General features: G+C 41.0%; 3 protein-coding genes across 5 annotated transcripts in view; 1 reads left to right on the plus strand and 2 right to left on the minus strand.

The window, feature by feature from the left end:
* Nucleotides 1-27,097: 27,097 nt before the first annotated feature.
* ENO4 (enolase 4) lies at nt 27,098-45,015 on the plus strand. Of its 2 annotated transcripts, none has more exons than XM_056494882.1 (14): nt 27,098-27,250; nt 28,401-28,529; nt 29,769-29,959; nt 30,821-30,969; nt 32,318-32,487; nt 32,702-32,833; nt 34,234-34,299; nt 35,121-35,171; nt 36,961-37,125; nt 38,341-38,466; nt 40,679-40,874; nt 41,558-41,625; nt 42,147-42,264; nt 44,161-45,015. In XM_056494882.1, exons 1-14 carry the CDS (start codon nt 27,104-27,106, stop codon nt 44,247-44,249), a joined length of 1,797 nt encoding a protein of 598 aa, XP_056350857.1. In that variant the 5' UTR covers nt 27,098-27,103; the 3' UTR covers nt 44,250-45,015. The 2 variants fall into 2 exon arrangements, with proteins under 2 accessions (XP_056350857.1, XP_056350860.1); XM_056494885.1 differs by having other exon boundaries at nt 35,124-35,171; nt 44,161-45,008.
* A 285-nt stretch (nt 45,016-45,300) lies between these two features.
* Nucleotides 45,301-98,203, minus strand: SHTN1 (shootin 1). Of its 2 annotated transcripts, none has more exons than XM_056494881.1 (17): nt 98,015-98,203; nt 91,453-91,505; nt 84,950-85,010; nt 80,795-80,889; nt 78,529-78,697; nt 75,882-75,979; nt 74,875-74,956; nt 74,053-74,147; nt 65,152-65,298; nt 63,722-63,875; nt 62,615-62,720; nt 60,836-60,918; nt 57,873-57,982; nt 57,198-57,251; nt 54,318-54,438; nt 53,619-53,802; nt 45,301-46,803 (listed from the first exon to the last, which is right to left on the minus strand). In XM_056494881.1, exons 1-17 carry the CDS (start codon nt 98,070-98,072, stop codon nt 46,593-46,595), a joined length of 1,881 nt encoding a protein of 626 aa, XP_056350856.1. In that variant the 5' UTR covers nt 98,073-98,203; the 3' UTR covers nt 45,301-46,592. The 2 variants fall into 2 exon arrangements, with proteins under 2 accessions (XP_056350856.1, XP_056350855.1); XM_056494880.1 differs by having other exon boundaries at nt 57,873-57,985.
* A 42,752-nt stretch (nt 98,204-140,955) lies between these two features.
* Nucleotides 140,956-144,179, minus strand: part of VAX1 (ventral anterior homeobox 1) — a 4,890-nt gene continuing 1,666 nt past the window's right edge. Inside the window, exons 2-3 of the mRNA XM_056495212.1 lie at nt 143,671-143,858; nt 140,956-141,489 (exon numbers count right to left, since the gene is read on the minus strand). Of these exons, the coding sequence (XP_056351187.1) occupies nt 140,956-141,489; nt 143,671-143,858 (722 nt within the window). The remainder of the gene's footprint in view (nt 141,490-143,670; nt 143,859-144,179) is intronic.

A 144,179-nucleotide genomic window follows, 5' to 3' on the forward strand; every position in this document is an offset into this window, starting at 1 on the left:
CCCAAAAAAGTGTTATGACAGGAGCACCAGAAACACAGAGCCAGGGCTTTCTTAATAGCCAATGACACTGTTCCAGCTGATTAATCTGTGCCCTATGATGTGATTTTTTTCATTCAGCCAAGTTGATATGCAAGCTTAACTTTGTGGAGGAAATAAATCAAGTTCTGCTTACAATTCCAGCAGGGTTAACCTGAAGCCAGTTCACTGTTCCATTCCCAATGTTACATCTTAGACCTACAGCACGGTGAAAGGTGATGCAAATTTAGAATCAGACACTGGTAATGCAGAAAGATTACATTTTAGATAAACAACAATGTCCCTGTGGTGCACAAGGAAAACAAATGCAAGGAAGCTTCAGGAAGAATAATTTTAATATCTTGTACATACAGTAAATTCCAAATGAAAGGTGTTGAACTCTTCTACCACCTCTGAAGAGTCAGAGTCAATGAGCAAGGAGTTCTCAAACTGTAGTGAACAGCTTCCAGCTGCACATCAGGGGTCAGATCTGACCTTTCCTTTCCCAAACTGACCCAAAAGATCTCATGTATCTAATACAAAAATACGTGCATAAACATACATAATTTAAGAGCTGCATTGATTTCTCTTTGTCTTTTCATACAGAAAAGATTTTCAGAAGCAAAAGGACAGAGGAGTCCCAAATTCTCACCTTCTTTTGGAAAATCTCTGCTGAAATGTCATCATTGGAAAGTCCATACTTTTAACATATATTAGTTTTGCATATCATGTTAACTATCTCATAGATTCAGCTTGTTGAAAATTCTTAATGTCATTTGGATGCTATGAAACACATTAGCACTGGTGTTTTCTCTGGATGGCTCCTTTAATCCTTTCCTAGTGGCCCTTCAGTTTTATTTTTCTAAAGAAGTTTACAGCTTATTCAGAATCATGCTGCTCTTTTAATCTCTTGCTGGACCTGCTGTTCCCTTTGTGATAACTATGTTATGTCTTGAGCTACATTAAGATGACTTGGAACTTGAGAAACAGGATTAAATCTTTGTTGTTAATCTTTATGACTGTAACAAAGCCTAATGGGAAATTGGAAGAGATTCAGAGAAGAGTGAAAATTATTAAGGTGCTTAGGTAGTACATGTTTAATTACCTTCAGAAGGCAGCAGCTCACTAGCATGGGTGTAACCAGTGTTACCCAATCTTTGACACAAATCTGAGGAATATGGGATCAGACTTACAGTAATGGAAGTTTTTTAATGTTAAAAAAGCTGTAATGGGATAAAAGGATGAAAATTGTTTATCCTAAATACCAGAAAGTATTTTAAAACTTTAAACCTGGTGTTATGAACAGATGATGTCACCTAGGAAATAGTTTGAAGATGGAAGTGGGTGGCTGTTGTCAGCTGCCCACCCAGGCTGCAGCCTGTCCCTAAGGCATTCTCTAGAAAGGCATGGCCCAAGCAGCTCCAGGACTTTGTGACCTGCTCTGCTGCACAGCTGGTATCCCACTGGCTGAAATCAGCCCTTGTGTTCACTGGAAGGTGCTGCACATACTGGCTGCACCTGTGCAAGTTCTTATTAATGTCTGTGTTTGCATAATTTCCTGTAAACCCACACAGCTCCTAAAAAACACAACCTAGCTACACAACCCAGCAGAGTTTAAAGGTCATTTTGCCCACCTTTGAAAATCTCAGCCAAAATGACCAGTTTGGTTTCCTCAGAAATCTGTTTCCTCTCAGCAATCTGTGTAACAGCTAAGATCCATCAGGCCTGAAGCTACAGCACTTCTCCATTCAGAACTGTTTAAGGGAAGGGAAGGAGTCTTATTTCTGGAGGGTTTTTTGCCTCTAATCTAGCAGAACTCAACTATTAAACCACACTGTGACACTCCTTTATTACACACTGGAAGAAAGTTAAATTTCAACAAATGTGAGAGGAGGGAGGGATGGGCTGTGAAAACCCTGTTGCACTTTTTTTCATACACTGTTTTTCAATTATTTTAAAACTATGCTGATGATTATGGATAAGAACATTTTTAGGCCAAATAAATAAATAAATGGGACAGAGCAATTTTGCAGTGTCATTCTCCCCACTCTCCTTTTTTTGTGCTTTGAACAGCTAAGCCCACTGCAGAGAATATTTGACTTGGCAGTTAATCACCAAGACAAAAGGTCATGTACAAAATCTTAGCTTCCAAGAAACACTCAGATTAGCAGTTGCCACTAATTGACATGAAGAAAAGATCAGACTCCAAGCACTCAGACACTCCATTTCTCCCCATTTGTCTGTAAGTTAATTGCTGCCTCTATCTTCACCTCAGGAGAGGCACTGGCCTCTGAAACCAGTGCCCAACTTCTGAAGGGAGTCACACACATTGACCCAGACTTTTGCAAATGGCCCTTCAAAAGCCATTCTCTGGTGCTTCTTACAAAACACATTAAAATTGTGATCTTTCTTTGCTGTCCCTAATTATAAGGCTAATCTAATTCTCACTAAATATTACAACAGTTTTAATACTGGCTCCAGCAGGAGTGGAAACATGGAGTTATATTTAGCATCCAAAGATGATCTAGTGTTCACAAGGTCATGGAACAGAGAAGAAGCTGCCACCTCTTGGAGTTACTCTCATGCTCTAGGGTTTATAGCTGTTTTTCAAAGAGCTTCCTTGTGGATATATTTAACCATATCCTTGGGAAAATCCTCCTAGTGCTAGAATTAAGATTCGATGAGCCTAAAAGACAGAAGTTTCAGTGGCCCTAGGTAAAAGTACATTCAAAAATACAGCAGCAAGGTTGGTGTTCAGCCCAGGTTAGCAGTCCCTGTCCTTAGCCAACAGCACACTGCCACCGCGTGGTTCCGCCTGTCACCGGCAGCTGGTGAAGCACCGGGATGTTCTCACCAGAGCTTTCCTAGTTTTAATTTCTATTATGCTGATAATGTACCAGCTATATACTTTCAGGGTATTTATTTAAATATTTCTTTAATTAAAAAATTAATGTGATTCCCTCCTTAGGCTAGAAGAGTCAAAATGTTCAATAACGTTATTCAAAATGAACTGTATTTTGTTTGCTTTACTTTAATAGTGGGCTGTTTATAATGCAGAACAGTGCCATCCTTCCATTTCCTTCCATTGATTCAAAATCTGTCAGTTATTTAAATAATTACATTATTTTTTATATATATCTTCATATATATAACTTTACTGATTATTCAATTGCTTCTCTAAACTGAGAAAGACCAAATGGCTTTCTAGTCATTCCCTCAATCAATTTGTGTGTCTTCTAATAATAACTTGCCATTCTTATATTCGTGCCTGGTTTTACTCTGTTCTAGGTGTAGAACCCAGCATTTGGGATTGTCAAATTTCATCCCATTAATCATTGCCCAATGCTCCACTCTATCAAGATCCCTCTGCAGGGATCCCCTCAAAAGGGACAACAGCACTTCCCAGTTTGGTATCAAATGTGCTCATGGTGCATTCTACTCTTACATCCAGATTGTTGATAAACATATTGAGCAGAACAGACCCTAAAATTGAGCTCTGAGGAACACTGATGATATTCTGGTATGGCATTTTTTTGGAATTTGACTTTGACAGGGTAGGCTGTCATCAGTTTTCACTCATAACTGTTACTGTAGTGAACAAGCAACAGGTCACTCTAAAAAGTTGGCTTTATTTTTATTCACAAGGATTGCAGCAGCACCTCCAAGGGACACTTAGTTGTTACTGTTAGTTTGCTTGGAGAAGAAAGCATTCAAAACTCATACCAAGTATTTATTATTGCATGTCTATGGAAAAAGGTCTTCCTGACTCAGTCCCTACCACAATTACATGACATCCTGGAATGCATTAACAAATATTTTTCTGAGCTACAATTAATAAAAAGTCAAATTTGCTCTGCTTCTGGCACTTCTATTTTCAAACATGCAAAACTCATTTATGTGTATATAGTTATATATAGTTATATATAAACATACACATTACCTTTATATATTCAGTTTCCTTTTTTATAGTGTAGCCCTCAGCTGTGGTACTGGAAGGACAGATACACTGGAATATCCCACAGGTTGTTCAGTATGTGATGCCATACACTGTGTGACATCATTTTCCGTTCTGTTCCAGAAAATGGAACGTTTACAAAGCAGTCTTTCCCAGCCCGCCCTCGCCACCTGCGCTGTTTGGATGTCTCTGCTGCCTGTGTGTGCCGCTGGACACAGCGATCCAGAGGAGGGCGTCCTGCGGCTTTGCAAAGTGCCCGAGCGTCCCCGGAGCCCAGCCCGGACCTGGCACGGATCCAGGGCGAGCAGCCCAAAATCAGCAGCTCGAGCAGCACATCGGGGTGAGGGAGGCAGGTGAGTGCAGGAAGCCAGGACAGTGCATCCCCCCTCCTGGGACACCCAGTGCTCGCTGCTCCCCGCATCCGGGGGATGCTCTCCCGCATCCCTGCGCTCCCCGGCCGCCTGCACTCCCAGCCTTTCCCTTCCCTGCTCCTCCTTGGACTTCTCCAGGCAAATCATCACACAACGACCCTTAGATTTCAAGAAGTTTTGTAGTGTCTGGAGTGAAAGGTGAAGATTTAAAACCTCAGTTGTCTGAGCTTTTAGGGTGAACTCGCTGAAAACACATATTTAATATTGAATCTGAGACAGTTCCTTCCAGAAAAGAGCTCCCATATCCCCTTATGAAAAAGACTGTTCAAAACTGGACACTCAAGCAGGTTGTACAATCATTAAAAATATCTCTTTTGTAAATAGCAGAAGGAATATCCCAAAAATGAGCTCATGTGGTTAGAGAATGGTGCTGGTAACATCAAGGCTGGGATTCAACCCCTGTAAGGGCCATTCACTGAGAAGTTGCACTTGATGATCTTTGTGATTGCTTCCAACTCAAAATATTTTCTGTAAAATATTATGAAATTTTGGGACAAGAATCAACATAAAAAGCTTATTAGAGGATTTGGATCTCTGAATTCCGAAGGAAATCCCTGCACACTCTGCCCTCCCCAAAAATTTATGAGATTTACTTTATCAATCCGATGCCTTTGCAAACCCTTAAGAATCATGAAGGAATCCTGCCTTTGAATAAAAGTTCTCTTTTAAGTTTAACATCTTTTCTACAGTAAAAGAATATTTTTAAATAGGAGAAGCTAGACTTGTTAAAAAAGCTGCACTAACAGCTGGCAGGAGCCTTTTTACTTAAAACAGCAAATATATTGCAAACCATTCAGTGACAAAAATAAAAGAAAACATATAGGAATGGTATATTTAAAGGAAATTAAAATGCAGATGAATATTGCATTTTTTAAAGTATGATGTATTTTTAACACCAACTTCCATATAAATATATTATGCAGAAATAACTATTATAGGTATTTTTAACATTTAAATTCTATTACTTTTCAATTATTTGATTTAGTAAGGATTTTTATTAACTGAAAGCTAGGATAGCTTTCATGTCTTCTGATGCATTCTGTTGTTGTATTACTGAAGTCAATGGCAGGTTTTCCATGGACTTGAGTAAAAATGGAACTTTACTGTTCCAGTCAGAGGGAGGGATATCAGTTAATCTTGATGAAAGTGGTATTTTGAATTGCTAAACATAGTTTTTAATAACTTTTGGATAAATTAGTATCTTGAGGCACTTATCAAAAGACTAGACAATGTCATACTCTGCTGCCCTGAAAATACACACTTTCACCTTTTAAACCTGAATTTCCTGTCTCTACCTGTGAGCTGTTATGATACGTAGTTAAACAGTTACAACCTTTCATTTCTCTGATGTTTTATTCACAAGATCTGCATTTCAACACTTCACATGCTGGTTCTGTGTCTGCAGCACAGTTTGTAAAATGCCCTGAGTTCCTTTCAGATGAAATATAGTGTGGATTTAAGATGGTCAAGCTGACCACTGTAACACATCAGAGAACTGGCACAGTCCCTGATATCTGACCAACGAAAAATCCTCATTCTTTCCACAATATTCAGCAGGTCCTGCAATTTTTCTCTCAACAGGAGACAAAATGTTAGGTTACAGAACCCTTAAAATTCCCTGCTGGATCTCACAGAATCTGCAAGTCCCACCCCGTGGAGAATGCCACTTTGTGGCAGTCTCTGCACATTCCCTGAAAGAGTTCAAATTCTTTACACCAATTGAACGCATTTCTGTCTCGTTTGAATGGCAGAGTGAATGGAGACACTTGAGAGTTCTTGGTCGCAGACATTCTAATTGATATCTTGGCTGCAGTATACTGTAATTTGTATGGAAATATGCATTTCTCTCTGGAGGCTGTCCTGCAGTGGACTAAGCATAGCCATGTCACCTAACAAGAGCACTTTATGAACCATAATTTTCTCTGTTCAAATTATATCTCTCAACTTAGGACGTGCATGAAGAACCTTTCCATCTACACACACACACAGGAGAGAAGCTGTCAAAACATGTAGCTTTGATAACATTGACTCAAAACCTGAACGCTTAACAAGAGCTCTCTATGAAATAAATGGAGAAGAGGCTAAAAATCATGTTCTCTCAGGCTAAACTGCTTTGCACACTATCTACAAGCCAGCCTCAGCTGTGGTGTCCGTGGTGCAACCCTCATTAGATAGGCTGGTAAGTTATGCACGCAGAAACAGACTTCTAAGGGCTGCTCTGCCAAGAGGGGGAATTGGCAGCACACAGAGCACTTCCCTTCCCACTCCCCATGCTGTGGGATCTGGTGAATCCCCAGCTGTGCTCTAAAGCAGACCTGTCAAGTCTCATGCACTGACTGACTCTTTTGTATCCCACTGTCACCGCCGGCATTGCACATTTCTGCACTGTGGCTTCTCTCCCACTTTTGGATCCCACACACCAGATGCAGGTGGTCAGTGTGCTCAGTGATTATCTGACCAGCTGCATCTGGTGTGAGGGTCAAGGAGCAGAAGAAAGGTCACAGTGCTGGCACTGCAGCTGGGGAATGTGCTCTTTAGCAGGACCCAGTGCTGACAGGAGCCCTGCTAGAAGGCGTGCTCCCCTCTCAGGGCTGTGTGCTGCAGGATTTGGCTCTTTAATGACTGGATGGATGCTTCTCACATAACCTTGCACTGAAATCTGTGCTCCAGCACATGCAATCTCATGTATGAAGACCAGAGACTTAAGAGGTTTCTTTCATGGGCTTAGCTTTCCCATGAAATTTCTGCCAGAGACCTCAGAGATCTGGCTGGTATTTCCACAAGAAACCTTTTGTTGACCTTACCTTTACCCTTGTGCTATTACTGATCAGCTATTGGAGACACAGAAAAAAACTACATGAATTCTGATGTTTTTAATTTCTTTTTTTATATTTACAGAATAAAAAAGCAATAAGGAAGTAGTTATGGTGAAAGTAACGGTTGTGGACTGATTTATGGCTACTTCTGAGTCTCTCTTGGTGGCAATCAAAAATTATATTTCATAAATATATGTTTGTATACAGTTACTTAAAATGAAGAAGGCAAGTTTTTCATTCCTGAGATTTTAAATGTCATCCACCCCAAAAAAAGAACGGTTAACATTTTAGCTGCCCTCAGTAGAGGAGGCCAGTGACTGACATATTAAAAGCCTCTAGGCTGTAGTTATTTACAAACTTTGATTTTCTAGATTCTTCCACATGTTTAATTCTCCTCCTCACCATAAAACTTCCCACTGTATTTCATTGATTGGCATTTTTACAGTAATTTTATTTCTTCCTAACATTTCTTTTTTTCTGGCCTGATTTTTCATCACCTTCAGTACCATGCCAAGGAAGAACAAGAACTGGGAAATTTCTTTCTGCAGAAAACTTCCATTTGATCTCATGTACCATTTATTTGGCACTGATGATTGCAGCAGGTTTTACTGATGCACATGACCGACCCACTGTGGTATTTTCATAAAAACAAAAACAGCACTGCCTGAACAGAGACATAATAAATTAGCAGAATTTAACAATTTTCCTCACAAATGTAGCCCCAAAATCCAGTAAAATAAGATAGGAAAAGAATAGATAGGCTGTGCTTTTACATTAATTAGAATCTTATGGATTATTTGTCAGAAGAACTCCCTTTAGCAGAATCTTCACTGACAACCACATTTTGTTTAGGGTATCATATTTGTTGGAACATTGATATCTGTTTTTTAAGGCATTAAATCTTTCATTATACATGAAAACCACAGTCCTCACATGTAAGGAGAGCTTCTGTTCTTAAAGAATAGTAATTTCTATTACATTTTCTGAATCTCAGTTAATAATATGAAGTTGCATTTATTTTTATGTACTAAACCCTAAACATCTGTAAGGCTAGAAAATCTTAGTGCATTTTAAAAATTTCATTTCATCTAGAGGTGCAAACACAAAAAAAAACCCCATAAGAAACAATAAACAGGCCACCCTATCCCAAATTATCAAATCCAATTGAAATAATAATGCCATTTTGTATGGGACAGTGGATAAATCCCAAACAGACAATCTGTTTAAAACTTTAAAATAGTAATTAATGGTAAAAGAAACTTTGAAATGGCACGTGTAAGTTTGCTATCCATCTTGTAAGGTAATAAGCAGTGGCAAAGCAACATAGAAAAGATAAAAAAACTAAGTGTCAAATATTTCAAAGACTTTAGAATATGTTTAAAAGACAGGTGTATTAATAACCCCCTCATTGTGTAAGAAAAGTGTATCTGTACTCAGAGGAGTCATTAATTATGCTTAACCTTCAATTGCAGTCTGTCCACAACACTATTCTGCAGAACTTAATGAATATCTGCTTTCTCTAAGCATTTTCCTCTCTAGCTGTAGCATTTTCAGCTACACTGTTGACTGCTATTTCTGATCAAAGTGAAATAAATATTAGCCCCTGTGGATATCGTTCACTCTCCTTTTTCCTATGGTCAAATAAATCCAGATATTCAGGAGGAAAACCAGCAATCAGAATTACACACAAGATCTGAATTCCCAGTTGTCAGGTTCCACTCAAGAACTTGAGCCTTCCTGTTCCCATCCCTTTATTTGCCATATTTAAGCCATTATAATCCACTTGCTGCCTTTCCATGTGCTACCACCAGCTACAAGTGGGTTTGCTATTGTCATTTCATAACCCTAAAGAAACTTAGTTGTCTTCAAAGTCGTTGTAAGGGTGGAGTCTGAGGCACCTCCTACAATGTGGCTTCAGTAAAATAAAGCAGAAGCAGATGGGAACTTGCTGGGCATTTCTTCTGTGTGTAAAGTTGTAACCTGCATGCAAGAAGTCTCCAGATCCAAGCATCTCTTCTTAAAACATTCCTGTCACTTCATTTATTCTTTCTTAATTTTGTTCACAGTTCTACCAATAGTTGATCTTACACATCTACTTTAACACCAGTGGAAGAAAGAATGGGATCTACATTTCCTGTGCATTACTCAGCTTTGAGTAATGCAGCCCCATGCCTCCACTTAGAAAGGAAAATATTATTGGAAAGGTTTGGCAGACAAGCCACCTTGTGGAAAAGTCAGTTTTAAATATCTGGTTGCCTTTGTGTTCCCTGCACTGTACACATTGGAACTAAGCCCAAAGGAACAGCCTCACTTCCCAGTCCTCAGCAATCTTCTCTCCCCTTCCTCCCTTCTCCCCCCAGTATTCATAGTGAGTTAATCAGTTCTTCCACCCCTGCACAAAGGGCAGCTTGTAAAAAATCTCATTATTACACTGTGCAGAACATTACAATGGTGATAAAAAGGGCATCTCTATTTAGCCTTACCTGGCTTCTAGATTTCAATCAAAAAACAGCTTAGTTTTAAGGATAAGATGACTTTTGCTACCTTCTCATTATCACATAAGATTCAGATATTACATTTCTGTCTTTATTAACTGATAATCTATGCTGTTCTGGATGTCCACTACTTTATTTACTTAGCTTCCTGAAGAGAGAATAAACAATCTAATTCCTGAAAGCTTTCTGAATTTTCCTTCCACAATTTTTTTCTTTTTTTTGTTTCATTCTGTTATTGAACTTAAAACAGATGGTCAAGGAAAAAAAAAAGGATGGAAAGAGTGTTATAATGGCCAGGATTAATTAATCAAAGAAAGATGAGAACAGTGTTTCCTACTGGCAGGCTTGCAACTCTGTATTTTGTTTCAGTGGATCCTTAGCAAAATCTAGAAATAAACACAGGACAAGGAAATGAAAATAATGCAGAAGCTGCTCTGTGTTTGGGATTGACTCTACTTCCTCCTATTAATTTCCTCCACTCTTTGAAAATAAAGAAAGAAAAGATACACACCCCATTATTTTATATTTATTTCCAGTTAAAATAATATTTGAGCCTTTTTTTTTTTCATTTCTTAGATATTATAAAGGCTGAACACTCAACTAACCCACTGTGTTTAGGTTTCCCTGAGTGCTTCACAGAGATTTGTTAAAGATATAAAATAGCACACTAAACAATGAAAGAGCTTGTTTCCCCAACCATTTCTGTTGAAAGCTACTTTGTATTTGTTCCTATGCAACAAAATTAAGTTTATGTGTAGGTGTTCCATGTTTTTACAAACTCTACACTCCTTAGTTGTTAAAAGATTAAAACAATTTTCTCCCTCAGTAAATGCTTCCCTTGAAAACCACTGGAAGCACATAATTCATCTGTCCATTTATAGCTTCTATTTTCTTTTAGGCACTGAGAAGCTACTGATTGTGATTGTTGTTTTCCCTTTTAAGAAGCTGATGTTGAACAAGTGACAGATAAGACAATTTAATGTTTTGGTAACCACACAGATCGATTTTTCATTTATTCTGAAGTTTAAAAGACAAAAAAGACAAACAACTAAGGTATGATTGCAGAGATTTTGTTTAGCAAATTACTCTTCTATACCCAGAAAATTTAACAGGCACTCTCATTAAACCTGCAGGGAGTTTTAAGGCAGCTTTAGTACTAATATTTTTCAAAAAATGCATTCAAAGATTTCTCCCCTGAACCATTTTCTTCTCTATGAAATCTATCAGAATGGTTTGGAGATACAGTATGAGTCTTTAGGTGTGAATAATAGAAAAAAAGGAAAAAAAGAGAAATTTATTACCACAGGCTGCAGAAGGTCTCAATGAAAAGATAAGTGAAAAGGGAACACTGTAGGGTTTCTGAATTGGACAGAGAAATGGAAAAACCATACAAATTTGGGAAAGTGTTTATATGGAAAAGATAAGGATTAGTATCACACTTCACATAGTTTCAAATATGAAGACACTAAATACTGCTGAAATCTGCTGTTCTGCATGAAGACATCCTTCTGGGGAGAGCAGGGGGCCTTGGGTATCTGACCAGGTTGTCTTCAAGAAGTTTAAGGATGGAGAACACCTAAGTCAAAATCTTCTTTCCATTTACTCTTCAGGAGACTAAACTTGGATGCCAGAACTGTTTATCTGTACTCAGTCCTGATGTCAGGTAAAGTGGCACTTGCAGGAATTTATGCAGTTTTCATGATATTACACAAAAATAAAAACTGAGATGACTAATCAATACTGAGTAGTCAACAGTGACATTTAAATTGCTTTCAGTAATATCCTAAATAGCTTTCAGTCATATTTCAGTAACATCCACTGTTTTTAGCCTACTGGATATTTGCAAGAAATTTAAAAACTATGTCAAGGATTTGACAGTGATATCCCAAGCAATCCTAGAAATGCCCTGGAGATACTGTGTTGTTTTATATTCACAAGTCTTATTGCCTTCACAATGTTAAACATCAGGGAATCACTAGAAAACCCTCAGAATTTTAGGTTCAGAAATCCCAGAAGTAATCCTAGACATAAGCCTGGTTCCATCTATATACAGATAGACAGATACAAAAACAACCCCATGAAGTTACTAAAAACAGCAGAAAATTCCCATCTTTTTTCTTATGAAACAAATTTTTTCTGCCTTCTCATTTTACTGATGGGAAATAGAATTTTACATCCCAGGGATCAATATCTGTGAGAATAATTTAGAATATGTGTTTACAGATAGTAATTTTGCACAAGTATTAACTATGAGATTTTTTCCACGGGCTTAACTGTTATTCAAATTATTAAAAATATTACAAATCTTAAGCCATATTAATGAACATGTTTCTATGCAAGTTTTGCAGTACAATAGAATTACATCACTGTCAGTATCCTAAAAATAAGCATTGGCTCTGCTAAATGCTAGAAGCAGATTTTATTTCCTTATATACTACTCTTGACCACTTAATTAACTACTACAAAAGCTAATTAATTAGACATCACAGTCTCTAATCATTCTAGAATTTGCTCTATTATGTTCAGCTGGAATATCCTCTTTCCTCAACAGACCCCTAAAGTTTAGATGAACACAATAAAGCACTATGGGGTTTTTATTTTCATCTTTCCAGATACTCAAGATCAGGGCTGAATATTTAGACTGATTCCTTTTGTTTAAGATTTTCCCCAGTTTGACTGTCATTATTACAGTGGATATTTTTGAGAGCTTGAAAGGTTTCAGCCTGTTTTGGTGTTAAGTGTTCTAGTATTTTAACCTAACATTGCCAAAAACATCATTCTTAAGAAGGCAAGAATTTCATCAACTCAGTGACTGCCTACTGCTGCTCTATCACAACATGCATGTCACATGCACTGGTATTTTATCAAGTGACTATCAATTAAACTCCAAAGCTGCACCTCCACGATTCTAAACTGTTTTGTCAACAAGATGCAGCTGCCCTGTAAAGTCAGCCAGTGCATCGTGGTGGAATGAAAGTACCAATGAGAAACAAGCTGATAAATTGGTTTGACTAATCATTAAAACCCATCCAGTATAATCGTTTTAGCTGATCTCGTTTAAGTCATTCCGTGGAGCTGCCAAGAGAGTTCAGGGACAGGTCGATCTTCTATTCGCATCATGCCAGGATCAGGCAGATAAAATCCGATCACTTACCTGACCATTCTTGCATTTGTATGTAATTATTCCCTGTTGTTTTAAAGCTTCCATCTGGAGGAAAGAAATCTGTTCTGCTCCTGACCTTTTCAGACCTCATGTCACTGTATTTAGCTTTACCAGATGGATTCTACTGATCTGATATGAAAATAGAAATAAAAGATTGAAAGCATGAAAAGAGCGGAAAAATATAGAACCATTAAAGCCCTGATTCACTGCTAAGTGCAGGTCAGTGGGTGAATCTTCACTGGATTCATGGGTCATTGGTCAGGCCTCAGAGCTTGTTCCCTAAACTGCAAAAGAATTAAAGAGACTCTATTAAGAAGGTGACTGGCACTACCTTCCTCTGAGTGGGAGAGAGCAGGAAGGACTGCTAGCACACACTGTATCCCCAAGGTCATCACTACTCCCAACACACAGCTCCAGTCTGAAGTGCCAGTTCTGAACAACACTTAGATCTACCTCGTGGCAGCAAGAGCAATTGCTCTGAGCGCAGCAGATTTCTGCACAAGAGTGGAATTCTTCCTGCCTGTGCATGTCTTTTCATGAATTTCTTCAATTTCTTATTCAATTTCACTGAATGCAACAGAAGAATATTTGTTGTCTCCAGAGCAAAATGTTTTTTGAGTTGTCTCTTGGATCAGAGATAAGAGCAAATAAAATACATAAATAAATAAATAAATAAATATTTTAAAAGGAAGTGTTTAACATCATTAATAAGAAGGGATGCAACTGTTTCCTATTTTAGTCTTCCTGTTTAAAAAAGCCCTACACACCCTTTCATTGGAATATGGCTACAACTATCAAGTGATATAATTTCCTTTATTGTTTCCTGCCCTTAATACTGTTGAGTATTATTAACCAGTTGTCTGTTATTATCCAGCTGCTGCCTTTTACTGCAGCAGTGGTTTCATTCCATAGAGGCCAAAGCAATTCCTGCATGTAGTGACTTTTATGTAAATGGTGAATGGTTAAATTCACCAGCTTAAATTTATGAGTAACAAGACTTGGTTGCAAGTTCTACAAACCAGACACTTTCTGGAAATTGTATTTGCCTAACATTAAAGAAATCCACTAAATTATTTCACCCTTCATCGCTCTAATGCTTTGTGCCATTTCTGGGTAAACCAGTTTGAAAATCTTGACTTACATTTACAATTGTCAGCAATGTGTTTATGTTTTAAGGATTATATTCTCAGTTAACATAAACTAGAATAACTCAGCTGAATTCAAAGTGCTACTGACTGACTAAGTGAAGATTTTATGTCTTAAAAAGACAATTCTCCAATAAGTTTGTGATCCAATTGGCAAGACTCCTAAAACTTGCCAACTCTTCCAAAGCACATGGCCACATATGAAGACAGTCAGGTGAGGTCAAAAGAAAACTTTATTTTTTGTATTTTTAAGAAAATATTTTTTTCTCAGTAGTGATGAAATAAAATTTTAAACATGTTCTAGACTTTCAATTGTGACTGCAGAAGCATTTTATGTTTTTAAGTTTTACTCAGGGTGTTTATTTAATATACATTAATAATAAGGGATAGGTTTGCAACAAAGAAGTAGGAGGGATATTATTTATGCAAGGATCTACATTTATTCTCTTTCCTTTCCCTATCTGGACTGCCCAGTGCCTGGCTTCTGGAACCTATGCTGTTTCTGCACCAGTGCCTAAGGTTTATTTGGGGAGGGGAGAGAGAAAAGCTGCTAATGATCTCCCAGAGATAAATGAAATTGCTGATTTAGTCAAGCTCATTCTTGACCTTGACACAAGATGGGACAGGCAAAGGGAAGAGCTCAAAATAGAGCAAGTGTAAGAAAGGAAGATCAAACGAATGCTCAGGTCTGGCCAAGACCCCCCCTACATTCAGCTAACACCTGGCTGAGTTAGAAAACATGACCAGCCCAACCTTCCTGTAGGAGCCGATTGAAGCTGTCAGCTCCCGGCTTGTCACCCACTGCATCAGGAGGCCCCTGGGCTGCCACAAGAGCCCTAATTAGGCAGAAATGGCACTTCGGCAACTGACCCGCCAGGACCTTTGGCAAAGCATTTAACATCATTAGTTAACATTTTTATTAAAAAAAGTGTGAATGTAAATGAACAGCCAATGCATTTCAATAGGGTTTGTCGGTGGCATTGCACGCCCCCCCACTCTCCCAACCACACACACACTTTTTTGCATGAATAGTTCACTTGTTTTCTCTAAAGGGGGATGGGGAGGTAGAGACTGTTTTTCAAAGGGAACAAGACATGTTCAAAGCAGAAGCAAGGTCTTAAACAATCAGACACAAACTCTTGCCTTTTGGGAAGCGTGTTGGGGAGTGAACAAACAGCTAAATGCAATCCTACCTGCAACAAGCCTAAGGGGATGTCTGAAAGGGAAAGCAGGCATAACCCACACCCAGCACAGAGATACAAAATCACACGTTCATCTGATTGTTCTATGGGTATTCATTGTGCTCTTGTTCCTTTCTGTTACATCCAAGAATAGGTGCCTAATCCAGTAAGCCTGCAACCCTTTGCCACAGCTATCAAATACTACAGCAGTGTAAAAGAATGAACATCTAAGAACATACTGTCCTCCTCTTTCTTTGTAATTTCTCTATTCATTGCACATTACCTTTGACAGAAAAGTACCAAAAAATACCACTCAAGCATATTAGCAACCTACCTTAATTAAGTCTCCACTAGCAGCAGTTTATCTGTGAAAAGTTATTTATTCATACAGAATAGTATGCTGCCTTGAGGCAGTTTATTAGTACTCCATTTTTTTCTCCAGGTGATTTAACTGAAGAGTTTCCATAATTTATCAATATCTGCCCAAAATCCTGGGATAAATTTTGGAAATAAGAGACACATGAAAATTAAGTTATTGCAAATATACTTCCTAATAAAGAACTGGACAGGACTTGGAAATATGTACTGCCCTGTGATATTTTATGTCTGCTTCCTATGAACATCCCTCAATTCAGGTAACTTTTATTTTCTTTGAACCCTTCTTCCTCCAATGGAAGCTACAAAATTCAGCACTAGGGATGATTCCTTAGGCCAGATAATGACCATATTAACCCAGATTTTGTAAGTTTCTCTCTGTCTTTAACAGCTGTATGTTTCCAGCAACACTTTTTTTCCACCAAAGATTTTTTTCATTCGTTAGGAAATCATTCCATTACATTCTATGTACATTCCATTACATTTTAGCTACATCCTAGCTACATGGCCTCTCACTTATGCTTTCTAAATGAAGTACAAATGTAAGAAGAGATTAAAATAGATCTCCCACAATTTGGGACCCAGGTACTGAAGATATTGGTTCAAAACCCCAACTCATCAGTCTTGCTCTTAAACCCATGGAAGTTTATCCTTTTCCACAGAACCACATTTTTAAAAAATGAAATAATAATACTATAATTTTATCACACATTAACCTACCCAGAGATTTCAGTCCTTCACTGTTGCTAAGTCATGCACATGCCATATCAGGGGAAAAAAAAAAAAAAAAAACAAACCCAAAGCTTGGCTATGCATCTCTCCTGGTCTGGGCTGAGATAGAGCTCATTTTCTTCCTAGTAGCTGGCACAGTGCTGTGGTTTGGATTTAGCATGAGAATAATGCTGATAATACACTGACGTGTTCAGTTGTTGCTAAGTGGTGTTTACTCTAAGTCAAGGACTTTCAGTTTCCCATGCACTGTCAGTGAGGAGGTGATCAAGAAGTTGTGAGGAAGCACAGCCAGGATATGACCCCAACTTGCCAAAGGGATATTCCACACCATAGAATTGGAGGGAGCTGGCCAGGAGCCACTGGTCACTGTAGGAGGGTGGGCTGGGTGTGGGTCAGTGGAAGGCAAGCAATTGCATTGTGTCACTTGTTTCTCTTTCATAAATGCTCTGGGATTTATAGATTATATCATGTAAATTCTTTCTCTCTTTGTGTGTGTATCTATGTTTGCATTCTCTTTTTAAATAAGCATGTGTAGCCTTTGAAACCACATGGAATTCTAGATATACATTTTTAAAGCACAATACTAAGTTTAGAAATCCATGTAAGAAGCCTGGCTTGATCTTTTGACTCAACTGTTGACAGCAAGTGAGCAGGTAATTTTGGCAGCATTGAAATAATTTTCACCAGTGAATTAATAAAAACAAAATCCACATCTTTCTTTCTAGAGCAGAAATAAGATGAGAGAGATATTTTAAAAATTTATTTGTTAATTATTCTCATCTGGTGACTTGTCTATCCCGATGATATAGGTTTTTAGCTTGAAAACAGGATTAGGGAAAAAAAAAAAAAAAAGGAAAGGCCTTGAAAATTGCCTAAAAAGCAGAACCATACAAGGCTCAGAAAGTTGGTAACTGTAAGGAGTCTATATGTGACCCCTTTTCCCATCACATGACTATTTTCCAGTCTAGTTCTTCAGTATGGGTTCTCCTCTCCCGCTGGGAACTCGAGGGGTGGGTGAAGGGAGAGAGAGGTGACAGCTCATTGAAAAGCCAGTGCTCCCTGCCTGGTTTTGGCACATTTTCTGCAGGTGCCCTGCACTACAGCCACAATAGGCTCTGGAAGAGAGGATTCAGACCTGTCAACAGCTACAGGAGGCAACTGCACAGCTTTGTCTTACAGGCTAACTTCATTGTCTGCTGTTCTGAACCCTGCAGCACAGGCACCCGTTAATGAGATGAGCCCCTTTTCCCTCCATTTGTTCCTCCCTCTGCTTCTCTTGCCTTTCTGTAATGATTTAACTTGATCGCATTGGCTGCTTTCTAGTGGGGATTGCTCCAACAATCAGATAAGATAATTGCCTGCAGAATACTGCTCAGCAACAACTATTACTTCCTTTGCTGAAAATGTCAGAGCAATTGAAAGCTCTTAGTGAAGTTCAAGAACAACGAGGTAAAGAAGAGGCAGCTCCTATATAGGTACCTATCTGTGTATATTTAGCAAGTTTGCAGTGGCCAGCTCTCCAGGCCAGCTTACTTTATAAGCAACCTTTTGAGAATACTTTATATTTTCATGACTTTTAAAACATGTAAACATACACACCAAGTATTTCTCACATTTACTTCAGCTTTGGAAGACAATATTATAGAATTGCCTGGTTTGCATTTCCCCAGATTTCTATTCCATTTCTAGAGACCAAACAAATGCAATTTATTTTTAATCCTAAAATTTAATCTTAAAATATTGTATTCATACAAACATTCCTAAGGTGAAATGACAGCTGACAGAAAAGTGACATACCAAGAGAAAGTAATTTAATATTGCACTCCAATGTAAGTACAATTAAAATACCAGAAATAGTTTGGGCCACTATTTAATTCACTCCTTCACCTGAAACACACTGTCACTGGCAAAAACCACGTGATGTTACGCCCTGATGAACAATTCAAGAGCACACCCACAGACATAATGCTTTTTATCACTAAAGTATACAGGCTCTAGAGATTTTGTATTACATCAAGATCTCCATTTATTTGACTGACAGGACAAATAAGCAAGGAAAAAAACCACACATGCAAAAATTTACTCTGAGCACAATTGAAAATACTGCACAAAACTTCATCCTTTATCCTTTTCCATTTCCCATTTTTCCTATACAGCATATGCACTGTCAACAATAATATACCATCACATAGTCATACCCATCAATTTTTTTTTTACTGTGAATTTCATAAAAATAAATAGCTTTTGAAAGCTTCTTAGAGTTCTGTGAAAAGAGTAGAGAGCTGAATCAGCAGCTGGATCATTACAGGCTATTCATATGCTGAGTTGCTGAGGAACCAACATAGGGAAATTCCTTATTCTTTGGAGAGGAACTCCAACATAGGCAACTATATGACAGCTGTTTTTTGTACATCATAGGATTACAGCACATAAATCAGTGACTGATATCTGGAGAGATACAGGCCCCAGTCTTGCAATATTATTCAACCAAACAGTAGATTAACTATGTAGTGAACCAAGGCGTGCAGCTTGTTTATACATTGGATGTTTCAGAAACTGAACACTATTTTAGAGCTAACTTCATGGTTATATTTTGCTACATAAAGCTACATGCAGTAGGACTTGCTCCTCGAAAATCTGAATTAATCATAGTGTGGGTATCCAATTAAACTAAGCTCTGATTTCTGAAGTCCATTTTATAACTTATTCTGAATTACTTAGAAGCTTTTGCTGGATGATAAGTTTTGCAGCAGTGAAGTAAAAGGATACCATAGACATATGAAGTATAATTTCCTCTTATTCTTTTCATGAGTATAGTTAGAAAACTTGATCATTGCAAGAGGCACAATTTTTTTTTTTTAAATAGTGCCATAACTTGTTTGTCAAAATGAAAGCTGAAATTCTACCTAAAACTTCAACATGAAGAACTGTCATACAGGAAACTGAGAGTAACTGATCTCTCTTTGTGTCTGAAGCTTAGGCTAGCAGTCTGACTCTGCAGCCCTTGAAAAAAATTCACACTTCTGGAGAAAAGCTGGAAGTGGTAATTGCTACTGATGCTTGTCCTGAAACAACTTGGCCTTTGAATGAACTCCCATTATAGGGCAGACTAGTGCAGGAGCTTCACAAACACTTCATGACAGTCCTGAAAAAATGACCCTTTATAAGCAGGAAACACAAAAGGAAAGGTCTGCTATCTTCTGACAAGGAGCCAGGGAATTTAAGATGTTCCTGTGCTCTTTTTCTCGATTCTTATCCTCATAGAATATGGGTAGAATTAAAACAAAATTGAGAGCCATGCTGTTTATTAAGATGTTTTTCTGCAAGCAGGCAGTAATCCATCTCAGATTTAAACCTAAAAGCCTTTCAACTTGTAGATCACATGCTTGATATACACATGAGCTGAGGAGTAGATGATCCAATAGCCCTTTGTGGATTTAAGCTTGTAAGTGCCAGGATACCATTTGACTTTGAAAACAGAGTAATAGTAAGCACTTCTCAAAATAATTTCATTGTGTCACCTACTTATACACAGAAGGTTCTAGATGGTGTGTGATGGACTGTCTCTCTCCCCATGCATGGAGCAGGTAACTGAGAATTAAGAAACCATCAGAGTCAAAAAATGTGAAGGTTTTACACTCTGACAAAGACAACTGTGTACATTTAATCATTAAACATCAGCAATAATCAAAAAAAACATCCTCTTTCTTTGCTGAGGAATGTGGTGAATTTTATGATGGATATTTGGGCACATTAGGTGTAGTGATTGTTCTCTGACTGAAGCCTGGTGAGTTTTACACACAGTCCTTCTCATTGCTTTAGGTGCATTTCACAAAACATACAAATGCAAATACTATCTTCCTGTTCTAGAGTCTTCTGTCAAAAACTTCATTTTCTCACTCCTCCCCTCATGTTGTTTCATTAGCTATTTGTAAGAAATGAAGATCAGAAAGCAGCAGATCTGTATAAAGTTAAAGGTACATTCCTATCAGTGCAACAGAGAGCGAGTAGATAATATTTTCAGTAGAAAACAAGCACATTTTCTATTAAATAATACATTCTGACAGAAGTCTGACACTGAATTCTATTCTTCAGCACAATTCCAGTTATGCTCCACTGAACCATTAACTTTTCTTACACTAACATAATGAAATACACCATATCAATACACCACAGCCAAACAGGGTTGTGCAATTCCATCAGTGCAATTAATGCAAGAAAGAGAAGGACTTACTGGAGTGAATTCTGTGCAGGGCACAGAGATGATGAAAGGGCTGCAGTGTCTTTCATGATGGGAGAAGCTGAGACAACTGGAACTCTTCAGCTGGGGAAAGAGAAGACTCAGGGGGATCTCATCAATGTGTATAAATACTTGATGGCAGGGAATGAAGAGGAGGAAGTCAGACTCCTCTCAGTAGATCCTGCTGGCAAAACAAGAAGCAATAGGCACAAATTTAAAAATAGCACATTCAGTGTAAAACATTTTTGCCATGAGTGCAGCCAAACACTGGAGTAGGTGGCCCAGAGAGGTTATACAGTCTCCCTCTGGGGACGTTCCAAACCTGACTGCACATGGTCCTGGGCAACCTGCTGGAGTGGACCTTGGCTGAGCAGGTGAGGTGGAGTAGATGACCTCAGAAAGACTCTTCCAACCTAAATGACTGTGAGTCTGCAATTTACATCATAGGACAGCTTCAGGAAAGAAAGATCGAGTTTTGTGAAAATGCATTTGAAAGCTCTAGGAATCTGAAATGCTGTGTTAATATTAAACAGCATTTTCTTCTAAAAGTAATTTCTATTTATTTCATAGAGTTTTCAATTGTTCAGTTGAACCAAAAAAATTTTCCAAAACCAAGCCACATTCAGAAGTAGAATATTTCTACATTGGTCCATACGTGTTTTAATTTTGAAGCATTTTTATGAGTGTCTGAAGATAATTAATGCAGGTTTTGTGTTAGAAACATTCACTATCTCTATATTTGTATCAGCCACTTCTTAATTTTAGAAAACACAGGTATTAGAAATCTAAACTAATCCCTTCTGTGCAAATGCACCATGCCTGGTTATTGCTCCAAGAGTCACATCTCTTCCAAACCACTACAAACCCACCAGACTGACCTCATGGTCATGGAACTCTTTAATTTCCAGCCTTCCTGTCAGAAATGCTATGCATTTACAAGTGTCATCGATTTTCAATGGAAGTCAAAGGTGCACAGGCTCACTCAAAATCTTCTGCTTTGAGACAAGCCACACAACGAGCTTCTAATGGGATCCTCTCAGTTAAAAAAAAAAATTATAAAAACAGTATTTCATGGATGAGTACACCCTCAAACACTAATGCCACTCAATAGATTCTTTTCCTACAAAATAAGGTATATTTCATTGCATAAGCTGTATGTCATTCAAACATATGTCTGAGTGTCTTATAAGGAACTGTTAGTATTGTGTATTCTTCAGAAGTCAGACTTTGAAAAGCTTTTCAGTTCACAATCACATCTCACTTCAAAAATGTGCATAGAATATATATATGATCATTATTCCTTTTTCTTTTTTTTTTTTTTTTAATTAACTAAATGAGTCTTGAAGTGAAGAAAGCAATTAAAGATAACAACAGAAATAGGGGAACATATGGAATTTTGCCTCCACAACTCATACAGCATTTCCCTAGCCCCTGGGGAACTATTTAAAACTTGTTTGTAGTAAGAAAGGGACAAGAATGGTTATAAATGTCATATGACTTTCACAAAAGGTCTGAAAATTTTGCACAGTTGTGTAAAAATACCACAACAGGAGGTAAGTTTTTTGGAAAAAAACAAAAAAACCAAAAAAAACCCAAGCATGTTTTTGAATTAAAGAAACCTAAATTAGTGAAATGGAAGAAATGAAGTCAGTTATAAATTCATATGATCTTATGGGCTTATCACAAAATGATAGCCAAGGTTTTGCTCCAGATGGTGCAATAGTGCTTGTGACATCCACTTTGAACTGCAATCTAGTTATGTGTCAAGCAGGAGAGTCCATTATTCACTGCATCAGTGCTGGGGAAAGAAGGTTAAAAGTTCAAGACATGCCCCAAGTGATTAAGGTTGTAAAAATCAGGAGATATACCATGGGGAAAAAATGCCACTGTTATTTTTCTTCCATACTTAGTTTGTTCCCCCAAAAATGTGTTTAAGAAAAAAAAAAAAAAATAAACTAACCAAAAAAAAATTAAAAAATCAAAAATAATAACAGGATGCAAGAATACCACTATTCCCTATAGTGATGTACAAATTATCTTTTTATTTGAACTCCTTAAACTGATCTGCTACCAGCTTCATTTTACTTAGAAAGAAACATAAAGGCTTCTTTAAAATCTGTCCACAAATTACAGGACTTGAGACCTCAGTTAACACTTTCTCACTCGTTGTGATATTCTCTTCAGCTATTACATACTTAAACTAACTCAAATATCAAACTTCATGTTTCATGTACCCCACAGATCACCAGTTCATCTGCACTACTCAGGCTTCTCTTCTCAGCCATGTAAACCTTTGCTCTGCTGATCAGTAACATAACCTAAAAATTGCTTCCCACCACCCCAAAAGTTTCTGCACTTGGAACTGCAAGTGTCACTTCTCCATTACTTGAGCAAATTATAGGTATCTAATTCAATATAAAAAGAAGAAGATGCAGAACCTGAAAGGTGAAGCTAAAAACATTTCAATTTAAAAAGTATCTTCTTCAAAATTCTTCATAGTGAGAGCAATGAATGGAAAGTATTACAAAAAAAAGGTACTTTAGTGCTCAGAACCTCTGAAAAGGTATGATGTAATTCTTTGCAGGAAGGTGTCTTCTTTGAACAAACAGATAGAAAAGTGTAATTGCATTGTAATAAATTTTCTGTCTGCCATTTTCTAAGTGTCTGTTTATCTCTGAGCTTGATTGCACATTTGTATAAATTGTATTATGTACTATAAATGTATTATGGCCATGTAGCCGCATTCTCTTTGAAATTAAGTCAACACTTCATATGCAGTAATTGATGTATTAGCACACATTTTCAGGTAAAGGAAAATACTGAATTTCACAAAGCCTGATAACAGTCAGACTCTGTATATATTTGTAATTGTGTTAACATTTCAGAGTAGCACATTGACAATGCAGACAAAAATCCCTGTAATCCATCACATCAGGGTCCTTGAACTACAATGGATTTATTAATGCCATAAAGTTCACAACAGTTACTTCAAAATGCACACACAAAGAAATCATGTAGCAAAACCCCTGACATCCAAGACTAAACCTAGCATTCATCAAAAACCTATGCATTACATTAGAAAACTTACACACTACAAAACCCATCTATATCCCACAAACCTTCTGTAAAGTCAAAACTCGGCTCAAAAGCTTGTCTGTAAATACTGTGTGTTCCAAATCACCTTTGGAGTTAGAATGATAAATCAAAGCCTGTGAGCTCTCACCCTGCAGTTCAGCAGGCTCCTTGGACAAGGCCAGGCTCACCCTCGCTCAGCAGGAGCTGCACAGACCCACAGGAAGGATCCTCAAAGTTTAGGAAGAAATTAGTACTAAAGCCCACTCAGCTTGAAGTAACCATTGGAGCGGAGAATGATTACTCAAGGCAAATGAACTCTCATATGGGGACTTGGGAAATTAAAATAATAGTGCTAAGGAGCTGGGGGGAGTCTTAAATAATTATTAGAAATTTCCAAATATGTGGTATATATATTATTTAAGTTCTTGCAAGTTTTTATCGAGACTAAAAGTCTAAATGTTGTGTTCAGCCATGTCCAAGGACAGAATCTTTTGTTTAACCTTAAAGTTATATTTAGTTTTGATACTGGAGTTTTTTCTTTAGAGGGTATAGAATATTAAGAATTAAAAGAAACCCTAAAGAAGTATTTTAAGTATGAAAAGAAAAATCGTTTAAAAGTCTTTTTAAAAAAATTAAGATGCCTTAAAAACAGTAATATATCTGTGGAAGAGAATTTGTATCACCAAGCTAAAAAGACAATCCTGATTTTACTGGAAATGTCATGCAGTTTCTATGTACTGAGATCTGACTTCAAAGAAGCCCTTGTCAGTGGAATGAGCACACATTACTCCTCTGTGAAATCCTACAAGAATACAGATGGCAGCAAGACCATGATCTTAATTGATTTAAGGGTAAAGTTTATATCTTTAAAGAAGCATTTTAGAGCAGCAAAAAGCAAATCCTTCATGCAACCCTTAAGCATGCAGTATTATACTTGGGTTTAGAGCATGCCTGATTAGCACCACGTATTTGTACCCAAAGGAGATGCATGTGAAACAGGGAACACACACAACACAGTATCATAAATAAGGAAAAGCTGATTGTGATTGGTTTCCTGGCACATGAGTTAGGCCCAAGGTGAGAAAAAACTCTGTAGAGTAGCTCTCAAAAGAAACATGACCCATTTCTTTCTGAAACCAAAATAAGAGGCAACCTAGAAGATTTGGGGCAAAATCTGTTGAGAAGACATCAAAATATGATGTAACCCCTAGGAATGTCCTGACTGCAGTTATACAGATGGGGTTTTGATGTACATGTTGATATAAGTGAAGTATCTTCACTATTTGAAAACAAACAAACAAACAAAAAAGAACTACTAGAGGGTGTTGTTTGTAGTCAGTCATTTTTCAAAGGCCAGAGTTACACCAATCACAGCCTTCTCCACACTGGGTTTGTTCCTTGGCTCTCGCTACATATACTTTGATTAGAGAGTTTTTAATTACACTTTAGCCTGTTAGCACCATGGGGGCAATAAAACTAAGAGAAATAGAACTAAATTCTTTTCATTCAACATAACTGGTAACTAAACACCAATTAATTACACCCACACAAGCCTAATGAAGATAATGGGGTTGCAGAGAGTTCACGGATGGTATGAAGTGGCTTGTGGTATCCTAACCTTAATCAGTTAACTACTTTGTAATAGGGAGGATCATAGGATAAGCCACCCTCTTTCTACATGCTTACAATTACTATTACTGTTAATGGAAATTACATGGCCATACAGAGAATTCATGTAACATTCACTTGATCAGGAAACAAAAGTGATAAATACTTGAGGGGACTCCCTACAGTTTATTGAAAACCAGAATGCAGGGTTATTAAATGAGTATCGTTCTGCTTCATCTCATTGCTTTACTTAAGGCAAACCTGACAGATTTCTAGTTTTCCAGGGAGAGGGCATCTGCAGCATCTCTGCGAAAGCTGTGCCAATGCCTCACCAGCCTCACAGTAAAGAATTTGTTCCTAATATTTAATCTGTATCTGTTTCAGTTCAAGGCCATTGCCCTTTCTTCCATCACTTGTAAAAAGTCTCCATCATTCTTGTAGGAGGCTCTTTTAGGTACTGGCATCATTCTTGTAGGAGGCTCTTTTAGGTACTGGCAGAGATCTAAAATTCCTCTGGCGTTGTCTCTTCTCTAGGCTAAACAATGCCAACACGTTCAGCCTGTCTTCATAACAGATCTTCTGCCACCCTCTGAGCATCTCAGTTGTTTCCCTCATGTACCAACTCTGTTACACCTTTGCTCTCTCAGTCCTTGATTTTTCCTTTTGTGACTTGGGTGATGTAGCTGCAGCACTTGCCAGCGAACGGAGGCACAACATTGAGTCATTGAGTGTATCAGAGAAGTCTGACATTTTTCCTAGACTCCCTTTTATCTCCAGCATGTTCCTTCATGATTTTGTTCAGGGCCTGTGAAAGGGCAGAAGGTGGGAAACTGATATAGAGGCACTTAAACATATCAGAAGGCACAGCTCTCACATTGGGTGGTATTATCCAGCATATGATCATGCTCAGTGACCAGCACCATTTACGTCCAGAAGGCTGGAGGTAAATATTCCCAAGAATATTTAATTAAACTGGAGCTTTTGGAGCAAGCCTGTGCATGTGACAAATACCTGGCACTATTTGACCACTGCCACCCAGCCTCTGACTGCACAAGCCCCTCCTGAAGCAGTTCTGTGCCCAAAGGAGGGGCCACCACCACAACTCCTCCCAAAATAAGGAAATCTAATGAGGCATTTGCTACCCACTGTCCTCAAGGAACCGGGAATGTCAGTTTAGAAACTTTTTCAGAGGAAACAGCTTTTTTAAAAAGAGGGTTCAAATCTCTGAAGAGGTACCTAGAGTTTCTAAAGCATGTGAAACGAAAACGATTCTTTGGGGATTTTTCTTCATTATCGCCCCACCTGGAGCAGCGAGCACACAATGAGCAAAGGTCCACACATATTGATTTTAAAGCTGGGGAAATGTGCGGCTAACAGCTTTTAAGTATCTCCATTTTCAGTTACTTCAACAAAATTACCGGTGAACAGTGTAAGAAAGTGAAAGTTTTTGTAGGAAATTGCGGGCTAAAAATGATCGTTTAGGTCGCGAAATGTTTCATTTCATTGCAAGTGGAGGGCTTTCAAACGCAGGAGTTACTGTGGGCGTTTTGCAGCAGACATTTCCCAAACACACAGCCCGTCCCTCTTCCAGGACCGTAACCTCACCGAGTTTTGTTGCTCGGTAACTTTTCAAAGCGAGGAGCGCTCGGCGGGGCCGTCCTGCCTTGGAAGGCCACGGCCGGGCTGTGAGGGCGGCGCGGCACGGAGGGACCGAACCGGGCCGCACCGAACCTCCGCGGCTCCCAACCCGAGCTGCTCCCGGGCGGGTGTGAGGGAGCAAAGCCCCGGGAACGCGGGCACGGCGCCCTGAGCAGCCGCTGTCCCGCCCTGGGGCTGCCGGCCCGCGAGGGAAGAGGCGGGCGCGGCCCCGCCATGGAGGCGGCCGAGCGGCAGCAGCGGCAGGCGCGGCTGCGGCGGGAGGCGGCCGAGTATTACCGAGGGCTCCGTGTGCCCGAGCGGATGGAGGAGGCGCTGAACGAGCTGTTCCTGCAGCGCCCCGACGATCTCTACGGGGAGCTGGTAGCGCGGGGCGGGGATGCAGCCGGGCGGGGCCGGAGCGGCCTCTCCTGGGGCAGAGGGGCCGTGTGGGCACCGTGCATCTGCCGGCCCTTGCCCTCAGCGAGGGCACGGCGTGTCTGTGTCACCCTTCAGTGCTTTATCCGCCAAGGACTGCCATGGTTCTGTGCTTGTGGCCGGCGGGTGCTGCGCCATGTACGTGTCCGCAGCAGCCGCGCTTCTTGGCCTGTCGACACAAAAACAAAGTAGTTCGCAGATGGAGTGGTTTGCCCCTAACAAAACTGCTGCTCAGCAGTGCTGACTCCCGGCAAACAGACTGGGTGCTGTTCGCACTGCAGCTGCTCATGAAAGGCAAATGGGCCCCACTGGAAGGGTCACGAATCAGACCGGTTTTATCTGGTCCCCCTTGGCAAAATATTATTGAGAGCATAAATAAACTTCAATTAGTGGCGATACAGGAATTGCAAATACTAGAATAGTGAGCAGCTCTCAAAAAACAAAAAAGATTCCTTGTATTGTCTTTGATGGGAATTGAAATACTTAATTCCATCTTATGCTATTGCCCATCTCCAAGTGTTTTGTCATCATCAGTGGAAAGGACTGGAACTGGTAACACCTTTCCTTGCTTTGCTTGGTTCTTCTTCGTTGGCACATTCTTCTTCTTTGTAGCCGTAAGTGTTTTGTAGTTTTCCTGTTTGATGAGCTGTAGTTTGGTGACTCCCAGATAACAGATTAAATAATGAAACTTACTAGTTTCATTTTAAGGAAGTTTCGCTAGTTTCATTACTAGTTTTATTATAAGGAAGTATGTAGAAACCTCTGGTAAAATTGTAATCCTTTTTCTAAACCAACATTGGTGTTCATTAACTGCAAACAAAGACCCAAACAAATTGAATTATGATAGTTCATCAGGTCCATTAAAAACCATGTTGGAAGAAAAATGGAAACTCTGCCTACCAGAAGTCATGGTTTCCACCTTTCTCACAGGGCTCAAAGCTTGCTGGAACATATAAATCATAGAGTGACAGAATGTGCTGAATTGGAGGAGACCCGTAATGGCTTTGTTCAGTGGTGGATTTGATTGTAATCATGGAATAAAAATCTCATTGCCTGGAAATTGACTTTTAATTGAGTTCTTTCTCTTTCATTTAAGGCTAACTACTTTTCTAAATTTTCAAAACCTCCAGTAATATGCAAGTTAGTTGGAAGAAAACTTTTTGATGGAGTTGGTCGGCCAACATTAGAAGTGGAAATATACTGTACAGTGAAAAACTATGAGAAGGTATGAGCTGCTGCTTCTTGTTTTATTTATTTTACTAGGACAATATCTGGGAGAGGTACTATTCTCACATCCCAAGGAACGTTTTATTTTCCATCTTAAGGACAAGATATAAATCTGTGTGACTCAACAGTTGAGTGTTGTAACTTGGAAAAAAAAGTATAGTGAAAAGTTAGACAGTTGACAGCAGCTATGTTAGTTAGCTATTGTTAGACAGTGGCAGCAGCTATGAAAGCTTTATTTTCCAGGAATTAGACAATATTTTGCAAGTAGGATCTGATAGTGTATCTTTGTATATTAATTTTTTTTCTGTCTTAATGATCATGTAGGTTTTCCTTACACCCCATAGTAACCTTATACATTCACTTTCATTTCATTTTTTTCTTTAATTTTCAGATCTTTGTATTTCTTTTTGTGTGACACTTTCAGAAATATACAGTACAGGTGAAAAACAGTATAGATAGAGGCATTTCTTTTACACTGAGCTAATAGGTTGATGTGGGTGACAGTGAAGACAAACACCCATTTAGCACCTGCAATGCAGAATTGTTGGCTCATCTCTTCCCCAACCTGAAATATTCCAAGTTACATCTTTTCAGCTCTAGCTGTTGTGGAGTAATTATTTCTACTTTCCCTCAGTTAAATTCTGGTTCTGGAATTACATGTAACCTCCTAGATATTCACAGGATGTAAAGTTAATACTGTTAATGCAGGCAACTGTGGGAAATTTGTAAATTATGTCTTCCTTAAGTGAACTTTCTTAATATCATTTTTTCTTCATCAGTACAGAAAAATATATTTGAATTACCTAAGACAAAAGTACCTGATCATGAGGGATGGCATTAAGCAGGAATGCTGATGAATTGTGGTACAACAGGCTACCAACAGCTGCAGTAAAAGGTGCCCAAATGACTGTATGGTCCTTAAAATAGCTCCATTTATTCTGACAGCATAATATATGTATAAGGCAGATCTGTCAGAGGGGTTTGGCCTATGAAGTTATAATTTTAGGTCAAAAAACTTGAATAATGTCTGCAATTACCAAAGTATAAGAGCCTAGAAAGAAGGTGCTGGATGAGAAAAGACAAGTGGAGCAAATAAATTTGGAGATATGTACTTGTAGAGTTGTTAAGGACATACTCCTTAGTCTTTCAAATTACATTTCAAAGTTAGAAATTAAATAGTGTTTTAAGCATTTTACATTGGTTTTGGGTTTTGTTTGTTTGTTTGTTTGTTTTGCAGAGGATTTGTTCCACTGTAATGGCTGCTCATTCTCAAATACCTGAAAATGCTTTGCCTGAAACAATTGAAGCTAATGAGAAGGAAAGAAATGACTCTGTTCATACTGCTGTGGAATGGGTCAATGAATCACTGAACACAATGTTAAGGCACTTGGATCCTACTGACCAGTGTCAAGCTGATAAGATGCTTGGGTACGTCTTGCATATTATGAAAATTACTGCATTTGAATATTTGAAATATTCACCATTAATTTATATTGTAATAAAAAACATATTCAATGTTTTCTACTTTTAAAAAAGTATTTTTAGGATATAATGTCCATCTCAGACCCATTTCACTACATTATTGCCTGCTTTTCATAATTATGATTTAATAAGCATGCTCGTTTGGGCTGCAACACTGAACACAGGCTGTAGCAAACAGACCTAATTGCCTTCCACATGAACTGGATTTGGGAAAACCTTGATAAAGGGAATAAGGACTCAGTTGGAAAGTGAGTCTAAATAAGATTTTAATGCATTGTTTATACTACTTTATATATCTCACATATTCAGTTTGCCTGAATTGGCTTTCTGCGACCCATGGATGAAGATTTCACTTCATGCATGTAATCGAAATTCAGCCACCTCTGAGTTTGCTGCCACACAATAACCAGTGTACAACTCACCTACTGTCTGAACCTAGGCCAGGCTGATGGATGTCATGACATTATGACAGGATCTGTTACTACCCATGCAAAGGAAATAAATCCTTCATGCTCAGTCTGCTCAGAGCTGACTTTCAAGCCAGAGTGATTTACAAAGCATGTACTAATGTTTGTGATACTTGCTTGTGGTCCTTTTTGTTTAATCAGTGCTGCAGATGACTACCAAAAATGAATTATATGATGAATTTATTTACTTGTCCAGCTTCACACAGAAATCTATGGCAGAAGCTCAAATACAAGCACTTAGTCTATCTCCTAGCATGTTCTTTAGCCTGTGTCACATCTGTCTACTTGTCACATGTCTAGCAATATTTTGACCCAGTAGTTTTTATGCCTCTTCCCTCAGTGAATACTTTGCAAACAAGGTAGAAGAAAAAAAGGAAATTGAAAGACAAGAAAAAGAAAAGCAGGAAGAAGAAGCAGCAAAAGCCACTCCTGCCAGTTCTTTGTGGCGTTCGGCCTCAACAGCTAAGCAAAAAAAGGGAGGAAGACCAGGTTTTACTTTATTTAATATTTTCTGCAATGCAGATATTGATAAAGGTGCTAAAAGACACCCTGTCTCATGTTCAAAGGGTTTGATTACTCTTTCCTGACCTTTTTGATCACAGCAATTTCTGCAGCAAAATGAGGGAGGGAAAAATACAGTTTCCTCATCATTCACAGGCATTGGTTGAACAGAGTTTCTGCCTTTGTTTTACAGTTGGTTTAGACAGGAGGTTATTATTCTTCAGAGTGAGGAATAAGAATGGAGGAGGATGCAAATGAAGAATAAAAATGAAAATGATAAGGAAAGAAAAGGAAATCAGAGAACTGAGTGGTAAAAAGGAAATAGAATTAAGATAGAAGCTGCAAACAATTGAAAGGGGAAGGAAAATTTCCTTCTCACACTGGGAAAAGGAGGAAAGACAGAGAAAAGCAAAAAAGAACGAAGAGGGTGAGACAGAAGTGAAGGGTAGTATAGAGTAAAAGGACGTAAACAAACATCCTGCTAGAGGAAAAAGGAAAAAATTGTGTAAGACTAGAAAAATAATTAAGCATACATGGCCAAAACCAAACAACCCAAATGAAAAAGTACCCCATGTTATCTCCATCTATAGATTAAACTCAGACAAAAAAGTTGTCATTTGTTGGAAGGGCAGAAAATTAGTTGCGACTATAATACACTGTCAGTAAAAAACCTCCCACTTCATATGTTGGCTGTGTGCACAGTAAATTCACCTGTGACCTGGAATTTAACTTCTGCAGTTGTCAGGTCCATGCAGATATCATTGTGGTGTGTTTGATACTTCAGTCAAGCTTCTGCTGATACATCTATTGGGTGTTTTCACTAATTGTGACATTGAGTTTAATATTATTGTTAGACTCAGTGCCTGACTGTTTGGAGCCAATATCAAACAGTCCCAAATGCAGTGATTCTTAGGAATCACATCATTTACTGCAGCTTCAGCAGCTGCTCCCTGTAAGTGTTCATGTAAGCACTATAGGCAATAAATATGGTTAGTGGGAGCTGCTTGGTTTAAAGCATTTTGGACAAAGTTATTTTATCTGAAAAGGAAATAAATTCTTATGAAAATTTAATGTGTAATATTTAAAATACCTGTTTTCTCATTGGGAATTCCAATTGTAATAGGCCTGAATTTTTTTTTCTACAGTCATTATTAGAAGAAATCAAGTATTTGTACTCCCAGTTAGGTTATAATGTAAGTTTAAAAAAAAAATTATTGTTTTTTAGTACACTGAGTATGCATTGAAATGACAATACCATATTTGCTCATATAACTCTGATCCACAAGCCTGTATTTAGAACCAAAAAAATATTTAGCTACTACTCTCTGTGTTGTAGCAACGAAGGTGTCAGTGGAAGTGCCTTCCATCCCCCCTGCAGAGCCTGCTGAGTCAGAGCTGTGTGGCAGCTTGGCCATTGGGGGAGCATCACTTGCCATAGCCAAGGCTGGGGCCACCGTTAGCCGTGTCCCATTGTACCTATACACTGCACTGCTGAAGCACCAGCAGGTACTTGTGGCTTTTGTAAGTTTATTTTGTTCCAGTTATCATAATTATTGCAGCCAGTTGTCACAGTGTTACTAAATTTGCATCAGAGAATACACCCTTAACACCATTGCCTGTGTTTTCAGTTTTTGCAGTTTTTGAACCCTGTACGATAACTAAAATATTAAATTATTCTGTCTTTTACATTTTTATTTTCACCTGGCACTTCCAATTACAGGAATCACCTAAAGAAATGATTCTACCACTCCCAATGGTTACTCTGTTGAACTGTGAAAAGAATTCACCTACAAAACTGAAATTAGTCAAAGAAGTTATGGTTATACCACCAGTTGAGTTATCACTCAAGCAGGTACTGTTTCCTTTTTTTAGAAATATATTCTATAGACATCATACTAACTACATATGTACATAACTATATAGGTATTTTCAATACAGTCCTTACAAGCTATATTTTTCATTCTTTGTTAGCTTACAAGGCCAAAGTTTTAACAGATGTTAGTGCAGAATTCTAATACTAATAACCTTAAATTAAGTAAAATTTGATTTAAAAGAGGAACCATGAAGATTTAAATTAAAAATGGATGTTTGTATAGAGGAAAAAATTCATGCATTGAAGAAGATGTCAAGGAATTGTGTTACACAATAATAGATTTTGCATTCGTAGATTATAAATATTACCAGTTGTTTGATATAGCATGCAAAACAACAAAATCCATAATAAATTCACTGGAATGCATAACATATTTGGGAATAAGTTGTATTAAAATGAAATTGTGACACTAGAAGGGAATACAAAGGGCAAGAAGGATGGGTGAGACAGATGGGATCACCCCTCTCTCTTTTGTTTAGCCATGTGTTGCACTAAAGAATGTATCTGCACAAGATGCCTCCATTAGGGCTGTGATTTCTACTTTGTGTGCTGGTGACCTGAACAAATAGCTGAGTTCGATTCTCTTTCTTTTTGCTTTTCCCTTAACTTTTCTGGATTGTCCCCCAGAGCTGTTAACAAGGTCACTAATTCTGCCCCATTCACAGCCAGGATGGCTCCCAGTAGTGCCCATGGGAGAGGAGGAAGGGCTTTGCTGCCGTGCAGAACACGAAGCTGTTTGTCCTGTGGTGTTGCCAGCTGTGACTGACTTCTGCCCCCTTCAGTATTCCTTCACTGGCACAGTTTGAGAAAATCTGAAATGTCCTTTACCAAGTTCGCACTTAACATTTACTAGCTCAGCTGAAAAGGAAAAAAAGCCTTGTATTAAAAGCAATGAATTCATTTAATTGGAGTGTTCTCTAGTGTTTAAACTCAAGACAGTGATTTCTTTTTTCCCCTGCTTCTTGGAAGTATTCTGAAGGTAAATGCACTCAGTTGTGTCAGAGTTTAGGAATTCTTAGGTAGAGTCGTAGTTGGGAATAGGTATTTCCACCTTCCCCCTTCTCAGATATATATGCAGACACAGATTTTTTTACTTGTTAGATACCTGAAGGGCCACTTTTGGGGAGGAGAGTACTTTCCTTGACATCCCATAATCAAATATTCCTGCTCATTCCACTGCTACTATCCCTTTATGGTTGGACATTTGACTGCATTTAGTGAATGGAGAGATTGTGTTAAGGAGCCTATATGGTTTGGGCTTTTATGATGACTTTATATTAAAATTTTCATTCAGAGTAAGTGTTGTCTCTCTTCTGATTTAAGCTGCTGAAATGAATTCATATAACTTCCTTTTGAAGATTACTGTTGTTTAATTTCAGGGGATAAAAAGAGTTCTGGATATTCAGAAAGAAATAATAAGACTGTTGGGGTCTTCAGGTAAAAAGGTACAATAAAAATGTGTTCTTACAGTGTGATGTACTTCATTTGATCTTTTTACTACCATTGTCCTTTTAAACATCTACATGGCACACTTAGCCTGTTACAGGCTTGTGACACAGAATAGAGGATGTGTTTCTCAGACAGATGAAGAAAACATTGGCCATTTGGTGAAACTTAATTAGAAAATTTAGAACAAAAAATTGTTCTAAGCATAAGACTTCCTGTTTGTCTGAATAAATATACTGGGAGGGAATGGTATCAGAGTGAAAATACAGTATATATCCTCACCCTGCTATACCTCTCACACACAACTTATTTTATTCCAGGTACTACTACTGTAGAAGTAAATCAATCTTGGTGTATGCATCTGCTTTTTGGAAAGCAATGTAGTTGTGTTTCTCCAAGTACAAAGTAATACAGTAATATTCTCATTTCTGAGATCCCCTGTATTTTTGATGGGCCGGGTGAGAATGTCTTGAAAAACAAATGATGGTTGGACAAATGTCCATATAGAAATAAACATTTTAAATTAATAACCACCACAAAATAAAACCATTAAAGTATTAAATAAAGCTGTTTCCTAATTGAAATATTTACTATCTCTTTTGACCAAAATTCAGTCTTCTTTTCTTTTCTTTTCTTTTCTTTTCTTTTCTTTTCTTTTCTTTTCTTTTCTTTTCTTTTCTTTTCTTTTCTTTTCTTTTCTTTTCTTTTCTTTTCTTTTCTTTTCTTTTCTTTTCTTTTCTTTTCTTTTCTTTTCTTTTCTTTTCTTTTCTTTTCTTTTCTTTTCTTCCATGGAATTGATTTCTATCTTCTTTCACTTCAGCAGCCTGGTTCACGAGCAGAAAGTAGGAGAGGAAAACCACAAAAATCTCTGGTAAGAAAAGAGATTTTAACTCTAAGCCTTCAACAAGGTATTCACAACAGCAGGGGACTTAAAATGTTCTTAAGAAAGGAAGCATTAATCTACATTGCCATTTTGGAAAGGGCAAGGCAAGACAAATATTCCAAATGCTCATATTTTACATAATAATTTAGATTCTTCTGACTATACCTTCCCTTCCTGGGGGACAGTAGAGGAAATAGGGAGAAATTTCTGGTATCTGGTAATTTTTCTCATGTAGAAATCCTGGTAATTTATCCACATGAGCATTTTTTCAGGCCTGTAGCACCAGCAGAGGACTTTTAATCATGTAGATCATAAAAGTGTTACCTGTAAGACTTGTGGATTGTGCTGTTTCCTAGCCCTGGGAATACTCCCTTTATCCTGCTGCATTCAGCCCAGGTCCAGTGAGAGGTTACAGATAATGGCAGATACAAACCAGCAGCTAAAGGGCAGCACTCACAATATTGCACAGGACATTATTTTATATGGCTCAAATGATCTTTTTTATCCCTTCAAAACCACTAGTTTGTTGATGAGTTTTCCAAATAGTGGAATGGAAATGCCATGCATGTTTTGCACTTCATTCTGAGATGATTTAAATATTATTAGGTGAAAATAATGACTGTTGTGAAGTATAAAAAAAGGATGGACAAAAACTTTCCTATTTTATTGTTGCTTAAACAAGAAACTCATCATCATTAAGATGCTGGCCAATGTTTTTCTGGTAGGTAGTTTCCATATTAGTGCCACAATATGTACTGCAGACATAAGGTAGAGTATTTCTGTAAGATATACATAGGGAAACAATGCCTTACATTCTCTGAAAAAAAATTCCATTTATTTCAGCAGAAGAAAACTAAAGAAGACAGTAGTAAAACTGAATTTAAAATTTATAAAAGCACCATGTTAGTTTGAACGTTTTTGTGAGGGGAAAAAAAAGGAAAAATTACAAAGTAGGTAGTGAAGAACTTATTTAGGGTAAGGAAATAAAAACTAGACAAGAGTAAAATGTTTTTTATACAGATAAATGCTTTTAATAGAATGTAACAAGGCACAGCATATGGACATCTTGAAAACCACATGAAACTGCAGATTTAACCTCTTTCTGAAGTGCAGGAAGACTGCAGCATTTTTTGCTGTCTATTGCTGCATCTTTATAATCCAAAATTCCTAGACTTTACAGTTAAAAATCAGTGTTTGGAAAACCTACAGAAAAACTGACAACAGAAGGAAATACATTAAATATTTCCTCAATACATGCTTGTGGCTGATGTCCACAATACTGTCCCTGAAGCAGACAACTGCATGCAGCTGGCTGAAGATATTTCCCCTCTGTGAAATTTGCTCCTTCTAGAAGTCTTGGATGAATCCTGAGGTTTCTTGAACAGTCCCCAGAGTCAATATCAGTGTTGTAGTTGAGGATTAATGAGTGAAAGCTATTTAAAAGTGGAGAATATGTTTTTTGTGGCAAAGGATTGGTCCATAGCACCAGAGCATTTATGGCAACCCAGTGGTTGTTAAGAGTGCCTTTAAGATAATTTTTTAAACCAGTGCTAACCACACAAGACTGAGATCTGCATGACTACATTTCCAAGGACTATTGCTCTCTGCTCAGTAGCACTTGATAATCCTTCTTTCCTAGAGAATTGTCCTTAAAGCTGCCAAGGAGATTTCTGAGAACAAATTTATAATGACAATGAAAATGACAATGAAAAAAACTTATAAATATGTATAATATGTATGTGTGTAAATAAAGTGATTATTTTTGTTTTGCTTTCAGCTACCAACCTTTAAAATATCACACTTAGGCTGCCTGACACTGGGATATGATAGTCTAGAACAACTGCTACTCCAAATGCAAATAGTTTGCAGCAATGCAGGTCTGGAGCTAGGAAAAGACATGTACTTAGCAATAAATTGTGCTGCTCATGACTTAATGGATTATGTAAGTTATCTCTCAATTTCGATTGTCTTGGGATTTAAAATAAATGTAGCTGTTTGTTTTTTTAAGGTAGTAATCATGCAAACAGAAAGAATTATCTTGCATTTATAAATTCTGGCTGAATCTTCCTGGTTTTCCATTATATTGAGCTATATCTGTTGTTTTCTTCAAACTATCCTAACATTGGCATGTATTTTTACTATGGTATGTTTATATACACATTAGTGCCCATCTCATTGTGCATCAACATTAATTTTTTAATTTCAGGTTTTAAATGTTTTTATTTGACAAAATCTATTTATCTTCTGACAAAGTCTTACAGTTCTTGCACTTTATTCCAAGATAAATCAGATTTTTCTCTAAGTAGAAAAAGAAACTTCCAATTCCATTTAGTACCTCATGAGCTTTTGTGTGTGTGGGTGTTCTGTAGTGCCAAAGCTTCCATTACCAATATCTTTTGTGAAAGCAGTTGCTCTCCTGCCTGTGATATCTGTGTCCTATACCAGAATGAGCAAAATCTTAACCATTGAATTACCAGCAATTCTGTAACTTTCTGTTACTGAACTGTTAAAGGCACTAAAGCAGTGAATATCCTGTACAGCTGCACAGTGTGCCTTTAAAATTCCTCCCAGGCTGCAGTTTGTGCTTCCCAGAATGATGAGACTTTTTTTTGTTTTGTTTTGTTTTGTTTTGTTTTGTTTTGTTTTGTTTTGTTTTGTTTTGTTTTGTTTTGTTTTGTTTTGTTTTTTTAAAGGGGAAAGAGGCAGGGAAAGGCAGTATCTTGGTTTTGAGCACTGAGGGTGCACTCCTTGCCCAGCAATATTTTTTTTATGAAAATAAGGGGGAAAGAGAAAAATTAGATTTTTTGGGGGAAGAGAAAAATGAGACTTTTCTCTCAATAAAAATATGAAATATTGTTAACTTTATGCTATAACTCTGTCAAACTGGCAGCATTGCCTAGAAATGCTGCAATAGATCTCTTTTCCTTTGGCAGTGGCATTGTTCAGAGACTGGCATGAGCCCACTGGAACCCACAGTGCCATTTTAGGCAGAGTTTTCTGTAACAATGTGCTGAGAGCTCAGGCACAGAGTGAAGCAGATGAGTGAATGCCTCCTGACTGAAGCACACACAGCCCACTGCCTTGACAGAGATGTGTACACTCTGCTTTTCAGGGTCCTGCTCTCCTCATCTTTTACGCTTTTTACTTTACTTTCTAGGAGAAAGGAAAATATGAAATACTCACTGGAACATTCAAAAGTCCTGATGAAATGGTTGCCATGTATGTGGAAATGATTGATAATTTTCCTTTTATTATTGCATTAATAGATCCCTTAAGAAAAGAGGTAAGATACCACAGTGCAGACCTTTAAACACTGGTGGCATATCACAGACCTTTTCTCATTTTTACAAAACATGTATAATACAAAGCTTCTGATTTTCAAGTTTTTAAGCACAAAAATAACACTAGAAAATGCATCTAACAATTTCTTTGAATATATTTTATTGGCAATATCCAAATTTTTTAGTGCTTTTGATATAATTTCTGATGGAAAATCCTGGCATGAACAGAATAGTACACACACCTTAAAGAATTACAAGAATTTGCTTTTTTATCTGATTCTACTTGCTAAACCACTGTTATTTTGATTACATTTTTCTCTTTATGTACACTATTCAAATTATAAGGTGAAATTGTAAAATTCAAGTGTATTACAAAAATTGATGTGTAATGCATTTTATTATATTAAGCTGGAGAAGCAAAAATTTGAACACTTGTATATTCAGCCAAAGAATCACCAGAATATATTATTGCTGCAGTTCTTTGTGATGGATACTTATAACCAAAATCCTGTCACTGGCAGCATTGCTCAGCAGAATTTTTCAAGTGGCAGTAAGATACTCTGTATTTACCTCTGTGATCAAAGTTAGAGGAGTTAATTAGTGTGGCAAATCAACTACAATAATAAAGCACAATAATATTAAGCATGTTACCAAGCTATAGATGGATAAAAGAGATTGTATAAGCTTAAATATTCACATTTATATGTAAGGTTAAATTTCCATGTGTTAAAAAAAAAATAAAACTTAATTGCTGCAGAACTTAGAATTATAGGCTGAGATTCTGCAGCTGCACAACTTAATAAAAATTTGCTCATGGTGTCAAATTTATCTTCTTAAAAATAAACACAGAGACTTCATTTTCATGAACAAAACACAGAGACTGTGATTGAAGGGAGAAGCAAAGTGATGTTGGCTCTGTGAATCTGCCCAGTGCCTGAATCAATAATTCTAAAACTGATAAACTGCAAAATCCATCTGATTTTGTCCTTAAATGGAACTTTAAAAGTTCATTTTTTTAATAACTGTGTTTCATATTGCCTCACTCTGGTTAGCCTTGCTTCCCTATGCTGTTTCAGTCTGAATCTCTGAATTACCATGTTCCAAAACACCAGGTCATTCCCCACTCCTGCCAGGGCTGTAAACTTCCTTGAGAATTCTTATGAAGGAAAATATTTGCAAGATGAGAATCAGCAGGAGAATCAGCAGCCAGTGAAGTGCAGTTGGGAATAGAGTGCAGAGTTACGGGAAATGCCTCTCCTCCTTCTCTTCCTCTCCTCCTCCTCCCAAATCTCCAAGGTTTACCCATGCCACATCTTTGCCCCTGATAATTAGATCCTTGAGGATTAGTTCTGGTACCAATTCCATAATTCATTGCCAGACACCAGAGCACTTTGGTGCTTAAATTTAAACATTGGTTCAGGTGTAAAAAACTTCATTTTCTCTTATACATAGGCTTGAAATCCATACAGGAATGGCCCCTAATGTTGATTGCAAAGTAGATAAGTACAAAAAACTGATCCACAGATCAAGAATAACCACTGGCAGAATTATGAAATAGAGATTTTTTTTAATGTGAGAACTTTGCATGCTGTGGACACAAAGCAAGCAAATTAATTAGTAAATTTCTTCTTTCAAATTCTTTAGATATCCTTGTCCTTTATTTAGCCTGGACCATGTACCATGTGGACAATGCATTAAAATAAAGAAACAAAGACCCTGAAAAATGGAGCTTTGCTAAAAAAGAGAGCATTGTATTCTGCTGTTCCCTATGGGTCCTGCCATTGAGTCTGTGTCTCCTGTTCATTATTTTATGTTCAAACAACTATGACACTTGAAATATTAACACAAAATGAGTCATTTGAATAAAACAATAAAAATTATTTTATGTTCTATCAAAATGAAATAAATTTCAGGAAGGAAATCAAAATAGCAGACCCTCTACACTTATTTTAAATATTTTAACTATATTTTGTGCAAATAGTGTTGACTAATTTCAGATTAAAATTTATGTTTTCTATCAAAATCTTAAAATTCAAGTGGTATGTTTTTCATAGGCAGACAGATTTAAAATACAGTATAAAATGTAATATGTTTAAATGACGGGCATATTTAGGATTAAACCAAATTATTATTTAATTTTTACCTTGTCAATTAGCGTTTTCATTCAGTTTAGTTTTTTTAAACTCCAGTTGTTTGCTCAATTTGTTTATGCAGGACAGAGAACAGTGGAGCAGCATCTGTTGTGCCCTTGGTTCCAAATGCTATGTGATTGCTGAGGATGCTGCCACACAGATTTCCAAACTCAAAACTGAACAAAACATAAACATAGTAACGTGCAGTGGTGTTGTCCTAAAATACATTAACCAAACCAAGGTGTCAGACCTCATAGAACTTACTGGAATTCTGGATGGTGAGTAGAGGGGGAAAAGGCTGAAACCAAACCCTACAAGCCACACATGTAAATATTTCATGTTTTTATTTAATTATTGACACTTTAATTTAATGATTTAAAAATTCAGAGTCGTACAGACTGTTTAAAATTGCATTTAGATAGTTTATTGACTACATATTATTGAGCCTTTGTGGTAAGTATTAAGAACATGTGCAGCTTCATATGTAAGATTTCTCTTTGTATCACATTTTCTTTATTCATTTTTATACCCAAGGAATAGATGGACAAATTTAATATAGCTTCGTTTTTTTCTTGTTCCTTAAAAACACCCAGAATCTCTGTGCCAAAGTGAGTAAATAGCAGCTAAAAGATTTCATTCAGTCAGGATGGTAAATTCTTTTTCAAAGAGAAGAAAAATCATTACTGTAGTGAGGAAATAAACATTTAAAATAAATAGCACAGCCTGATCAGACAGATCAGTGAGAGACAGGGACCAGGACCTTAGATGTTGCCTTATCCATCCAAAAATAAAAGAGAATGCTAATGTAGGTAGTTTACATTTTTATCAGGTGGGGTACACTCCTGTTTGTATTTAAGCATGGATAGCCTAAGGGGAAAAAAAGAATAAGAAGTCCAAACAATTTCTGTGTCAAATATGTAAAATATTCTCTAATGAAGGTGTTCCCTCCTGTTTTATGTAGGTCAAAGGCATATTACCATATTAGGCAGTCCAGATGCAGAATCTTCAGATGAGAGCCTGGTGGATCTGGTAAGTATTGAAAGCTGTTCAATTGCAGAATTGCAAAAATACTGCTTTTAACATGTACTATTTTTTAAGGAGAAAGCCTTTTTGTGCTTGAGAAAGAAACATTTTACAAAATGGGCTTTTTCTAGAGGGTTGATTTTTTTTCCCCCCACAGAGAGTGGTTATTCTTTCGAGTTTAAAGAGAGCACACAGGAAATTTGCCAAAGCAGGGAGTATATTCAAAAGTGTGTATGATCCATTTGCTTGCATTAGTTTATAAAAAACTGTGAGTTACTTAAAACATTCCTGCGTAGTAACAACATTTTAGGCAAATATTCTTAACACTACTATATTTAATCTTTTGCAAATAAAATTTCGTTTCACATGCCAGCGAAAATTACTGTTTGCATCGGGCAGATCTTTCACTGAGAGGTTTTATTTCCCCGTTTTTCTCTGCGGAGATGTGAGGGTGTGAAACGAGGCTCAGGATAAGGCGGTTAATTATTGGGAATGACTTGAGGAGTTTTTGCACTCTCTCGTTGCAGGCTGTGGGCCTGGGTGCCAGGTTCCTCAAGTTGGGAGGTCTGTCCCGAGGAGAAAGGGTGGCCAAATACAACCGGCTGCTGGCTATAGAGGAGGAACTGGCCGCGAATGGAGCGCTGCGTACGAGCTTCTTTCTTACTTTGTTTTCAGCCTGCCATGAATACGGGCACAAAGATTGGAGGGAGAATGATTGAAACTGCACCCCAGGAGGGAAGCGGAATCAAAAGGCTATAAATAAGGGCTGACAAAAAAAACCTAGGATAGCACTTGCCACAATGTATATTGTTGTCCTAATGGATTATCTGTTTACTGAATGTTAAAATAGACCCCTTCTTGAGGAGTAGCCTACATTAAGCTTTTTTTTTCCAGAATTAATTGGTTGGAGTCTTGAAGCTCACGGTGCAAAAGGAACAAAACAAAAAACCATGCATATAATGTGTCGAAAAGCTGCCAAAATGGAATTTTAGGCCAAATACCCCACCTCCCTCGAGGCCCGAAACATATATTGCTAACAAAACTTCATTTCACAGCCCTCTTTTGTATCTTACATTTCCAGCAAAATGTGTTTGGAAAGCTACAATTCCGTGGGTAAGTCTTAAATAAAACCCAAGAAAACCTCAAGCTGACCATGCACATTCAGCCTTAGCCACTTGTATGCATCTGCCTGCCTGTTTCAAGATCTGCATCTTCTTTTTATACTGTACCAAGGCACTGTTAAATGCTTAACAGTTCATTAGAGCCACTTCTCACTTGCTCAGGTATCAATCAAGCCAGAATAAAGACATGCAGTGTGAAGGGGAGGCAGAGGGACAAGGAGGGGAAGAAAGGAAGGGTTTGCAGGAATTGTATTATGCCTAAGAAAAGGAAACAGGGAGCAGAATTAAGTCATTTTACCCTCTTGTTTGTAATAATTTCCAATGTTCTACACATAGGGTAGCAGCACTTGACATGCACACTATGGCACAAAGATTTTAGTTGAATTTTTTTTTTATTGAAAATATTTTGAGTTTTTTGAAATCTCCCTCTTGCTTATAAAAAATGCAAAAAACAAACAAATTCTTATTTTTTGCTAATAGTTTCAGAGAATGCACTTTTCAAAAATAAGACAGGTAATTATAGAACTATGAATTTTAACTGCCTCAGCAGTATTAATGTATTCCCTCCTCAAATAGTATAGTCTAAACAAAGCTCTCGAGTCTGACAAATATTTGGACCTATATCTGATGAAATGAAACAGCAACAATTGCCGACACCGTTAATCATTTGGCAGAAATAAGATCCAGTACGTAAATCAGCAGCAGGGCAATAGTGGAGCAGGTCTGAGCTGCATACCAAGCTCCTCATTTGGCTGGGCTGGGAATACCCAGGAGAGCCCGTGCCCGGGGCACTGCAGTGGCCATGGCAGGGGACACTGGGCCATCGAGTGCCTGAGGGCCAGCACAGGGCTCAGGAGCTGTGCCACTGCCTGGCCCCCGTCCTGTGGCACTCAGAGCAGCCCTGGGGTGATGTTTGCCTGCACAGCTCCCCCTGTGCTGTGTGTGACCTGCCCCAGCAGGGGTGGCATCCTGTGCAGGGCAAAACAGGAGCTGCTGCTGGGGACAGGGGGAGGAGGAGTCACAGAGCTGCAAAAACCAGACCTGCTGATGGCAGGAACACTGAACTGCTGGGTATGGGATCAACACTGGGACAGGGGCTTTTGTGAAGTAGAGATGAGGCAGAGTCAGCTGATGGAACTCAGGTGGGATCAGCAGTGCAGGCAGCAAGGTGAGATGATCAGTGAAGAAAGCAATAAAAAGCAGTAAATAGCCCAGCTCAGGCTGCAGTGCACCACGTGCACATGCATATGCTCCTGATCTTGTAATCACTGTTCCTTTCTAAGGAAGGACCAGACTTTTAAAGGTGTCAAGTCTTGGAAGCATCATGTGGCATTTTCAAAACGTCTGTGTGCACCAGAGAACATTATAACAAATCTCATTATAGCAAACATGAGCTGCTTTTTTTTTCCTTCTATTTCAGGTGAAGCAAAACTTGAATTTGTTGCTTTTGCTGAAGAATCACAGCCAGAACAACTTCCTGATGTGCTTCCTTCCCCAAAGAAGGATTAGCTGCTTCCACAGCTCTGAGCCAGCCCTGCAGATTCACAGCCTGCCTGCTCAGCTCCCACAGCACAGCACACTGACCTAGGCTATCAACATTAACTTTGGGATAAATTTCTAAGAAAAAACATTCTACTAAGGAACTCACATATTAACTATTCCTAAATCCATTTATTTTCAAGCAGTTCAGCCAAGTATCTCTAAGAGATTTTAAATACTGGCTTCTCTTTTCCCAGGGACTGTTGCCTTCAACTGAAACCAAATTAACTGAGCAGTGATTATAGTCTGAAAATACCACAAAATTCTGTGCTGCATTTCCAAATTGACAAAACAAATACTGCTGTGTTAAGTCCAAAACTAAATGTTTGTTTTGAGAAAATCAGAATCTCACTCCATATAAAGAGCAAGCTGTTGACAAACAGTAAAAAAAAAAAAAACAAACACAAACAGAACACCACATTTTACAAAGAAACAAAGGCCTTGACTGTTATGCTGCTCCATCCCCCCACACCCCCTCAATGCTGCAGTGAGATCCAGCCTGCTCCAGTTGTAGCCCTCAAGACAAGTGCATCAGTGCAAACCCCAAATGCTGGGCAAAGAGCTGTGACTGGCATCAGCAGGAAGCCTGCTCCAGTCAGCAGCAGTGAGTAACAAGTCAATTCCACAAGGTCTGGGAAACTTGTCAGGAGTCTTTTTAATAAGCAACAATGAAAAGTTAAAGAAATAATTTATGTTCTAAGTAACAAAACAGTTTCAGTAAAAGCAGTGCTTCTTGAAAAACTGTTGGGTTTTGTATAATTTGAAAATCTGAACATATAATACAGCAGCAATAATTTGAGGAAAAAATACATATATGAAATTTTGCATTTTAAGTTCAGTGTAACAGACAACTAAGAGAAAAATTAACAAACAGAACCAACTGCCCCCAAGAAATGAAAATACCAATGAAAGACAAATTTCCACAATTTTATGAACTGTATGTAATTCAGTAATTAGATCAATTCCAAGATTTTCGTAGCAAACATGCAAAAACCACCAAAATAGATGTGAAGCCACCACACTCATTACTATCATTTTATTTTTAGGAAAAGCACCAGACAGTTGCATGCAGAGCCAAACCAACAAACTCAGAACATTCATCCTTCAATACTATCACTGTTTCAAACAATTAAATAAAAAAGAATCCAAGTGCATTCAAGTACGTGCCCACCCAATTTCAGTTACACCAATCTTTAGGTAAATCCCTGATTCCATTTGTTCATTATAAAAGAATGAGATACTGTGTTGAATTTAAAGAGACTACAATGGAATGTGAATTGGCAGTGGAGCAAATCAATGATGTTCCTATCTCACTGTTGTCATAGGAAATAAGGGCTGAGGGAAACTGGGATTTGTGTTATCAAATACAGACACCTGAAGTGTCACCTAATAAAGAAATTAATGTCACCAGTGTGTGCCAGGTTCAAAGGAAGGGCTCATTTGTGAGCACTGTGAGTTTTCAGCTGGGAGTTCTCTGAATGGGGATGATTCCCAGTAACTTGCAGTCCTAGAATGAATCCCAAACCCAGCCCATACCCACCGGAGCCTAAGGCAAGTTATTGTTGTGCAGCAGTAAAAACAGAGTCCAGCTGCAGCAGTTCCAAAAGCTGCTGTGTAACATTGAAACAAAACCCAGGAGCACGTCTAGTCCCAGCTCAGAAACCCCTGACTCTGGCTATCACTGCCAAAAGTCTTGGTACCACAATGAGATGCTGCACTGCCTCTGCATTTCAGTCTCTGTCTCTTCTGACAATCTGAGACAGAAGGGTTGTGCTTGTGCTTTTCATTTCCTCAATGTGTGGGGACAGCAGGCAGGGGACCAACAAGATCTTGGTTTAAGTGGATATCAAAGCATTTTTAAAGCCACGTGTCTAAACACATTTTTATTAGTGATTAGTAACACCCCCAATACTGAAGCTGATGAAGGTGTAATCACTTACAGGGTCTAACCCAAACCTATCCAGGTCAAGAGGGATGCAAGGGGCTTCTGCCAAGCTTTGGAACAGACCTTTAACAAGGCATCTTCTCAATAAAAGAAGAGTTAAAAAAGCCTCTTCAAATCCATTTTTATAGGTAACTGACACTATTTAAGAAATTCATAACCATACCTGCAAAATTAAAACGGGAAAGGGATTTTGAGTGACACACAGTTATTTAACACTTCAGTGCATGTAACAAAAACTGCATACAAAAGACCATTTCAATCTGTATTATTTCTGTCTGGAGTACAGACCGTGGCCCCTAGTAACACACCTAAGCAATTCACATGTCCAGATAATGATTCCCAAAAGGTACAGCCTTGCAGAGAAACAATTAACAGCTAGAACTATCTGTTTCTTTTATTTTCCCAACGTTAGTTTCTTTTTGCAGTGGCTTGCTTTCTTCCTCTTTCACTTTGTTCTGGTTCAGGGTGTTTTCAGACATTTTATCCCCGCTGGTGGACACAGGATCTAAAACTACCACAGATTCTGTCTCTTTTTCACTGCTAGAAGCTTTTCTTGTCAATTCTGTGTGACTAGTTGATCTAGAGGGAAAAGAATAAATATATAAATACAAATGACAGATCACATATTCAGAAGAGCATAAAAACACAGAAAAGCATTTCTATTAATAGCACATACAACGAAGACAGGTCTGCTGAGCTAATAAAAAGATTTATGGATTTAACAGCTGTTGTGTACAGATAGCAGCACACAAAATGCAACAGTCACATTTCCCCTCGTGGATCATTTGTTAAGCCAGGCATGGAAGATGAGAAATGAACTCACAAGGCACTGAAAAAGGGCTTCTCCACACCTCTATCCCAGAGCCACCTGCTTGGGGGCTGCACTGCAGGACTCAGGCACAGTGTAACCAGGTGTTCCCCTGGCTGCTGCTGGTCTCACTGGGAGCAAGCACTAATAATTTCTGGAAAAGCACCTACTGGCTTTGCTGAACCATAAAGGGTGTTTGACCAGCTCTGTGCAGCAGAAATGGGGTTACACCACCATTGTTTGCAGTGCAGGGATTCATGTGGATAAAAAGCCTCTGAGCGGGGAGGAAGGAAAGGTCAGAGACACCTGGGTTATTTGTCAAAGCCAGCATCAGCCTATGAACACTAAAAGCACTTGTCTGTGTTCAGAAGCTTTGTACTGGTGTTGAAAACATGCAGGAAAACCCTTAGATTAGCTGGAATGCACCAGCAGAGAACCTGGGAAACACTGGGAATACTCAGCCTGAGTAAGTGGCAGACTGGGGTGCTCCCACTGCCACCTTAACCCTGCTGGGTGGGCAGACAGAGCCTGAGAGCACAGCCTTGTGCCTTCTGCACCCTGCACTCCAGAGCCTGAGCCTTCCAAAGCCTGTCAGCCCAGAGCTTGAGCCCCCAGAGCCTGAGCCTTCCAAAGCCTGTCAGCCCAGAGCTTGAGCCCCCAGAGCCTGAGCCTTCCAAAGCCAGAGCCTTCCAGAGCTTGAGACCCTAAAGTCTGTCAGCCCAGAGCTTGAGCCCCCAGAGCCTGAGACCCCAAAGTCTGTCAGCCCAGAGGATGAGTCCCCGGAGCCTGAGCCTTCCAGAACTTGGAACCCCAGAGCCTGAGCCCCCCAGAGCCTGAGCCCCTAGAGCCCAACTTCCCAGAGCCTGAGCCTTGCAGAGCTTGCACCTCCCTGAACCTGAGCCCCCAGAGCCATCAGTGCAGTGCCTGGCTCAGAGCCAGGCAGGCTCAGGGATGGCAGCCACACTGTACTGCCCATCCTTAGGCACAGCCTTACACACCACCATGGATGCACAATCCACATCCCCAGAGCCCAGACTGGGTAGGTGCTGAAATCCCTCAAGCTGGAAGGTCCTACATGCTCTGTAGGCTTATCCACAGCCTTCCTGCCCCCACTTTTTCCTTTTTTTTCTCCTAGATTTTCATGCTTATTTATAAGGAATAGTCCTCCATACTGGTAAGGTAACACTCTTGAGAGAAAAAGGCAGAATCATCTGGAGGCCAGAGAAAGAAATTCAGCTACAGGATCCATCTGCCATGAGCTGCCCTTTACTGTGACAGCCTTTATCCTAAAGAAAATGACAGAAGAAAGAGTTTACCCCACTCAATAGTTGGAATATTGGGTGGGACTGCACCAGCTCCCACCTGATGGGGAGAGAGTAAATGAACAGGTTAAAAACAAAAAAATAATCACAGAAACAACAGTTGCTGCACTTTCCATTTTAGAAAGAATTTACTCAGCTCGCTGCTACAGCGCTGGATAGAGCAAATGAAATTCCATGTTCAAGCTTTAATTACAAGAATTGTCTCTAACATTAGAATTTTGGTATAAGTTAATTAATGCAGAAATTGGCACTAATAGATACAGTTTCAGACTCATTTGATTATCATCAGAAGCTAGTGATTTCAAAAGGAAAATAATGCTTATTTTATGCAAAAGTTGTCAATCATTCCAGAAAAATACAAGGTGGGGTATTCTGAATGTTACAGCAAATTAAACTTTTTAAAGCAGAGTAACCAGAAGAGGGTTATTTTAAAAAGTGCTACTTTTGAAAAGCTGATTGCCCAACACTATAAAAATGGTCAAAGCCATAAATGCCAAGTTCATTTTTATTTCACTTTGGAGGTAACTATCTTTCAAATCCCAACAGCTGGACTATTTAATACAATCTGGTGAATCAAAGTATAATTCTTCACTGGGCTCACAGTGGGGAGTCTGCATTAGTGTATGGCAGCATTCCAACAACTGATGCACAGCCAAACGCTCTGAAGTCTGTTTCATTTATAACAAAAATGGATAAAATGGCAATCATATTTACCACCTTCAAAGGACAGAAAAATGAAAGATGTCGATATAAAGTAGTTTAACGGAGAAAACCGGTGATTAAATCAGTGTTTGCAGCATAAAAATAAGAATTACTATCCGACTTTGTTGTACCAGTACTGCCTTCTTCAAATCCTTCACACTGGTGCAGCACCAGCCTGACAATGCTGCTGTTACAGCTGAGGCATTGTTAAAAATTATTAACCCTATTTATCAGTTATTCACAGCTTACTTCAACAGTCTGTCAAGAGCAGAATGTTTCAGTGTGAAGAATGAACATAATTTTGGTGCTCCTTTTCAAAAAACAACATCTATTCGTACAAATAAAGCTGGGAAAAGCAATGAGTAAAGATAGAGTTTGCCACAGCTCTGAAAAACTCAATTTTGTCCAACCAAGTTATTTATATTTAGTTCTGTGCAAAGCTCTTCCCTCATTGAGACTGTTAATGCTGTTATCAATATTCTTGTTATTTGTCCAACTGTATATTTAAACCAGAAACTGAGACCCTAGTTCTACTGTACTCATTCACACATAGTTGTTCACAAGTCTGCATGTGTTTTTTTACGACTAAACACATTAAATCTGCACTGTGAAATATGGATTTAGATGATAAATGCATTTGAGATTAATGCTATGGGATATGCAATGTTCCTTGCTTTGTTATGTAAGAGTATCAGAAGCAATCTGTTCTGTTTATATGGTTACAGAACCTACAAAAGGTGTAAATACTAAAGGGTTACTAAAGTCAGTGAAGTAGCATTGCTGTGACCTTTGCATAAAATTTACAGTAGGAGTACAAAAGGACAAACTAAGGATCAGATTGTCAACTGAGACTTGGATTTTCTTTGTTTCCTCTGGTAATATTAGAACCTTGGCATTATTTACCCTGGGTCAGTGTTCTATTCATGAAATCATTGTAAAATCATTGTAATATGTAAAACAGAAATTTTATGTCAGCATTCACTGACAATAAAAGCAAAAACTGCAGATGTGTCTATTATTTCAGAATTCTTAACAAGGCAGGAGAATAAACCAAAGAAGACCACAGGCTAATACTGAGCAACAGTAAAAAACACACCAATTGCAAGGTTGGAAGGTCTGAGATGAACAAAGAATTCCATCACAGTATACCAGTATTTGTTCAACTGTGATTACAGGGAATATAAACAGTGACACTGGTGATTTGGCCCTCTGTTCCCTACTGATAGTACCAGTGCTACCTGCAACACCAGACATCTGTGAAGGAAGTGCAAGAAACCTTCTCCATTTCAGAATGTCCCTGTTAAACCCAGCTGAGTGCAAAGGTGGTCAGCATAGCAGCCAGCAGAACAGAACTGCAGGTGCTTCTTTTGGAAAAGCTCAAAAACATCAGAATATTTACGTAAATGAAGAATCTTGGAGAGCTTCTGCTGCCACTGAGAGGGCACACAGAGTACAAGCTAAGAAAAATGTCTCAGAAGCTTTTAAAACAGCTAAAACTGAGGAGACCTCCAACTTCCAGAACATCCCATTGTTTTCTTCATCTGTTGTTTAAACTAAATTGCCCATGTTCAAGCTGCACTGGAAAACCTTTGCAGCTCATTCCAGCTGAGGCTGAGCTGCTCCCTGCAGAGCTGGTAGATGATTTGGGGTACTAAGATTACAGCCAGGAGAGGGAGGACAAATCCTTTAATTGTATAAAATCATCAGATTAAGACTAACCACTCTGTCAGCAGAGGACTCTGCACCCCAGAAACACAATGTTTAAGTGCTGAAAAAAACCCCACCAAACAGCCAAAATCCTGGGGGCAGAGCCAGACACACCTTTCCCTTCTGTGCCTACACACTGCAGGGGGGCACGGGAACTCTTTGCTCCCAAGGAAAATAAAGTGTCATCTCTTCTAAGCAGCTGTCCCAGAATTACACTCCTGCTGGGCTAAACACTGGGGAAGAGATCTGCAGAGGAAGTTACCTGCACACTGAGGTAAGGCCCCAGTTTCTCTACAGGACACACATTATTGGTATGTCCCCCCTAAGCACCACCTCAGCAAAATTTCACACATTCCAAACCATCTCCTTAATGGCTTCAGACACACAAGAACCTCTTGCACTAAAGTAACACCTCACCTAGGGGTTCTAAACTCAGGGTTTCTACAGTAAACTGTACATTAAAATCTAGGTGAGGATAGAAGAATAAACCCTGCCCTGCAAGAGACTCGTGGCAATTATGAGACATGCAGTCCTCCCCTGTGATGGGAAAGGTTTGCTCTGCTGCTGCAAACAGATTGAGAAGTCACACCTTGGCTAGATTTAAAGGAATTGCAAAAGATGAGGGAGCTGCATCCTTTAACCTCAGGTGGGAGGGAATAAGGGGGATTTCTCATGCAGGGTATCCAGTCCAGCAGGGCACTGTGTGCTCAGTCAGCACGGGCTCCTTCAGGGAATGGAGTGGAGCAACAGGAGCAGAGTGTGCAGGGAAGCAGCCCCTGCTGCAGAGCACACAGCTCAGGGTGACTCACTGAACCAGCTCCCATGTGCCCCCCCAGGACATCCAAAAAGGCTGGATCACATGCCCTGGTTCAGCTTCACTCGTGCAGTGAATCCAGGATCCAGGATGCACTGAGAACACAAAGCAAATGCAGACAATAGTGAGATTTGCTTCAGAAGTGCTCTGCTGATCCAAACTGAGCTGCTTCCAGGGAAGCCCAGGAAACTGCCTAATTACTGAGCCAAGTTGTCAGAGCTGCTGGCCAGATGAACTCCCCTCTGCTCCTGCTTCCAAGGAGCCCTGTTCCCAAGAGTGCTTTCACATCTCCGAGACTGGAGGCTGCTTCTACCAACCTCTGCTGTGAACAGGACCCAGGAGAGAAAAGAAAAGCAACTGCTCTGTAAGGTGGTGTGGGGCCTGCAGGTTATCCCTGCTCCTCCTGCCAGCCTGGCCACACAAGAGTGGGAGAGCCCCAGCAGCTTCCCTCTCACTGGAAATCCATCCCCAAGGATGAGTGCTCCCAGTTAAGCAGGTTTACACCAGTGACTCAGTGCAAGGAAGCCCTGCAGCACTAAGGACTCTGGCCCACCACATTTGTTTTAATGCTTTAAACAGATAAATTAAAGTGAAATGTGTCTTTCAGGATGTCACTGAATAGGCAAGCTGAGAAATAAATGGAGCTTCACATATGCTTTTATAACATATAAACAACTGTGACTGTCAACACAAGATCCTTTTCACTGTCAATTCACCACGCATTCTGTGAGACCTTGGGCCCTGCAATTATTTCATTTCCTTTCTTGTAAATGCAATTTCCACTTAGTTCAGTGGAATAAAGGTACACAAAAGGTGGCAGGAGTTGCTTGTATTTTCTGGTTTGTTCAAAATTGTAGAAATCCACAAACTACAGACACAATTTTCAGGAACAGCCTCACCTTTCTGTCAAGGGTAGGCGTTCAAGAAAATGCAATGGCATTATTCACGTCAAAACAACTGTTGAAAATATCTTGATCTTTCTGATTAAATTAAAATGAAGATCATTTTTCTTCTAAGGATACTTAAATGAAATAAAAGGGGAAAATACATATGATTGAAAATGGCATTCTGCTTTTAATTCTCTGTGGGAATTAAATACAACTGTAGAGCACAAAAGGAAATTGGGCTCTTTATCCACTCAAAAACAAATTATGAAAGTACCTGCATAAGAGTGAAGTATCAGTTCATAAAAATAGATGCAAACTGAATATTCAGCTCCTTTGTCATGACTTCCTCCTCTGAACAAAGAAATGGAGACTTGCTAGAATTGGTACTGGTGGCATTTTCTAACTGACAGAGCAGGAAATCAGAAGTTAATTAGCCATAACTACAATATTTTGCCAATCTGATTTGTCTTCTCTCTTTCCTTCTCTTGAAATGACAAACTGGCAAGGCAATCAAAGCAAGTACACAGCCTAACTCCAAAAGGAACCTGGTATTGCTGGAGAATAAACAAATCCTCCAGGGAATCTGAAATAATAATAAATACTGCTTGAGTTGGTTTAGCTCAATTTGCTGCTGCCCATCCATGCAAACACAGAGCTTTTCTTTTCCTTAAACTTGTAATTTCAAGGCAATTCAAGATTTTTACCAACAAATTTTTAAGAGTAATAGTCAGGACTCATTTTGGTTCAACAGAAACTGCCCTGAACATCAGTATATAGACCAAGATGACTCACAGGATTGTATTTTTTAAAATATTTGCTGGAACTACTTTTAATCAAGAGTTAACAATATAAATACCATTCCTCTTCAGAATATGGAAAAAACCTTCAACCTTGTAATTCTTCAAAATCTCTTGAGGGCTTTTTTTTGACAGAGAAGATGAACATTTTTTGAAGAATGTTCACAGGTTTTAGAGGGAAAGAACTTCATTACAGATAATTTAATTTCTCCTTTCATGAGACTGCAAATTATTTGGGGAGCCAGTGGTAAACAGCTGCAGACTGTACATTTATCTTGTTAACCAAAACTGATATTAAATAATTTTCCAAATGCACCAGCTAAACACATCTTATCTAGAAATCCATATTCTACTTACTGTAAAGTAGGCTTGGAGCCCGTAGCACCCTTAGGCTGGCTGGGGACAGGACCTGAGTTGGGTACTTTGGAAGTGAATTCTGTCTCCACATCTTTATTGTTCAATGCTGCCTGTGGGGCACTGGCTCCTGAACCCAGCACAGGCAGAGACTTTGATTCTGATGTGGCCAAGATTCCAGTGGGACCTAAAATCCAAAGAAAGTTTAATGCTTCTGTTATCCAGACTGGTCTAGAAACAGCACAAGAGTAGAGCAGAACTCAAGCTAACTGGAGAAATCAAGATGGAATTTTAATGAACAGCATCTAGTGCAAGACAGTATCAAAATATCAAAGCATAGTGTAAAAACTGCAGACCCCTGGCCTGCAGAGATTAATTCAAATCACCAGTCCTAAATCTCATTTCTCTGGCTAGTATTACTTTCAAGAGTATTGTCACATTAGGTTCAAGCAATAACTCCAGCAATAACATCTGAAGTCCAGGATGGAAAGAGGAATCTGAGTGTGTGCAGAAAATCCTGACAGAAGCATCTCTTGGAGAAGATGGGGTGAAAAGCAACAGGTGAGACAGGGAAGGGAGTCACTGCAGAAGAAGGTGAAGCTCTCCATAATGGCTGCAATGGCAGTGGTAGGGAAGAGAATGTAAAGCTTCAAGAGTCAATGAGGAGAGAGGAAGAGGACTCCTCTGAGGTGCAGCACTTACTGCCACTGTCCTGGTCAGTGGTGACTTTCCGGCGGCGCAGGACTCGCTCCAGCTCTGTTTCACCGCTGTCTGCTTCAAGGGACTTCAAGCTTCGGGAGCTGGTGGATTTATTCAGTGTTTCCTACAGCAAGAAGAAGGCATGAGAAACTCTCTGAGGACAGACTATGCCTTGCCAAGCAGCTCATGTGCACAGAATCTTCAGAATCTTTCACACTGCAGGTCTAGAGCAGCGTGCCAGGCTCTTCCATTGGTACAGCAGGAGCATCTGGGACCTGCTCACCATCCCACCTTACTTGGATCAGTGATGTAGGGATAAACCACACTTACTACACATTAGGGGGTTGATATCAGGCTTAAGAGAGATGGCCTGGCCCTGCCACTAATGAACAAATTCTGATGTTTGCAGGGAACTGCCAACCTCCTCCCTCTTTACATTTGAAGGATCTTAAGAAGCTGCTAAAGAGTTATCAAGCACATAATCAACCTTTGTTGGCAAAAAGCCAAAGATCCATCTTTTACTGCTCCAGTGGGTTTTATATTTTAGCATGGTCCTGTGTTGCTGCATCCTGGTGTATGCAGGTATCTGCACAAGTCAGTATCTATCAGCTACAGCTGCAGCATATTATATCCTATGATGCAGCTGATCTGCCATAAACCTCACCCTATGTCCATGTGCTTCAAGGCTTCTCTTTTGCACAGAATTAGATCTCAAGCTGAAACAGTTTTTTATACATACAGAACATAAATAAATGCTATTACTGCCTTGTATCAAGGCTAGCACGTGGTATCAGTGAAGCTGCAAGTCCAGGAGCACTTAAAGTGGGAAGAAAAGAGGCTTTAAGAAAAGCCTGAAACCTCACAAACTTGCCTACAGGCATTTAAACAGGCATTTAGTGCATGCTGCATGCATTTCTCAACTCACAACAATTAGCTGCTGGTTCAGAATCTACCTCATTGTAAAATTTGCCCAAAATGTTTATAATGCAACTGGAAATTTGGTACCCATATACTATTTTATTGTCCCTCTGAGTCTTCCCATTAATCTTGTTTATTCAGCTTTCCAAAACATGTCAGACTCATACAGCACTTTTCCAGACCATAAATAACATTCTGCTGATATCTTTTGCTGATGAGCACATAACTTTTGAGCAAAAATAGCCAAGGACAAAAGCAAATATCACTGCAAGTTGCAAAAGCTGTGCTATTTTCAGGAGCCCTGCAAAGAAGCACTTAATTCTTCCCTTCTACCTAGAAGTAAAAAAAAATTCCTTTCAAAACTGTTTGAAATTTAACTGAGCAGGTTATTCATTAGTAGTATGCTTCAGACCTGTACAAATGTACGTGCACAGAGCAACTTAAAAAGAGAGTCACTCAAACTCTGGAATTTGCACAACATAAATGTGTTTTGTTTGTAACAATTATATGGAGGTCTACACAAAATGCATAATTAGCATAGTAACAACAAATGTTTACTCCATCACATTCCACCCCCATGTTTGTTGTCTGACTGTGCATAATCACTGCTCTCAAGAATAGACTGGAGCTGCATTTTGTACAGTTTGTCTTGCACTGCAAATGCCCTGAAAGGCTCAAAAGCAATGAGCCTGACACAGAAGTGCAGTGCCTGCAGGTTTCTCCCTGCCCCCTCTGAAGTGCACAATCAAATGTCCCCTGGTGTCAGTGACACAGTGCTGAAGAAATAAACAGCTATTAGAGAACGAAAGGACCCTGGGCAGGACAGCTCTGTCCAACCCTCACTGCTCCAAAGCACACCACATCCCACTTCTCCTGTGATTACGGAATTCTGCTTAAAGCACAGTCTCAGTCTGCATTTTATTCCTTTCCTATTTACCACCACATTTAATTATGTGTCCCTCTAATTAGGGCTCAGCCTTAGGGTGTGGTGACTCTCTAGACCATTTCTTCCCTTCTTCCCCTGCTTTCACATGACTGGAGAATAGCAACTTTAACACATCAATGGTGCCCCACTGGTGATTTTAAATCACAGCAGAGGCTGTGGCTACACTCTGCTGTACTGTCCTGCATCCCCCAAAACACCACTGAACTGTTTTTTGTAAGGGCTTTTTAACCACAGGATGATGAGAATGATTAGCTTCACCTTCTGTAGAGTGGAAGTGAAGCATTTTGTTTCAACACTGGCAGAATTTCACCTGACATGCCAAAGTGGCACTTCAAAAGCTTCAGGGTTAAAGAAGTCAGAGAGCAAGAACTACAGCTCCTTCTCACTGATACAATTTTAGCTCTTGTGAAAAAGAAGCAACCAGTTAAAAACAAATAATGCAACACATGAGTAAAGGACACAACAGGAGCAAACCCAGCACATTGCTCTCAGCTGGACCAAACATGGCTAATGTTTTTATTCTGTGATAAAGGGTTATGTGGACAGCTACTCAGAATCCATCTTTTCTACATATAAATGCAGACAGGCCTGAGTTATGGCTTTATTTAAATTTTACCTAAATTAACAAGAAATCTGGTGCCACAGGAAAGAGACCAGTTGATGAGGACAACTCTACATCTACTCTGTGTGCAGTCCAGGGGCTTTACTTTGGACTAGATACAGATACTCAGCTGCCTCTCCATCTCCACTCTGAGTATCTGGAAAGTTTCCAAACAACCTGTGGCAGACACAGACCACAAAATCCCCTCTAGTGGCAGGAGCACAGAAACCCAGAGCAGAGTGCAAAAACAAATTCTCCTAGCAAGACCAGAATTAATCCTTAAGTCAAACCAAAGTCAAAGGTGGAATTGAGGGATTTGCTCCAAAACTGCTCTTTGGCTTCAAACCAAAATGCAGAAGTTTCACAGAAGGCCCTGTCAGCTCAATGAGAAGAAAATGAAATATGAACGTTCTCTTACCAGAATCCCTTTTAGTTCTTTCATTGCACTTTCAGAGGGCTTTGGTGTTTCTGGCTGTAAACAAACACAACACACAGATGTTAAAAGCCACAAGAAATGGCCCAGGACAGCCTCTGTACCTGCAGACAGACCTGACACAGGGGGTGCTGCCCGGGGCTGTGTGACATTCCCCTGTCCCCTCCTCCCGTGGGCTCAGGGCTAACACTCCATCTGGTTCCTTACTCAGATGAAGAAAAGAGCCTCAGCTCTGAGCATTGTGAATCACAGATTATACATAAAGATTATACTCTTGTGAAGGAGGCACGCAATGTTCTACAGTAGCCACATTCAGATAAGTGTTGCATAAAAGAAAAATAAAAGTGCTAATGCAGTCTACTTGAAGATACCTTCAGCCACTTCAGGTATTCCCTCTGTGCTTTTTGTTTCTTAGCAGCTGTTTGTTTACAAGCTTCTTTTCTGTGTCATAAAAACTGGCCTTTACTTACTTACTCCTGCTTTCATTTTTTTTTGTTCAGGTACATGCTGCTCTAATTCATTTTATCCAAAATCAAGCAAAGTAAATGAGGGGAGGAAAATGTATTCTTCTGAATATTTAAGAGAAAAGTTTATTTCAGTGTAAATTAGCTGAAAATACTGCACTTAGCTAAAATTATTGGTCTGCTACTTATTCCAAACCTTTGTTTTAGGCCTGCTTGACTGGTTGACTGGTCTCAGGTGAACTCCCTTTTTAATCCTGTCCATCATTTCTTCCACAGCTTGCCTCTTCAGATCTGTAACTTCTTCACCTGCTAAAGAAGTCAAAGAGCAGATCACATTTCAGACAGGAACTGCAAAGAAATGGTACAAAGTAAAAACCATGTTCTTGTTCTGGATGCAGAGATCTTTGCCATCAGCTCAGCTGTCCCAAGGATAAAATGACACACTATACTGAGGATCCTGACTTTGCAAATGCCCAAGTGCAGAAGTTTGGACAGAAGCAGGGCCCACATCCAGAAAAATGCAAAGCTCCTGAACTGTTTGGAACTGCAAAAGCTCAGTGCTCTAGGCTGAAGCACCAGGGACTGAAAGATCACAGCTCTGCCTCCGCTGTGGCTCAGCAGAAATTTCCACAGCTGCACTGACATAGGAGGAGCTGACAGTGCCCCATGACAGTGACTCCCAACCACATCTCCCATTTCACAGGGGTTTGAGGACCTGGCTGGAACAACACACCAACACCTCAGCCTGAACTAAACCCAGCCCTTCAGAAACACTGCATCAAGTTAAAGGGAAAAATAAAATACCATGAAAGGAAATGGCTGCTTTTTTCAAGAGATCTGGTATCAGGACTGCAAAATATTCAGATGACATGGGAAGCTCTGTGATGAACCAAAATAATACCTGTTAACTTATCAGCATTCTGGATAACAAAAGAAAAGACCCTTAACATACCAGAAAGGGGAGGGGGGAAGAGCACTTAAAATACTTGGAGAAACAGGGTTGATGCTATTCAAAAGTGCAACCTTGTACCTTATGTAAGAGGAATTTTAAAAAGACTTCTGCTCTCTCACTTGTCAGGGTACTATTGATGATTCATAGAAATGTAGTTTCTGTATTCTAAGCTGATTTAATGTCAGGCTTTAATTTCACAAACAGACTGTTTCAAATATAAAAGCTTAATTGGTGGTATGGGATAGAAACCACTCATTCTACGTCCTTAACAGTGATCAAAACAAGCCTCAAGTCTGATATAATAACTAGATCAAGAAAGAACTTTCTCCCTTTTTAAAAATTTTTATTTTAAGAACAGTTCAACTATTAAAGAGGAAAAGCAGTTTATATGTAATTGAAGAAAGGTCAGAACTGTTAGTTTACTGAAAAATAATTTAAGAATGGGGAGTAGAGAACTTGGAGTGAATTTCATAGTATTTCCTGCAATCACTGTTTGTGACATCTCAACAAAAAGGTGTAATCAAAACATCTAGGATGCTTCAAGGTAAGGAACCCTGACAAATCAAGGCACCATAATTGGACTTGTACTGAAAGGTAAGATTGACTCTTCATCAGAGATCTGGGTACAAGGTCATCCCTCTAACTATTCTATCCACACCAACAACCTTGTTTCTCTCAGACTGGTAACCAGTTCCCAGAAATTCCCCCAGGGACCTGCCCAAGCCACTCCATTCCTCAGTTCCTCACCTGAAAATGGGAGGAGTAATGCTTTCCTTCCCCCACTCCCTGCCTGTTGGTTCCATGCAACAATCCAGCCTGACTTACATACCATTAGTCTGCTAACAGCAGGGGTTTCTTTAACAGTTATATCCTATAATTTCAGCCAGGTTCCCTTCTTTGTTTAAGTGGCAGTAAATGAGTTAAGCAATTCACTACAAACAAACTCCTGCTGTTTCAGAAGGAAGAGAGAAACAGCAAGAAAACCCTTGGTTATTTAACTGGCAATGCCTGTCTAACTAGCTCCGACTCTTCAGGCACTCACAGCCATTTGTAAATCTGTACTTAACTCCTGTTCTCAACCTACTAAGTTTCCAGCTTCCATTAACAACAATAAAATGCAATTTCAGATTTTACTTTGCATGCAGAGCCACCTTAGTGCAAGACTGTTTTGTTTTAGGTTTTCAGTGTTATTAAAGGATTAGAATTACAGTCAACTCTGAGTGGTAATTTCACCAGATATGAATTGAGGGATGCAAACTGAAGTATTTAACAAACAAGCTCTGTGGAGAGGCTCTGGACAGAAGAAATTGCTGTGTGGAAGTTCAGAAATTTCCCTGTATTATGCTGAATATAACCTGCTCTCTGTTTAATGCTCATAGGTTTGGTCTTCTGCCTCTTCCAGGTATCCTGTGGAAGCACAAAGCCCTGCACATGCTGCAGCTCAAGAAGGAAGATTAGAACTTTTCTCCAGTTACAGCAAGTGCTAGGTCTTCCCTCGAGGTTTTCGACCTTCAGCCTCAAAGACTGTTCATACTCAAATCCCCAGAGAAAAAGTAAATTGGATGCTGATAACCAGTTCACCTGTGGAGGCAGAGATGGTAATGAGGGCCACACAAATTTACTTGGGGTCCTGAGGAAGTTGCAGCAGAATACAGAATGTTTCAGTTGCAAGGGCCCTGCAGTGACCATCTGGTCTGACAGCCTGACCACTTCAGGGCTGACCAAAAGTTAGAGCATATTCTTAAGGGCTCAAAAAATTACAACCACCTCTCTGGGAAGCCTATTCTAGTGTCTGACCATTCTCACCAAAAATAAATTCTTCCTTATGTCCAGTCTAAGCATTCCTTGATGCAGTTTTAAACACTCCCATGTGTACTGCCACTGGATTCCAGGGAGAAGAGCTCAGCACCTGAAGTCTCAGCCTTTTCTCTAAACCAGACATGCCCAGAGTCCTCAGCCACCCCTCACAGAAGCAGCAAAGCTACAGCACCAAAGACACCCCTTCCCATCTTGGTGCACATATTCCTGGGCTGCAATCCCATTTCTGCACTGCAAGGCAGAGGAATGGGCTGGGACATGGACAGCTGCTGCTGCTGCTGCCAATCAAAAGCATCTGAACCACCATCTTCACATCTCCAGCTCCTTTCCAGCAGCTTTTCCTGCAGTACCAGGGACAACCCACATGGCTTGAGAAGGATGAGCCATACCTGATTCCTGCTGAGGAGGTTTCTCCTTCTTGCTCACGTTGGTGTTAGAGTGAGATCTCTTGCGAATCATTGACATGAGAGACCTTGGGGGAAATGAAAGTGCAGATTGTCATTCTGGCCTGGGTCACCCACTGTCAGAAAGAGCCTGAACATGACACACCACCAGCCTGCTGATTACACAGCCTCTCACAAAAGACTCACTTAATGGTTCTTGAATGCAGATGCACTGAATTACCCCCCACAATGCCTCCCATCAAAATGCACCAGAGAAATTTATTTCTTTTTAACAAGCATTAGGCACAAATCAAAACACTCCAGATTTGAATATTAAAAGCCAGTGTCTCATTGTGACACATGACAAACAGAAGCTGTTCTGGCATGATAAACAGAAAGAAGAGCTGTAGATGTTGAAGTATTGTTCTCCAGAGGACACTTAAATATGGTGATCAGTATCTGCTCACCATTTTCAAGTTTGTAATCTTCTTACAGTGTCAAGTAATTATCCACTCACTATATTCACAATGTAAAAGTCCACACCAGCAAAGGATTCATTTTCAAAAACAAGAACAAGCTCCTGTGCACATCTGATGTGTCAGTAAGGCAGTCACTCCCTACTGAACCTTATTCCTTACACAGAGAATGACATCCCTGCCTAAAAGGTCAAAACTCTGTCCCAGAAAAATGCAGCATCCATTGCCTATGTTCTAAAACAACTTCTATCCACACATACAGTGCATGAGGATGTCATCTGACTTTGCTACTACAGGGCTTAAAATTAATAATTTCACCTACTCCAAACGGTAAAGGGCACTAATTTACACAAAAAATCCCACAACAGCCCTACACAGTTAATTCATGCTGTCAACGAGAAAGGAGCAAGCAGGCCAAATGAGTTAATGGACATAAAAGAAGCAAAGTCCAAACTCAATCTTTCTGAACATGTTTAGTTTCTAAAAACAATGCAAGATGCACAAAGGGATGAATTCTCTCCAATAATCACATCTATTCATATGTTTAGCACAGTAGTTAACAAGACTACTGGATGTCATTTCTATTACAGAAGGTTGCAAACTGTCATCAAAGTCTGTTTATTTTTAAACCAAGCAGACAACATGAAAATTAGCTGAGTTTTAAAAATTAACTAAGCACTCTTTAGTGTTTAGTTAATTTATTTGGGTCTAATGCCTGATACATCAGCATAGACTGGTCACCCTCTTTTATACTCCTTTGCAGAAATCAACAATCAACCCAAATTTTGGTAATTTTGCCCAAAACTGCCTGACTGGGTGGTGATTTTCTTTTTTTTTTTTCCCTTTCTCCTTTTTAACTTAAGAAAGTAATTGTGGGAACTCAATAGAGTCTGCATTTTCATCATCAGTATCTGACATGAAGGGACACACAATAATCTAACATATCCTTTGGTTCAAAGGAGTTTTCTTGGCAATAAAAAGCATTTCACAAGTCTATAATTACAGTTATCAGGTGAAGAGGAAGAAAAAATAATCTCCTAAATTTGGAGGAGACAGGTATCCCTCCTCCTCCAAAGTCCCAGTCTAGACAATTTGTCAGGCTTGGCAAGACAGACACTGCTCAGAACTGATCAGGGTGTTAAGGCTGGGGGCAGGTGGGGCACTGAGCACGTCCTGCTGCTCAGGAGCCCCAGCCAGGTGGAGAAAGCGTTTTTTCCTTTAAGGACACTCTTCCTGCTTGTTTGGCAGCTGCTGTAAGGAGCTGTGGCTCTGCAGAGCAGCCCTGCGTGCCCGGGGTGTGAGCACTCACCGGATGGGGTTGGGAGGAGGAGGAGGAGGGAGCGGAGGGGGCGGCGGCGGCGGCGGCGGCGGGGCAGGATTTTCAGACTGCTGGATTCGCTTCTGGAGCTCATCCACTGCACAGGAGCAAAAAAACAAACCACAGGGAGGGCTTAAGGAAAAAACTCTACTAATGAACTAAAGAACAAACAAGACTAAACCACACAGCTGCCACAAGTCCATTTTTTGACATTTTCTACCACGAACAATGCACAGGATTCCCATGAAAACAGCTGCCTCCAACCTGAGTTACTACTGAAACTGAAACTCTCCCTTGCACAGGATTCTTCACATAAAATGACAGAGCAGGGAAAACGATCCCATTTCTGCAACAGTCTATCTGAGGTTGTATTTGAGAATGAAATAAATTGACAATTTCAACCTCCAGACTTATCTCTGTCTTGCTGATGGGGTGGGCTTTCCCCAGAAAAATGGTCAAAATTGGGTTGTGGCAGAATGGATATTTTTCTCTCCTGTTTTCATGTCAGACCTAAAATGTGGAAATTACTTTTCTGCACTTGAAATGCTGTCAAATATAATTAACTGGGGAAGGACAGAAACAGAGAAAAAAAAAAGTCTTGAATTTCTTTTAGTTACAAAAATCCTTAGCAATTGCTCTGTATACAGTAGGTTATGCAGAAGTAAGAATATGATTTCCAAAATGGATATGGTTCTTTGTTCTTGCAATGATGGATTCAAATTTAAATTACAGTATTTAAAACTTTCAAATTTTAAAAGGTAAAAAAATTAAAAATCGACTGAGTGACTTAAAAGTCCAGGTATCATCTTTAGTGTCTTTCACACAGACACCCATTCCCATATATTTATCCACCTGTAAGACTCAGGGCAATCTAACAACAGGATTTTTGTTCCTTACAGAAGTTTTACAAGGTTATTCCTTCACACACAGTTTGGACACAGCTGTTCTGCAGCTGAAGGCAGTTGCTGTACTTTGTCTAGTGAAGCAAAGGTCTGGATCACAGCTTCACAAAGGTTCTGGGATCTCAAATGTAGATGTGCACCAACCATCCCATAGACACACTTTACCCCTAAAATGAAAGTTATTACACAATTTTACCTGAATGCTTTAGGTCTCTAGCTTTTTCTTCTGCATGCTGACACTTCTGCTCCAGTTCTTTTTTATCTTCTTCCAAAAGTTCTAGTTGCTGTTTAAGGCGACTAATCTCCTTATGCAGTGACTGATTCTCTAGCTGCTCTTCTAATTCTTTAATCTGCAGTTGGCAAACAAGAGCATTCATCACAATAAAAGGCATTTTCAGCCCCTCCCATTGGTAAATAACCCCCTAGGCAGAGTTATACCTGAGAACATCATGTTGTAGTATAGGAGTGAAGCACAAGTCCCAGAAAAAGGGAAATTTTTGAATGGGAGCTGGAAAGATTCTTCTGAGAGATGTCAGAATTTTTTGTTATGACCCCAACTTGCTTCATCTCTCCTTTAAAATATGTCTTTAGCTCCAAAGTACTTAAGCTTTACGTTGTTCCCTTTTCTTTTTATAGAGTTTTTATCACATAATTAGAATTTAATTTCAGAACACTTCCTCATTTTAAGCAAGAGAACATTGACATTTTTGTTCTCTTACTGCTTCCACTGACAGGCTCATTATTTAAACTCCCTTGTCTCAACTCATGCAGATGCCTCATGCAGGGAGAATTATGGAATATTTGATTCAGAGGCAGCATTCAGATGCAGAGTAGCAGTAACTTCACAGCTCCCTAAATATATACATTGTGCTCTAGACTTCAAAGTAGCCAAAGATGCAGAGGCTTTCTATGAACTGACAATTATTCTTCCAATTCTTCTTATTTGAGATTGCATAGTCTTAGTATTGCTACAGTGATGACAGGACAGGAATTGTTTACCTATCCCTAGTATTACTCCTCTAACAGAGTTTTAGGAACAGAAACAAAGCTCATTTTCAGGCTTTCCTGGGAAGCAATGGTGATTTCTCCCAGTAAAGAGATTGATCTAGTCCAGTTTCAGGGAATGTATTTGTTTATATCCTATCAGTTTAGAGCCTCTCACACCACTTTGCAGATTCACCTTACACTTCCCTTCTCCAGTATGTCTGGCTTTCCCTCATCCATTTGTTCACCAAGACCCAGACCACTACTGTGTACTGCCCACCTCTCACCTCAAGGTCTTTCCTTAGACCCCTAAGACACCCTTTGTATTACTCCAAAATATTCTCTTTTCATCTCTTCACTTAATGGAACCTGACATACTGCTTGTAACTGCACTTTACTTTACCCAGAATAAAATACTTGCCTAATCCAGAGCCTTCAGGCTCAGGAGCCTTTGAGTTCTGTACTCATCTGAACAGTGACTCAGAAGAAGGGAATCACAACCTTCTCTGAAATTTAGTTCTTAAACTCAAACCTCTTACAGGGGATATGAGCTCAAGTAATTCTGAATGCGATTAAGACACTGCACTCCTTAAATTCAGGAGGTTTTCAAAGACTTCCAGATGAGAAGAAATTCTATTTTACCTTTTGCTGGTGTTGAAGCCTCTCTTCTTCTAATGTATGGGTTAGCTTAGCATTGTCATCCAAAGCCTTCAGAAGCTGTTGATCAGGAGCAGAACTTTGCAGAAGCAACTGACTCTGCCTTTTCATCTTGTTTTGTTCAATAAACATCTGCCAAAACAAGCCCACCCCCAACAAAAACAACAGTCAGGTAGGCACAGTCTAATGTTAAAATGGCAATTGGAAAGAAAGTGAGGTAGGAATAATGAGGAAGAAGCTGAGAAGGAAGAGGAAAGGAAGGGGAAAGAAAGGGGAATGGAAGGGGAAGGAAGTTTGAGAGCAAAATTCACAAGAGCTAAGCTCACACTGAAAGGAACCAGGTGTTTGCTCAGAACCACCCAGTGCTACACCTCAATTACCCACATGTTGGCAGCATTCAGAATTTAAACACACCTCTCAATTCTGTTTCCTGGAAATGGGAACAATCTGAGCCCCATTCTGGGAGCTCTGGAAAGACTAAAAGAACTCTAGGTGGAAGATAAAATATCTATGAATCTCCTCAAACATTTGAGAGTTAGCTGGATATGTGAATGATGGAAATTAATTTCTTCAGGAAACAAATTTCAATCTATGTCTGTGTAATCAGTGTAGGCACTTGCCCTGAGAAAAGGCTTCTAAGGACAATTTCAGCCTTTTAGCTCTGATCCTTGTGTTCCTTCCTCTTCCCAAGTTATATTTTGGATGTGGCAAATGAATACATTGCAGGGGATGGGCAAAAATCAGAAGGTCTAGAGACCTGACATTGATAAAAGCATCACACATATCTCTAGGCTTCACTTAAAAGCTGCAGAAGCTGTCAGCATATGCAGTTTCCCTAAGAGATCTCCTCCTCCCAGACTGCTTAGGAACTAGGAAAAAAAAGATTGCTTCCCAACAAAAAAAATCCTAGTGAATTTATTCTGCACCTTGACATCTCTTTCAGGTAGAGGTTTGCCCCCAGGCAACATGGGCTTCCACTCCACAAACTCAGCTGTGCCTGTTCTTGGAGCACAAACAGGGACTGGGTCATGCTGAGGTTTCACCTGAGTGTGCACAGGTCAGCAGAGCCACTTCTGGCAGCAGAACAGAGAACAGCCTGAGAATGCAGGTACTCCCTCAGACTGCAAAAACACTGTTGCAGAGCTCAGCAAAAGCAAGGAGATATTTTAAGAACAAAGTATTAGAAATACAAAAGTGCCATGATATCTTTTCAGATTCCCATCCTGTTTATTCACAAACCAGAATTACAGATAGTACACATTGTTTCTTCCCCTCTGGTGCTACTTCAATTCTCTGTGATTTATTTCTTTTAATACAATTAGATATTAACTAAGAGCTTGTGGCTCTTTGCACAGACACTTCAGCTGAGCCTTCCCAGCAAGCAGCTCCCAGCACAGCTGTGCAGACAGACTGAGAAAACCAGTGACCGTGCTGAACTTTTACCTGCCCTGGCAGCCTCCTGACCCTGCATGCCAGGAGGAGTCAATGGATGCAGCCCTAATACCAATAAAACCTGCAGTGAACACTCCACTGGGCAAAGCTGTGCCATGGGGGCAGGCAGCAAGCATTTGATGGAGAGGAAATGATGAATGTAGGCACTGGTGCTGCACTTTGTTATAAAGCAAACAGAACAAATTGCTGAGAGTGCAAAGTCAAATGTGCACTGGACATCAGCCCTCTGTCCCCAAACTCGGCCAGCCAAACCAATTTATGCTTGTGTTACTTTATACTAGTAGGGCTGTGGTAAAAACAATTCAATGGCAAGAGAATTTTAGAATCAAAGCTACCCACAACAATCCATAAAGGTTTGCTTTTGTATTGCAACTCATTCATTTAACACTTCATATTCTTAAAAGAAATGGCATCTTTGCACATTATGCTTGAGAAAGGCCTCTAAATCACTGCAAAACAACTCAATACTGTCTCAAAGTTTTCTGTGTTCCTGATAAGTCACTCACAGAAGTTATTTAACTCTCTCTCCAGAAGGTAATTTCAGCAAGCATCATAGTTTACCAACTGTGAACTTTCAAAGCAAATGAAAACCTGGACTTTTTTTTTTCTTTTTTGGAATCTGAAAAATAGTTTAGTGATCAATTCCAGATTTTTATTCATCAGGTTTCTGCCACTAAATCCAACCAGAGTTGTTCCAGCCTGAGGGAGCAGAAAGCTGCCAAAACAAGAAGAAATCAAGTAGAGCAACTTGATTTCTTCAACTTGAGCAGATACTTCACCAAGTGTAGAAAATTCATATTCACTTTGTCTCATGCTCTTCTGCAACAAAATGATAAAAATCCTTTTGAATCCTGGATGAAAACTTTTTCATTCACAAGCTTTCACATCAAGTCCTGTATTTTCAATTAGCTTTATAAATTGCTTTTGTGATATTGCAAATATGTTCCTGCTCATAAATATGAAAGTGTCGTCAACATCACAAAAAAAAAAATGCTTGATTGTAAGGTAATGCTGCAATCAGACACATGGGAACCAAATTCTCACGGGGAGTCCCATCCATCTCCAAAGTTACTTACACAAGTTCTCTGAATGCCAACATATTCTAAGTGGAAGGGAAAAACCACACAGGACAGTTGTGGCAAGCAAGCTGGTGGTACTGATTCCAAGTTTTGGAAGGCTGCACTGTTTGATGTAGGACAAAGAAGACCCTTGCAAATTAATTTTAACTTAAAATTTAAAAAATCAATTCCTGCTTCAGCAGGGCGGAAACCTGCCTGTCTGCACAACCCTGAATATTAATTAAAGTGACTGCTGAAAGGGCAAAACAGCTACTAACAAGATTATTTGGACTAGGTGGAATTTAAGCAATTGATGGATTAGTTCCGACTTTGCCACCTGCTAGACAATTATCTGCAGAGCATCCCAATCAATGCTGCAACCCAAGTCGATAGTGCAGGAATCTGCTGAAAACCACGCCTGCAGCTGAAGGCAGAGCACAAAGAAAAACAGCTTGCTTACACCTATCAGTCTAATTTTTCAAATCACCCATTGTTGTGCAAAGCAGTGATGTATCTTCCTCTCCCCGAGTTTACAAAGAGAAGCTGCAAAGCAGAGGAAATCTGGGAGCTGGCCACTTTCCATCAGCAGGGTTTTCACAAGAACTGGGGAGCTGGAAAGAAGGGGTGAAAATAATAGAAGTTTTTCCCTTGACCTCAATGAGGCCATACCTCATTCTCAGCCCCTTGCTCTAGGCCCTTACCCGACAGAGCGTTCACTGCAGCTGTTTTTTGTTTACAGCAGGGCTGAAAAAGGAATTCTTCCTCATTAAAAAAGTTAGAAAGCAACTCTGTTAGTGTCAAATCCCTGGGAACACCAACCCTCGTTCAAGTAAGGTTCAGGATAAAACTGGAAGCTTTCCAACCAACCCTTCTCCCAAGAGCAAAATAATGACAAAGGAAATTCTTTAATATCCATGTGTGGCTACACTTCCATCTATACATCTTTTGGGTATTTGCTGTGAGCAACAACCTTTTTGTCTTGTTACAGTTTGAAGGGAGAAAAACGTCCCAATACAGCAGATGTTGTTCTAATAAGGTAATAAGTGATTGCATAAAGTAAAATAAAAAACACTGGCATGCTCTCCCTTATAAATAGAGTAACAAAAAGTAAGGAGCAAGGTAGAGTCAAACTTGGGAAGTGTCAAACAGAAGGGAAGATCACTCGACTGAGCAGCTGGTCCTTTTTTCCACCCTCAGCAGCACTGCCCCATCCCCTCCACAAACTAGTGAGGAATCAGTGAGTCACAGAGGGGTAACCCATTCACATTTGTCACAGTTTATATTTATATTAATGCTTTTTGCATTATGTGCACCCTGAAGCCTTGCAGATTGTTCAGACCTCAAAAGAGTTCCAAGAGAGACAGGATCCAGTTATTTGTATCTCCCCAAAAGAACAGGCTGTTTGAATGATTTATGAGATGGGGAATACAGAGTGATCATGTCCAATTATGGCTTGATAAGGCACTAAGTGGCTCTAAAGTTAGGATTAAAAAACAACTTCAGGTATGATTTTTAGTTTAATGGCTAACCAGGAAAAAAAATATTAACTCCTTTAGTGGAGTTGAAGTCTAAGCTAGTTGCATTAAGTGAGCAGTGCGACCATGAAAAAGGACATATGAATAATATGGACAGCCAAGAGTCACTCATAGATGATTCATAATATTTCTGACCAATAAAGATACAATCCAGTTGATTTTAGTTACCTGGCTAATTGGCAGACAGCTTCTAAAGGGACTGTTTCTGAAGAGCCACAAGCTGCAGCATTAGTAAGTCTTGTGGCTCAAAACAAGAGGTCTAATTCAGCAAGAATGGGAGAATTGCAATAGATGAGTTAAGCCTGTTTTTTGTCCACCATTTGCTTCTCACCCCAGAGGTGCTTGGAGCATGCACTTGAAGTGTGAACAGACTGCATTCCCATCAACAATGTGACTTCCTTAAAAATAGAACATTATTTATTTTACCAGCCTGTTCTGTACAAAAGGGCTTCCCAAACTACAGCACTCATTCTTCACTTATGAAGCATAACTGCACAAAATACAGGGGAAAGAATAATCTCTGTTGTTCTTTATTTCTTCATTTCCTGCAGTTCTCTTTTTGTCATGGTAGAAGCATGGTGATACATTTTCTAATGCTCACAGCCTTACAGCATTTAGACACCATCTAATAAATTCAGAAATAGATCATACACCACATGAAAAAGGAGGAAACATCTTCACTTTCTTCCCCCCATAGACTAATTGCCTGAGCAAAAAGAGATGAGGAGGGAAAGAGAAAAAGACCAGTTTCCTAGAGCATACATCTGTTACCATTCCCCACGCCTCTTCCTGGGAAAAAGCTTGATGAAACATATTAGCATTACATCATGCTTCAAAAGTGGTAACATCCAAGCTCGGGAGAATTCAAGTACTAACTACTTATGTCTCTTTAATTATTAAATCCAGTTCAGTCAGCTGGACTGTGAATCAATTATCTTCAGATCCCAGCTGCAGTTGAACTATCCTCAGAAAAGCACTCAGTGTGGCACTTGCAAGCATGGAGTTGCTTCTCCAGTGCTGGTTTTGCAGTATCCACTCACAGATGTAATATGCAAAAGTTCTCACAAATTACCCCAAAAGGTGACAAATGCACCTGAGGAAGAGGTCTTTGGGAGCTCATGCCACCAAGATAATCACTGCATGCAACCTCATGAGTAGTGCAGATACCTGCTAAGAGTGACAATAATTTTCTCCAAGCTGACAGCCCCCTTTGTCTTTTCAATATGGGAAGACTCAGTCCCAGACTAAGTAAAGTCAGCTGTGCACTGACCCAGGTATGGGATGCAGGTATTTTGAGGAAAAACAAGCTAAATACACACATTTTGTTGTGCAATAGTTACTTAAAAGCACAAACAGCTGTAGGATGGTGTAAGCACTGAGGAGGGAAAGTCAATGAAAAGATGAATGATGCACATTAGAGATTCACTGAATTAATTCCTCTGGATCACAGTTCCTTTGAATGCAGCCTTTCAACTTCTCAACTGTAAACTGTTTTACAGGTTACCATAAACACTTGGGAAAACTTTCTTTTCTTTTTCCAGTTGTGCGTTTTGAGCAAAAGCCTGTGTGAGCCTCAGAAGTGAAAGGAACCCTAAGAAATGCCTCAGCAGCTTGACACTTCATTTTTTATTTGTCCAAGATACAGAGGGCAGGAAAATAATCAGCTCAATGTCAAGAGCACACTGCTTCTTCTCCATGAAGTTTCCAGAGCACTTCAGGTGCAGGGATTATCTCTCCACCACCATACACTAATAATAAATTCTTCACTTGTGCTGGTTTTGGCTGGAAGAGTTCATTTTCTTCACAGCAGCTCATATGGGGCTGTGTTTTGGATTTGTGCTGAAAAGAGCATTGATAATAGGTATTCTCATTATTGCTGAGCAGTGCTCACATGGAGTCAAGGCCTTTTCTGCTCCTCACCCCACCTCACAGTGAGCTGGGGGTGCACAGGGGGCTGGGAGGGGACACAGCCAGGACAGCTGACCCCAACTATGCCCAGGGACAGTCCAGACCACGAGGCATCATGCTCTGCATGTAAAGCTGGGGGAAGAGGAAGGAAGAGGGGACATTCAGAGAGATGGTGTCTGTCTTCCCAAGTGGCTGCTGTACCTAATGGAGCCTGGCTGTCCCAGAGAAGGCTGAGCATCTGTCTGCTCATGGGAAGCTGCACATGAATTGCTTGTTTTGCTTTGCTTTTGGGTACTTTTAGCTGTACTTAGGAAACTGTCTTTAGCACAACCCATGAGTTATCTAATTTTTAACTTCCAATTTTCACCCTCATACTGTTGTGGGAAAGTGAGCAAGCAGCTGTGTGGGGCTGAGTTGCCAAGCTAGGCTTAAACCCCAACATCACTTTACAAAATATGGTTGCAAGGCAGGATGTATGTTTAATGAACCACTTATGCAAGATTATTTTGTTAAATCATAACATTTTTGCATTGCTAAGAGTTCCCATTTGCTTCTCACATCGTGTTCTGCTTTTGGCTTGCTTTGGCTGCATGTATTGTATTTTGCTCATCTTTGTGGGAAAGTGCTTTTCAGGGCTATCTCTACATTATTGCAATGGCCTTCAAGATACTCTCTGCCTTCCTTTGTTTTCTTATAAACTGCTCCACAAACAGTTGAGAGATCTTCAAGTGTCTCTTAAAACCTGACACTAGAATTCTGGTTAAGCTTGCCAAGATTCCGGTGTTAACAACCCTGTTTTATTCAGGTAGGCACAGATTTTTCCATGCCTCCGCCCCTTACACACTCTATTTATTTAGTTCTTTTATGCAGATTCCTGTACCTTTCACAATGGATTGTGACTCACTTCAAAACCTCTCTCCTTTTCCTTCCCCCTCTCCACACCACAGCTGACAATATTTACTCAGTTTCTTTAGAACCTCTAAAGAGCATGAATTCTAATGTTTGAAGTTGGATCACGTTTGATTAATTAAATATATATTATGGTGGTGCCAGCAGCATGACTATAATTAAAGCTGTATTGGTTTTTTTTTTTTATTTTAATCAAAAGCTCTGATTTTCAAGTGTTCCCTCACTCCTATATGTGCCTGCTCCCTCCCTCTCTTGCTCCATGTGTCTCCTCTCCCCCATCTGTGCTCGCTTCTGCACACACACTCACCTGCCCGTTATGTCTCACACCTGCACTCCCAAGTGCTCCTGCTCTGTGCACAATCCTCCTCACCTGTCAGAAGGGCAGGAGGCCAAGGGCATCTCTTTGAAAAGCAGCCCCCACCACCCACTTTCCTGGCCCCTCTCAGGGCAGCTGTAGTGCAAAGACAGAAGATGAAGCCATGCCATGGAGAAAGGGAAAGGGGTGAGTCTGAATTCATGGGCTAACCACACCATGAAGGCAAATTTAAGATGCTTCAGCCCCTTGGACAGACAACATGCCCATCACCAAACAGGTACCTCCACAGGCAGTAGTTCCGTATTTTACTGAGCTAAAACATATTTGACTGTTTAAGACATCACAAACACGAATATGAAACACTAAGATATGTAATTTTTCAGCTGCAGTGACAGCCAAGTTACTTGGAGGCTTTTTCCTTTCTGCAAGTGCTCCAAACAAATCAAGAACAAAGCACTGAACATGCAGTGTTGCCCTTTACTCAAAGCTCTTCCTTCTCCCAACACTGCACAGCTTCTCACAACCAACTACTGTGGCTTTTGCAAAATCCAAGCAAAAATCCAGCAGAAATCATGAGGTTTAAAAGAAACATTTTATAGAGACAGAGAAAACAGATGGCTAATGAAAGCAGGCAGAAAATCCCTGAACATCCTTAGCATAATCCAAACACAGCTACTGTAAGCACACCCTAGAAAACTTAGCTCTCCAAACACAGCTGTGACCTTGTGACACCAGCCCGGTGAGAGGAAGCTCACACAGCCTCACTCGAGCAGAAAGCTGTGCTGCTGTGGATGCACTCGGGGGCCAGAGCCTGCCTAATGTCTCAGGTCACTCAAGGGACACCATCAGTGTGAAACCAGGCCAATGGTAACAGGTTTTTAAAGTAATTTTAAATACTGCTTCCCTAAACATGACTGAGCAATGCCTTTGTTGTCACATGGTCATGTATTTTAAAAACTGCTCTAAAAATCTTTCTAAACAGCACAATACCATAGGAAGACAAGCAGGTACAGAAAGGGAAGAATAATGAAGGCCTGAAGTTCACTGTTGTGATTTTGTAGTGATTGTAGTGATTGTTTGTTTGCAGTGATTCCACTTTGGATAAGAGAACTTTATGGAATGAAAACCTTCAAGTGAACAGCTACTCTGACAGTCTGCACCAAGAGGGGCCCATATTCTGGAAGAGGCAACAACTAAATAATGACAAAACCCAAGAAACACTTATTTACAAATAACCAGCATTTCTTTGGCATTGTACATAAGCTACCTGTCAGATTGTCAGTCAGTTATAAAAAGTACTTTTAATATAATCTTTCAAAATGGGTCCCTCATTTGATACTGTAATTTTGCAACACCTTTTATAGGAGTCCACGTATTTTTCAGGAATAAAACCAGTCCTTCAAATTAAATCACTAGAAAGACAACCAATCCCTCCCAGTTCCAACCACTATAGATTCCACAGTGGGATGCTATAGCAAACTAAGCCCACGATAAATGTAAAGCCTTGTCTTGAAAGGGGACATAGGTAAGACTGCATGAATAATTCCAAAGTGCTTTACAAATGCTTGTTGAAACAGCAAACCGTTATGGGTGAAATACAGAAGTTAACTAAGTAGTATCTGGGGCTGGATGACAGCTGGGAATTGAAATCTAAGCTGGTAAGATTTTTCCCACTTGCAATGCCCTGATTTTTTCCTTGACTACTCACCTCTTGTGCAAATGACTCTGCTTTCTTCCGCAAGTTCTTCTCCAGCTCAAAGTTTTCATGAAGCTCTTCATACTCCTCTACTGCCAGCACAGACACTGTTTATAAGAATAAAACAAGATCAGAAGGAAAAGTGGAACAGATCAAAAGAAGAAGTACTGTTTGATTTACCCAGTTAAGCTGCTATTCCCTAGTACATGAATCCCTGACTGACAGCATGACCTACTTTTACATTTCCATACACAGTCTTCTTTGCAGTATTTGTCCTAAACCTCACCACATATATGCACAATTACTAATCTTCTGAATAGAGTAATACTCCTCCTCTTCCAACTCAAAATCTCCAGTAGCAGGCATCAAGTACCACAGACCTTTGCCTCAAAAGAGCTTTGCTGAATTTATCAAAGATTATGATATTCTTGAGGAATCCATATTTGTTTACCTGGTTTGGCGATGAGCTAAGTGGTAATTTAGACAGTGTGATACACTTCCCAGCATACCTGACTCTCAAAGTGATGCTAACTTAAAAATGCAAATAAACAAAAACCATACACACACACAAAAAATACCCAACAAACAACCCACATACTTAGAAAGATTTAAGATAAATTCAGCAACTCTGACTGAAATGCACAGCTCCAACAGAGTGCCACATAAGTACAGGATACAGGAGGTATTGAATACTTTGGTAGCTCATTTCATGCATACAAAAACAAGGTCGAGTGTCACTGTTCTGTAACCTGCTCTTGGTACTGCAGCAGAAAAGCTCTGCAGCCTCTGCAAAGGATGTATCAAACTCTTGGAGAACCTGCTGAGACTACACACCTCTGTTACATTTCTCCAGCAGTTTTTGTTGCTTATTAACTTCTGTTGTCAAAACAGCCTTCTCTTCTTTCAACTTATTTACCTAGAAAAGTATAAAGAACACATCAAAACCAAGAGCATTTTAGCTAATGGCCTAAGGCATGCAGCACATACATAATGCAAGCAGTATTTTGCTGGCAGTAGCTCTGTTTCCTAGGGTTGGCTTGATGCTGGGGTTTCCAGTGGGATGGAAAGCATTTTCTACTCCACCTTACAGATGTTATAACAGATGTCACAAAAGGGTTATGAACTAAACATCCCACTGCACCTTCCAGTCACAGCTGCAAATATATGATCTTTGGAACCTTTCAGGATCAGGGGCCATAGCAACTGATGGTTGGAAAATTACTTGTTTGCATTTTAATATAGTCAGACTCCTATTTTTTTTTCCCTGGGCTCTCTTTATTGTCAAAGTGCTGTCAGCTATGTCTTTCTGAATGCACAGACAGGAAGAGCCACTAAGACCTGATTTGCATCAGTACATGGCTTATCCAGTTTGCAAGCAGGAATGAAACTCTGCTGGCTTGAAAAGCCAATTTGCTGGTCTAATTATCATGACATAGCACTGCTAATGGCTAAACTTCAGGATATACTCAATGAAGTAGCACCAGTGATTAAATTACATGTCCTACAAAAGTATTTCTTACACATCTATGGGTTTAAGGAAATCCAAAAAACCCATTCATGCTGTGATGGATGAGGGGCTGTCAGGAAGGGGAGGTGACAATATGTAATAGGGGCACTGGAACAGATCAAACAGGTAAGAAGATGTGCCAGCTACAGGGGCAGACTGGCCTGTGATGCAGAGGGTCTCTTCCAGGAACATGCCCTAAGTGATCCATCACTGGCAGGACTGGAGATTAGACAGTATTCAATTAACTTCACAACTGAGCGTTTTTAGCAAAAGAAGCTACAGAAAGTCCCAGCTCCACCTAACATGGTCTCGCTTTCCATGGTACAATACATACTTCTTCAATTACTTCTGCAAGTTTGCACCTCAGGTTTTCCAGTTCAATGGCCAAGGTCTTCTTTTCCTCATGAGCAGATACGATTTGATCTCGCAGCTCTAAGTTTGAGGAAGGAAATGAAGAATATATTTTATTCGAAAAACAACAACAAAGGAAATGTCACAGCAATGCAAGCACAGCTGAGTATGAAACACCTGAACTAGGTATCAAGCATCAGTTGTAATCAAGGAACCTCCTCAATAATTCATGAACTTTGCAGAAGTGTCAAGTAACAGATCTATAACTGGGCCACAGTTTCAGATTTACTCTGTTGAGGTAAGCTCCTTGTTCAGTCCTGCTGTCTTTATTTGCATTTTGAATGATTCATTTCCTGCTATAACAGGGCTAATCCTGCCACCACACAAGGTCCTCAGTCCTGCTCTTGAGACTGTCACATCACAGAGACTCTGGTATGGAAGCAGCAGAAAGCAATTTTTAAGAAGCATCCTTTAAAACAAATTAATGCACTTCAATTATTTTTGGATTGTGAGTTCTTGTCATAAGGGAAATAAACAAAACAACAGGCAGTTAATACTTGGGAGGTTTTCACAGAAGAAATTGTCCTGAACAGCTGCCAATTTATAGTCTTTGTAACATTATGTGAACAGAGTCAGAATATAACCTTTACTGATGGAAGAGCTAATGCTTGTAATTTTCCCCTCAGAATTTTTGTTCCTTAATTATTAAAATATGAAATAAATTAAATTCACAATGGAATAAAACATTTGATTATAATCACTTCTTAACAGGAGATCAGTTTGCATACATAATATATCAAGGTTTAGGTTAACATAAAATCACCACAAAAATCAAAATTTATTGATATATATTAGCTTTCAGTAAGTGCTCTCATTCCCCACCTGCTTCCAGTATTCCACAGCACTGCTGTTCATTGAATACCAGCCTCAAGTTGAGAAAATTGTGGCTAATCAATTGCAGATGATGATGACATGCTGGATGTCATTCTGTTTGATCTCACATCTTAAAAATGTCCATTCTACACCAGCATCCTCCCTTCCAGATCCGGACCCTTAGATTTTATTGTCGTCTAAATTAAAAGCATACACTTTCTAAAGTAAATTAAAAAACCTGTTTTCCCAGAAGATTCTAGATACACATTGTACACATTATCTATTGCACTTGATACACATTGTCCATTTTATGGATTTGTGCTCTCCAGAGAAATTAATGGGGGAAAAAAGTCTCACTGAAATTTATGGGACTTGGATAAATTCTGGTTTTACAATACATATATCAACCTCACTATGCAGAGAAGAAAGCATATCCACATAGCAGAGAGAGCCTCAGGTTTTACATCCAGATTTGTATATTCTTACAGAAAAGTGGTGGGAGGGAAGAAATCATTCCAAGAAACATCCAATACTTTCTTGAATGGTGAGAAGGCTAAAGGACTTGGAAGATCCCCAAAATTCCACTTTACATGCTTTAATGAATTGTTCATAAAGACAGAAAGCAGATGCATCAAAACCTTTCTTCAATATTGTTCCAATTGGACCCTGCTACCCTCCTAACAATGCTCCCATCTGGTCTGCAGCCAGTGTTTGCTCCCTGAATGTATTCTTGACACCTTTCTCCAGTAAAGGCAGGAGGTGTTCCAAAGCCTTATTTCCCATTCAGATGGGTTGCATGGTGTGCATCACACCATTTGCTGCCTTTTCCTACAGCTAGAGGATGGAAAGCTGATTGTAGAAGGGTACCAGGACACCTTATTTCTTCAGTGGGATTGTTTCACAAGCATTTTTACAACACTCATCATTTTTCCTCAGTGATACTTTGTACCACTTCAGCTGCTGCATTCAAAAAACAATTCACAACCTCATAGTGACAGCTCAAAAAAAGTTGCACTTAAACATCATTTGCTGCTCAAAAGTGAAAGCCTTTTTAAAAAGAAATTAAACAATCTCTCTTGTCACAAAATCCAGGATGAGAGCATTCCCCTTTTTTGGCTACTATGACACAACAATATAGAAAATCACAATGACTTCATCACAGGGATGAGAAATAAGGCTGATTTTGGACAGTGGAAATACTAATTGCCTTTCAAAAAAAACAACCAGAAATTTCTGGGGGAAAAAAAAGCACAGATCTGTCTTATCAATATATTTCCATGTTCTCCAGTTTTGCTGTTTTACCCAGTACAACAGTTACTCTTTAGGCTACTTTTTTGGTAATAGCTATGGAACTTCATGAATGAAGTTTGTGCATAATGGAAAGCTACACAATGGAAACAGAAATGGAGAGTTCTGTCTGATAAGCTCTGAAATAATGACATTGCAGTTGAAGGTGACCTTGTCCTTCTGCTTTCCTTTTATTTTGTTAAGGGTTTTAGGAAATAGTTCTTCTACTGATTCAGTAGCATCAAACTCTCTTAGCTGGGCAGATCTCATTTTCCCATTGCACTTACCTTCCTCTGCAGGCTGTGGATCCCCCACCATTCATGTTACACACCATGTTCTTAGTCCTTCCTGGAAATCATTTGATTCTGACCACTCCCAGAACAAGACCAGTCTCTGCTCCAAACCAACACTGCTGTTCTTCAGATAACTCCTGCCTTGCATGCTGCTGTAGGATCAACAACAGTGCTCACCTTTTATTTGCTGCTGACAGTGCACAGAATTACATGATCCTGAGGTAGCTTCTGTATCCGTGGATGATTCGTCCTCATCAATGTTAATCTCTTCAGTGATAATTTCTGGGCCCAGTTTGGCCATACAAAGCATACTAATTCTTTTCAAGGTTTTATTTTCTTTATTCAGCTGAAAGGTGAGAAGTACAAACAGTAAGAAGCTGGTTAGTCTGCCTTTAAGCTGCTGGGCAAGAGAAAAAAAAAAAAAGGCAACTATTTTTTGTCCTTTGTCATTAAAAGATCTATCAAACAAAGAAGACAAAAGTAACATTAGATTAAGTTCCATTCAAGATTAGAATGATCTGAAGATGGGGTGCTTGTCCACTTTTTCCTCTGAGAGGCTTGAATACAACATCATGCTTTATCCATGCCCTTTTTTCCCCTCTAGTACTTCTGTTTAATAAATACTGTGTAGGTTTAATTCAATCAAATCAACTATCAAGCCGATTTAATGCTACACGTGCTGTGTGACAGCTGCTTCAGCTCCTCACCTTTAAACATGTACCAGGAGTCCCAACAGAATGACCTGAAGAAGAGTATGTGCCTTGTGCCTTGAAAGCTCATCTAGTTTTCCAAGTTGGATCAATTGGTTAAATAAAAAAAAAAAATCTTACTTTCTCCTACGCCCTATTTTGCTTATAAACTACAAATACTATCACTACTACATTCCTAGTCATAACAGAATTATCTCAAAATTCTTTTGAGTTATTAGTGTAGAGTCAACATATATGAGAGCCATCTCATGAACCAATTCTTCATGGGTCAGACCACAAGTCAGATACCACTTTAGTCTGGATGCTTAAACACATGACTGGTTGGTGGATGGTACAGAAGAGATTCTAAAAGGCATCTCTGTTTTGATCAGGAAAAACTGAACAGGAGTCACTGCAAATGATCAATTATTATCATTTATTTCACTGTCCTGCATCCAGACACCCCACAGCAGCATTTCTGAGTGCAGCACAGCCCCAGGGTTGTTCAGGTAAATGTCAGGGTGACTGCCCATCCACCAGCCTGTGCTCAGGTTTAAGAATGAAACTCAATTTTCTACTAATGCCACACCATATGCCAAAGTCAACACGACTTTCAGAAGTCCAATATGTATCTTCAGAGAAAACATACACTGTACAGTTCATTGACCCTGAATTTTTATCTAAGCAATCTTTGATTCCCCTTATCCTCAGCCTTTCAACTATAGGAGATTTATTGAAGAATTGCTTATCTTGTTCCCAAAGAAAGAAAGAGAGCAAGAGAGGAGAGTGGTGTGAGGAACCCTGATGGTGCAGTCAGCTCACAAACAGCCCCACAGAGCAAGGAGAGTCTTTGAACTGCCCTTGTATGTGCATTACAGGGAAAGTGCAGAGAAGAAGACAAGTTGCATAAATGTGTTCATTTTCTTACTTATATGCTGATTGTCTATCTTATGAATTCTAATATAGTGTCATTATGCAAACAATTAAGTAAATACCTCCAGAAAGTACATTGCTAATGCATCTAAATTAAAGTGATTTCTTGCTGGTGTGATTTTTACCATATCTAAGGATGTACTTTGGGGAGGGAATGGGGAGGGAGGGAAAAAGAAAAAAAAAAAAAAAAAAAAAAGGCAGTCAGCATTGCTAATGAAATTTGGTTCAAAATTGCTGTAATCCATTTTCTGATGAAGTGGCTCAGATGCATTTTACACAACCAAAAATATATAAGAGAGATAAAAACATTCTTTAATAATAATGCACTTCTGATGAGATGGAATATAGAAAATTACACACTTGCTAAATTCATCAGACTAGACGCAATCAACAGAGCAGTGGAGGTCACCTTTCCCCTGCCCTTGCTTTGCTTTCATAAACAATCACCTGAAATGTAATGCAGTGGTTGACTTTTTCCATTTGATTTAGACACTGAAATGCTCATTATTGTTTTCACACAGAGGAGTTCTAAAACTTATTTTCCATTTAACCTAAATGAATATGAAAACTAGAGATCAGGATGCTGGTCCATGAAAATAGAAACTACATTAAAATGGATTTTTTTTTTTCTTTAAAGCCAGGAATAGTATTTTGCATCTTGCATCTGGCTATTAGTTTTTTTGCCACTTTCAAACTATTTCACAGCTCCACAAGATTATACAGAAACATATAAGGGTCATGCATACAATCTCAAGTTTTAAATTAACAAATAGGTGAATAAATAGATCAGAAAAAACCAGCATCACCATAATTCTCCTCACCTTAGAAGCCAAAGCCTCAGCACTTTCACGGCATGTCTTCTCAATTTCAAGATGGTTCTGAATACAGTTCACTTCCTCAATAACCATGTGAGAAACTAAGGGAAGAGTTCAAAAATTAGTCAGTATTTTCCTGAGATTGACACATGCCTCCCATGATCAGAAATAGCTTATCTTCTTTTGCTAACTTTCATTGTAAGCATTTCAAAAACAGGGAAGTACATACTTGGATAATCTCCATACAGGAGCTGTTCTGAGAATTGAATATTTGGGTTGTTCCTTTAAGCAATTCTCTCAAGCCATATTTGCAGCTTCAGAGGGGAAATTGTAGAACTGAGCATAAACTTATGAAGCAGAAGACTTGACCATCCTCATTCATCATCTTTATTTCACTAACACTTAAGAATCAGAATGACACCTTTAGGATAATCCCTTAAAATTGCCACCATGACATTTTCAGAAGACTGGAGCCTCTGTTTTTTCAAACAGCAAGATTAACTCAGATGTATTAAGATGTTTCTTTTCACTTTCTGGTCTGTTTCTTATCTCTGTGCTCGAGCAGGCCCTAAAATGAGCACCATGGTCTCACCTACCTTCACTGCTCACAACACAGATTCCAACACACTCACAAAATCTTCCCTGAGACCAGGGCCAAGACTGGGCTGTCTGACTGCAGCTGGAATGCACAGCTGTACATCTGATAGCACAGCTGGAGGAGCAAGAGACACATCTGTTCTCTGCACTTAGAGAATCCCTACTACAATTGTGGGTACACATCTCTCTGTCAAAGACAGGCAAAAGAGTGACCAAAAAGTTCTGGAATAAATCTTGGTTTGTAACATAGGAGAATGAGATGTGATGAGGTGAATGAGAAAGAATTTAAAAGAACAGATACATTCTGGCTTGCAATTCCACTGAGTACACAAGAACTTTAGTAGTGTTCCAAGTCTAAGGGACAGGTTTAAGGTTGCAAAGGGGAGCGAAGCAGAAAACTCAAGAATAGTTTTCCATTTCTCAGGCTCATTGATGCAATTCCCCCTTGGCTCCTGGCACCCTCATCCAATCCTAAACAGCAGCCTGGACCCTAATTCTGCAAGTCATTGCATGGCACAAATTCCTCCTCAGTCCAGTGTCACGATTTCAATGCAGACAGGAACTACTGCAGCTGAGCAACACTTTGGAGCAGGAACAGGGCTGGAAAATACAGTGTAAATACAGAAGGATTTTTTTCTAGCATTTCTTTTCATTTTCATCAAGATAAGCTTTAAAACCTAGGTTTTTATACCACTGGGTAGCAAATCCTCCTTGCCCTCTTCCAAGAGTTTTGACCAAAGACTGAAGAGAGAGATTTAAGTCCTCTTTGATATACAGAGGTCATCTTAATGACTACAAAGCAAAACTTCATGATAGGAAAAAGAAGGCCATTAAAAAATGTTATTTAATCAATTGAAGTTTTCATTATCAAAGTATTGCTGTTACCAGAGGAAACCAGCAACACACTGGTTTGCTGAATAGCTGCATGGAAGACACAAAATCTACAAAAAGGAAAAGGCTGGGCAGTGAACTGGCAAATCTTGGTCTAAAAACTATATTCACATGAAGTCTTCTACCAGCAGAGCAAGCAGATCTCTTTCTTTGATTGTCTTTTTATTTCCATTCCTCCTGACTATGGAGGAGTTATCTGCTCCAAATGTGCCATACCAGCTGCTACATTTAATTTGAGAAATGAAAAGTCCCATGTAGTACACCTCCCTATTTCTTCTGTTTTTATTCTACTGAGCCCTGGGAGCTTTGAGCAGTGAGATGCTTTGGGATGGATGAGGGAGAGTGGAGATACAGAGCTGCTCCCATTTCACAGACAGGAATCTAAGGGCCTCAAGCAAGGCTAAAGTTAGGAAACAAGGATCAGGCTCTCATGGCAGAACTAGGGATTACTCTTGGTTCATTTAAACTTAATTAACCTGCAATTATGATTAACTCAGGGGAAAAAAGTCTTTCCAAATTAAATACAAAAAATATATTATTTCCTAAGTCTGTCCAAAGTTCTTATTATGTTAATATTAATATTCATAAAGAAGCACTAAGTGGCCTGAAACATCTCTAACCTTGACAGTTTTTTTCAGGGGTAATAATAATCCGCAGCAAATGCAGGCCAACCAAAAACCACTTAACTAATTAGTAGTTGCAGTCACCGAGAAAACATGAATCAACACTGTTATTACAAGTGGCACATTTGAGTGGCATCTAATTATGACTTGATGAGCACGATACTTGCATTATCAACATTACTACTGCATCCCATCAGGGACTAAAAGCTGCTGATGGCATTGACTGCGAGAAACTCCCCCTCAATGGTACTGCAGCACCCAACAATCTCCTTGGCAGGGGCACCCTCACTAAATGACATGTTAAGCATAATTACTGGTAGACATTGTAAATAAACAGGATTGGAAGTGAAAATTGTACCAAGTGCATAAGACACAATCTGACACATTGGAAGTGGCAGCCTTAATTGAGAGTTTCTTTGACTGCTCAAGATCATTTCAACTGCATTTCTCGGAGGACAGTGATTATAACTGTGGAGACAGACGGCATAATGGTATCAGCACTGCTGACAGAGCAGTGAATTAAATTGTATCTGCTGTTGTGTGAAAGCCTTGATGAGAGGTACAGATCCTTAGTGGTCTTATCATTATAACACAATGGTCATGTTGTCATCAACCTTGCTGGCTCCAATTGAAAAGAAATGATTGTGTGTTGAAGCTTTCCCCCCCACCACCACCTTCTATCTCTTGTGCTCAATAGAACCAATTTTCAGAGAGCTATGAAATCACGCAATAGGGCCTAAAATGCAGCTGCTTGGCATACAAACGGGGCCCCATTAAACTGGAATCACACACAATATGTGTTTATGCCAGGAGAACAAATAGAAGCTGAGTACAGGCCAAGTTTATTCACAGACACAAAGCCAATGTAGCTCTTCATCAATATAATTGCCTTTTATATTGTCGTTTAAATAATGGGCTCTATTATTGCTTTAAAATCCTAATATTCCTGGCATTTTATCACTATGTTTACAAGGTATGTCCTTTAAAAATGTGAAAGGAAGATAAAAGAAACCTATAAAATCTTACAACATCAAATATTACCTCAAATTTTAAGTCTTAACTACTTGACATTTTCTGCCACACTCCAGTATTCCTCATATCATAACAAAAACAAAACAGGCAGCCGTTTTTCCAGGGAAATTATACTTCTTAGAGAACATGCTTGCTTCACAGAACTGTTACCTAAGATCATTCAAGGCACTAGACAATTCCTGTTGATTTCAGATTATTTTCCATAATTGTATCACACAAACTATTATAAAACAGAAGTGAGCAAATTCCTCTATTAACACAGTCACACAAAAGTACAGACCATGTGATTTCCTTCTCCTGCATTAACTTCATCCACATTTCTGATGCTTCACCGTGCAGCTCACTGTACTGGCACAAACCAGACACAACAGACCACAGTCCCATTGTAATTGTCTCTTCTAAGGAGCTATTCCACTAGGATACTTCCACTCCCATTAGATGTGCTTTGTTGCTTCCAGACACCATACGGTTTCAATAGAACCATTACCATAAAAGTGTAAAACTGAATATTGACATTCTCACAGCCCAGATGAGATAGAACTCGCTCTAAAAATTACCATGGGAAAGCAGTTTGTCCTAAAAACCTTTCCTGGTGTATCTATGCTTAAAGTGGTATTACTCCTTCATGAAAAAAAAATTGCCATTATTATTATTTTTATTGTTGCTATTATTATTATTAAGAATCTCAGCAACATCATCAAATCCTACCCACTTCAAGCATGCATCATTCCAAAAGTCACTTGGAGAATCCAGGTGAGACAGAGCCACATTTGAACCACTGTATTTTCACCACTTTGCACCTTGACAATGACTACCTGTGCCAGAGAGTATAAATGCTGTAACAGCATTTATTCTGACTGTGGGCAAAGTCTCACTGGATTAGTTCCTTAAAATCAGCTTTCAAGGAGAAACAGCAAGTGGACCTGAATCTCAGCATTCTTAGCATTGCTGTAGAATGTGCAGAACTATTTTCATAATGGTCTACATCAAGAAAATCCCACTGACATTATCAGCTTACTTTTCTGAAACTCCTCCAGCTTTTTGACAGCCTCATCTCGTTCTTGCTTGATTTTGTCACACTGTAAGAGAAGAGAAAATTGAAATGAAACACTGATCCCAGTTATTTAATTAGCAGTCAGTCACAACATGCAAAATCAACCAAGATCAACTGCAGCACAATAATGTACAGAAGCCTATCAAAGCATTTATTTTTCCTTTCAGCCATGTAAGATCAATGGAAATTACGCATAAAAAATTCATTACTCAGAGTATTTCCTAGCCAAAGTGGCATGCTGTACTTGATTTAGGTTCTGATTCAGAGCTACTCAGAAAATATTTTAAAGAGAAACATTATCCAAAACTGATATAAACAGTTAACCATGTTACACTGAGAGCAGAAGCAATACTTTGCATGTCAAAAATAGGCTGTAAGTTTAGTTTCTTTAACACAAATAGACTCAGAAGAGAGGCCTGCATTTCTATACCCACCATGTGTAAGGAAAACCTCAAAGCCAATCATCAGGGACATGCTGTTTAATTTCATTACATCATGACCAAAGTTTCAGCTTTCTAGAGAGAAAGGAACTCATTTTCATGATTTAAGGAGCTCCCATCATTCCAGTTCTATTAATTTTGTGGTTATTGCTAACACTACATAGGCCTGGAATTACTGATCTTATGAAGGAAGGGTTTCTTCAAAAAGAAAGAATAAAACAGATGTTAAATAGAATTCTTTAAGAAAACCCATTCTGTAAGTGAATGAAAGAACTCAAAGAAATGAGTAAAATTCACAAGAGACACAGCCAGTGATTAAGCACAGTGTGAAGAACACATGACCCAGGGGAAGTATGACTGGCACACAAGGTGCCTTACACACACATCCTTCCTCACATGTGGCTGGGCATGTTCACAGCAATAAATCAACCTAAGACCATGAGTTAACTTCTGGAAGAGATCTGTGTGACTGAGCTCCTTACAGTGCAACTCCAATTACAAGGATGCTGGCTACTGGAACAGAACTGGGTTAAAAAAAGAACCACAAAAAAACCAACCCTGAAATGATTTTGCTCGATTTTGAGTTTTTCCACATGAGGAGCCACTTTGAGTTAGCTGGGAAAGGAGCCTGCTGTTAAGCAACAAGAAGAGAGAGAGTCTGATTCAAAGGCAGCCAAATTCAAGAGAACTCTTCTATCAGCTACAGAGGACATTGGATGAGACCTAAAGAAGGATCTGCTCTCAGGCAAGTCGAGGATGCCACTGGTGTTGGCTCAGGGGAAGCTGATCTGTGGGACTAAAAGGAGCTGCATTCAACAAGCAATCTCTGTTCTCATGGCACTGGGGTGATGAGGTTTCAAGGGACAGGGGCTGAATAAGGGGACAGGTCAGTCACCAGCTGCTGTAAGGACTGTGAAACAAGGCAGAGCTGCAGAAGGAGCAGAGATGTGCTGAGCAAGCAGCACCAGACAAGGACTCACCACTCCCTGGGGCCCTGTTAACAAAGATCCTGTTAGGAGAATCTTGCAGAGGATGGGTGGGGAAGGGAAATCTGTGCATGAATCCTGCTGCTCAATGCCCTCCCTCTGTCTCCTCAGCAAAAATGTGTGTTACCTTTGTGGCAGAAGTGCAGTTGAAGAGCAGAAGACAGTGAGAGATGCAGAAGGTGTTTCTGGCTGTTCTGCAGAGCACAGTTCTGCCACAGAAGGGAAGTGGTGTGAGCTGCTGCCTCCTCGGATTTCCCAAGAAAGACACTGGAGCCACACTGACATACTTCACCCACGAATTTTTCTGCACACTGCAAGCTTTCAGCCCACTGCACATTAAGTGAGCAAATGCCTTTAAGTGCTCAGTTTAAAAACCAGGAAGATTAGCATTTTAAGGATCTCATCTGCTGCTTGTGGAAGCCAGCAACTTTCCTACTGATGGAAAGCTTGATGTAGAGAACACAACACACTCCCTTATCCCAACAACAGGAAAAACTCCTTTTAAAATCCTCCAGGCAGCAGGCTGTAAGGCAAAGCAGCTTTCCCTGTGCAGTGAAAGGAGAAGTTAAATGACCCATTCCACTTCACCTCGAGTGCTATTTGCAGAGAGAGCTCCATTTGGACCACGGCAAGCTGACTATTCTCCTCATAACTGTGACATTTCTCTGCACAATCAGGGTCTCCAGGCTTGGGTCTCTGCAGAGCAATTCCTGCTCCCAGTTGCAGTTTTCTCAATACCTTCCTTTTGCTGCTACTGTGCTTCAGAATGAAAGAGGAGGAAGAAAAGGAGAGCGGGAGATTGCTGCCCTTGCTGAAATGATCAATGGAAAGCACTTTGCCTTCTGTCTTGCAATCAGAGCCATGCAAGCAGAGCTGTTACAGGTCCTTCCTAAAAATACCCTAGTTTATCTTCTAAGAACTAGAAAAATTTGAGATTTTCTTTAACTACTTAAACTGTTTCAAATTTAAAATTTACACAAAAATAAAAAGCCTATAAACTATGTTTCATAATAAAAAAATACTGTCACCCTTTAAAATAAATTGACCTCAACTTTAAAACTGAAAAGTTTAAAAATCAATATTTAGACATATGAGCTGCTCATAAAACACTTCACAGAAGTCTTAAAAGTTCACAAGCATCTCACTTTTCAAAAAAGCAATTTGAGGCATACACAATAGAATCATTAATAGACAAAAGCATCCCTATTCCTAAATATTACAAGGCTAATATCATAACATTACTATAAAATCTACTGTTTGCTTTCCACATTCAAGCACATGCAGCTGCTGAGGAGAAACAGTTTCCAAGCATTTACTAAGCTTCCCCTTTCCAGTGTAAAGGGATAGCTCCAAACTAAAGTGCACCCTTGAATAAAAATTAAAAAGTTTGTAGCTCCTGGATTGTCAGTCAATTTTCTGTTTTTAACTTAACTAAGAGGTCCAGCTTCTCTGCAAAGTAAAATCCCCATTTCTTCTATTTTATTTAATATATCTAGTATTATTAGTAGTAATCTAATATTTATACCACCATTATCTCACTTATAAAAACCCCAACGACATAAACAGACAATTGGGTACAGGAGTCAGTGGTAATCTCCCAGCAGTAAAAATACACTGCATCTGTATTTTTAGAAATTAGCAGTCTAGTTGCCAAAATTAATTTTGTGAGTAACTCCATATATTCTTCACTTTTGCAGGTGCAACTTCAGAAGATTTGTCGACCCCTCTCTTTTCAGATCTTGGCCTTCTAGGTACCCAGTACATAAGGCAATACTTTAATTTCTAGTTTCTTATCTGTTCTCTACTAACAGGCTTTTTTGCCAACTATTTTGCCAACATAAGCTCCTACAGACTTCAGTAAAAGGCCTTCAAAGGGCACAAAAACAACAGGGAGATTGTTCAGTCCAGATATTAAGATGCAAGAAGTTCACGTAGTAGTCATATAGTCAATTAAACCATTGCTAAGCAACACAAGACCCAATTCTTTCCCACTTACACAGACTGTGAAATGCATGCAGATTTAATGCTTGTTCTAAAATTGTGATTTTGGTGCAGTGCTTAAAAGTATCCAATGACATTTGCAATACTCTACTTAGAGAAACAATGACCATGTTATCAAGGCAGAATTCCTTCCCCGTTCCCACTTGGTGACAAAACATATAATCCACTCCATCCACTGCTTTAACAGAGCAAGCACCATGAATGATGTATCAGAGATACAGTATTACACCTACTGTTTTGGATAGCAGTCGTGCTTTTTTTTTTCCCTACTGGCAGCATGACAAAACACTGTCAAAACCAGCGTTCAGAGTCATTTCTGTCTGATTAGCAAGTAGTCAAATATTTATTCATGATCTGACTCTGAATATGTCAGAAGTGCATATTAAGTTACCCACATTTGTGTGCAGCTGAACATTAGTTATCCATTTTTGGGGGGCTGGTATGAATGTTTTGCTGGCTACATCAATAAAAAAAGGTGACCTAAGAGATGCAATCTGCCAATATAATTTCAGCTCTGCTGTTTCTAAATGTATTTAAAAACACTAACAAAAAATATCTGGGGAAATGTTGTCAGAGACTCCACCAGTGGTCTTCAAATTGGCAGTTTTGCAAGGCAGTGAGGAAGAGATACTGTGGATCAAAGATCCTCTATTTTGCTCCTAAATTTTCATGGTTATTAGCATCCCTTTAAAGCAGTAGTGCTTTGAACAAAGTAACCCACATAAAAGTCAATTTACCTCCTAATTTCAAGAAAAAATATGGAACAAAGAGCATAAATTTTCAAAAATATAAATTGTATCTTAAGTCAGCTGCCCATTATCCACTAAGTTCTGTGTGTCTAATGGAAACTAGGACAATTTCTGCACGTACAGCTCATCTTTCAGAGCCATACAAGTACAGTAGTGACTTAGAGAAGTATTCCAAGTGTGCCAAAAGCACATACACAAAGAGTGCTATTTAATTCTTCTAGGGCACTTTCCACACACAGTCTGCAAGTTACCTGCTAAAAAAATTAACTTCTCATTCTCCTGTCGACGCAATTATGTGACCACAATTGATACAGAGGAAGCCATTTGCTGACATTTACAGTGACAGACAGTGGCAGATACTGGAAGAGAAGTCACCCACAACTTCCCCAGAAGTGAGAAAGGCAGAGAAAGTCTGTGCTGCATTTCTCCAGCAATAGTTTGATCCTGAAAAGCACAAACTAAGAAACAAAGCAAGAGATGCTAAGGACCCTCAGGATTATTTTGCCCTGCTATAACACAAGGAATAATTTCTTCCACTATTGGCACTGGAAGCAAATATAACCATGAACTCTGTATCAGATTTTTTTTTTTTATTTTTTTATTTTAAGAAATGCACTTACAGCCTCCCACTTAAACACTTGAGTCCATGCACTTGAACAATGAACCATGACTGCTTACACAAGCACACCAATTTTCAGGATGGAGTTTCTGGAAGGAGAAAACTTGCGTAACAACAGAAAGTCCAGCCCTGAGCACGTGCTTAAGTGATTTGCTCAGCTGGGAATGTAATCCCCATGTGCTCAGGCTTGGAAGATTTTTGGGTGTTAGGCAAGCATTCTGAAAAAGTTCAAAGCAGCCTCCAGATGAAACACACAGGAGAAGCTAGAGATATGCAGCTGTAGGAAAGAAGTCTTGTGAGAGAGAGGAGCAAGGAGTCAAGAAGAGCAAAATGGAAGAAACAACCTCAGAAATTCTCATTCCATCTCAGTTTCAGGAATAACATTTTTCATTGAAATTCCCTTTGAAGAAAAAAAATTTAAATAAAAATGTAACTCAGGGAAGTCTCCTCATTCCTTCCTTCCCAAGCTAAACAAAGCTCTTCTGAAGAAACACCAAAGCTGATATGACTTGGGTTCATGGCAAAGCTGGGGAGCCTGTTTTTCATGGGTGTACACAAGTCCTGGCATGGCAATCCCACCATATGATAGAAACCAACAGCCAGCACAGGACAAACTAAAGGAAGAGAGCAGTGCAGAGCAGGATGCTGAAATCACTCCCAGGCTGCAAATGGTTTGGAGACTGCAGGAGAAATCTGCCCAGGTGTTAAACATGCTGCTACAAGCTTCCTACATGCCTCCCTTTCTGCTGTCAGAGACAGCATTCTGAGCTGGATGAAATCCTGGTCTAACTCAGTTTTATTCTCATTTTCTTCTGAGCATTTCTTCCAAACAGCAAAGATGGGACAGATTTCCTGGGATATCCGAGACGTTGGTGTAGGACAGCAGAACAGGAATGCAGCAACAACCAAAGAGAAAAGGACAAGGAGGTCAGAGGGTAGGAGGGAATGAAGCACAATAGGCTGACCTCGGGAGAAATACATGTAATCTTTGCTGAATCGTAAGTGAAACGTAAGTTTCAAATTTTTTTAATAAGGAAAGAGTTAGGGACAAGGTCTTCTCACTACAGCCTTGAATTGAAACATTTGTAACTAAAAATGACCCTTCTAAAATCATTTCAGAAGAAGCTGAATTAAACCTACATGTCTTGGCAGAAAAGAAGGATTTGAAAACAAACAGGTTTCTTACATCTTCAGCTCACTCATACTGGAGAAAGGAGAATTCTGCCTACAGTACAGGGTAGCACTGCATTCCTCCCTACCTTCAGAAATCATATTCCTACATTCTGAATGTTGAGAAGCTGATGGAAGTTGTTCTCCTTTTTTCTTTGCAGTAATTAAGTCCCCTGTGCCAATGAAGTCATAATAAAACAAGACTTAGATCAAAGAGAAACAATTTTATCTGAACACGTGACTTGGTTTATGCTCCCACTGTAATCACAGGCAAACCTGGAAAAGCAGCAATCACTTAAAATATATTCACAGGAACTTTTCAGGAGTGAAGCAGCCAGAATAGCTGTGATAGTTGTATACATTGCCCTTAAAACATATAGAAACAAGTAATAGTTATTATTAGTAAGTAATAGCAAGAAAGCAGCCAACAATCTGCCACAGTCCACAAGGTATTCTGGCATTTAGCTTTTCAGTATTAAATTAATAATTGATATATACAAACCTCTTCTTTTGTTTTCTTATTTTCTGCTCTAAGCTCTTCATATTCGCCAATAGCTACACAAGGAAACAAAAAAGAAAAAAGTTAATATAGCAGTACCTCTTCCCAAATTAGTTCTTCATTTGATTAAATTTATAACTCTTCTGTTTGTCTACACAGACTTCTTGTATAACATGGGTCATAAACTCCATTAATAGCCTATTAATATCTATGAACTGGCAGCTTTCTAGAAGTGAAGCAATTAGGAAGTGTCTGAAAAAGATGGTAGCTCCCAAAACAATCAATTCTTGATCAATGTAGAGTTAAACAATCTTATTGATTGAGTTCAAAAATTACAAGGTGAATATACTGGTTTGCAGTGACCATTTCAAACCCACAAACTGACTCAGGTTACAAATCAATCCTAGAAAGAATGGTTGGTGCAATATACGGGTATCTGCCTTTACTTTGTCCCTACTTCTCCTCACAAAATTCCTACCCACCACCTATGCCCAAGAAGCAGGGGAAAAAAAACCAAAACAAAACAAAAATCCAACAGGTAGATGAACAAACAAGAAAGCAGACTGGTGAAACAATGCATTTCCTACACAGAAGCACAAAGGCTATGACTCCTGGTCACTGCTCCACTGCCAAGCTATTCCTTGTTCCGTTCAGGAAAATAAGGGAAGAGACTTCACCATCCAGATATAAGAAAAGGAATGAAAACTGTACCAACAGATACAATTCAGGTTTCTCCATACTTGGAAACGCTCGTGTTTGCTCACCTTTAAGGCAAAGTCATTCCTGCCATTCAATACTTTACAAATGACTAAAAAATGTAAATACAATTTGCCCCACCCTCGAGAGCTCTCTTTACAGACTCCATGAACAGAGAACTCTGAATCATTAGCCCTGAAGGAGAAAATGACAGAATATTCTGGCCTATAGCTCTCAAGCCACCCAAAACATACTCTCAGCCAACCCCACTCTTTCCTAAAGTAAAAGAGCAAAACCCCTAAATGGCCAATGTGAGTGAACACAGAATGTTCCTTCACAACAGTGACCTCACTTATTCACCAAGTACTCACTCCACAGCTCAGCTGCCAGAAGGGGCTGTCCTGTAAACCTATCAACATCCTTTATCAGCATTAAATTAAGTAGGTAACTTTTTATGCAGAAACTCCTTTAATTGCAACTTAGCATTTTGATTTTCAGTTGTGAACCTGTGTCTTCTGAAACTGAATTTGCTAACAAAATGTAAATATTATCTAAATTAGATGTTTTATGTATTAGGTACTAACTGTGGTTGAAAAGCACTCATTACTAAAACAAGGCCATAAGGCTAAAAGTATATAATGACTATAATTCACAAGGAACAACAGGAAAGACACCTTCATTTGCACAGAGTGAGGTGGTGACTCTTCCTACTCTTTTTATTAAAAAAATTAATCAACCTCTTTCCTAAAGCTGCATATTAAAAAATACAAATTAAAGACAAAAAACCCCCAAACTTTAAAAATGCCACATGCATATACTTTAGTATTTATATTGCAAACCAGGGTAGCCTTCAAGTCGATTTCAGAGCCATTCCATGCCAAATCAATAAGTAATGCCACTTCAGGATTTCAAATCTACTTATTTACTCCAAAAATAAGTAGAGCTGTCAAAGAAAGCAAGTGTCACTCCTCTGGTTTTGCTTCCATATCATGGACCAGGCATGTCTTTACTGGTACAGCAAGAGTAACAACTGCCAGTGCAAGAAGTCCTCTGCTCCAGATGAAATAACCTATGCTAGAAGTAAACTAACACCTGGCTTTTTGGATATATCATTAGAGACAGAATTACCCCTGTCTGCACCAGAAACTTTAATGGAATTGCTGCCACCCCGTTGCTCCCTCCAGTGTACATGGGAAGAACCAGGCCAAGAATGTTGTGAAAATTCTCAAACAATGGCCTCCTACACGTACAGCATGTACAACAAACTGTGTATTGCTGTCAAAAGGACCAAAAAAAGCCAAAACGGATAAATTTTTCCCTTGTTCACCACTTTAGGCTCAAAGATCCCTTCTGCTAAGTTCAACTAACCAGTATTTCAACAGGATGCAGTAAGGCACCAGCAGCACCAGACAGGTGCAAACTATTTCCAAAGAGTGCCTGGGCAGCACTTTTAACACCTCCTTCTGTCAAGGGGAACCTATGGGACAGCATTACACTCATCACTTTACAATGACTCTAAATCTTGACTCACAATACACAAACCTATTATCAGGCTTAAAGCCCACTTGGGCAAACCAAGCTTTTGGTCACATATCAGTTGCACTTGCTGAAACCTACATGGCTCAATTACCTAACAATTGTTAAAACAATAAACAAATAAAAATCACCTGTGTAAGTACACAAGATAAGTGTTAGGTACAAATACTGTCAGTTCCTGCATCTGTGTTCCCATATGACTTGATTTTACTCAAATCTGTGAAAGTGTACATGTAAATTTAATTAAACCCCAAATTTGCATCTTGCAGTCTTACAGCTTCCTTGAAAAAACAGGGCAGGAAAACTAAACACAACCACTGCCTGTTAAAGACCAACCACTCAGTTCACACCAAAAGATTTGCCTTCACAAGTTTCTAAAAAAAGAGATAGGGTTCAACACAGAAAACTGAAGTGGGAAAAACACTTGAACTCTAATACATTCAAGCAGGATGGGTTCTGCTGGGGAATGATGGCTGCTGTGTATGAAGACATACACACAGGTACAATGGGAAAAAATAGAGCAGTGACTACAGAGGGCAAGACAGCAGCCAACAAGGTGTCCTCAGAAATTCCTCTGGCCATAAAAATTACCCATCTGCCACAAAGTACAATAAATTTGTCAGACCACATTAGGAGCTTGTCAATAGCACACATTTAAAAGGTACTGCTCTGAGATATTGCTGTCAGATTGGCAGTCTAGTCTGTTCCTAAGAAGATACATATAAGATGTTCCCTTATTCAAAGGTGCTGACATAAGAAAAAGCTTTAAGAGATCAAATAGATGATGATTTTTTTTAAAAAAAAAGTATACAGAGCCATACTGCTTGGGACTAGAGATTGGAAATCATCACACTTCAATTCCAGCCAAAAAACACAGAGCAAAGTTAGCCCTTTCAAAATTGAAGAAAAAAATCAGGCAATATAAATACCTTCAGTGTATGTGTGGTTTAACAGTTTTTACCCACTGTAATTTAATAGTGACCACAAATGTGGCTGTGATGGTGGCAGGGCTGAAGTGTAATTTTACCTAGTTTATAACTCCAGACACTTTGACCACTGACTCCAGTTTTCAGTTGAACAAAAAAGGGACTATTGCAGAAGATGACTCTGTCTTTAAGGGCAAGGTACCAGCAGTGCCAGTAAAACCAAAGATAAACAAGGCAATCTTCCAGGCAGGTAATAAACGACTGTTATGACTCAGCTGTTAGTCAAGTTTGCTATCATTCCTCAGGTCCTACAACCAACCACTAATAACACAAAGTTTTGCCAAACTGCTTTTTTTTTTTATTTATTTTTTTTATTTTAAGTCTTACCCATAGGAATATAAGGCCCAGTTGAATAGAAGTGTGCATCACTGGAAACATCACTTAAAGTACAGTTAGACAACAGTAATATTTATAGCGAAGCTGCTTTATCAAACCATGACATTTCAGAAAACTATTTGAGGATTAAAACTCAAACAACACTTTTAAGTCCAAAATATCATCAATACAGAGATCTTGTTTCTTCCTGATGCTCACCTTAAACTTGTTAATGGAGCAAGCTAAAGAATGATCAGTATCAGGTATCTGAGTCTAACACACAGGACTTGGAAAATTCAGCAAGGGTGAAAGATAAGAGTATCTTGCACACAGACGGCTTCAGTGTCCTTGTTGCTGCTCAGAGCTCTGCCAAACAGCCAAGCAAATTTGTCCAAGCCCCAGAGAGCTTCACAGCTGCCACTGAGAATTGAGTGGGCAGCTACAAAACGCCTGCCTCAGGTTCAACCTCCTGGCCTTGGTCAGAAGCATGAGCAGCAGCTGAAATGTGACAGCAGTCAGGACAGATGCTGCTACCTGCCCTCCCCTCTACCTAGGGCACCACTTCTCAGGCACTTCATTTACCTGGTGCCACGCAAGTCTCTCAAGGCTAGAAAAACACATCCTGAAAAAGAAACCAAGGCAACAGCTACTGAATGAACATTTTCTGAAACCTCTCCAAATCCATTTGCGTTTTTCAGAAATCTGACTACACACCAAAGTCTTAGAAGAACCTGAAGCCGTACACCACTCAGAACAAAATAAAGATAAGTCTGTGTACCCATAACTCCAAATAGTCAGATCCAGCAGATCCTTCCACCAACTGCATTTATTTCCAAAATAATACTGGTATATATATTTGGAAGAAATAAACAAGAAAATTACGAGACTCTGTTTAACAGACCATCGTAAAATTACTCGAGGGAAGTTGGTAGTATCTAAAAAAGTCTTGTTTTGTTATCAATAAGAATGGAGGGAACACTATCTATTCCAAATTACAATATATAAAGAGTAAGCAAATTTACTTATCTACAGTAACAATATATTTTATTTTACTATTAGTATAATTTATCTCATTACCTTTTCACTGCTTGAGTTTTTCACTCAAGGCACCAGACTCATCAGTTAACACAACTTAACTACTGATTTAACTATGTGTGCTACCACACTTTTTTGCATAGTTTTAGATGTAAAACAGAAGAGTATTTAAATTTTTTTCCCACTGGGTAACTTTTTGCCTACATACAACAACTTTCTCTCCAGACACATAATCACAAAAGTGTATGTTAGCCTAACAACAACACACTAAACTCCTGTGTTTAAGGATGAACATCCACCAAGAACACAGCCTTACAGGAGCGGGTCTGCCAAGTACAGCTTCTATTTCAACAGCTCAGGTGGATCTGGGACAGCCAGTCCTCAAATTACGGTAACTTTCCCTTGAACTAATTCCTCTAGACCTGTAAAATTTCCTTAGATATTAAAGGATACCCAGCCCACTGGACGAGAAGACTTTCAAAGAGCAGAAGTGCTCTAAACAATTTCAACGGGCTCAGTTTTCTCTAAAGAGTAACACAAACTTGTCTTTTTTGAAACGGATTATTTTCATTTTCACAAATGCTCTTTTGGAGGCAACAGTACTGAAGGGAAGAAGTTCAGTCAGCAAGAGAACCAGATTTTGAGCCTTATTTTTTGGTCTCAGATTATCAAAACATACAGCTGTAAAATTATCAATTTACACCTAATGAATCCTTCCAAGTAATCACGAATTTCCAAAGCTGAGCATACAAGAAAAACCCAAGAAGTGACAAAGCAGGTCATGGATAGTCCATTAATATCCAAATGAAACTTGTTAAAGAAAAGCTTCTGCTACACAGCAAAAGTGATGGAGCACATTTATAGTCAGAATGAATGACAGAAAAATGGGCACTGATGAACTCCTGTAATTTCACTCTTTAACACAACCTTGTCCAATAGGTCCTTTCCTAATTGCCTCTCCCTGGCTCACGGGAGACCAGGAGAGCTCAGCTGTGGGAATTACCAGATGTGATTCCAGCGTGGCTCCTTCACACCTCCTGCACATGGAGCTGCGGCACAGGAGGCAGCACCGACCGCCTGGGGCACAGGAAGATGCTCACAACTCAAACATGTCTTCAAACACCTGAATGTGCCTACATTACTGCTTTTTATTCTCCTGACTATCTAAGGCTAACTTTGGTTGATCAACCACGCTCAGGGAAGGACTGACCACAGAAGAGTTAAAAAATGACTTATGAGCACCCAAACTATTTTCCATGCGCCTACCTGCAGAGGATTAAATATTATTGTTCTAATGAGTCAGACTATGCACTCGTGAAACGGAACACGGTAGAATTCTGGTCCTTTCTGCTAAAGCACCGAAAGCGACCCTCACACGGCACCAAAGCAGCCCAGGATGGAACTGCTGCAGTGCCACAGAAACCAAGAGCGCAGCAGGACGAGCCCTGAGCTGCCAGCGGGAAGTTTGCCGGCTGATGCGGACTGGCATGGCAGGTGTTTGCTGGGTCGGGCCGGGATGGATGCTGCAGCACGGAGCGGGAATGGGACACGCTGGCAGGAGGGCCAGCCTGCCAGGCCCGGAGCTGTCCGCTCCTGGCAGCCCCCAGGCCCATGTGCGGCACCGCCGCCTCCCGCCACCGCCATCGGCCCCGCGACGGCCGCGCTCCTCAGCCGCTGTCAGCGCGCCGGGAAACGCCACCGAGCCCAACCCATGTGCAGCCAGAGCGGGGCGGCGAGGCAGCGCGGCGGGGAAGAGCCAACACGTTGCACTCCCCTGCTTCGTTTCATTAAGGCTTTTATTATTTCCCTCTGTACGGGCAGAGCAAGGGGCCTGGGAGCGGGGCCGGGGGACGCCCAGGCCGCGCCCGCCCCGCCGCGCCCCGTGCCCCCGCCGGGCGCGGAGCCCTCGCCCCGCTCCCGCCGGCCGAGCCCGGGCCCGCGGCGGAGCGGGGGGAGCCGCTTTCTCCAGCGCCGGAGGCGGCGCCGCCCGCCCCTACCTTGGTCCTTCAGGCTGGCGAGGAGCTCCAGCTGCTTCTCCTCGTCGGAGCTGTTCATCCTGCCCCGCCGCCGCCGCCACGGGCCGGCGGCTGCCCCGCTGCGCTCCGCCCCGGCGAGCGCCGCTTCACCTGGCAGCGGGCGGGCGGCGGCGGCCGCAGCCCCGGGGCGCGGCGGGCGCGGCGAGCGGCCCGGCCCGCTCCGCTCTGCACATGCCCAGACTCCCGCGGCGCCCCAGTGAGCATGTGCGGGTGCGGGCACGGCGGCCCCGGGCGGGCAGCGCTCGGAGCGGGGTCCGGCCCCGGCCCCTGGAGCTCCGCCGGGCGGGCAGTGCTCGGAGCGGGGTCCGGCCCCGGCCCCTGGAGCTCCGCCGGGCGGGCAGTGCTCGGAGCGGGGTCCGGCCCCGGCCCCTGGAGCTCCGCCGGGCGGGCAGTGCTCGGAGCGGGGTCCGGCCCCGGCCCCTGGAGCTCCGCGGGCGGGCAGTGCTCGGGGTCCGGCCCCGGCCCCTGGAGCTCCGCCGGGCGGGCAGTGCTCGGAGCAGGGTCCGGCCCCGGCCCCTGGAGCTCCGCCGGGCGGGCAGTGCTCGGAGCGGGGTCCGGCCCCGGCCCCTGGAGCTCCGCCGGGCGGGCAGTGCTCGGAGCGGGGTCCGGCCCCGGCCCCTGGAGCTCCGCCGGGCGGGCAGTGCTCGGAGCGGGGTCCGGCCCCGGCCCCTGGAGCTCCGCGGGCGGGCAGTGCTCGGGGTCCGGCCCCGGCCCCTGGAGCTCCGCCGGGCGGGCAGTGCTCGGAGCAGGGTCCGGCCCCGGCCCCTGGAGCTCCGCCGGGCGGGCAGTGCTCGGAGCGGGGTCCGGCCCCAGCTCGCCTGGTCAGTCTGCTTGGAATAGACTTCTGGGGTCATCGAGCCCAACCACTTGTGACCGAGCACATCCATGTCAACCGCAGCCCGGCTACCTTCAGACTTTCCTTGTGCGCCTCCAGGGATGGTGACTCCACCACATCCCCCTCCGGGCAGCCCATTCCAAAGTCTAATCTCCCTTTCTGTGAAGAAAGTCTTTTTAATGTCCGAGTTAAATCTCCTCTGCCTTGACACTGTGGCCCCTTGTCCTGTTGCTGGTTTCCTGGGAGCAGAGCCTGACCCCATCTGGCTCCAGCCTCTTTTCAGGGGATTGTAGAGTGAGAAAGTCCCTGGAGCATCCTCCAGGCTGCACACCCCAGCTCCCTCAGCTTCTCCACACAGGACGTGCTCCACACCCTCCACCAGCTTTGTTGCCCTTCCCAGTACTAATTCCAGCCCCTCAGTGTCCTTCCTGGTTTGAGTGGCCCAGAACTGGACACGGCACGGCAGAATCGCTCCCCTGCTCCTGCTGCCTCGCTGTTCTGACACAGACCAGATGCCTTCTCGGCTGGTGTTGACCAGCACCCCAGGTCCATTTCCACCCTTTCGCTTTGCAGCCCCTCTTCCCCAGCGTGTTCTGTGCAGGGTTGGTGTGGCCAGTGCAGGACTCTGCACTTGGCCGTGTTGAACCTGATGCAGCTGGTCCTTGCCCTGTGATCCAGCCTGTCCAGTCCCCCAAGAGCTGGGATTAAGCCCTCCTGCACCACTCCCCACACAGCTGCTGGTGTGTTGCTGCTTTTTTAATATGTCCTTTTGCACGGCTTGCATATCACAGCTTTCCACTGAGGATCCCTTGCCCAGAGGAGTGGTGGGGACATAAAGCAGCTATTTGAGTGTCTTGGTATAAAGAAAGCTAAAAGCTTAAAAAAAAAAAAAAAAAAAAAAAACAAACTGGAAGGTTGCATTACTGTTTGTGAGGATCCAAGGGGAACGATTTCATGCCAGTGTCCAGCATTTTAAGGAAACTTTGGAACAGCATTAGGGCAGAGGGCTTTGAGAGAGACCTGCTGTGTTCACCTCAGAAGAGCACACTTCCCTCTGCTATTCTCTGATGATCCCTTTCTGGAAAAGGAGGGGTTCCAGTAATAATCTCTGTATTAAAATGCTTACAGTGCCCAGTTGAGAGTAAGTGCAGTGCAGAGTTTCTGTTTATACATTTTGCTGAGCTCCAACAGCAGTCAACTGAGCAGCAGCTATCTCTGGACTGGCCTGGGCAAAGGTACAGTTGGTACTCCTCCCTCCTTCTTTGGCAAACACTCTGGGCAGGCAGGTCAGAGCACACAGATGTGGCAACATTATTTAGAAATACCAGAGAGTGAAAGGAAAGAGACCCTGCTACAAACAGCTGCTCAGTCCTCCTGCCTCCTTCCTCCCCTACAGTGCTCTCTAGTTTTCTCATTTTTACCTAGTAAAGCTTTAAAACATGAGGAGACTCTGTATTGATGCTTTGCAGCCCTTTCTGTCCTACAGGTGGTTAATGACACGTGTAGCATCCTGGAAAGAAGCCATAAGAACCACATGAGCTGTGCTGATGTCTCAGAAGCGTGGTGTGCTCCACGTAAGGCAAAGGAGGCAAGTTCAAGTCAGCTCATTTTGGACTAGTCAGCACAAAACACCTTTCACTGTACCAAATACAAAGGCATGAATTGGTGCTTCTAGTCGTATGCAAAGAATGGGAAATGACCTTGGAAAACCAAGGAAGGCTCTGTAGAGGAAGTGGGAGGCAAAGTGCAAGTAGTTATGTAAGTGCTGTCAGTAAGGTGCTGCAGCAAAAGAGTGGGGGTATGCTGACAGCAGGGCAAAAAGTTTCTTCTGTAACACTGACAAGACAAAAATAAATTTTCTGTATCCAGTTCTTCAAAAAATGGTAGAAAAATTTTACAGACAAAGCACAAGAGAAAAAAAACGACATGAGGTTTGAGGAGAGTGCTTTGCAACGAGAGACCTCAAATCCTTGATCTTTTTAATTGAGCAAAAAGAAAACAAATTATTTGGTGTTGGCAATTTCAATACTTTAGGGCTTTTCAGCCTAGTGGAAAAGAGTCAACCAGAATCTGTGTCTGTAACCAGAAGCTGAATGTAAAAGCTACAAATAAAACCACACATCAGTAAATGCCTCCATTGGAAGGAACACAGAGGTCCTGTTTAGGTCCTTGGAGTTCTGGGATGACCTTGGTTTTGAATAGCCCCCACTTTAAGTCAGAGCAGTTTTGCCAGTGTTTTACTCTTTAGTGTCCTTTTCTGGGCTGCCTTGTTGGCTTCCCTTCAGCCACAGGTCTCATTCCAAGTCCCTCTTCCCACTGCCGATATCATTCCCTTTCATTTCCAAACCAATTTCCTTTATGCAGTGTAATAGCAGCATTTGCAAAAGAGTCATTGTAGGGTTGCTTATCCCTGCACAGTGCCAAGGCACCGGACATTTTCATCCTCCAACAATGTTCTGTCTGTTGTATGCAGCCAGAACAGGGCATAAAATCCCTTTGATATCTGCAAAGACAGCAAGTCAGTTCTTCCATTATTTTATTTATTTACTCAAGTTAAAGTAGTATATCCACATCAAAAGAATTCACTTCCATAATTTCTATATTAAGGCTTTATAATTTTTCTTTTTGTTTTTATTCACTTACATTTACATCCAGTCACACTATCTTGAAAACTCAGCATTTAAAACAAGGATCTCCTTGTTTCAGACCATGTTGGTTGCAAGAATAGGATAGCTGTCACTGCAGCAGTATTATTTATTTTTATTATAGTAGTAGTAGTAGTAGTAATAATAATAATAGTAATAATAATAATGTATTAATCAATAGCTGCTAATATTTTTCTAAGTTAGGAGATAGCTGAAAAATTAACTTTATTTCTAATAATCAAAGTCCTTTGGGAGGCCAAAATTCAGATGGAGTCATCATACCTCTAGATTCCACCAATTTATAGTTGCAATGGATGAGAATCTGTCTGATATTCTCAGTTACACAGTAGCCATCAATCATATAAAGTAGGATAATTACAGAAAATAAAGAAAATAATACTGGAAGTTCTAACTTTGTCTTACTTTGGGATAGATCTTAGTGGGATGTTGGATACCTCCTGTTATTCTGACTAATGCTTGAACCCGATGCAAGTGATCAGTTCCCAACATGTGTGTGTAACTCAGGCTGTTGTACTTGCTTGCCTATAATTTTTCAACTTTTTACATGGTTCACCTCTTGGATGGGACTTTGATGAGTAGTCAAATTATGGACTTGGCAAGTTGAAAATATCACAGAATGGCAAACTGGATCACTGGTTGCAGTGATTAGTCACATAACTCCTAAATTCACAGGATCTAGAGTGAAGACCTAGGAATTCACAGCATAGCAGAATTTTTGAATTTGGAAATTTCAAATAATAAAATTTGAAACAATTTAGCATGTCTATGAACAATTTTGTCCTGGGACCACCTAGAGATAGTATAGTATGAAATTTATCTATAAATCCTTAGGATTTTTTTTTCTCATAAATTAGCTATTTAGCACAGCACTCATAACTGGGCATACAGAAGTAAAGATTTTGGTAGCCTATCAAATAGGTACCACAGTCAGGAATTTTTTTGGTTGTTATCTATCTATCTATCTATCTATCTATCTATCTATCTATCTATCTATCTATCTATCATATGCATATTCCCATTCCTCATTTTGGGATAAAATTACTCAGACATTTTAATGGGTACCAAGGCAGCCTTACTTTACATAAATGAACTCCTGACATCTCCAAGAGCAAAGAGCAAGGAAGGGAGCAGAGGACCCCTCTGTCTGGGAGAGAAAGGCATTCCCTTTGGAAGCAGTGCAATTCATCAGTCCCTGCAAAGCCTGAATTGATTCCTGAGGATTCATCACCCTCCTGTTGAGGAGAGCTACCTGGTGGAAAGAGCTGTGACTGCAGGCTGGGTGAACCCTCAGGGCACAGCTACAGCCATATGTTTGCCACTTTCAGAGCAGAGAGATTTTATGGGAAATGGGGGGACAAGATAAAATAAACTACATAATCACTGCACAGATAAACAACTATCAATAAACTGAAGAAAAAAGAAAAAAAAAGAAGTGGCAATAGCTATTTGAACATCTAATTAACATGATGAATAAGACTAAGCAGCTTGTCTTGCTGAGGTAATGTATATTTTTCCATCAAACCAATCAGTGCTGAATAATGACCGGCATAATATATCAGGGTAAATATAAGCACTTCTTGTCTCCCTAGGATGGAAACCAACTAATCAGCACACATTCAAACTGGAGTATAAGTGTGATTAAAGATAAAAAAAACCCTCAGATAATACAGGTTCATTTGAAAAACTTTATCCATTTGATTAGAGACACTAGCATGATCTTTGCTAGTCATCTCCATCTAGGATGGTAAACATGTCTGTCTCTCTGCACAGCAAAAAGGCACAAATTGATTGGGGGATAAAGCAGAGGAAGATGAAGTATTTATTGTGGCATTTTTAAATGCTCTAATTGTACCATAATTGACAATCCTGGATATTAAATTTGCAACTGTAAAATATAACTAGGCAAATTAAATCTACTCACCCTTCCTAGCCGTTCATCATTCTTTATGGATGCTCACCTCATATAATTTGGTTGAAATGGTTGCCTCCTCACCACAGACAGGTGGTGGATTTCACCCACTGAGGTGTGAACATCTGCCAACACCTGCAAGGACACATACTTAGAGATTAAAAAATAGCTCACTAGTGAGATCTCCCATGCTTCCAACCTGTCAAAGACAAATATGATGCTTTTGAAGAGTTAGAAATTGAATCCCTTTCCAGACCCCTTTCCTGAATTGGGGGACCCTGTTTCACCAGTATCACTGGAGAGGCTTTTGTTGCAGTGACTCTTTTGTGCTCCACTGGGGTTTTTTGTTTTGTTCTGCAGCAATTTGGATAACTGGGCTGCCAGAGCAAAGAAGAAGAGAGATTGTATAGGAATCTTTAAACAACTAGGTGTTTAAACTAGGCAACTAGGCAAATGACAATAGCAAAAAAGTCTTTTTTTTTGGACACAGTCTGATTTTGGTGTGTACAGATGTTTGTGATGGAAGAAACATCTCACTGCAAGCTGATGAAGTCTCACTGAATATAAAAACTTATTCCTTGGTAAGTTATTCCTGGAGCCTGTAGTGCTATTTTATTCTTTGTTCTTTGCTAAACAACTAACATTATGTCAACTAAATAATAAAATCAGTTAGTTAGGAACTTAAATACATTACTATACAGCAGTCAAGGTCTTTTGGTACTGATCATAAGCATCTTAGTAGACCATGCATAATGCACAGCTTTTCAATTCAATGCCACTGTTATTTTGCCTACATTTTTATTATGCTGTTCTGCAAAGTTGCTGTCATAATTAATTTCTACAGAAAGGGCAAGTCATCTCACTTTTATTAAGCAATTTTGCAGCTTATGAAAAATAACCCATTGCCCTGCTTCCTCAACACACTTTCCATCTAGTATTTATGTGCAACTGGAGCCACTTTGTCTGTCTCTCTCTCCCTCTCAGTTGAACTTTGCATACAGCTCAACAGCAGTTGCTGCTTTTGTTCCTGTTGCAGACTTGTCCCTTTTCTGGTGCTTGCACTACCTCCATTTTTCCACATAATTAGGGTCAGATGCTAGTTCCCTGAATTAAAAGGCATTTGGGCTCTCCTTCCAACAAGCCTTTCTACTCCCTTCTTGCAAAACAAAGCTGTCACATGCATTCTTTAGCTGGTGTTGGATTACATTACACCACTTGACCACACTTACTACACTAAGATAATTATGCCAGGTATTTTGCTGATAAAAATCACCATGGTGTTATTGTGTGCTGTGGAACTCTATCAGCAGAAAATTGGGCTCTTTGTAAGAATTTAGGGACAAACCTCAAAGTTGCCATAAGGATTCTCACCAGCTTAAACCAAAATTTCTAGTAGTCCTTCAATGACACAGAGGTAAAGGGACCAAGGAGCGAGCAAATTTATTTCCATAGAAATATCACACAAACTTTCTGCAACATGCCCAACTGTACATCATCAGGTAGCACAGAAATACATCCTTAGCAACACTTGATTTTTCTGATTTACAGTGCCACAGGCCAGCTCCTACAGCTCACACAAGCACTGCTCCTGGCTGTGCTACAAACAGATAAAGAAATTATGTAATAAATCTTGAGGTAGAAAGCCTGAGAAGCTTATAAAGGGCTGCTCTGGAAGGATAGAAAAAAGCTGCTCTCAGTGGAGTTTTACTGGTACTAAACTTGGCCCAAAATGTTAAAATATTAGAGAACTCCCTGCTCTTGGAGCCTATGCAGGACAACATTTGTGTGAGGCTGAGCCATGGGTCTGCTGGAGCTGGGGTTTGCCCTGTACTTCTCAGCATTAAATGGCCTTTCAAAAAGCTGCAAGTTCCCACCAGAGTTTGAAACCAAGAATCACAGTCAGTGAAAATGGAATACAGTGTACCCACAAGGGATTGCTTCCTTTGGGCCTTTTGGTCAACAGGACACTCCAGTGTCTCTTCTCTAGTCTCACTCTGCCAGTGCTTTTGATTTGTATTATTTCTCTACATTAAGGTTTCTTAATTAAAATAGATGACAAATCAGGCATTAGCCACGTCTCATGTAATTGCATTACTTTTAACTGACTTCCTTCACATCCAAATATCAAGCCTATCATTATTCATATATAATAAATACACAATAAGTATAATAAAGTACCTTAAAACTACGTGGAAATACTGCTTTTATGTAAAACAAAATGGAGGGAGTCTCAGAGAGGAAAGTTATTTCCTACACTGTACAAAACTAGTGCAATGAAACAATCTAATAAATCAGAGTGTTCTCACAAGGTGACTTGTTTTGTCAGTTGAGTGCTTGAAATGCTATCTAATGTCTCTGTGGAAATGGCTGAAAGAAACAACAGATGTCTCAGATTTTTGCCTTTCATGTCTTATTAAAATCAAGAAAAGATGGAAAGGAAAACAAAGGGTTACTCATCATTTTTCTCTCCCTGGAAGAAGTTCCTATGTACACCGCCTGCAAGAAGAGGCAGTGATAACTGAAAGACAAAAAGCGATTTAGATAATGAAGAACATTTATAAAAGAAAAGATTCATTAAGGACACTATTCCCAAGGATAAAAGGTGGAAAGGAGACAAGACATTCTGCAGGCAGCTCATGTGAATAACGTGGCAGAGCCACTGCAGCCTTAGCAGAGCCATCTTGTGTTTTTCCCTGGCACTCTCATTCAGCCGAGGAACCCTGAGTGAGAGGCTTGTGATCTGATTTGTGCTGGGTGGTTTTGACTTCACTCCCTCACTCAGACCTGCAGCTCTGGCCTCTGAGCCACATCACTGCTCTGCAGGGACTGAGAAGCTCTTCCCTAAGTAAGGCTCAAGGGATTTGCACCGTCTCACTGGATGTTTACATCAGGCTTTTCCACTGTCATACCTGAGATATCTCCAACTCCTTCTTTCATCAGCTCCCCACACTGCTTTACATGTGAAGCAACAATATTTGCCATTGTTGATTATCTGCTAAACTACAAGAAATATTAAAATCTGCTTCACATCACTATGGTAGCCACTTACACTTTGCACTGGAAGCCAAAGTAAACACCTGATCTCTTATTCTGTTATTTTCTCCTTTTGTTGCTGCAGGAAGATGAGTATGTAATTTGCATTGGCTATACCAAGCACCTCCTGATAAAAAATCTTATCAGGCTATCTTAGAGAAAATGCATATGCAAAATGTGACCCAAGCAGTATTTCTGAGCCTTGTTTCAGCACAGCCTGGGGAGCACACGACCAGCCACCACAACTGTGTGTGTGTCACTGTGTGCTGGGTGTCACACAGCCCACCAGGGTGGCTGGAGTCCCTGAGGATGCCTCTCCTGCCACTCCCACACCTCCACAGGCAAAGTTCTGAATCAATCCAGGCTGTGAATGGCAGCACTTGATGAAGCTTTAGAGAAAAGATGCCAGAAAAGGGATCAGACTGTTCTGCAGTAAAAGCCACTTATAGGAGATGTGCAGAAATCCAGCCAAAATACTTGAAAAAAATAGAATAATAATCCTGCTTTTGCATTCCTGAGCCAAAATATTGTAGAGGAGTTCACACAGAATAGGTTGGCTTTGATCTTAAAAATTTTACACTTCAAATAAGGACACTGGAGAGAAAATGTTCCTTTCCTTAGTTATTTTCGTTTAAGGCCTGAATCCCGAGGTGTTGATACCAATGGGATGTTCTGATGTGCTAAGTGCCACTGGAAACTGACAAAAACCAGTTTTTAAACCATTCAGTGAATGATCTCACACATAATGCCAAAGGCTTCAGGCACTGGAAAAGATGGGGCTGATGGGTGGTATATGTGAACTTGTCTTTAGGGAAGGCTGTCCTCAATTAGAGAGCCATAGAACAATTTAAAAAAACCCAAACCTGTAATAAACTAATTTTTGGACACTCCCTACAAAGATTCAGACCTTTTATTTATATACAGATGCATGAGAATCGAAACACTTCTGTACCCACTGCAAAAGTTTTTAGACTAACTGTACAGCTATGTCACTTACATGTCTTTATAAGGTTTACTTTTGTTTACAGAATTGCCAGAAATATAATGATGTGGACTAAAGCATTCAGTGGCAAGTTTTTGAGTAAGACCAAATTTTGGGTTTGTTTCAGTGGTTACACTGCCACTAATTTTTGGTTCCTTAAGGAAAAAATAATCAAATCTAAACCAAAACAAATTATTGCTGCTTGGTTGGGAAGCTGTAGCACCTCACCACCTTGTGGCAGCTCTAAAAACCCAGCCAGGGATCCCTGTGGTGGCTGGGAAACCTCTTGGCCACACAGTTTGGTTTTGCCAAAGCAGAGCAACCTGGAGATGGGCTCTGGAAAATTCATCCTGAATGATCACTCATACTGGGGGGAAGCTGAAGACTATCCTTACCTGCCTCCTGTCCCTCCCCTCCCTAGGTTTTAATGTGCTGTAAATTAGGAAATACCTCCAGGTAATGTTATAAGGCAAACCCAAAACAACTACCCTTTTGAAGATGACCTGTCAGGTGCTCCACTTTCCAAAGAAAAGATTTGGGCATGTGTGCCCTAAACAAAGGTTCTAATCTTGACAATTCTTCACTGGAGCAGGAATTTACAGCTGCAGGTGCAGGATGAAGGAAGGAAAAGGGAATGCTGTGAAGGGGGCACTAACCCCTCTATTAGGCCAGGCTGCTGTAACACACATTCCTGTCTCAGGACAGGATTACAGTGCAAGTCCAAGCAGCTGCATCCCCTCCAGAGAGGGGAAGATACAGACCCATTTCACTCTGCTCTTACTGAAATCAAGTCTCCCATGCCTATAGCACAGCTCATGTGAGACAAGAGATTCATCCCTTTATGCAACACCACCAGCTCCAAGATGTTTCCAGACTAGCTGTTGAAATAGGCATAGAATGGCTTTGTAGCAAAAATGTCACACCAGCACACTTCCAACCTGAGTCCCTGCCCTGAATGAACTGACCTACAGCCACAGCAGCATCTGAAGAAACCACCCTCATTTCCACCAAACACATCCACAGGCCTCCAAGCCACTCCAGAGGCATCAGAAGAGCCAAAACCAGGCAGTCTGCATTGAACAGCAGATTTCTTTTGGAACAAATGCTTGGCAAAAAAAATGCTTTTACATTTTTGCTTCCTAGGGTGCCTCAGAATGGTGTCTGTTTAACTAGCATGTGCTTATTAATCTGGTAAGGAAGGCATTCTGGTGTGGTTAGTGAAAAACACAGGCAATTGTGTTTTGTGTGGGAGACAGTCCAGCTTGCCAGGCTTGTCTGAACAGCCTGTTCTGCCTTATCATTTATGAATAACTATTTTACTTCTACAAAGGAATCTGGCTCTATTTTATGGAATAAGGGTGATCTTCTGACCGGATCCATTGGTAGGAAGGGTCTGAAAATGAAGGCAGCTTGCAGGAGTGAGAATTGCTGCCCATCTGGGGAGAGCTGGCACTGGGGGTCTATGAGATCTCCAGTCCTGGCTCTGGTGCAAGCATCAGAGTCAGTAATGAGTCTCAGACCCATCCAGATCTGATAAAGTCCTTGGCAAGCACCAATGGCCATTTAGTCTCCGTTCTTTTTGCTGAAGAACAACAGAGTGCAGTCAAAAAACACTCTCTAAATTGTCCCACTCACAAGTCATTCACACAATTTACCAGTGCTGACAGATGCTAATACCTTTCTGTCTCTTTCTAGAAGCTAGATTTATTTTATCAACAAATAAATCTTGACCCAGACTGAGTTGGCAACCTAAGGATGAACAGTTTGAATTTCAATTTCCTGTTTTATGCAGTCTCACCAGAACACATTCCTGTGTATCCAGAGCTACTCACAGCCAGCCACATTTTCAGTAAATACAAATTTTCTACCTCTGCTGTTTCTAATGCTCTACTGTCTTTGTCTCTGGTCCCTTAGCATCTCAGTAATACTTTTGAAATATGTCTTAGGCTTGAGTTCCAGGTCAAGAACCAACTGGATTTTGTCAAACAACAGAAAATCATCCTCCCACCAGGAGCTCAGGAAGAAATATCTTCAAAATACCAATTGCTTTCCAATTCTCTGATGTGTGGGAGGAAGCCAACTGTTTCAGTGGAGCTGCAGCAAGTTCAAGGTTTGTGCAAATGATAAGTAATGCAAGTTGGACAAAAATATATAAAACAGGGAGTAGCAGGGTAAATATCAAACAAACAAAAGACTAGGTCAAATCCCAGTAGGAATGAGAGTTCAATGAGATGGGCAGTATTTAGCATGGGAAATAACCTTCTGGTGTGTACTTTGTCTCCCCCTGCCTTTCTGTCCTCTTCATTTCTTTCAGCTGCTCAGCCAATGGAAAACATTGCACTGGTCAGATATTTCCAGGTCCCTTCAGTTCCAGTTTCCCTGTGCTCATAAAGCTCACCACCCACTCCTTGGAGCAATGGGATTGCACACCTGGAATTGCTCAGGGTTGTGCTCATTCAGTCTGTTTGCACTCCAATGGCACCTGACCAACTCTAGCTGAACCCTGTGCTCATCATCCTAGCTGCTATAAAAACTCCTGCAGACTCTATACCTGCTAAACCTCTCCACCTTAATCCCCCCAAAAAACCTAGTCAGCTTCAATAGATAATACAGAGGCTGGTATAAAGGAAGCAATGCCAGTGCTGTCATTAGACTGCCTCTGTTGCTGTTTTTTCCATTTCCTTTTGCCTGTCAACAGACCTTGAGCTCATGACTCTGGCCCTTTTGTCCTTGCTTTGGCACATTCAACATGTGGGATTCATCACCCTCATAAGGGTAGCATCTGCTTTTAACTATGCAGGAATTCTATAAAGCATTGTTATCATTGGTCCAAGAGAAGAAAGCTATCAGCACAAATATCACAGGTGAACTGAAAGAAGATTTTCAGGATATATAGGTCTGAAATATTTCTGACAGGTCAGCTAAAAGATGCATTAAGGCAGAATATAACGCTCATCAATCTCAAGAAATGCTTTTCTTTCCTTGACTTCTACCCATTGGAGCAAATCCTGAGCCTCTAAGTCAGCTTGACATACTGGGGCAGAAATGAGTAAAAAACACTTGTGAAAAACCATTGCAAAAGCTCTGTAATAACCCTCAGTATCTTAACATTACTGATATATACAGCAGTCATTCTTCATAGGTTTGCTCAGTGTCCTGAGCAGCCAGGACCCACACTCATTTTAGATTATTCTTGTTAAAGTACAAGTACATCTCTATTGACATAAACTTGGAGAACTATATCCAAAGAAGAAAAGTCAGGTCTTATCTGCCATGGAATTAAATCAAGAGAGATGAGTGCAATGAAGGACAGTGACAGAGAGCCTGCTGTTGAAATACTGGTGTCATAACCAGCTCAATTGCCTTCTCACTTTATTTTGAAGTAGGTCAGGAGAGAATCTAAGACTGTTTTCAAGTGGTTACTTTGGAGGAGCCACCAAGCAGTCAAACAGGGCCAGCAGTAGTGGAGGAGCTGTTCACAGCTCCTGGCCATTGTGTGGCTCAGGGAGGTTTGGGCTCCCAGCCCTCAGCCCTCAGCTGCAGGGCTGCCTAAATGGGCTGGGGAAAAGCAGCCCCAGGAGAGGCTTTTGGGCTGGTGGAGTCTTGCTGGACTGGAGTCAGGTTTGTGGTCTGATTGTTTAAATAAAGAACATCTTTATGTCTGTAAACCAGCAGGGATGTCTGAGTGGGAGATCTTCCTACCTGGGGACAGGGAATGTCCCAAAAATGCCTTAACTAAGAACACTGTGTCTTAGCAACTCAGAGCTCAGAGCAGGAGCTGCCCCAGGTGTCTCTAGGTGGGCAGGGACACTGCAGTGCTCCATCCTCCCTTCACTCATAGGCAGAGCACAGTGAGGTTCTCAATACTTCAGCTGCCCTAAATACCATTTATCCCCTGCAGCTGAGTTTATTGTTATGGAATTATGGAACCCTGGACACTTACAAATATGAGGATTGCATTGCCTGATTCCTCAGCCAATATTACATGAATATAGTTTAAAGTTAACTGCATTACTGATTCATACTGAAGGATGGCCTAACCCATCCCAGGGCTAAATGTGAGTTCTGCATAAACTCACTTAGCTGCCAAATACAAACTGGAATATGGCTTTATTCTTATATAAATAAAATACCAACTATCTCCCATGATGGTAAACAGGAGCAATATTTAAAGGACCTAAAGTACATGATGAACAGTCTCAACCATTTTACAAAAGCAAATGTAATAATAGAGGAAGAGAGGTGTCTTATAAAAATATTATAATGAAAATGGCATTCAGAAATCCATTAGCAAGTGGCTGTGCTTCATCACAGGAAAGTATTTCAAATGTAAGCAAGGATCTTTGCTTTTAAAATCCTTAATGAAGATGTAAAGTACTAAAAGGCACTGGGAAATCTTAAAAAATGAAAGCAAGACCGTGCAGCAAAGCTAACACCTTGGTTCATAATGGATTACAAGTAGATACTGTTGTTCTTGCATACATTACTGCAGACTACTCTTATCTGAATGAATGAAACTGCAAAACTCACCTAATTTTTTTTTCTTTGCCTCCTCATTTTTTCTAAGATTTGCCTCATTTATTGATCTCCCTGATGGGTACCATAGCAATGGATGAAATAGGGCCATTTATTGAAACTTCCTTTTATGAAGTTAAACAAAATGCATTCAGGTGAAAACTGAATGGAAAGATAAAATAGGCACTGAAAACAGCTAAGGGGAGTACTTGTGGAGGATTGGGTTTTGAAACATAGCTTAAAGTTGGGTTTTTGGTAGGAAATTCAGTGTAATCTGTACATTGCAAAGATCCAAATGGTTTTTAAGGAGAACATTAGGATTTATTAGGTGTAGAAGTTCCTAGTTGCTGTATCCTGCATCAGAGCCTCCCAAAGCAGATGGTGAAGGCACTACTAAAGACTTCTTCAAAATATCCTTCACTAAAAAGCACTTTTTTCCTGTAAATGTATGCTTCAGACAAAACCTGTGATTTTTTTTTTTATGATCACATTTTATCCAAGTGCTCACCCCCTGTCATTTTGTTGTCAGGTTGGCTATAGCAGGGTGTGTTGTGCAGCCTCTGAATATCTCTGAGGAGTGCAAGGGCAGTTTATAAGGGCATAATTTCTCTTCAGACAAGTCATTCAGCAGTACATTGCTTACTCTGCCACATCAAGGAAGAGAAAATGCCCTGGAAGTTGCAAAGCCCTGGAGTTTCTCCTTTGCCAGTAAATGAATTGAGGAAAACCAAGCTGATACCTCGTATTTGTTAATGTAAACCAAAATTAAAGGAATCCTGGCTTCTGAGGTGGGTGGTATCTGGGAAAAGGATAATTGGGATGTCTTCTGCAGTAAGAACAAATGTTGTGCCTGGGCTAGTAATGCTGGGCAGCTCTCCTGGTGCACACTTCTGTGCTTTGAGCAGTGCATCTGTGCTGCTTAACCCATGTGTGCTGTGCCACACAGAGAGCACTGGGCATGGTCAGCAAGGCACATCCCTCCACATGGGCCAGATGCATAACAAGTTCCAACTCTCATCACTATAGTTCCAGCAAACTTACCAATGCAATGGGAGTCTTGTATTCACTTGCAGAGGCAGGGGCACGGCCTCAGCTCCTCTGGACACTCTGTGTTTGCTTCCAGGCATGCTCACCCTGCAGTACATTATTACACTGTTGGTATGCAGAGAAAAGCATCATGCAGCCAATAATTGAAAATTAACTGCTTGGCTAGCACTGAACTCCAGCACCTTTATAGTGAGTAAAAAACCCCAAATCCCTGAATATAATCAGTTGTAGAGCTATCCCCAAGGTCTCACCTTTGGCTGTCATTCCATCAGAAGTCAAAACACACCTTGGACTCGCTGGTCACTTTCTGCTACAGGCAGCATCTGCTCCTGGTTTGCACTTTCTGAGTAGCTCTGTGAGTAGCACAGCCTCCTTGCATCCTTGCAGGGAAGGTTAATGTTCAGCCCTAGATTGAAGGAACCTGGCTTTGAGCTCTCAATTATCTTAAATACAACCAACTACACCTATTAAAAAAAAAATGCTGTAAGAGCACACACCTGCATAAAGGATGAATGATTCACTTCCTTATGCCTGGAAAAGAGAAGTCAATGTCTTAATTGTAATAAAGTTGATGAACTATGGGCTTTAAGAGGCAGATCTTGCATTGGAATGAAGAGAATGCAACTTGCAAAGAGTGTGAAAATACTGTTTATGCACTTCACAGCTTAACAAATAGCATAACAATGTATTGAGATTGATTTTATAATTCCACATAATGATTTCATGCACAGTAGCTATTATAAAGTGATGTATTGTTTATTTGTTCTGTCGATGCCCAGCAGTACCTGGTTATTTGTCTCCCTATGCAAGAAGGGTGTTGGCAGAATCTTACCTTGAAGTCAGTGCTGGTTTCTAATGGTTGACCATTCAGAAGGTGTTACAAAGGCTGAATCTATGCTGGTAAATAAAGGAAGTCCAGGAATAAACCACTGTCCCCAGGGTCAAAAGGCTCAGCCTGGTTTATAACTTTGCTGCTCAGGGCCATGTTTGCACTACAGTGGAGGTGGCCCTTGGTATTTCTTAGGTACACTGTGGCTTGAGACAGAAATAATTGCAGTTTTAGGACTTCTCTTTAACTTTCAAAACACATGAAATAACACAGGGGCTGTGTTGCATGTCACTAGTTTGGTGTTTCGGGGGTTTTATTTGGTTTGGTCTGGTTTTTTTTAATTAGCACAAACCAGCCAATGTGTTGGGCAGTGGGATTGAGACGTGGGTGTCACCCAGCTGTCACCCAGCCCTCTTCTCTCTCCTGCACTAAGATTTTAGGCACTCAGTATTACTTTGCTGACATGGGTTTTTCAAGTGGCTGTGCCTGATGATTTGGGGCCAGAAGTGAGAAAGAAGCTTCTCCCTGCAAAACCAAGGTGAGCACTGAGGGATGGCAGACTGGGAAAGCAAAGCAAAGCTCATTCTGAGCACCAGAGTCTGGACATGCATCCTTTGAATCCTTCACAGGGACTTTTCACATTGCCATGTGTTCAGGCCTGGGGAGGTAGCTGCTTGTTTCTCAGAGATCATGGGTATCAGACCCAGTTCTCTCCTGAGCTGGCTTGTGCAAAGTCCCAGCATGTGGTGAAAGTTGTGCAGCTCTCTGGGGACAGTGGCTGTGTGGTGGGACAAGGGACAAGTGTTAAGAAAACAAAGATCCAAAGAATAAAATGGCTTGTGCAGACTGATACAGTGAGCTTGTGTGTGCAGGTGTGTGCTGCACCTCTGTGGGCACATGCACCTCTTGGGCTCTCTGGTGCATTTGTGGTTTGAGTTATATCTGTCAAACCCCAGGCCTGAGCCTCCTTCCTTCTTTGGACAACCTATTTCCTTTTCCTTTGAATTTTACAAAAACCCCCCTACTAGTCCTGGACAGTGGCAGAGAGGACACTCACTGTTCCAAAGCATCTTTATTTGTATGATTTATTCTATTTCCTGTAAAGCTGCCTACTCTTGTGGACACTGGTAGAATCAGAGTTGTGTCTGTGCTTCTTCTGTAGTACCAGGGAATTAGGATTTCTATGTAAGATCTCAGTGCCAAAAGGCTTTTAGCCATGCTGGTACCAATGGGGATATTCTGTCTTGTAGCTACTGAATCTTTGGTCTGGTATTATTGGGTCAGCAAGGAGTTTGATGTTGCATCCCCAATGGACCCTTTTTATTCTCATTATTTTTTCTGCAAGAAAATAAAGCTTTGAAACTGCTCAAATGTTGTTGGCCTTGCCTTATTGCATGTATTTTTGAAGCATTTGTTCCAGGCACACTACAATTTTTGCCATTTAGTGATTACCTTTAAATTCCACGAAGCCTTTTCTCATGTGCCCTTGTGCAGTGCTTTGGGAGATTGTCTGATGTGAAAGGCACTATTACACATTGAACTGATTATTGTTGTTTGTTGCTGTTACCACAGACAAGAAACCCTCCTGGCAGGGAAACAACTTCTTTGCTAATAAGTATTCATAATTTGTATCTCAGCAAAAGATGTAAACATATATTATCATTAAATAGGCTGTAATTTTAATTGCCTATAAATGTTATTAATTCTGATTGTGATTATTCAATAGGTAATAAAGATAAAGGCTGTCAAAATTAATTAAGTACATATTCATTAAATTCAAGGTAGCTTCAGTTTCTTTATTGCACAAATACAATTAACACTTAATCTGAATCTCAGTAAGTTACATAATCATGTGACTCAAAATAAAGGGAGGATACAACCTTGGCCTTTTACTTTTTACATGGGAAAACATTAATGATGCTGACATTGGAGACAATTAGACAGTGTCGGCCAATTGTTTTTAGTCAGCTTTCTCTCACATCTGTGGTGTCTACAAGCAAGAAGGGCCATTGTTTCTGCAGGCCTCCGTCGCGCTTTGGCTCTTTGTGCTAACCGTCAATCTCTTGCTGAATATCAAAGCTGTGAGGAAATTAGAACAGACCAGCTCTACTGCACCACACTAAAGCTTAGCAGGGTGCATCCACTATGCTACTAATTAGGCAGTGGCCAACAAAATAACCTGTCAATGTGTGCTTGCCATTTCCCACACACCTGCATTTCATACACTAATAAGCGTACAGCCGTGGAGAGAAAGGAATAACTGCTGAAGTGTGAAAAATGAACAAAATATAACAATGTTTCTCTCCCCACCTATACTACTGCCAATTACCATTTAGCATTAGGTAGAATCAACATGTCGGAAGAAATACAATACAGTATCTGAAGCTAAAGAGGGGGTAGGAAGGAGCAGAGCCACACATAGCGAGTGTATTAATGTTTGCTGCAGAACGTCGTGCTAAGTGGAATCTCTCTGTATTTGTATGAACCAGGAGGCTGAAAATGATCGTGATTAGGGTTTTTCTATTCACGTCAGCCAGAAGAGAAATCCATATTTTTGTTGCCTACCAAAAATATGTGAATAAAACCAGTGGCAAATGACTGCTCCAGTGCTGTTCCAGCAGCCTGCATCCTTCACGTGCAGCAGTGCAGCCAAGCCAGCACAGGCTGACTGAAGTTCTCATCTCCCTTTGATTTACTTTCAGCCAGTCACTTGCAAGCCTCTCCAAATCTTCTGTGCACCATCCTCCCACCTCACCATTCCTTCATTTGAAATCATATCAATCAGGATGTCAGTGCCTGCTTGCCCAGTGAATTTATTACTTTTGTGCTGTTATTTCCTGTCATGAGTCTTTCCCCTACCATACCCACAGTTAGAAAACTTCTAGAAATTACTTTTCTATCCGAGTGATGAAAGTACACAGAAGTGTCCTGTTATTACTGTTGTGAAAGTGGGAGGAGGAATGCTTATGCAGTGATTAGAAATATTGTGTTTGAAAGCAGCTCATCCTCCAAACACAGAAATCAGTTTCATTACGAGCGCCATGGCATCGCTGCGAGTTCACACAACTCCCACTTACAAGCCCTTGTAAATTGCTAGGTTTCGTACCATAGTAATTCTCACACCATATATTTCTTTCCCTTTCCCTTCGCTTTAATGCCTGATCAGATTGCAGGAGTGATGATTTAGAAGTGATATGCACTGAAAACAAAGCAGAGCAGAAGTAAAGATATTAAGTCAGGTGCAAAGCGCCCAGGGCCAAGCTGCTAAGGCCATTGCCTTTGCCAAGGGTCTGACTCAGCTGAATTCAGCACTTCAGACTTGGAGCTTTCATTTTTTTCCCTCTTTGCACAAACCCAAGGGTTATAAATGCAAATTTGCTCATATGAAACACCGTAGAACTCCCTCCTCCTCCATCCTGGTGCATATACTTAAATTCTCTCTTTTCTTTTTTTCTTCCATGGACTTGAGCTTTGGTAGATCAGGTAAATGAAGGGCAGAATTCCCTTCAAAAACAGATTTATGGAAATATATCACTCCTGAGTAGCCATTCTTCCAGGCATCTTCAATATAAAGCTGAATTTAAAACACAAAATGAAAACCAGAAGGGCCAATGCTATGTGTGGATGAAGCTGTTTTCCTCTACAAGAAAAATCACTTCATCTCAATATGTAGGAGAAATGACTATATTGTTATGCCATCCTTGATGGAAATCATACAATAAGGGCCAATATTCAAATGGTATTTGTTAGATACTTTTGAACACCACTCTGCCTTTCATTACACTTTATCCAGGAGCAGCATTTTCAATTATAAATAAAAACTTTCTCCGCCTCTTCCCACTTGAGCTCAAGTACAGAAGGCCCCTATTTAAAATGCAGCTCCCGAGCAGGCCACCAGGCCGCCTGTTCAGCTGCCAGTGGCTTTTGTGTACAAAGATGTTAATTGGTCCTAATCCCCTCCTAGAAGCTGTTTTGGTAGCCTGACCTGGCACCCCAAAGGACACCTTGGTGTGAAAAACTAAAGGGCCCATTGAAAAGAGAGTGAAAAGCAGCACTGAGCATTCCAACACATTTTAATTTCAGGAATTAAAAAAAAAAAAAAAAAAAAAAAAAAAAAAGGAAAAAAAAAAAAAAAAAAGAAAAAGCGAGGGGAGGGGAGGGTGTAGCCAGAGGGGTTATGGCAGAGGAGGGGGTGGCACACATCATCTTGCTGATTCTGAATTGGTCCTACAAAGCTTTAGTAACCATGAAGTAAGCTCTACAAACACCCTTTACGTACACACATCCAAAAAGAAAAAAAAAAAAAAAAAAAAAAAAAAAAGCCAAGATCTTCTTATACTTCAGCTTCAGGTTTGGATCTTTCTTCCATTTTGCTGTTCCCAATGCCTGAACTCAGTTTTGGAGAGCTGAAGGAACCCAAATGCAACCCAAGGTTTGCATCCCTTTTTCTGTCCTCCTCGAGAAGAGCTGGGTAAATTCAGACCAAAATTAGTTTCCCTACAGATTCTGCTGGCACAAATAAGCATCCAGGACCTGGAGTAGAGAGGATATTTTTTTATTAGGTACTCACAGAGCAACTGGGCAGGGGCAGGGGTGGAGGGAGAGGACAGGAAAAGGGAAAAAAAGGCAGCTATTATGTCAAACTTATAATCAAATGTACACAAGAAATGTTAGATATAAACACTCCCCCTTAGAAAGTTGTAAAATGCTATCTGTCCAGCAAGCCATTGTGCAAAATGTACATTTACAGCTTGGGTGGTAAATTATGCTAATAGAATGCACAAACCTCAACCGTGAGGTTTTGAATTTTTTGACACAGTTCACAGATCAACTTCATAGGTCAAAGGAGTTTGCCTCCCACAGCCTGATAAAATAGAGGGATATACAGTCTGTGTATATTATTATAATCTTGCTGAATACAAGTTTTTGAGTAGGATATATTTGGTATATTTTCATCCCTGAATTTGCTCATAATGATTATTTTTCATTAGACACTGCTCCAGGCAAGGACAAAACACTTAGGAGACTCTTTTCATGGAAGTGTTTCAAGGTGTTGAATGCAAAACCCCAGCAATAAAAGCTTCCATAGCACACCAATGTATGCAGAAAAGAAGCTACAGTAGCAATTCTTTCACCAAAGAACAACTACTCTGATGTACTTTATTATGAGCTTTTTCAGTATAAGGGGGGAAAAATAGGGATATAAAATGTTGGATTCCTTAGCCAGTAGAGATTTTCTGCTCCAAGAACAGGGGCCCATGGTTAGAGTTGGAAGGTAAGACAAAGACACGATTCTTGCACAATTACTGTAAAACAAACAAACCAACCCCCTGCACACAAAGCGCCTGAGAAATGTGGAGTATCCATCTGGAGAGAGCAGCAAAAAGTGCTGCATTCTCCTGCCCATCTCCTAAAGCACTTCTGGGCATCTAAAGTTTGCAAATAACATTGTTAGCGTTTTCCAGACTCGTATAAAAATATAAGCATATTTTAATGTCAAATTAAAAAAGGGCAGCTATCAGAATTAAACCTTGTTCAGTTATCTCAAGGTGTCTTTTTGATTTGAGTGTCTGATTCACTGCTCTCATATTGATAAAATTACTCTGTCTCTGGTATGGCATATTCTGGATCAGCTGCTTAAAAATGTTATGGTAAGGTATGTCTCAGAAACAAGGTGGGGACCACAAAAGCACCTTAAAATGGATGAAAATGAAGATGATCAAGCAAAAAAAAAATTCCCTTAGAAGCTGAAAAGTTAAATGAAGGGAGATGTTAAAACTTTAATGCAGAGTAAAAAGGCTGATAACACTCCTTTTCCCAAAAGGTATTCGTCTTTTTAAAGCATACAGACATATTTTAATAATTTGGATGTTTTATGGCTTTTTTTACGTTTTCAAATAACTTCTTTGCAATGAAAGCAAAGGCAGAAAAGAACTCAAAGGGATGCAGGGATACAGGGTTAGGGTGAGTGTTTCTATGTGCAGCCCCTAAGATGTGCTGGAGGAGCTGCTCAGCAAGCACAGAGCATCTGCTGGTTTAAAAGGGGGCATGTTTGAGGAGTTTTAATAAAAAAAAATAAGAATCAGTTCTTAGCCCTAGCCCTCAGTCTCAGTGAGTCATCTGCAGGTGAATCATGCTCTGTCTCCTGAACTGAGCTGATTATTCACATGAGTAACATGAGCAGGGCTTGTTTCAGGGTCATCCATGTAAGTCCTCACTACAGAACAGCCCTGAAGTTGTCTGAACTGAGGCAGCAGAAGAGACTGGACAAACTAACCCAAAAAATCCCGCTGCAAACCCCACTGTGTCTCCCCCAGCTCTGCAAGTTTCTCTGGCACTGCACAGGGTCAGAGCAGAAGACAAAACTTACCTGAGAGCAAGGGCTGTGCCTGGAAACCACAGCAGGTCATTAGAAATGTAAAAACATGGTATTTATTTTCAAGGGGATTGAAAAGCAACTGCTCCAGAGCATTACATGGTTCTTGTTTTTCACTGGACTGCTCAGAGAAAGCTTTCAGATGAAGCCTTGCTTATGAGCTGCTGCTGGTGTGTGGATCTGTACTTTCTCCTCAGTATTCCTGCACTTTAAAAAAAATAACAGGGAGAGAAGCAGCCTCTGAAAACCACTCCTTCCTCTTTGGGAGGTGAGTGTATGGTGAATATGTCAAATTTTTTTTTCTCCCCATTCCAATCATTTCCCTCCACTCCCCCTCACATTTACAGCTCTAGTGGTATTTCAATCCAGTTAATGTTGTAATCCAGTGTTGTAAATGTCACAGGGGTTAATCTCCACCAAGCTTTTAAGAAAATAAATCAGCATTTTGACTGATTTGATACTTTGAAAAAGTTTCCACCCACTCCTCCTTTCTTTTCCTGATGTGGCAGGAGGGGTATTAAACTCTGGGTGAGCCTATAAGAAACTGTTGGATATTTTCTGTGATCCCTGCCAGGTGGCAGAGAATCACAAGAGTATACAACTCCTTTTTGCAGGAGATTAGTAAAATAGAAGGATTCCTAAAGGAGGGCCTGATCCTGATGGGCACCCATTTGTCCTCCCTTGAATTCTGTAGCAACTGGGAGAAAAAATACGAAACAAAAAAATTAAACAAGAGGGAAAAAATGGAAAAAGAGAGCAAGCAGTGGCATTCCTTGCCCTTGGTGCACCCATAAAATGTTGAGCTGTCTGCTGCATAGCTTCCAGGAATTTCTGAAGTTGCAGCTTTTGCTTTTGAATTTACATCCCTGTCTTTTGTGGAGCATTGGTGGAGATGACAACCACTCTCACCTGTTTACATCGGCTCTCAAAGGATGCTTCTCACTCTAAACATCCCTCTGGCATAGCAGAGCAGAGCTGGGGACGGCAGCACATTTCCAGGGTGCAACAAATGTCCTTGTTCCTCTTTTTGTGGATGTCAGCAAGCAGCAAAGCAGGCGGCTGGGAGGGAGGGGCTGTGCTGTGTGTGATGCCAGCTGCTGTGCTGGGGGAAGAAAGGCACACCAGGAGCAGCAGCCAGAGAATCAGCCAGCTCAGAGCCTCGAGGGTCCCTCCAGCCCCAGCCAGGTATGAGGGACCCCCCCTGCCCCATCCCTGGTGAGGAGCCTTGTGCCAGCTTTGGAGTGCAGTGGCAGGGGTCAAAACAGAGGCAGCAGCACTGCAAAGCTAACCTGATCTCCTCAGAAGGATGCAGAAAATTACTGCCATGATTTTATTGTCTGACAAGATGAAGCAATTAAATATTACAGGTGTTCTCTGCACACTCTGGGCGTATCAATGAGATAAACTTCTGCTGTCCTGCTACAAGTGGAAAACACTGGTATCTGTGTTTCAGAAATGAGGAGGTTTAACACAAAAGTTGGCACATGGCTTTCAGAGATAATCTGTCACATAATCAGGAACAGAACATAATGTTTAAAATCTCAGAGGGGTGTTGGTGGGGCTTGACCCTACACCACACACTCTGAAACTTGCTGGCCAAGAAACCTCCTAAAGGAGGCCTTACAAAACTCCAGAATGTTTGACCTCTCACATAGGATACCCATCCCCCAGCTCAGATTCAGATGATAACAGTGGTTTTGTGAAGCAATTAATTCATTCTCCAAAATTCTCTATTCACTTTACCTTTCTCTGCAAAAGTCTGGCAGTATCAAAACGTGTAGTTTTTCTAAAACTGTTTAACAATGAAGTACCAAAAAACCCACCCTTGTTCTCTCTAAATCACTTACATGCCTAGAAAACAGTGAATGCCCAGTGAATACACAATTTAAGGAAAATCAATCTACATCTGTCCCCAAAAGCACAGCAAAGGTAGCGGATGTGGATTGGCTTCCTGTATTTGCATTTCCTTCACACAATGAGTGGATCTAGTTACATTTGTTTCACCTTTCAGCTATTTCTCCAATTTTCCTTTCTGAATGGAGGAATTTATCCCTTTTTTTTCTCCCAGAGTCAATGCTGGGGAGGGAAGCAAGGAAGTTATCAAAGGGGGGAGGGTGGGGAGAACAGCCTAGCCAGAGCTAAGGCTGTAATTACCTTAGAAACATAAAGGTCTATTCTCTCATTGCTGAAAAAGGGGAATTACACACATAACTTCCATTAACATTAATGGGGCTCACCTACATAAATCCCTGGCACATCAATGGGAGAATAGATCCTGTACAACTATAGGTACTGTTTACTCAAAGGAAGTGTGTACCAAAGCACACTGCCTAAATCAGGATAGAGTGGGTGAAAGCTCTACCTTACTCATTTCATTGTCATTTGCTCTTGAAGGGCAATTATCAAGAAATTATTAGGTAGTGGCATCTTAATATCATGCTCTCCTGCCTTTTTACTTCTTCCCTGACAAAGGCAAAAGCTGACAGAATGTAAAATATTTTCATAATGGATTTTTTCCTAGTTGTTTTTCTGGTACTCCCCCTTTTCTACAAACAGAGACACACATCACTTGTGTTTATCCCTCTCTGTTCTGTCTCTGTATGTGATTATGAAGGCTGGGCTGGTTTATAGCCAGTAACATAAAATAAAAGGACTTTATCTCTCATTCTTTTCATGGATATAGGAAAGAAAGTATTTTCCTTTCTTTTTCTCAAGTTGATCTGCTGTTCAGAATGGCTATTGCATGAATGTCACTGCAGATACTGCATGTAGCAAGGGATTTAGTGTTCACCATTAGTGTTAAACACAGTGCAACAACATCTCATTGAGCCAGAGCAATCATAAGGAAAAAAATGGGAGCTCCAGCTACCTGCAATGCTTTGAATTGCTCCAGATTTTGGAATGGTAAGACAAGAATAAAGAACATTTAGGGCAATCCTGGAAGAGCAAATCACCATCTGACACTTTATGGCTGTGAAAGTTAAGCTCCAGTAATTGTAGCCTGACCTTGGCAGGCTGGCTCAAGGCAGTGCCAGCACCAGCACAGTGACAGGGGTGAAGTGCTGGGTCCAGGCAGTCTCATTACTGAACACAATGTCCCACTGCCCATATTCCTAAAATACTGGCCTCAAAGTACCAAATGGTTTGTTCTTATTTAAATCTCACTTAATTTACTCTTGGTCGTGGTAGGTTTTTCTGTTTGTTTGGGGTTATTTTTGTTTTGTTTTGTTTTTAGGGGGTGTTTTGGTTTGGTTTGGTTTGGTTTGGTTTGGTTTGGTTTGGTTTGGTTTGGTTTGGTTTGGTTTGTTTGTTTTAGGAGGCTCTCTGACTGCTCAGAGGCTCTATGGGTTTGGGAGGGAATTCCTTTCCCTGCTGTTCCAAGGGGGATTTCTCTTTTAAAGGGCTCTTCAGCCAGCTCATGGTGCTCTGTATCCCCCTCATTGCAAAAAAAACCAACCAACCAAACAAACAAAACAAAACAAAAATAAACAAACAAACAAACAAACTAGAATGAAAGCAAAATATTGAGTAGCAGAATGTAACTGAGACAAATGTAGGTGGTGTTTAATCAGAACCCCCAGCCTAAAGACTGGAAGCACTGTCTCAAAGTCATCCTTTGGTCTGGGAGTTACCAGTGTCTATTCTAAATGCAAGGATAAAAGGAGGAACAGAAAATAAAATCCAGACCTATTCAGGTCTGATATGTATACCAGGGACATAAAATGGGAAGAGTTGTGAAGAAACTCAGCTGATGTGAGTGGCATGAGTCTGTTCAACATATCATACTCAGAGAGGGAAATCATTTGTGATGGTCATGCAGCTCTTCTAGGCATCTGCAGAGATCATATCAAATCTGTTTAAAATGTGAGATTTCTGGTTTTGTATGTCAAAGTCAATTATGTCCCTGGCTTTGAAGAGGGCAGAGTTTCACTCCCTATAAACACAGAAGGATAGAAGTTTTCATTGTTGGCTTCTTTGGAGCAGCTCCTTCAGTGATTCCCTTTTAATGAGGTGTGTCAGGCTGTGAGGGAAGGCCAGGTTCTGCAGACCTGATTTCTATGAAGTGTGGGTGAACCAATATGAGTTTTGCTTGAGTAGGAGCTGCAGATGTGGCCCTGTGTTTTGATAAGCCAGCCCCCAAGAGAATTGCTTTATAAGCAGCAAAGGTGGGCAGAGCAGGACCAGCCAGTCAGGAGCAGGGAATACCTTTGGAAAACTTGTGAAAACAGGGGAGACATTTTAAAACCAAAAAGCCATTTTAGTTATAAACAGGTGTCCTGTAAAGCTCTTAAAATTTACCTGCTCAGCACAGTATGCAACTAGTTGAAGTGTAATGTATTGACTTTTCTTAAAAAATTAACTTCCCTTTTGTACTTAGCTGCCAATTTTTATGCTGAACTTTTGCCTTTCCTGGAAGTTCCTCATATGAGCACTTGTAACCAGATTTTTACCATGTCTTAAGCATGGAAGACTTCTGTATCAGTCAAGCCTGATTATAAGCTCTGGATACAAAATAAACTGAAGTAACTAACTCAGCATCATCAAAATTTACTTCCTCATAAAAAAGCAGCACTTGGACCACTTGGCCTTCCTGACCTGCTGCCATCTATCAAATCCTATTGATAGAAATACACCTTGAATAAAACTGCTAATACTTCTCTGAGAATAGCTCCTGACACCATACTGATCACTGGTGCCAGCTTGTGGCTTTTGATTCCTCCTCAAAATGCATGTTTGCACCCTGTGCCTGTTACTCACTTCTCAATCTTTCTTCCAGGAGAGCACAACCACCTTGATTTGGGGGTTTAACTTCTGTAGGCAAAGAAATGCTGCCACATTTCAGCAATATTTGTCAGTCAACAAAGACTGGGATGCCAGTTGCTGATCTCAGCCATAATTATTGAACTATTTTTTTTCTTTGGAAACACACAATTATCGAATTCATTGTAGACATACTGTATGCACTAACTTAATTTTAGCTTTATAATCTTATAATGGACATCAATGAATAGAGGATTAGTCAAAACCTATTAATAAAGAGATAAAAGAGGCCCTCAGATATTTTCTTTCAAAAGGCACAGTAAGCTCCAAGTTCTGCTTCCAGAGCCAAGCCCAAGTACCCAGTTTGCACAGTGGGCAGCACAGTAGGGGCAAGAGGGAGGAATCACTCCCTTTAAACTGTGGATTAGAGGCAAATCTACCTTGCAGGTCTGACTTTAGTATTCACTTAGCAGTAAATGCCTTGTCTCAGCTTCTCTCTCCTTTGAGGTCCCTGAGAACCCCTCAAGGGGTGATAGTCTGCACAGTGTCCCAAGCCCATGAGTGTTTCTGTTTGCTTTTGCATAAAAATCTGGGCTCTGTAAGGTTGCAAGTATTCTGATGGTGTGGGACTGAGCTGGGGCCAGCAAAGGGAGCAGCAGGGCAACCTCCATCCCACACTCCTCCAGCCCTGAGCTTGCATTGCTAATTGCAGCAGAGCAAGGACACCCCAGTGTGCAAAATATCCAAATGTGGTTTGTTCTAAGGTGGATCAGGCAGAGCAAAGGATACTTTTTCTGCATGTGGAAGCACACACTTATGTATTTCAACCTGAGGAGGAATAAAAGCTCCAAGTGGTTCACAAGGTGATAACTTCTTGCAGTTGGCCTGATTCCTTGCATCTGAAGTTGACAGACATTTCCTGCTGCCAGCAGTGGAGGCTGGAGTGAAGTTTAGATGAGCTGTATTTAAAAATTTATTTCAACACTCATTGGAGAATTGTTTGGAAAATGTGGACCAGGAGCAGAGAAGTAACTGGAAGGAGAGGTTAGCTGAACATCATCTCTGTGCCACTGGGAGTATTTTAGCTGCCTGGCTTTTAGAAATTTGGTAAGGAGAGAGTGACACATCCTGAGAACTATCCAGTCCAATAGATCATTGTCATTTCTTTTGCTGCCTGGAGAGCAGACTATCCCAAGGCTGTTTCTGCAGGTTTGTAATTTCCTTCTCAGAACACAGAGAGGTAATGGCCAATGTCACCAAAAAGAAAAACAATATTACCATTCCCCCCAGAAACCCCAAAAACCATGAGATGGCTGGCACATAATACAACCTTGGTAGTCCTATGCTTGTATTATCTGAGGCTTTCTCAGCTGAAAAATTTCAAGGACATTTTTCAGAACACCCAAATCCACTTTTTAGCACCATATTCAGTTTCAAAGCTCTGTCAAAATATTACTGTCCTGAAAAAGGTACGAGCACACCAGGATTGTACTGTTACTGTTGTGTTGTTGCTTTCATGTCACACCAGCTCACAGTGAGACTGGAGATGGGAATCTCAAAAACACCCTACATGGTGTCAGAGCAGATGGACTGTGCTGTTCCCCAGAGCCCAGTGGCAGTGTAGCACCAAGAAGTGCTGGCTGGACCTTGAGAACTGTTGGCAGAGCTGAGGGGAGATAGCTGTCACTTTATTCTGCACACTTAACTCCTATTAGTATTAATGGAGCAGCACATAAACAGTTGAGAGCAGATCATGGCCTGCAGCCATTTATATATTTCTGCCTCATGTCTTGCATTTTATGGCATTGTTCAGTGGTGTCACCCATAAGCTTGCAGTCATTGTGCTCCTATTTTGACATATATAGGAGTATGCATGTGAAATTTATAATGGCAAAAAAAGGAGGCATGCATTTTGAAGTGTATCTTTCAACAAGGGAAGTGAATTTCCTTACGTAAATGCTCCTGCTGCACAACCCCCCACTCCAAGCCTTCGTGTGGCCCCCAAGAGCTGCTTTTTGTAAGCTGCTGGTGCCCTCACCATCTTGTGCAGGACTTGTTTATTTTTATTTCAGTGGCACTTAGAGCTTCCCAAGGAGTGAGATGCATTGTGTTATGTGCTGGGCACACAGCTGAATTGGAGCGAGCACGGCTTTCTCTGTGAGTGCTCTAGAGAGAGAATAGATCATTAAGGTCACTTGTTTTCCTTACAGAGGCCAAGGCAGGATTGATTCCTACATTATATTCTATCCCTCTATGTATTTTTCCTTCCCAGTTTCAAACAGCCAAGGTACCAAGATATTACTCACTTCCCTTAGGAGAGTCCTCTGCAACCCAGATATCCTGTTCAAAGTTATGCCTGCATTTTTTAAGCCCACATTTTTAAAAATTTCATTCTATTCTTTCCAGATGGGGATTGTTCATTCAGAGTAAGACTCTTGTCACAGAGGGAAAGGGGAAGGAAACTGTGGCCCCTGCCAGGGCAAAGAAAGGGTTAGAGGAGGCAGCCTGAGTCAACCACAAGAAGAGTCCCACTAGCTCTTTCTACCTCCACCCACTTCCAGACACTCCTGGCCATGTTTGAGACAGCACTATTGAATCCATTCAGCACTACAGCATTGTATCTGCTCAGAGAAATGCACTTCAACAGGCCAACCACCCTTAAAACCAGGCCCATTGTTTCTCCTAAAAGCCTCATTGAAATCTGTGTATATAACTGGCTGCTGTTTTGTGAGTTAGCCATACTTGTGCATTACTGATTTGAAAATGAATGCTCCTTGGAGGGTTATTTTCCCTGAAATCCCTCTTCTTAAAAAAATGTTCCTCCTACCTTCAACAATATCATTGTGGAAATTCCACCCTTTAGAAAGATGATCAATATTGCTTTGTGGATGGGATCTGATAGGAACTGGTGTTGGCAAGGGCATCAGAGCAGTGGTTTAACAAGTCTGTGTCTCTGTTGACTGAGGAGCAGTGTTACCTGCCTTGCCCAGCAGAGAGAGACACAGCCACTCACACACACCTCAAGGTGCTCCATTGCATGCTGCCAGTGAAGCTGTAAAAGCAGCTGCACCAGAAGGAGCTGGGAGGAGCTATTCTACAGACTGCACTTTTCCCTATCAAGGTGTCTTGAAGTATCAGATCTGTTTGAATTCTTAACAACACAAGCACAGACTGGGAGCACTGGCAGATCCAGCAGGCAGAGCCAGTGACCCCTATTCCTCCAGGTGATGGTGCAAAGCAGGGCAGGGTGAAAAGCATGGTAGATCTGTGAAGCACCATTCACGTCTGGGTTTGGCAAAATTCTAGCTGGTTTCATTAGTCACACCTAGAAACCCCTCAAAGCTATAAAAATGCATTGTCACATGTTCTAAATGAAAACCAGCAAATACATCTGATGTCTAAACAGCCAAAATGGTGTGCCAGCCTTCACCCCTTTTGTGAGCCCCACATTGGTCATCAGCAACTTAGCAGCTTGCTGGGAGCTTTGTTGAGGTAGGTGCCTTTTTCAAGATCCAGCCGCAGTTACCTGCCCAGAAGTTCACCAACAGTCAGGGAATCACAGGCAGGTTTGGGCTGGAAGGGGTCTTTAAAGGCCATCTAGTCCAACCCCCTTCGAATAAGCAGGAACACTTTCCATTGGACCAGGTTATTCACAGCCTCATCCAACCTAGCCTTGAATGTTTCCAGGGGCAAGGGCATCTACCATCCCCATGGGCTACCTGTGCCACTGTTTGACCACCCTCACTGTAAAAAATTTATTCAGTAAATTTAAAATAATTACCCCTTGCTGTATGTCTCCAAACACTATTAAAAAGTCTGTCCTCACCTCTCTTTTAAACCCCCTTTAAGCTCAGGTGCACCTGCAACCCCATTTCATTCAGCTCCTGGCTGGGTGAGGTTTTTTCTGCTGTTGCTTGTGTGCAGCACTGAGGAACATGCTAAGACTGGCTTCCAGGTGCATTAAGAAACACACATTCAGCTCTGGGTGAGGGGAAAAAAATCTCCATCTCCACTTGGAAATGAGGGGTCAAACAAACCTGTGGCAGAGTGGACTGCTTCACAGAGTGTGGTAATGGAGTTGATGCCATGTGGATGGCAGAAAGTGTACACAATATTGGCCAGTTGTTTGATACTGCCACTCTAAAGGCCCCAAGAATTAGACCAATTTCACACTAGAAGAGGTGCTTGTTTCTCACATTTTCTTTCACAGTTGGAGTCCTGGTCACTTGTTGATCTTCTGTCCTCATAAAATCTTTCCAGTTCATTTAAAAGAAGTTGGCTCTCTTGTGCATTTCTTAAATTCTTTCTGAAGCTCAAGGTTTGAAATGCTTCCTTACTTCTGAGTCTCCAAGGGCAAAACTGTAAAGTGAGCACCCTGACCCCAAATGCCTTATGCTGCCAAATACAGTCAGCAAGAATATGTGGTAAATAGGGCTGTGGGATCATGCTCCAGTATTAAGTACTGGCTAAAAGGTATCTTGTACTTGAAGGCTTCAAAATCCTTCGCTTTGTCTCCAGCCTTCTCCATTGCATCTCTGTGATACACGGTAGAAATTCTCCACTGAGAGATTTTCAGACTTCTCTTTTTAAAATTTTACTCTCCCCATAAAAAAACAGGTGGTCATATAAGGCTGGTAAGTTATTTCCTTGAAGTTAAGGACATCTCTTCTTTCCCTATAATTTTAGAAAATATTACTATTGAGTCCTTTCAACATGATTATTTGCAAGATAACTCATGAGAATGTGGTGCTGCTGGTGCTGTTCCCTTTCCCTCTCTCAAAGCACACTATGTACATGAAGATGAATATTTCTTACATAACAGCACAGACCAAGTAGCATTATTATTAATATAATAATTATAATAATGTATTAATTAGCGATTGTACACTGCTCTAGCTATGGAAAAACCTGAATTCAAGTCCTGCACTCTTTTGTGTTGCAAAACTCAACAGTTCTAGAAAATTACTGCAGGAGTTCACCAGTAGATTAACTCTTTAATTAATCAAGACTGAAAGTGTTGCCTGCTAGCCTTGATGCAAAACAAAGGTTTGTCTCCAAACCCAGACTGCCAAGAGTTAACAAACTCAGTATTAACTCATACACTCTTGGGTAATCCCCACAATACTACCACCCACCAAAGCACATCTTGAAAATACAAGAGTCTCTTTTCCTGTTATTATGATGCAGGCATATTAATTTTACATAAGTTCAATTGATTTTTCTTCTCTTTCTGGTGCTTGTCACCTCTTGATTTTTTACACATCAAGAACTTGCAATAAAACACCTGATAGTTCTTTATGAAAATGTCATAAAATCCTTGATCTGGATGTTTAGATTAGTCTCTTCTTTTAAATCTCATGCAATAAATTTCAGAGTAACAAAGTATACAAGATTCAGCTTTATACCAAAGTTTGTTTCCTGGATGTGCTCTTCTGTTGGATACTCACTGTTTTAGCTTGCAAAATTATCTCTGCCACTGATTTTTTTTTCTGTGTTATCTGCTTATCCACACAAATTGCCTGTGGGCTGCAGGCTGTTTCAAGGGCTATTCTTAGCAGAAGAATACTTATGTTTACATAAAGCCAAATATTAAACTTCTTGGAAGCTCTCAGATAGGTGAACTCTGGAATTTTTTTTTTTTTAATATATACTCCCTCAGGTATTAGCAGTAGTATTTTATAGTGCTTATGTACTCACATGCATCTAGAGGAGGGTATATCTGCCCTCTAAACTGTGAAAACAAATGATCAGGTACAAAATTATAATTTATCTTGAGTTTAATATTAACTAGCATTACAGTTCTTTAAAGAGTTTAAACTTGTGGCTGTAGACTTTCCACTCTTTACTGTATTCTTAAGGACTGAAAAAGCTGTTTATTATTGTTATTCATATAAAAGAAGTGCTTATTGACTGGCCTAATTATGGAAATGCACAGCAGGGGAGAATTTCTACCTGCAAATCTTACAGCATAAACTAAATAAGAGTGGGAGCAGAACGGGAAGGGAAAGCAAATGAGCAAAGTGGTAGAACTGGAGCTCTCTGATTACCAACCAAGGTCTGCACATTCTGTATCCACTGAATTTCTGTAATGCTACATTTTCTCACAGAATTTTCCCACACATGCAACCATAGTTCTGGAAAGAGCATTTAATGCTTTCAAGTAAGGATCCTGACCAACTACAGTTCTTAGAAATATTGCTTAAGTGATGTCAAGGAAATAATCTTCTTCCTCTTAACTGACAAGACAAAATTTTTCATGTGCATTTGGATTACATGGAGGTTATGAATCATGGTGCACTGATTTTGGCTGTGCAGACTCAATTTTCTTCACAGTAGCTGCTGTGGGTGTGTTTTGGATGTGTGATGCAAACAGTGTTTGCGATTCAGGGATGTTTTTGTTACTGCTGAGCACTGCTTGCACAGAATCAAGGTCTTTTCTGCTCCCCACCCCACCCACAGCTGGCTGGGGGACAGCTGGGACAGCTGACCCTGCTGCCCACAGGGGTGTTTCCTAAAGGGTGGCATCATGTTCAGCATTCAAAGCTGCAGGAATAAAATCTCTCTGTGGTTAAAGTTGTAGGGTTGAACCGAGCAGGCACATCTGCCAAATGAAGATGTGCTCTGTGCTATCAAAAGGGACCTGCAGCAACCAAATCTTTCATTTGGAACAGTTTTGCCTTGCCTGAATTCTCTTCCCTGATTAAATAAAAAAATCACGACATGGCACCTCATCCCTGACCTTCATTTTGGGTTTATCAAGAGCTACCTTAAAATTACAGACGCATTTTGTGAGGCGTTCAGACCTTTTCACTCAGACTCCATCCTGGGTGGCAGTGCTGGCGGCAGAGCTGCTGTGCAGGGGTGGCAGCGGTTCCTGGTGGTCCCGGATCCCTTTTCCTGTATCCCTTTTCCCGGATCCCTTTTCCCGGATCCTTTTCCCGGGCTCTCCATCCCGGTCCCAGCGCCGCTGTCCGCGGTGCTGAGCGGGGACAGCCCCGGCTCCAGCCCTGCCTAAAAAACAGGCTCTGCCTCCATCGGGCACATTGTGGAGACACAGGGATGTCCACATCATCCCACCTGGCTCCTGCATCGGGAGCTCCTCTCTGAAGGGATCCTAGGAATCGCATTGGTATTTCTATCAATCCGTTTTTGTAGCATCACTGGCGCTTAGGGCACTCTTGCAGAAAAAGACCATTTGCCTGAAATTTTTTATGCCTTGAGGCCTCTTTGGCTGAGCTGGTGCTCTGTAGAGTTGCATTGTATTTTTCCTCTTTGACTCATGTGTCTGATTGTCCAAAAACCACATGCAGAAATTTAGCTGGAACATTAGAATAATTGCCTTAACTGTGGATAAAAAGATAGAGATAAAGCTCACACCTTATGTTTCATACTAATTATATCGAGAGGGATGCAAGGTTTAGCTCATGAAGAAGTTTTGAGGCAATAACACCATCTTATCACAGAAACTATTTAATGGTCACAGAGCCCATAGAAGGTAAATACACAGGAGCTCAAAACTCCTATTTGCAAGGAGAGATTTCTATAGACATATTCTGGGCAGCTGGATTTGAACAACTTCCAACAAAGTGAAAATATTTCTTCTTTACTCTATTTCTTTTTTTATAACTGCGTTTCATAATAAATACTATTGATTTTTCATCTTTTCCCCATTTATCCACTCTTCTCAAATAACCTTCACATATTTGTTCTCCGCATTGAATATACTTCTAAGAAACTTGAGATGTGCCATAGAAGAGTTTTTTACTGCATGATTAGATGCCATTTCTTCACTTATATACACAACTTAGCCCTTGCTTCTATGAAAGTCTGTGCATGCACAGAGTACAAGGCATTTCCCTGAGGAGCACTAAGTCAGGCTGCCACATTTCTACTTACAAACTTCTGGAGCTCAAATTTGTAATGAAATACAGGCTAACAGATAAACTGGGAATGTGATTTACAAGTCTGGTGCTTTCCCTGTGCAGCAGACAAATTCCATATATAGAAGTTTAAACCACTTTCTCTGGGTTTTTCCCCGGTTGGCTCTTCTGATAAAAGAGAAAATTTATTCTAAACACAAATGGCCTGTACTAAGACTATGGTGATCATCTTCTCACAAAATACCATTTAAACTCTACATGACAAAGGATGTGATCTCATCAGGTAAAGGCAGTAGGACACTTGGCAAGAGGCTAAGAAGCAAACCCACCAAGTTTCTTAGGATCTTAATCTTAACAAAGGACAACTATTTAATGTATCTCATGCTATTTTCCTTATGACCACATTCAAATTAAACCAGTGGAAGAAAGTATTAAATGTACATGCAAACATGGTTAAGCGTGTGTATGTATCAATGAACTTGGTAAATAATAATAATGACAGTAAAAATATCTAAGAAAACACAAATCACTAAGAATTAATAAGCATAATCCCTTCCATTCAAAATGTGTCACTCCATGGGGCCAGTAATCCAAGACTGTTTCCATAAGGCTCTGCTGTTTTAACAGCTGTGACATGGTATAAAGTTTCCTATTTGGAGCCTGAGCACAATTAAAGTCCTCCTCAACACCTGATGTAATGGGCTCTTATTTGCTAATTCACCTCAGCAATCAGCTGATCTTGAGGATGTGCACAATGCTGTGTCCAGAGAAATATAGAGATTATCTTGGAGCATGCACTCAGGATGCCTTGGATTGCCTATTTATCCCTCCTTAGCTCTTTATGGCAACAGACACTTCATTCTCCTGCCTATTCCTAATGTCCATTTAGGATTTGGTTTATGAGTTGTTTAGAGGCTTCAAGGAGATTATGAACATCTAGTGGTAGACACCCTTCAGAGGTTTAAATTAGAGACCAGGCAAGAAAATAGAGAAAGGAAGAAAGATCAGGGCTAACAAGATCAGGGCAAACATTGAATTGGAGTCAACTGTGGGGGCTGTTAAATTTTTGATCACAATTTTTCCCTCAACTTTATTTCTGTACAAGTATACACTCATACCTCCTTCTGAATAGGCTTAGATGAGCATCAGCATCCCCATTTCATAGAGAGAGAAACTCATGGACAAATGACTAACAGTGCTCTCAGAATCAGATAAATTCTGGCAAAAATGAGAATTTGTCTTCTTAATTTTCTACTTAATTTTTCTTCTTAATTTTCATGCCTTTTTAATTAAACCATGAAGATATCCTTTCATGCTTCTGTACACACACCAGGTTGTCCTTCACTTGCTTTTCTCTCTAAAAGCATTTTTGTAGCCAGGTGTGACCTCAGTTACCTTTTTTTCTCTTTTGTGTCCTGGCTGGCTTTCTTCCCAATATCCAATCTGAATCTCTGGTGCCATGGCTCATGACTTGCCAACTTATTGCTTGCCAGGATGAGCTTCTTTTTACTTTTTGTCCACTAAAATAAGAGAAAAAAGAATAGTGGAAAGGAATTTAAAAGAACAAGAACTCCACCAGGTTTCCTTTGCAAAATTTTTGCTGGATTGATCCCTGTGCAGCTAGACTAATAGAAAATCTTCTAATATGTAAAGGATACCAACCTTAAGAAAAAAATTAAATTCATGTAAGCATTCATATTTTTTTTATTTTTGGGACAAAATTGGAAAACACCATTGTAGCTGGTGTAGCTACAGCCACCAGCTGTAGCCTGGGTGGAAGGATGCAATTGTTACACACTCTGGGAAGCTACAAAAAAAGCCCAGTAGTTATTGACCTGGGTTATGGTCTGATGGCCAGTCAGTCATCTTGGGACTCTATAGATGGTGATCCTAAGTGAGACCCTCTGAGTTCTCCTGGACTGCAGCAGCTGCACCAGCACCTCCCTCTGACTGGGGCACCTCCCAGAGCTCCAAGCCAAGCTTGTGGTACTCAAAGAATTGTCTCTGACAAAAAGGCTGAGGCTGATTTCCCTCCCCCATCTCTACATTCCTCAAAGTGAAACCCTGGCCTGTCAGGAAATGCAAAGGGATTTGGTGTGAGTATTTCTCTGAACCTGAGAGGAATGGGTTTGATAGGTACCTTTTCACCCACAGAAATAGGTGTACACATCATTTTACTTGTGTGAATTGATTATGGTGTGAATGTTACTATCTCAAATCTATGGTGAAGTCATTGTAATTGCAGTGAGCCCTACTGAATCACTTTGTAAATGTTAAAGAATTCAGTGATTAAATGCTGCTAAACCCTTTTGCACCCTTATCTTTGCATCCATATCCTTTACACCTTTCCTTTGCCTGCTTTTGCATTCCCAGATTCCATAAAAACCATTTCAAATTCCTTCTAATTTGATCTTCCTTTTTGAGCTTTAACCTGTGTAAATAGTAATCAAATTGCCATCAAACCCTGTCAAGTTGCATTTCCACACATTCATATTAAATCCTGCTTTTTCCCTTTGATGGTGTTTCCTTAAGCAGACAAACCAGTGATTTTTGAGAGTTGTAAGAAGAGGTTTCTACCAGGTAGATGTGCCTGGTTCTGTGACAAACTTTGTGGACCTGCCTTGTGTGGACTGAACTGTTTTATTTGGCCTCTGCTACATCTGGTCCCTTGGTTTTCTGCTTCAGCTGAAACATAAAAAAAATATTTATTTGCCCAGGCTGTAGCATCTCATCAGATGGGGCCTGTGATCCAGTTTTCTTGCATTGGCAATGACACCAAGTGCCAAGTAAGGGTTTGTATTCTGAGCAAATCCTTATACTGGTGTGATGTTTTCATTCTTGCTCACAGCAGGGAGATCAAACAGAAGAATGGGTTGCAGATAGCTGAAGAAAAAAAAAGCTCTGGGAATTTATTACTTTATTTTTTCCACAGTGAGAATAAGAAAAAAAATGCAGCACCTCTTGGCAAACAATTATATTATATACAGTTTGCAAGAACTGTGTATGAAAATAAGCTAAAATTATTTTGATTGTTCATGTAGAAAGGAGACAAAGAAAAGGTAACATGGTAAAATAATTAAAAAGGATGTGATTGTAGAAGGTGGGAATATCTGTTCTGTTTCTTCTAATGACAGAACTTGTGACTATTCATGTTAACAAAAAGTAGAAAACATATACAAAATATAATAATTTTTGTTCTGTGTGTGATTGATTGTGGAAAACTCACTCCACTAGAAAAGTTTAAGACCTAATATACAAACTAGAATCAGTGACACAGAGATGAAGACCAGCATGAACACTAACAGCTACACATAGAAAGGTAATAAATACTGTGCTTAAGTTGCTCAGCAATTATTAGAATCAGAAAGATGGGGAGAAAAGTAAAACTTGTTAGAGAGTTCTGACACCTGAGTGAGAAATGTTTCATTCAGCCCCTGCCAGCCAGCACTTTGGCCCAGGGTCACAGTTTATATTGTCACTGTTGCATAGACAGCATCACATCGATTGATTTCATTTCAGCTTCCCTGGTAATTTTGTTAAACTCTTGCTGGTGGCTGTGACTTGATTCTGGTCAAGAGTTATTCTTTGGAAGTGTTTTTCTTTCCTTAAAAGAAATTAAATACTCTGAAGTTAATCAGAGACCTCGTGTGCTTTTTTACATGTCACAAGGTCATGTATCTTGGGCTGATGACAGGACTGAAAATGGAGACAAAGTGGTCAGAGGCTGCACTAATCCCTGGCATGAGGGATATGGAGGAGCAGCAAATAAAGCAGGGTCTATGTTAAGTGGGTGGGCAAATGCTTTTGAAAAAATCCTCTAAATAGACTGCTTCCTCTTTTTCCTACGTGTACCTGGGTAACACTGTTTTGTGTTTTCCCTGGGTCAGCTCTGGAGCTGATCCTGAGAATTTTGCCTTCCTGAGAGCCACAGGAAGAGGGATATTGTCCATGTACCTGTGAAAATATTCCTTGAGTTCAGATGAACAGATTTAAATAACCCAAGTTGCACTCCATCATTTTAAATCCTATCTCACTCTAAGTCTATGTGTAACTGCTGCTAAGGGAAAGTTTGGGGGAGTCTGCCTGCCACAGAAATCCTTCTGTGATTTCCTTTAAAAATTCATGCCAGATATAGATTTATACTTGGTTTATTTGCTTTCCTACTAAATATTCCTGCCCCTTACACATGCTCCCTCTACATAAGCCAAATATTTCTCTGTTTGAGCTCCAATGCCCCAGTGATGGCCACAAATAAAAATACAGCATGAAAAAATGCAGCAAAATCTTTCAGCAGCAAACAGCTTCAGGAAGGAGGCTTGTGTCCATTGCTCCAGTAGGATGAAACTCAGCATTTCAGTGCAAACAAGCAAGCAGTGTCTCTGGGCAGCACACAGCTTCAGAAAAGCGTTGGTGTAGTTGGAAAAAAAAAAAAAAAACAAAACCAAAAAAAAAAAAAAAAAAAAAAAAAAAAAAAAAAAAACCCCACCAAACCAACCAAACAAAAACCCAACCAGCTTTTATGTTCAGATTCACTGTATATGTAGATGTGTGTCTGAATGACTTTTAGCAAGGACACAGGTGGTATTCCCTCTTTTTTTTACAGAAATGCAGAGGAACATATTTTAGTCTGTTTTGCAGAAAGGTGTTTTGGCTCTTAGGAACCCCATGCTTTTGAAATACTGAAAATTTCAAAGGAAACAACAAATTGCCTCCCTCCCTGTGGGGCTCCAAGGTTTTGGCCTGAGTCACAAGCAGAGACTGAAACAGGACTGTGATAACCCTGCATGGAACTGGAGAGCCTCTGGCTTTTGCTCTGACCCCAGCCCAGAAACAGCCTCTGATACAGGTGTGGGACAGCTGGAGTTTGAAGGAGACAAGAAACAAAAAAAAAAGGAAAATTTCCTCAAGTATTTATTTTACCTGAATGCTGACTCCTTCACACTTCAAGGCACATCTCTTTTTATTTCTTTTAAATATTTAGATATAATTAATAATAATAGTAATAAGAATAAAAATTTCTAGCTCTTCACATGTATACTGAGGGCTGCAAAGTTGTAAAATAAGGGCTTCTGCTATTGTGTCAGCAATTTATCCTCATGCTGGCTTAAACTGCCTTACAAGAGGAGCAAAGAGCTTACACTGACCACAGCTCCAACCCTGAGACTGCAGAACAGGCCAGCAAACAGGGAAAAAGAGACTTGTGGCACCTGTGTGAGGGGACAGGACTGCTCCTGCAATCTGGTTAAATAGAGTAGCAGGAAAATCCTCTTTTTGGATGAGGGCACCTGAGAGAGTTCTGTCAGAACCTACTTGTGCTGCTGCTCCCATGGCTCACAATGCAGCAGCAAATCTGGGCACTGAAATGGCCCCATCTCAACTGCAGAAAGGTCCTGCAAGACAGGGCAAATTCCACACACACCCCACGTTTGGCAGGGGAGCCCAGGAAGGCTTTGAGTGGGGAGAATTCCCTCCTTGGCAAAGGCAGCCCAGGCCAGGGCTCCCCTCTTTATCTGGGCTGGGGGTGATGCTGTGCAGTCCAGGCAAGGCAGAAATTTTAAACTATCCTCTCCCTCCAGGTCTCCCTGGCAGATTTGTTTTGTCACATTCATCACTTTTCTTTTTCACATCGCTTTTCCCTCCCCTTGAAGTTTTCCAGTCTTGACCAGCAGTTCCAATGTCACCTCTCCAAATGTCACCTGTGATCCCCTCCTTCACCCCGATTGCCTTTCCCCAGATCATTTCTACACACTTAATAAAAAACCCAACTAAATCAGCATCTCCACAGCATCCTTCCCTCCTGGTCTGGAGCAGTGCATCTGGCTGGGACACAGTGGAGGCCACCAGGGGCCCGTGGGCAGGGCGAAGGGATGGGGAGAGCCACGGTGCACAGGTGGCTTGGGGTTCTGGCCCACACTGGCTGCCCAGGAAAAACCCTCAGGGCTGGGCTGCCACTCAGAATGAAAGGAAGAGCTGTTCAGAAAACACCTGTAAATATCTGTATTTGTGCACACAGGCTGTGCAGGTGTATTTGGATGTGCCTCCCACTGGCAGGAGAGGTTTGGGGGTGAGCTGGGCACTCCCTGCATGGGGTGGCAGAGCCTGGGGTGGCACCTGGCAGGCTGGGCACCCCCAGGACACCGGCACCACCACGGGCACGGACACAAACAGGGCAGGGATGGGATCGTGGGCACAAGGAGCACCACAAGGGCTGGGTCAGAGCTGAGCACGGGGCTGGAAATGCCCCAAACTGGGGAAAATGACCCTCTAGAAGCAGAGCCCACAGCCCCCCGCTCAAAAGGAAACATTACATTTAATTTAGAAAAAAAGGAAAAAATCGGGAAGTTATGTAGGGATAAGGTTTGTTGCTTTTTTTTTTTTTTTTTTTTTTTTTTTTTTTTTCAGTGCATGTATAAATGAAGGCAATTTGGGTGCTACAAATATAAGACGAAAATACACCTAATTCCGTCATCATATAGATATAATATATTTCACTCTCACCACATAAATACAAAACATCCAAATATCCAAAACATTCAGAACAAAAGTTAGTAGCAAGGGCTCAGCGCTCGATTCATTCATTATTTTTCCGACTAGTTGCCTAGAAACTTCAGACGTAAATAATTTACAATAAAATTACTATTTTCTTTCCATCCAGCTCCTTCTGTCCAGTTCTGGTCTATAGTTAATTCTATATTCTACAGCAACCATTCCACTTTTTGTAAATTTTTTTTTCTTTTTTTGGTTACAGTTTGGTGGCACGTATTTATACAGTTTGTAAACGCCATGTGTTAAAGTTCGAAGAAAGAAAAGAAACTTAAAACCAAAGTAAATAATTTTTTCCCCCAAAGAACTACCTAAGTACAGCATCCCTTTTGTGGCAAATTCAAGTACCGAAATTGAACAGAAAATATTCGATCCAGAATACTAAATGGTGAAATACATATGTTTGTGGAGAAAATAGCAGTAAGAATTATGAAAAAAAAAAAAAAAAGTTTGTTACATAGATGTGTTTTAAAGTACAAAAATAACAATAAAAGATACGCTTTTTATATTTTACGTTTGTTTTAAATGAAGTGTGAGCGATATGCGAGAGGATTATTTTAGGAGGAAGGAAGGCTACAGGGCTTTTTTGTGTTTAGATGAACATCGAAATTATTTAGAAAAATCAAATAGAGCAATAAAAATTAAAATTATGATCTCAACAGATCTAGATACAAATAGATTTGCGAGTTCCATGATTTATATGCACACTTGTTTTTGTAGATAAGCTCCGCGGGACTGGCCCGTGGGAATTCAAATTTAAAAATTAAAAAAAAAAAAACAAACCAGGAAAAAAGGAAAGAAAAAGAGGGGGACGTTGCGTTATCTCGAAGGATGAGACAATCTTATTCAAAATTTCTGCAGCCACTGGTTTCTGTCTCCCCTATTCGTGACTGTGCATTCAGTCCGTTTCGGCCCTTCCCACATCCAAGATTTATGGTGAAACAGAAAAGTTGCTGGAGAATTTCCTGACTGATGCTAAGGGCTCGGCCGGTAACCGAGAGCTGTAGTGCAGCGAGTGTGGGGGCAAACGGGGGCCGCAGGTGGGACCCCAAAACCTTTGTGCTTAGAAATCACTGAGTCTGGGAGACACAAAAAAATACACCCCAAAACGGGCATCACCTGGCAGCTCCATCCTCCTCTCTCCGAAACCCCTACAGCCGATGGAGGGGCCCCGGCCGCCGACCCTCTGCGTCCCTTCCCAAACGAACCGAGAGCGCGACCGCCCCTCCCGCACGGACGGACGGACAGACGGACCGCGGGCAGGGGGAGCGCACCGGGAGGCGCCCGCAGCCCCTCGCCGTGCCCCGATGCCCGGTCCCGGCCCCGGTCCCGGTCGCAGCCGCCTCGCCTCTCCCCGCGGGCACCGGGCCCGCTCGGCCCGGCCCCGCTCCGCCCCGGCCCGCGGAGGAGCCGCGCCGCGGGGCTCGGGGGCGGCGGGGAGCGGGGCGGCGGCTGCCGGCGCCCGTCCCATAAATACCGCCACAAATAGAGACTATAAATATAAATAGGGGGGAAGGTACTTAGAGTCAGTCCAGTGCTTTTTTCTCAGCGCTCTCTTTATTGTTGGTCCGGGAGTAGGGCTCGAAGGCGGACGAGCTCAGGTAGCGGGCCGACAGTTCCTGCAAGTTGCCCGCCAGCGAGCCGGCCACGGCCAGGGGCGCGGAGGAGAGGCGGCCGGCCACCGAGCCCAGCAGCGCGGGCACCGGCAGCCCGAAGAGCCCGTGGCCCGCGGCCCCGTGCAGCGCGGCGGGCGGGGGCGGCGCGGCCGCTCCGCTGGCGGCCGGAGGGTGCGGGGAGCCGCCGCCGCCGCCCGGAGCCGCCGCCGCGCTGCCGCCGCCCGCCGCCGCCAGGCCGGGCCCGCGCAGCGCCGAGCCCAGCGCGCCCGTGGCGCAGGGCGGCAGCAGCCCCGGCAGCCCCGGCGGCGACAGCAGCCGGCCTTGCTCCAGCAGCCGCAGCACGCTGCAGGTGGCGGCCGTCTCGGACACCACGGACCGCAGCTCCGAGTCCTTGCCCTGGTCCTTCTTCTGCTTGGTGCGCCGGTTCTGGAACCAGACCTTGACCTGCGGGCCGGGGAGAGAGGCAGGGTCAGCGGGGCGGGAGGTGCCCCGGGACGGCGGGGGGCCCGCGGACGCTGGGGAGCGGGGAGCGATTCCAAATCGCACAAAGCGACACTCACAGAACACAACACAGCCCCCCGCACCCCCTGTCTGTTCCCTGGTTCGGGGTGATCCTCGGGCCATTCGTTCTGCATCTTTAACCAGACCTCTCACTTCGTCCTAGTTCACTACGGGCCGGAATTCTCTGCGAGACGGAGCCAGCCCTTTGCCCATCGCTTTATTCTAAGCCGGCTCAGCCGGAGCCCCGGGCACAGCGCGGTTCCAGCAGCCGCTCCGACTGCCCTTCCTGGGGGTAACAGCAGCAACGAGCTTCTTTCCCCGTGTTCCAAACTGGACACTCTCTCTCTACCCCCAAATAATTTTAAATAATATTCAACTTTAAAGAGGAATACTGGAAGTCACTCAAAAATCAACGAACAAAACCAAAACACAACAGAACCCACTCCTGGCAAGTTCTGTAACCTACGAGCTGTTGAACTTGTCATTCCTATCCGGCAAGGAAATAAAAAAAGCTAATTAACGTGTCGGAAATTTACTGTTACATGATGTTTTGTGGAAATATGAAACCGGCTTTAAGGAGTTTGGACTTTTTGGATGCTTCCCCGCGCTCTCACACAGTTTTAGGCCTTCTGTCGGTCCCCGGCCTTTCTGCCCTGGAGGATGGAGGGGCGATTCTCCTCCTCGGATATACAAGGACTCAAAATACGCCCAAAGTTCAGCCCCATCCCCGGATCTCTCACACCCAGGGAAGCTCAGGCCGCAGGTGCCCGTCTCTCCCTGCGGGTTTGAGCGCCTGTATCCCGCTCGGCCTCCCCTCACTTCTCCCCGGCCGCAGCAGCGAGATCTCCTCGCAGCCGGGCACACCGAGCCTGGCGGGGCCGGAGCGGATCCCTGCAGCCTGGGGCAGCTGCTCCGGGCCCGGCAGGAGTTTGGCTTCGCGGCCAAGCTCCCTCCGATGCCCTCGGTCCGGGGCACAGCCCAGTACGGGGACACGAGGGACCCTCTTGGGCAGCAGCTCCCCTTCCCTAGGCACACGCAGTTAGGGACACACACACTAGGGACACGCACATTAGGGACACACACTGTTAGGGACACATACATTAGGGACACACACTGCTAGGGACACACGCTGTTAGGGACACACACATTAGGGACACACACATTAGGGACACACACATTAGGGACACATGCTGCTAGGGACACACACGCTAGGGACACACACATTAGGGACACACATATTAGGGACATGCATACTAGGGACACACACATTAGGGACATACACTGTTGGGGACACACACATTTGGGGCACACACATTTGGGACACATGCTGCTAGGGACACACACTGCTAGGGACACACACATTAGGGACACACACATTTGGGACACACACTGTTAGGGGCACACACATTTGGGACACACACACTAGGGACACACACATTAGGGACACACACACTAGGGACACACACACTAGGGACACACGCGCTAGGTACACACACATTAGGGACACACACATTTGGGATGCTAGGGACACATACTAGGGACACACATTGGGGACACACACATTTGGGACACACACATTTGGGACACATGCTGCTAGGGACACACACTGCTAGGGACACACACATTAGGGACACACACATTAGGGACACACGCTAGGGACACACACATTAGGGACACACACATTTGGGACACACACTGTTGGGGACACACACATTTGGGACACACACATTAGGGACACACACATTTGGGACACACACTGCTAGGGACACACACATTAGGGACACACACTGCTAGGGACACACACGCTAGGGACACACACTGCTAGGGACACACACTGCTAGGGACACACGCAGTTAGGGACACACTCTATTAGGGGTCCCTCGCCAGGATGCCTCAGCCACGAGCCCCTCAGCTCCATCCCACCGGCGGGATGCGTTCCCCCGTGCCCGGACACGCGTGGGCACCTCGGGGCTGCCTCGCCCCTCGCCCCCGCTGTGGCGCAGGGCCGTGTCCTTGGGCCTGCAGGAGATGCCCGGCCGGGAAGGGGATCCCGCGGAGCAGGGCAGGGCAGGGCAGGGCAGGGCAAGGCAGGGCAGCCGCGGCTCCCCGTCCTTGGGGCGCTACCTGAGTCTCGGAGAGATTGAGCTGGCGGGCCAGCTCGGTGCGCTCCCGCCCCACGACGTACTGGCAGCGCTGGAACTCCATCTCCAGGCGGTACAGCTGCTCGGCCGTGAAGGAGGTGCGGGTCCGCTTGGGACGGTCCAGATCAAGCCCCTTAGGCAGAATAATCTCTCGGATTGAACCTTTGGCATCTGGCAAAAAAAGGCGCAGTCAGCTTCATACCTAGGCAGCCCTCCTCTGCTTTTTCCTCCCTTTTTATGCCTTCTAATTTTTCCAAGGGAAAGCGCAGCTCCCAGCGCCTTCAGGACTGAGATACGAGTCGGGATGGAGCAGGGTCCCTGCGACTGAGACACTGCACCCGGCCACTTCACCCAAGGAAGGAAAAAACCCACAACAGAGAAGGAAGGAGGGGGCGATGGGGGCACAGGGCTCTATAATTAATCCTCTCAGCCCATTTAAAAATTATTTTGGATATATGCACTCACAGTACCACCCTGCGGCATCACCCACGG

The sequence above is a fragment of the Oenanthe melanoleuca genome, chromosome 6 (genome assembly GCF_029582105.1).
Source record: "Oenanthe melanoleuca isolate GR-GAL-2019-014 chromosome 6, OMel1.0, whole genome shotgun sequence".
Lineage (NCBI taxonomy): Eukaryota > Metazoa > Chordata > Aves > Passeriformes > Muscicapidae > Oenanthe > Oenanthe melanoleuca.

What these genes read in the sequence shown, in the direction of transcription:
- ENO4 (XM_056494882.1), top strand. Translation starts at nt 27,104, where the DNA reads ATGGAGGCGGCCGAGCGGCAGCAGCGGCAGGCGCGGCTGCGGCGGGAG. An exon ending in ACGATCTCTACGGGGAGCTG is followed by an intron (nt 27,251 to 28,400) that starts GTAGCGCGGGGC and finishes CTTTCATTTAAG; the next exon opens with GCTAACTACTTTTCTAAATT. An exon ending in TAGATCCCTTAAGAAAAGAG is followed by an intron (nt 38,467 to 40,678) that starts GTAAGATACCAC and finishes TTGTTTATGCAG; the next exon opens with GACAGAGAACAGTGGAGCAG.
- SHTN1 (XM_056494880.1), bottom strand. Translation starts at nt 98,072, where the DNA reads ATGAACAGCTCCGACGAGGAGAAGCAGCTGGAGCTCCTCGCCAGCCTG. An exon ending in CCTCCTCCCAACCCCATCCG is followed by an intron (nt 60,919 to 62,614) that starts GTGAGTGCTCAC and finishes ATTTCCCCCAAG; the next exon opens with GTCTCTCATGTCAATGATTC. An exon ending in CACTGACCAGGACAGTGGCA is followed by an intron (nt 53,803 to 54,317) that starts GTAAGTGCTGCA and finishes TTTGGATTTTAG; the next exon opens with GTCCCACTGGAATCTTGGCC.